The sequence below is a fragment of the Cinclus cinclus genome, chromosome 10 (assembly GCF_963662255.1).
Source record: "Cinclus cinclus chromosome 10, bCinCin1.1, whole genome shotgun sequence".
In the NCBI taxonomy this organism is placed as follows: Eukaryota; Metazoa; Chordata; class Aves; order Passeriformes; family Cinclidae; genus Cinclus; species Cinclus cinclus.
Window position 1 is genome coordinate 22,088,598 of NC_085055.1, and position 144,179 is coordinate 22,232,776.

The following is a 144,179-nucleotide window of genomic DNA, read 5'->3' on the forward strand; positions in this document are numbered from 1 at the left end:
TCCCAGCTGAGAAAGACTGCTCTAAGCACTGTGAGAACTGCCACACAGCTGGAGACCTGTGCACACAGAATCTGTTTGCTGCTGGGCTTTCTTAGCCTGCTTTGTGTTTTTGAGCTGTTGCAAGTCCTCAGAAAAAGGCAGCTTTGAAGAAACACTGTGCTGAGAGGTGCTCCAAGAGACAGAGGAAACTCAAGCAAATGAGATGTTTAGGGAAGATCACCAAACCTAAAACTCAATGCCAAAAGCAGAGAAGAAAAACCTCTGTATCATCACATGAAAAGCCTCTTCCAGAAGTCTTAGTCTGGTCCGAGCTGCCCCATCCAATCTGAGTTCCCCCATGCCAGCAGGACTCACCAAGTCGTAGCAGTATGGTGGATACCTCGGCCAGCTTACCCCCAGGCACCGGGGCATTGTACTCGGGTTTGCTCCAGCTGACACCCGCCTGAATCAGCCTTGAGTTTATGTAGTCTCTGCAGAGAGCCTTGGCTTGGGACACAAGCTCTTTGTCAGTGGGAGACCTGTCAAAAACCTCCATCACCTCTGCAGCAAAGACCGAGGAGCGGCGTAGCACCTCCATCCTCGAGTGCTGAACCCACAGCTCTGAATGCACGGACTGGAAGGCTGAGCCAAAGCCTTCGATGAGAATCTGCAGGAGTTGTCCAGTAATCCTCTGTCCTCAAGATCTGTCAGAGCTTCCAGAAGCTCTTCTCCACGGGCCAGTTTTTCTTTTTAGCTGGTAAATAAAAGTATCTGTAAATCCTCTAGCATTGCAAAGATGTAAATCAGAAGTTCAAGAATACAGTTATGTTGAAGTCAGTAGTACCACATTTGCAAAACATTTGTCTCGGTCCACCTTACGGACAGGGGGTAAAGTCTTGCATTTTTGAGCCACTGACTTCCCTGGCAGCATGGTCCACAGAAGGGCTGCATTTTTGAACTCTCGAGGTGTTTCCTCTTTTCCCATTCAGATTTAGCAGTTCTAGAATTACCCGTCAGAAAGACTAGACAGTCAGAGTATGGAAACACTTCACAGAACATGCAGACAATCTCAGCTTGTTTCAATTAAACTGGGGAAAAAAAAAATTAGAACCCCAAATACCAGTTACAGTAACCTCAACCAGATGTCAACAGACATTCCAGCTCAGTAGATCATGGATCTTTCTGAAGAAATGGCACTATTGCATGAACAAGGGTATGGGAGCATTTGAAATGTCTTGATGGAGACAGTTTGCTGAGACATATTCTCAGTTTAGGTTTTGGTTGTGCCACACTTTTTCCCCAAAACAATGTGCATACTACTACTTGAAAACATCTAGCAATAGCAGAGAAAGCAAAACAGAAAAGTAGATTTGTGAAAAGGTTTAAGCTGTGACTGCCTTAAGGGAAACGTCAAAATTTCTTTAGAGGCACCTGAATTCATCTGCTGATTTGAGCTTTTAACCCAGTGCTGCTTTCGAAGTCAGAGTCAGACCAGTCTTTATTCAGATGTTAATAAATGCATTTTTCAGTCTGCCGTTTCAGCCACCTACTTAAAATGACGATTTTCAAACAAAATACAGCCAGTTATTTCAGTCTGCCCAAGGAAAAATATATTTACCTCTCATGTTGCACTTTTCCCCCATCACTGATTTCTTTTTGGGTTTGGTTTCATGTTTCTTTAGAAGATCTGCATCACTGGACACCTGGTTTAGGATTCATAGGTTACTGTCACACTTCTCTGGAGGGCACCAGTCTCCTCGCTGTGCTTTCCACAGGGCTCATGCCAGCGCCTCCTTCCCCGTCTCCATCAGCCGCACATGCCGGCTGCGCTCCACCGGGATCCTTGGCGTTTGCTCTACGGCTTTTAAGGGACCCAGGAGCAGAGGAAAGCTTCTGGCTTAAGCCTTCTAAGGAAGATGAAATAACCGGGAGGTGGGGTTGCTATGCCCAGAGAGAGACGCTTTCTCCTCCCCTTTCTTCTCTCTTAAGGAGGCTCTGTGTTGTTCTTCACTGGGCTTGGTTCAAGGATTCGACTTCAAGGTGAGGGTGGGAGCATCGTTTCTGGACCAGGTTACCCCACGGAACAGACAGTGATGAATGCGCTGCTGAAACAGGAATAATTCCTGCTTGATCCCCAGAGCAGCTTTTGCAGAGTTGATGCTGGCCTTTCATTTTCATACGGTAGCCAAGTGGGGGAATTAGACACTCATATTCAGCAGTGGGTCAGTCCTACCCATTCAACCACCTCCATCATTTTGGACTATGTCCCTGCCCATGCTGGGGGCTGGAAATAGATGATCTTTGAGGTCCCTTCCAAACCATTCTGTAATTCGATGATGATTTTATGATTAACATAGAGAGCCACAGCTCAGGGGTAAGGCAAACAGTGCTTCCAACTCATCCCGAACTACGAGTAGTCTGGTTAAAAAAAAGGAAGTAGCTTTGTTCATAGGAAATAGTTTATCCAAAATGAAGTGTACTGCAGGACTTTGCCCACTTTATCTCAATGTGTTATGAAAAACATATCAATGAGTTCCAATATATTTATAAATTAATTTCAACATCGACTTCTTGTTGCAGCATTATCATATTAATGACACAATGTTCAGCTTTCTTCCATGTGCACGTGTTATACCATTTCATCTCAATAAAGCACGTACAAATGTTGGCTTTCTGTGTTATGATTTGAAATAAAAGAAGCTTTAATAATAGATGTTTCCTGCAGCCAAAAAATTCTACCAGACCAAACAGAAATTCTCCCCCATAATAGTTTGTATATTAGCAACGGGGTATCTCACATGTTTGTAACACAGTCTTTCTGAAAGGAGGTCAGAAGTGATTCATAACTGCTGTCATCTTGTTGCCTTCAAGAAAAGACAGAAGCAAGTTCACCTCTCCAAGGTGTTGGTCACATAAATCCCTCCAGTACAACATGCACCAATGCTGTTCTCCAAATCGAGGGATAAAAACGAACAAATGAACTTTTTAAAAACCTTATTATGTGACGTATTGAACGTTCTGGCCAGCATCCAACACACAGCTCAAGCACAGATTAACACAAAGCATGTTGGCCTCCATTAACTGGATTTCTGTCTTGGAAAAGGGCTGAGGTACCTCATACCCTTCAGCAACAGATCTTCTTTCTGAGCTGGCTTTTTCAGGGAAAGGAGCAGGGTTAAGGAGAGGAACATGCATTCAGAGATGCTAGCTGAGACCCCAGTTTAGCTCAGTGTGATCAGGGTAGGATGGCAATAGTGACTGTGCATCTCCAACACCACATGTGTTTGCTGCAAGATTCTCTCAGAAATTTGTTTTTATCCTATAGCCTTACTCAGAATTTAATGCAGACAGAGGCCTGTCCCACAGAAGATAAAATGAAGACTCCAGAGATTCTGTGCTACTGCCTGCCCTTAACCCAACTATTCCCTGCAGAGTGGGCTTGATAGGGTCTTGGAAAATCATATTTTTGCCTTTGCCACCTTGATGGCTGAAAAATATTAAAAATTATGCCTTAGCTTCCTGTAGCAGCTGACAGCTTGACACAGGGGCCCTATCTAAACTGTTCCCATTCAGCAGGGCTATGAAATGAAAAGGAATGCTTTTGAATCAGGAATGAAAATGAATCAGTATTGCTTAACTAATGATAATTTTTCCCAGAAATCTGGCAAATACACAAGTGCCACAGTGCTTCCCAGCTCCCTGTGAGTGCCAATCTCATCCCACATGTGTTCCCTGCCCAACTGTCACAGCATGCAGCACCCCCTCAACTTCCACCCTGCAGCAAAGACACAAAAACTAGAAGCATGAGGGGGTTGTATATGAAAAAACAAACTTTGTATTACAAAACCCCCACCCAATAGAGTGTGGTTTTCTACCTATATTATTTACACATTTGTATTAAAAATACAGTTTCACACTGAATGATGCCTCTATAAGTAAAAACAGATGAAACCACAGCATATAGTGCTCAGCTGACCAGCCAAAGAAGTGGTCTTACAATCCAAGGTGCTGTTGGTATAATCAGAGCCCTTTTTCCCATAGAATGTTTATGCTTAGGGACTGGATCTATAATGGGAAAACCCCTGTGGCAAAGGAATGACAGGAAGCAGTGCAAAAGCAGCTTTTATCACCCCAGAACACTGTTTCCAGTGTAGCTGTTCCTGGCATGACAGCATTCTGGCTGGAACAGGCTCCAAACCACAGCTCCTGTCTCAGGTGAAATGACCAAAACAGCCTAGAGCACTCCTTTAGTAAAACCAGGGCCCACAAAGATATATTTTATATGTATCTCAGGTGGGAACAAACCCTGGAGAAGCCACATCACTGAGAACATGGAGATAGTTTAATTGTGAACAGCTTCTTCTCAATATTAAGCCGTACAACTTCTAGATAAGGAAGTCTCTGGGAAGGCCTTTCAGCAGTTGTGGTTGAAGAAAAATAGCCAGTGAATTGTGAGCACACTGCAGAGGGTCTGCATGGCACAGGTGCCTGCAAGAGCATGAGAATAGTCCCAAAGACCAAGGAGGTCATTCAACATTATATTCCCACAGCCTGGCTCTGACTGGAGCTATTGTTGTGTCTCACCTTGCAGAGCCTGTCCCAGCCACTTCACACATCCTACAATTCCAGCAGAAACTAGGCACAGAGATCCCGTGTTATAAACACCTGCAGAGTAAGGACTTTGAGAGGTTGCCAAAAACATCCAATTAATCTTCAGAGAGTCTGGGAACCAACCCTGCTAACCTATCCCTGCTCTAAGTGTCCCTTCAGAGACAAGATGCTCTGGCAAAACTGGCACTGTTGCCAGACCAATTCCTTCTACCAAACCAAGCCTCAACCACCTTCTGTGTTGTCTCACTCACGTTTAACGTACAATTTTATGTGATTTTTGCAGCACTACTTCAAGTCTGTGTTTGTGAAGTTATCAACTCTGCAAACACACTTACAATGCCGAGCTTTGTGCTGCAAAGCTGCACAGGAGGACAGGAAGGTTAGACAAAACACTTCTTTTTACAGAGAAATATTTTGCTAGCTGCAATAGGAAAACAATACATGGAAGCAGCAGCTTAATGGGTCTTAAACACAGAGCTTAAACACGGAGGCTTTTGAACCTTTTTCTAGTTTCTGAAGGCCTTGATTCAAAGCCTTCTCAAAGCCATGCAGTGAGTGGAATCACTTGCTTTATGGGATCACCTTGGAGTGTCACATACCAGACCAAAGAGGCTGTGTCACAGTCACAACTTATTTTCTACAGCCTTTAGAGAATTCTCCTTCACGAGGATAGAGATCTGGTGACTTAAATGCATCAAGTTTAATAACCAATGCATTACTTTGGTTTCTGATGTAGACTAGCACTGATACCCAATGCTTTCAACTCTTAACTCACTGCCATGCCCACTGTCACTGTGACACAACTTCTCTGTTATCCATTTGTCTTGACAAAGACAGAACAGACATATGGTGTACTCCAGAACTGATGTACAAACTGGGCAAAGGGGAAACTGTAGCAGGAATTTAATGTTAGCTTTGGAGTTGAATCACAGAACATCTCCAGCTATATTCCTGAATCTTATTCTGGTAATGTTGTCTGAGAAGAGTTTAACCAACTGTTGCTGCTTAGGTAGCAGTTAATCAGCTGCTCACTGAAAGATAGCAGCTTCTAGCCACATCTAGGACTTTGATGAGGCTGCATCATCTGCTTCAGAACCTACATCAGTAAATATAACTGTTTTCTTTGTCTCCTGTCTCCTAATTTGCTTCAAAATTACACATTTTACTGAGCACATTGATCATCTCATAGCAAAGAAGGCAGCAGACACAAAGCAATAAAACATTTTAGGTTGTTCAACAACTGTAGCTTTGTTTTGAAACAAATATTTACCACCAAAACGGAAAGGCAGAAAACACCTAATGAGGTCACTGCCCCCAAGAGATCAGAGTTGTCTTCCCTTCCAAGCTCTAATCAACAAAGGCAGAGGGTAAACCTTTGCCTCGTTCTACCAACTGACCACCAACAAGGTTTGGGAATCAGTTCACACTCACACATGGGATAAATTCACATGGACAGGTAAAGATAGGCAGGTGCCTGTGCCTGCAATGATCCCAAAATCAGAGAGCCTGAAGTGGGTACAGGCACTTCTGCACTGGTTCAGCAACATTTATGAGCTCTGACGCATTTATCTGCAGCTGCAAGACGTGTACTGGCACACAGACATGTCCTACATAGGCAAAGGGATTGCTGGATCTGATAACAATGGGCAGGACTCTACCCTTCACACATCTTCATGCCCTAAACATGCTCCAAGGGATTTAAACTCAAGTTTTGCATATTCAGAATGTAACCCTGCTTGTAATTAAATCCTTGGTGACTTTTGGAAAGCCTCTTCAGGCTCTTCAGTCTTAGCCTCTTCTGCTGGGCAGGGCAGCAGCTATGGCCTTAAAAAACCTGTCAAGTCTGAGACAAGGAGGTAAGGCTGATGTCTCAAGTCTGCACAGAGCAAATTCAGAGTGCATGGTTGCTTCATACTAATCATCTCCAGTAGGATGCAGTTCCACTCTGAGTGCAGCAAAACATTTTTAAACATTTGATACACCTCTAGACTTTGTGGAATTCCACATTGGCAAAAGTTTTCTTCAAGGCTGCACTGGTTAACAAGAGTTACTCTTCTTACTCTGTGGAGCAGTATAGGGCTGTTTTCCTCAGCGGCAGGGTCAGCTACAGCAACCTTCATGTCCAGCTGCTCACACCAATTCCTAAATCATCCTTCCAAATTGCACTGTGATAATTTGGGTGTTGCTGGCACTGTGGACTGGCTCAGGGAGCTGGTTGGTTATTTTTCGTCTGGATGTGTTTTCATCTGGATGTGATAAACCTTCCATTCAGAGCACATCTGCAGAAATGTATTAGTACAAGCAAGGTAGTTACAAGCAAAAGGAAATAAATTCAGCTTTTCCATCAAGAAAAATGAAGCAATTAAACTAGTGTAGATTGTCCAGATAAAAATGCAGCTGTGGTGATTTGGAGCTTCCTAGTCCACTACAGAAGACAGAGAAATACTAAGAGAAGGTAATTGACTGATTTGATTGTCTAACAGCTCACCTCCCATGAGCTCAGCATGTTTGGCTTTTCCTGCATTTATAAGATGAGAGTTTTTGTGGCTTTTAATGGAAGAGACCTTAACCAGAAGGAAGGGGAAAGAAAAAAAAAATAGAAGGCAACATTCTGTTACCTGACATTAAGGTACCCGAGTCTGGCATGCACAATAGCCAAGACAAAAGCAATTCCCTCCTTCAGGCTGAAACATGAGCTTGATCAAGTTGGTGTCCAAAGCAGGGTTAACTTGCATATGCTGACCACGAATTTCACTGTCTCCCTTGCTTCACTCCACTTTGGGCTGGAGTGTTTGCATGGCTCTGAAAGGCAGTTGGGTCCAGTAGCTGTTCTAAATGTCTGGGATCAGGTGATCCACATGCCCACCCATGCTCAGGGAAGAAAGAAAACCTCACCATCATCAGTGATCCCTTCTCAGGCTCCCTAGTGCATTCTGGTTGGAAAAGAACTTCTACAGGTCTTTGACCATCAGGTCAGCAAGAACCAGGAGGCTCTTGGTGCTATGGTTCTTGCCCACCCTGCACACCTCCAGTGTGTCACTTTGCACTGGCATGACAACAGCAAACATCTGGCCAGATGTTAAAAAAATACTGCCAAAGGTGCTCAGGGTGGACCCACTTTAGTCAAAGTGACTCAAATTAATCTTAATCGTGTTTAGGAATCAGCAAGCAGGAAATCTTATTTTGAAGTCACTAATTTTATCTAAGAGAAGGCGAGTCAGACTCACCTGTTTTATTTGTATCTGAGCACAGCTCATTGCTATGGTTTCTCTCTCAGCAATAAAAGGTGAAAAGTGATGTGTATTTAAGCAATTTTACAGCTGATACCAAGCAGAAATCTGAATGTGTCCAGGATGTTTTCTACTTACGCTATTTTAAATTCCTGTTGCTAGTGTATGCACCCTTGAACATTAAAAACATGCAATTTAAAATGCAAGGAAAATAGAAATAAAAATATGTCTTTATATCTCAATTGAATTATCAAACATGAAGTTGAAAAGGGTTTTGGAATGTGGAAAAGCACTCATGACCAAAAAAAAAACCATAGCACAACTGTTCTTACTTAGGTACTGAACTGAGTCAACTGTTGAAATGAATAAGCAGCTAAAGACCAAAAGGCCTTCTCTGGAGACAAATTCAAGGCTTCTGAGAGGTTGCAAGCTCAGAGAATTCCTTCTTACTGAGCTAATTCAGTTTGTCTTTTGACTATGAGGAGCCAGAGAGGTAGAGGGAAAAAATGTACTACATATTAAGAAAGATTAATTACTTTTCACAAAAGGGCTGAAGAACCATCTCAACATAATCAATGCTGGTTGCTTATATTTTAACAGTCACTCAAATTTTATGCCATGCTTTCCATCACTTTAGAATTTCAACAAATCCTCACAGCTTTGATATTTTTGTTTCACAGCAAAGAAAGGGCTTATATTTGACTTGATGACCCTAAGTGTATTTTCCAACCTAAATGATTCCATGAAATATTGACTTACCTACATGAATAAACTCTAAGTGAAAATTTGCACTAAAAGATCCCTTTAACATTCCAGAAATTTCACCTGAGCAATGAAGTCATTGCCTGAACTGGCAATGAGTGCAGTGTCCCACAAGTGATTTGGGGGGGAAACCAGCAATACTCTAGCCAAGTTAAATCTGAAGTCTCTCAGCAGCAAGGAAAAGGTTAATAAGTAAAACAGAATTAGGAGAAGTGTTTTCAAAGAATTAAGCAGAAACTCATAAAACTACAGCTCTGGGGAAGAGAAGGCATCTCATTCCAGTGACCAGTCTCAGCTGAAGTGTGTGGAGTTACTTCAGTATTTGCAAGTGAAGTGTTAGTGGTTTGAGGGCCAGTCATTGCTGCTCAGTATCATTACTTGTGGCAAAAACAGTGAGAAATAACACACAAATCCCACATTTAAAAACTTCTGCACTGGACAGGAGCAAGCAATGAGAGAAACACTCCCGGGTAGCTTTTCACTGCCACCAAGACCCCAGAAGCAGCCAAACACATCTCCTTCTCTGTGAGGAAGACAAGCAGTGCTGAGCTGTCTTGTACACTTCCTGCCATATGTTTGCTGTTTAAGGTACACTGGTGCCCTAGTAGAAGCCTCAAAGTAGGGCAGAATGAGTAATTTAATAGACAATTTTGACATTAAATAAGTAGATGCTGGTCATCGTGAGTTATCAGAGCAAAACCAGCTTCATGCAGACCTGCACAGGGTCTGTGTCTCTCACCAACTCCCAAAGCACATCTTCACTTAAGGGTCAATTTCTCATATCCTGGAAATCACAGACCAGTTTCTCTGGATAGAAGCTAAGGCAGGATACAATTTCTTGCTGGTATTAACATACACACAGTATTTTGTTAGGAGAAATAGAATCTTTGTGACTTCAGTTCCAGAAGTGGTTGTGAGCTCATCAGTCTCACACTGCAGTGGCCTTTATATAAATATACAATTTACAGAAATTACAAGTGAACCTTGCACAGCCTCAGGGGATAGAGCTGTTAATAGTGGCTTTGGCCTAGACAACAGAGGCCAAGGAAATGTTCATTATTGAACAGAAGTTTGATGCTGGCACTAAGTCACTCAACACAAAGAAGTCTAAAAGAGCAGGTAGTGTTGCACCTCCTTGCTTTACAAGGAGACAGAAAGAAAGCTCTTCAGAATCCTAATCCAAGCAAATATTAACTCAACCACGTAATTGCATCTTCCTGTTTTGAAATTTTTCTAGAGAAATGCAGTTGAAGATGTCCCTGCTCTTGCAGGAGGGATGAACCAGATGACCTTTAAAAGGTCCTGTCCAATTCAAACTATTCTATGAAATAAAAGAGGAGTCTTTCATTAATTTCTAGTTTTCGCTTCCACAAGGTGGGCTGGAAGTTAATGGGAGCATGGACTCAGTTCAATGTGGTTCAGTTCTTTCCTCTGAAGTACATGAATCTGAATAATTTGTTTTAATTAGTGTTATATTTTAGTTTGATGGCTTGGAAAACATGTTTTGGCAAGAAAAACTGCTGTCAGGGGAATATTAGCAGTCAAGTCCTCTCTAGGTTCCTGTCCATGAAACCTTGCATTCTGAACTCAGACCCAGGGATCAGCACTACATTGGGATTACTCCACCGTGGTTCTCTACACACAATAGAAACCCTGAGTTTCTTTTCCATGAGTCTCCAAATGGCTCACACATATTGGTGCTGGCCTCACAAAGCAGCACTAAAAGCAGTGGAAGTACAGAAAGCACCGTGCAATTTTCACAGGGGAAAGCTGGAACACTGAGGGGTCAGAAGCACCTTAGAATGAGTTAGGTGATCATTTTGAACTGCAGAGATCTTTGTAAACACACGTGTAACCACACTGTGGTTATACCAGAATTACAGCTGAGTGTTCCTGTTCCTAACTGGGACACGGGTGAAAAAGTAGGTGTTTGGCCAATCTGCACAAGCAATAGTCATGCAATCAAAACAAGCTCATTTTCTCCAGCCCTTCTGGACAGTACTATCTTTCTCCTTATTTTTCTGGGTGGATAACTCACAGGGGATTCAAACATTATTTAGTAGCTCCAGTTTAAAATCAAGTCTGACCCACTAAAGCACAATCCCACACTATCAGTTCCAGCAGAGCATTTTTCCTCTGTTTCAAGGAGTCTTTACAATAATTTTCATAGGCATTATGTGGTACCAGGCAGGAATCACCCTTGAAGTACTCAGTGAATGCCAGGTCCATTGCTCAGATAAAGATTGTGCCAGCAACTATCACTTACAGCTCTATTAAACAGGGGTCTCCCCCACTCACCTGCATACAGTTTCCAGGGCAGCCAGAAGAAACTATCAGGAAAGCAAAAACCTCTCCAGAATTACATGAGACACATCCATTCCCGCCTCTGCACAGCACACAGACCTGCAAGAACTCAGAATTCAGCTCAATCCTCTTGAACTGTGTGCTACCACTACCCAGAAACACTGGAAAAACAAGAATTCCATGCTCTTGGCTTGGAAGAACCTTCATTTAATTTAGAGATTCGTCACTGTGGGAAGCAAAGGGTTGCTGAGCCAACATGAGCATCAGCAGCACTCTGAGTTTTACAGCTGCAAGCATCACTCTCAATTATTCGACTCTGCCAGCAAGATTGACAGATAAAGGCTCTTTTCTTTGCTCAACACTCAAGACAACCTTAAGAGCCACAATATCAGCAGAAAATCAGCCCTGTGCAGCCAATATTGCAAGATTTGTAATGATACAATCTGAAAGCAGGAAGGAGACTGATGTAACTTTAATAGTCTGCTACAGTCTCCACACAAGCACAGATCTGAAGAGCCATCATCAGAGCGAGAGGATTTTCACAGTACCAGCTCAGACTGATCTGTCTTGTAAGGGTATGGATTTCTCTTTGAATTCTCCCTGGCTTTCCTACAATGAGCACCATTTAAGGTGCTAGAGCAGGACATTACTGCCAAAACAAAACAATCACTTTATACTTATCAATAGCTGTGATGCACCCAAATAGACTAATGTCCTATGCGTTACACCCAAGGGAGAAGCAACTTATATTCAGAGTGCTCTCTGCTCCTAGTTTCCTTTGTTGAATTCAGGTAAGGTACTGGTGCACTTCAGAATCTTCACCAAAAAAAAAAAAAAAAGGTGACTATGGAGAACATCCCCATTTTAAACTCTCGATGTAGCTTGCAAGCTCAGGCAGAGACTGTTTTGGCAGAAGCTTGAGTAGCATCTGCTATACAGAAGGGGCCAAGTCCAGACAAAATACTATAATCCACAGCAAAGAGTAAAACTGCCAATGAGTCCAACTTTTGCTTGTTTCTGTACAAGTGCTTTCTTTCCTAGGGTTTGAAAGCTCCACTTTGCACTGGGCAAAACCATATGCCCTGGGAACATGACAGATTCTAAAGGATCCTCTTGTCAAGAAGACAATTTGCCTTCTGTTCCTATAGTGGAACTGCTTAATTGCATACTTCAGGAATAGTGCTCTTCCACATCACTGCTCTCCACAATACCATGCCAGCCACAAACCACTCCAGCCTCTCCGTATCCAAAAGGAGCCAGAAGTAGCTCCTCTTGAATCAAGCACCACAGCACCAAGAGAGTTGCTCTTGCAGCACATTTTACAGGAAAGTTTGACCCCCATCTATCCTGCTAAGTAATTCTACCTTTAGGGAGAGCACTTAACACCCAGCTCTCAGGCTAACCACTCAGCTCCACAGGTCTGTTTATGCTAGGAAAGGGCTACCACTTCTCAGGTTCTCCAGGCTCAATGTGCCTAAGCTGCTGCAGCAAATAATCGTAGAATCACAGAATGGTTTGGGTTGGAAGGTGACTTAAAAGTCATCTCGCTCCAACCCCCCTGCCATGCCCCTTAGGGACTCCAAAGCTAAGGTACCAGACCTAATATCACCCAGCCACCACGTCCCCAGTCACCTGGCAGCTGTACCCATCTCCCTGCACAGTTACTGTCACCTTCCATGATCCACTCCACTCTCTGTTGCTTTACCCTCACCGTGCCTGAATTTTTAATGTGGTACCCAGGGTAGACGCAAGAAACTGAACCAGACTTGGCCCCACTCACACAGCAGGAAAGCTCAGAGTCCCAAGACAGAGCTCCAAGCACAGGCCACCACCCATCCTGCTGCTCCCTCCTTTGGAAGGGAGCTGTCTGAGGCTGATTGAACAGTTTTGAGTTCCCGGCTTTGAGCACCGCTTCATGCACTGGCACGAAGGGATGCACGACCCACACAGGAAAGGGACGAGCAGTAACAGAGCAGCGGGGATTTGGCAGGAGCAGTGCAGCCGCTTGTTGCAAGGGACCGAGCGGGGCTGCCGGGGGCTGCCGGGAGCCGGGGCTGCAAAGCGCTGTTGCCACCTGCTGGCACCAACACGGAGCAAAGCAGGTTGGCTTCCAAAAGCTCTTAGGTGCCCCAGAGCCATCAGCGCTCCCTGACAGCACAGCGGGGAACAGGGTGGAAAGGCCTGAGCTGCTGCAGGCTGAGCAGCCCCAGGACTCAGCACCAGGCTAGTAGCCTCATCTCAAACACAGCCCAGCTGCTCCATTGCCCCAAGGACATTTCACACAACACTGCTCTGCCCAGCTCTCCCAAGGATACCTGCACAGCCTCTCCGACAGCAGCACCATGACGAGTTTCTCAAGAGGAACAGAACAATGTAAATCCGGGTATTTTTAGTAATTCATACAGAAAAATCTATCAGCACTTGAACCAACCATGAAGATTTCACAATCTGGAGCAGGTAGGATGTAGAGCACTAGCTCTTGAGGTCCTTTCCTCATGGTTTGTTTTGGCTATAAATAGCTAGAGCAGACCTGCAGTGTTACTAGACACTGTCTACTGACCAGCATTCTTTGCTTTCATCAGTACATGGGGCTCCAGACTAACCTTCCCTGACAAGAGTGTGTACAAAGGGGAAGCTGGGGAAGGGTCTGGAACACAAGTCTGATGAGGAGCAGCTGAAGGAGGTCTAGGGGGGCTCAGCCTGCAATTGAGCTCAAGGGCAATCTCCCTCTTTACAAGTGCCTGACAAGAAGCTGGAGCCAGGCGGAGGTTGGGCTCTGCTCCCAGGAAACAAGGGACACGGCAAGAGGAATCAGCCTCAAGTTGTGCCAGGGGAGGTATAGGGTGGATATTTAGGAAAAATTTATTCCCCAGAAGAGCGGTCAGGCTCTGGCACGAGTTGCCCAGAGTAGTGGTGAACTCACTATTCTGGAGAGAGCTTGTGGATGTAGCACTTGGGGACACGGGTTGGTGCTGGGGGGACAGATGGACTCGATGGTCTGAGAGGGCTTTTGCAGCTTATAGGATTCCATGATTCTCTTTTCATACCCTCTTACCCCTTCCCTGTCTGACCCAAGCACGTATGCAACAGATGAGAATACAGCCATACAACTGCAGCATTTTACTTTCAAGTAGGAAGGCAGCTCTGAGATGTCTTGCTGAAAAGTTCCTTGTTCTCTAAGGCATAGATAGAGGGAAGAGAGCATCAGGAGAGAGGGCTACAGGTCCTCTGGTGATTTACTAGCACTCTGTAACAAAAAGGAAAAGCTGAGTTACTTTAGTGGGACATTTAAGACCATGTCAGTCAAAGCTTCTTATAACTATTCACACTCTTCTCTGCACTTCACGGAAACACAGCCAGGTGTGTCAGCTCATTGAGCAAAAGCTCTAAATACCTGGGTCAAGATTTATCTTTTATGTGAGAATTATAACGATTATCTCAAGCAGTGTGTATTCCACACTGTCAGCAGAAAGCATCAATTTTTAAAAATAAATGTTTTTTTATAGAGAGAGTATTTAGCAATTTTGACTAACACATCTCTGATAAAGTCTCTAATTCTGTGGACAGGAAAAAAAGCAGACTTCATGGACACACAAAACTTGCCATGGGAATGGGGACTACAGCACAGCTTACTTAGTAGTTTTCATAATTGACATGAGGTGTAGGGGCAGGGTGTTGAACAGAAGACTTGTTTAAATACTACATTTTTATGTCACCAGCTTTTAACCAATTTTTTATTATTATTCAATAGGTTTGTCCTTTTGCTTTAACAAAAGGAACTAGAAAAGGGAGAAGAAAAAAATTAACAACCTTATGCTCTTGAAAATCATACAACAGAGAACACATAACTTCAAAAAAAGCAGTTAGAAACCTTAACAATAGAAGAAACCCCATACAAGAGATGCCCAAAGTTCCCTTTCCCACAGCACTGTTTCCCAGGACCAGGTGAAAGCTGTAACCCTGAACACTCAGCAACCTAAGTATTGCAGGCTTGGGCACTTCAGCATGTAATTAACTCTCAGGTGCTTTCCTCTAACTGAAATAACTCCTCTTTTGCACTTGCTTAGCTGGCTTTTTCCAAACATAGATTTCCTGGAGGCAGGGACTGGGTTTCTTGCAGTGGAGGTAGATGGTGCAATGCACAGGTAACTTCAGGGTACTGAAGTAAAAATTATATCTATATACATCCACAACTTGTGGTGTGGTTGTTCTGTAGTTGCAGCTGTTATTGTTAAAATAAATGAAAAAAAAAAAGAAATAAAAGAGAAGGAACTAACATGCTAGGAACTAGCACTGACTGTAAACCAGGTAACAAGACTTTGTCTTCAGTTGATACATTCAGGAAATCAAATGGAGGTGATGATGGATACAAACGTTTAGAAAAGTGGAGAAGTCAGGGATACCTGCTTCCCCAGAGTCAGAATTTATTTCTGCATTCTTCTGAGCACATTATAATCCTCTCCCCTACAAAACAGGCCCAGGAACAGCTGCCTGACAACAGAGCAATCATCTTTAGGCCCTGTATCCCCAGCTTGTCCCAACCAAAGTGTCCAAAGTGACCAGCTACTGATCCATAAATGGTATCTTCCAGAGGCTGGCCAGACCAAAATCCCACACACAGTCTCTCCTGCCCCATTCATGGAGCAACAGGCCACAAAGCAGACAAGGAAAAACAGCAGCCCACATTTGAGCCCCTCTGTCTTCTGTGCACATAAGCTAGCTTCAGCAATTTCAGAGGGAATTGCCTTGCTAACCCTATGTGACAATCTCCCTTATGAAAGACTTATCCTGAACTGACAAAACAAATAAATTGCTGTTCCTGTGTGTATGTTCAGACTTGGTTTTTTGGCTTTATTACTTTGGCTAATTAACATGCACTTTTATTTTTCTGCCCTTTGGCCTCATGCCAACGGTGGCTAAATTAATGACTGTACATGCGACAAAAAGTGGAGAGCTGAGGTATTGGGGTCAAATGATCATTAAGTAACATACAGAGGGGCTCCAAGAACAGTTCACACCTTGGTCCTTGCTGCAGTGGAACCATGGCAGAAATTAATTCTCCTTCCTATCCTGCTTCACATTAAGCTTTGATTTCTGTGTCTGTTCATAGGTCTCCTAAGTAAAGATGTCATGCTGGAATACAGTTTTTTATGAGACAAGATGGTGTGATTTTGTGTGGCTAGAAGGCTGGGTCTGCAGGTATAAACTCAAAGTTCCAGCAACCCAAGGATCCTACAGTCAAGAGAGCTTTGTGAAAAACTTCCAGTGAGGCACAGTTGATTTAAATACAAAAACAGACTCTCATTGCAGGAGCTTTTAATACCTGTACTGTATCTATTTGATGTTTTCACTCAAGTATCTCAAAGTGCTGATTGATTTGATCAGGGCAGGGAAACAGAGAGAAAGGCGACTGATGGGGGAGGCAAAGCAGGAGGGAACAGGAGGAATGTGGGGGAGCTGCTGGCTGCTGCCCAGACCCATCTGTTCACGCAGCGACAGTTCCCAGGGTTGCTCCTCTTGCTACAGCTCACCTGTGCTTCAGAGCAGCACCAGCTCACCGTTAGAAACAGGAGGTTGTGATAAAGGCGTTGTGTGTCAGCGCCAGGGGAAAGCTGTGCCTGGTTTGTTCGATGCAGGGAAGAAATGCATGACCAGCGTTAAAGCTGCTTAGCAAGAAAATTAATCTTTTTTTTTTTTTTCTTCCTTTGAAAAACGTGTATCAGTCACAGACATTACAGCACGCGAAGGAAAGCCCAACCCCGCAAATGCAGCGCTGAGGACGAGGCCGTGAGGGAGCGTCCGTCCCTTCACCCTCACGAGGAGGAGCAGCAGGCAGAAGCTGAGGACGGGCCTGCCTAGCGTCACCCGAGGGGCTCCAGGGCACAGCCCCGTGAGGACAAAAGCCACAGTCCCTCCAACCCTTCCTCGCCGCTGCTCGGGAGTCGCGCCGCCCCCCCGCGCCTCAGGACTCCCCGCCCCAGCCATCCCCGCGCCACCGCCCCGCCCTGCGCTCCGCCCCGCCCCTGCGCGCGCGGCATTCTGGGCACGGTAGTCCAGGAACTCTATCCTACTGCCGGGTGGCGCCGCGTGGAAACTACAACTTCCGGCGTGCCGCGCGTTGCGGCCTCCCCCACAGCCGCGCCGTGTTGCTGCGCCCGGCCCGGCGTTCCCCCCCCCCCCCCACCCCCGCCGCGCCTGGTGTCCCGGGGCGGCCCGGAGCGGCGGCGGCTCCGTGTGCCAGGGCCCGGCATGGCGCTCCCGACAGCGGCGCAGCGCTGCCCGTAGGTGTGGCAGCGCTCAGGGCCGGGCGGGCCTGCGCGGTCCGGGTGGGGCTGCGATGCGCCGCAGAGGGACTCTGAGGGTGCCGGGCGGGGTGGGTGCGATGAGTAGCCCATGATGACCAGAGGAACGCGGGAGGGGAGAGATCTGTGAGGCGGGAGGTGGGCAGAGGTGTCCGTGACGGCGGTGTGGGTAGAGCGGAGCTGTGGGGCCGCACCGTGATGGGCGATGCTGGGGTCGGGGGCCTTGGAGAGGGCTGGGCCGAGGGGGCCGGACCGGGCTGGGGCTCAGCTGTTGCTGCGGTGGAGGGAAGGACGGCTAAGGAGAATAGAATTAGGGAGCACCGGAGACGGAGCGGCCGGGATGGTGCAGGGTTGGGGTTCCCTGAAGAGGAAGGTGTGTGCTGAGCTGCTGAGCTTTGCCAGGGGGTAGTGAGAGCGGAGGAGTGCTCTCAGTGAGAGGATTGCTGAGGAGGAGCAGGAGAAAAAGAATGTCTGAAGATGCTGGGAGTGGTGGTGAGGCAGTAGAATTGTGGGGCTAGCTATAATACTGGGGAGCATGCTGAGGTAATGGTAGGGAAAATGGAGCCTGGGGTTTGGTCAGTGTGTAATATTAGAGTGAGGTTCCTTGACACATCTGGAAGGCATTTCTGTAAAGAATTGAGAAATGCAGTGTGCAAGGAGGGTCTGGTGTACTTAGGACATGTTGGCAGGTTCAAGGAGCACTTCAGATCAAGGAGAGAAGAAAGATGCAAGTAACTCTTCAGGGGAATGAGCCAGCTTTCAAGAACCTCACTTGAGAGCTATGTGTTCTTCCTTGTCACAGTTGACCAGTGGAGAAATCATCACTTTCCTGCTGTGCTGCAACATCCTAATCCTCCCTGATTCTGCAAAAAACTCCACCCTGTAGGCATGGCTCACCTGAGAGAATTTGCTAGCCAGGTAAGTGGTGATTAAAAATTTGTTTTAAAACTCTCTTCAAGGGTTTACATGATGCTGTTTGCTCTTGATACAAGAGTTTCAAACAAATAACCAGAAAATCACTTTTTGCCACTCTTTATCGCTCATGCACAGCTCTCAGCTTACTCTTGTTAGCTGATTGACCTGTGTCTTACTCTGTGCCTGGTGTTGGGCTGATAGTGTTGTGTTGCCAGCCATACAGAAAGTGAATTCTTCACCCACTATGGAGCCTTTCTCTGGGATTAACTGTGTTGTTTTTAGGGAGACAGGAGTCACTGGCTTTCTAAGTATTTTTGGAAGAGGAAGTCTAGAAATGGGAACAGAAAAACTGTGTAAGCTGGCTCTGCCAGACATACCTTCCCAAAGTGTTCATGGCATTAGTCTCAGAAAAATGGTGCTTGTAAACTTGCTGCATGAGAGGCAGTGATATTTGATACTGGGTCATAATTCTTCCAGGAGATCTCAGCCTCCATGGATATGGTTAAATGCTGCTGTTGCGGTGACATTTTCGTAAGAGGAGTGTGGAAAGATGATGCCAGGATTTGGGACTGAAAGCTAAACCACATTAATAATATTGGCTTGCATCTTCTTCTTCCCTCTGAATTCGGTTGTGGGGTGTGTTTGATTATTGGCAGATGTCAATACTGAACATAGGTCTTCTTAAACCATGTTTTGGGTCATCACTCTGTTCTGCTCCTAGGTGCAGAATTACTAAAAGCTTTCAGTGGTTTGATGTAATGTTTTCTCTGAACCTTTACTGATTTAAAATTGATTTGCAATGCACCTTAGTTTGCATGCTGTCTTTCACATCAACTGTTTCCCCAAAGTGTGTATAGAATTAAATGTAAATATAATGCCTGGCTGAGTCACTGTGCAGGGAGAGAAAGGGAAGGATACTGTCTGGTTAAGGCTGAAAACTGAGCTCTGTAGCTGCAGAGGAGGTTGCTCTGAAGCTTTTTTTGTACACAGCATTCACTCACGAAGCTTATCAGCATTCTAGTGGTTTCAGCTCTCGAATTTATTATGGAAATGTTAGGCATTCTCAGACCCCGTCATCACATGACTCTCTGTCTGGTCTTGGAGTAGGAAACCAGTCTGTGCTGTCCATTCCTCCAGTCTTTTCAGGAATCCCTGGTGGAACCTCATGATCTGTGTAACTGAGGCTTGCTGGGAGGGCAGTAGGAACTGGCCTGAAGTTTTCTTCACTGGGATTTAGGGAGCAGTGGGAGGTGCTGTGAAAATCAGGAGACTAAGACTGACATTTGGGATGTCATTGGGCTTGACTTGTCTTTGATTCTCAGTTCTGGTGCTGATGGGCAGGGTTATCTTAGGCCACTGCCCAGGCTACTCTGCCTCTGTGCTTCCATTTTCCTGCCTCAGCTGGTTGTCTCCTCTCTTTCCTTGGCTCCCTTGTGATGTTAACATCCTCCACTCTTGGTCTGAAGCTCTGTCTGCCAGGTGATGTATTTATGTTAGTTACTATGTATAAAGCTCTGATATGAGCTCTCTTTCTAGATTTGCTGTTCCTTACCTGACCTTGGAGAAGCCATTTAGGTTTTTTTGGCTAAGTAATGCTTCGCCTCCTGAAGCAAAAGAATAATGTCTGTGAAGAGAGGTGGGAGTCTCAGACAAGCATGCGTGTTACAAGTGTTGAACAAAAGCTTCCCTCTTTTCTATACTCCAGAAATTCAAAACTGTCCTAGGTTTTGGCAGTTGCAGAGAGCTGTGCAGACATTTTGTATAGACAGGGAAGCTTTCAGATGGTTCCAGATAAAAGCTGATTTCACCGAAGAGACTGCTGGTAGCCCAGAGGTGAGTGTTCAGCATGCTGGGTGGGAAGGTGGGGAGCAGAGGATGCAATGAGGGAAAGAGAAGAGCAGATGAGTTCTATTAAAACCAACTTCCTTCTTCCACTGTGTTTGGCAGAGCAAAATTGTTTGTTTGTTTGGCTGGGTGGAAAGTGCTCTAGTCAGAAATAACACTAAATGTGGCTGTAGTTCCACATAAACCCTTTGAAGTTCCCACATTCCTAGTCAGCTTCAGCTCATATTGTGGCCTTGGCAATCTTCTCCCATATGGAACAGTGATTCCAATTCCAACCTACCCCAGATGAAGGAGTTCTCATTTCCAAAAGGGTTTAAGCAACCCTCTGTGTTTTATGCAACAAATGCAGGCGTGATTCTTACTCTTGAATATTTTGAGACTAAGCTCCAGCTGGACATGGCCCAGAGAGAAGATCTTCATCTGGTTCAAATGGTGTTTGCTTCTGTTCCCAATATGCAGCTTATCTTTCCAGGCAGTAGCTTTGAAATGAGGGCAGATACTTACCCTTCCTCTCTAGTACTTACCCACATCTTCTCAAAGACTGTGGATATCATGTCTCCACAGCTGGAGGTGGCAGAGCTGCCAAAACCATTCTTTCCCCTTGAAGCATCTGGTGTTACTGCCAGGCTTGTCTCATAACACACTGCAATTCCTAATTGCTGGTGGCTGCAGTGAGTTGGTCTGTTTTAAAACATGGTATCATCAGTCAGGATGGCAGATACTCCCACGCCTGTCAGGACAGAGCATCCTTCTTTCCTGTGCTGTGAGATTGGATCCTGGAGGGCAGAAGTGTAGCACATTACTAGGAAATTGTCATCACTCCTCTCATACTTACTCCCTTCCTGCACTTAGAGCTGAGATGGTTCTTTATGTGCTCTCCCTCCAAAGCCTGCCCAGGCCTGCCTGAGCCATCTCTAGTGCCTGACTGACTGCTCTCAGTGGAGAGGAACAGCAGGAGGCTTTTTGCTTCAGAACTGCTGTGTAAAAAGTTGAAATACAGTGACTATCCCTTAACAGCTTTACATACTGTAGTAGGGCAAGGAGCAGCCACTGTTTTCAGCTCTGATGGGTTCTGTCAATGTGGAAGAAAAATGGGAAGAACCCAAGCTGGTTAGCAGTTGCAAAGGTCCTAATGAGCTGCTTTGGGTTATCTGTGCTCATTTAAGCAGGTATAAAGTATTTCATCTGGATTTTCTTGCTACCTACTAATGAAATTTTCCAGGTGTATTTGCAGCAGTGCAATTCCAGAGGATGGATTTCCAGACAGGGTGGTTCTCTAACAAGATGACTGGTACTGAGATAATTCATATTTAGGAGAGGGAAGGATGGTGCTTGTTACATTTCTCACCAGGGTGCTTTGCAGGTGCAGGTGTGTTGGAGAAGGGGAGAGTCAGGCTCATGGAGTGCATCCTTCTCTCTCCTGACAGAGCAGTGCAGTTCCATAACTCTCCATTCCTGGTGGAACTGCATTTGTGCTGCTCTCTGATGAGTGCTGAGGCCTTTATGCCCACAAATCTGAGCATTTTTGTTTGTCAGCACAGCTCATCATGTGGTGTCTCAAACTGGATTTTTTTTAATGGCCAAGGGCTTTTGAACACTGTCCTGCAGACAGGACATCTTAGCTTGTTATGGAAATTCAGAGTTGCTGGAAATGCCACCTGGCAGTTTCTTCTGTGGTGTCCACAATGGTAGTTCACAAGGTGTTCTCTTGAGCTGACTTGGGGATGGGCCTGCTTCCTCCTCCCTGTTTACAGAAAGGGAAGAAATTCATCCAGCAGTGTCCAGAGACTGTAACTGTGGCTGGAATGACTGTACCCCTTGGCCCTGTACTGGTTCCCTGGGTTCTTTCTGTTGCTGGGTCTGGTTTCTGCAGTTTGGCCAGTGCATCAAGGGATATTCATCCTCAGGCCTTCCATAGAGTCAGTCTCCTTCCCCATCATCTGGGAGTTCTAAAGCATTTCCAGGTCAGTACTGGGAAGGTAAATCCAGTACCTACAAAGTAGTGTCCTAATGTTTCCACCCTAATGGAGGTGGGCCTGTCTCATCTGCCCATCAGTTACATTGTTTTCCTGAGTCCCTTAGGCAAAATTTCTGTCTGCTTGTCAGGAAGCTTTGTTTCCTTCACAGCACCCAACTGAACTTCTTTGTTCTATGGAAAACAGGGTAAACCAACATCCAAGTCTGGAAGCTTGTTTACAAAACTGTCTATGATTAGAGAGCCTGCTACATAAAGTGGTTGTCCCTAAAGCTGCCTGCCACAGCTTCAGGTTTGATGTGTTGATCTGGAGAAATCAGTCCTGATTCTCTGATATGCCCTACCAAGCTGAAGGGGGAGCAGTTACTTCCACTTTGCTGTTTCTTACCTCATGGAAAAGTTACATAGAAGGGGAGGAATGTTTTCTTGAAGGTTTGCTTTCCTGCAGTATTCATGTATCTTTTCTGAGCTGAGGAGGTGCTTCTAGGAGATGATGATCTTATTCTCCCTGATGTGTGGGAGTGACTGATGTATTGGTAGCCATTTTTGGGTGCAGTAGGTCACTGTGCACAATAGTATCTGGGGCACTTTCTTCCCCCTTCCTCCAGCTCAGTCAGGGGGTGGAAACTGCTCCTGGTCTGTAGTGAGCCTGGACTAGTCAGACTGTTCTCCCTGCCTGCAGTCATCATTCTCATGTTGTCCCCTAACGTTTCTCAAGCTCAAATCCTCCTCCCCCCACCTCCCTCTCTCCAGTCTGCTATGTATCTCCAGTTCTTTTTTATCTCAGAACATCCCATCTAGTCCGTTTCCAGTGCATTTGTTCAAAGTACAGCCTGTTTGGGTGTTTCTAGGGATGCAAAAGGATATTTGGTTATCCTTCTGTATCTTGGACTGGAGTTTGTGTACAAATCCTGTTGAGTGAGCTACCTGTAAAGCTCACCTGGGCCTGGCTTATAGCAATGCACAGAAGGCAAACAACCTGTGATGACAGACTGGCTTAATCATTAAGCAACACCTTAGGCTGTTCAGTGAGGGCCTGCTGCTAGAACCTGGTATGAGATGGAAAAATTCAGCTTCCATGTTCTCTGATAAAATCTGCCAACTCAAGGCCCTTGTGAGAGAGCACTCTCACTGAGTGACATGTTGGAGCTGAGACTCAGAAGGTCTGGGTGTGGAAAATTCCTTCTAATGGTTTGGCTGCTTCCTAAGGTCAGGCCATATTTTCCAGAGATTTTTTTCAAACTTTAAAAAAAATTTAAAGGCAGGAAAACTAATCACAAAGAGTATTTCAGTAGCATCAAGGGCCTCCTGGTGTGCAGGTGGACTGAATTAAATATCACGAGAAGGTGACTGTGATTTATTCCATTTCTTACCCATACTCACCTTAATAAAGAATTAACTGTGCACCTGCTATTAAAAAGTCAGTATTTCTCTGTTAGTAACTGCCTAGTTGATGTGTTTATCTAATGAAGGAGATGCTGTTTGCCTTTGCATCTGGGTATTCCAGACAGAGAAGAGGCTGGTACGCAAAAGCAGGTGAGGTAGATGGAGTGTCCATTCTGCTCTCCTGCCTCCTCCTTGCTGCTGACCTTCCAAAAGATGTGAGGCTCCATCTGCAGATGTCTGAGGAGAGCTGGGCTGGCTGCTGCCTGGAAATCATGCTGCAGCAGGGAAGACAGTAAATGTGAATTCATATTACTGTAATATTTCACCCTCCAGATAAGTAGGGAAGGGTGCAGATCTTTCTAATCATTTCAGTCTTTGAGTGCGGGAAGGCTAACTGGGGAAACATTTTTATGGCCTCTTGCTTGTGCCCATTTTCTCATGCAGATTTTCAAGAGAAAGCTGGTACTGGTACCACTTGCTGGTCTGTATTGAAGTGGGAACAGATGCTCACTCAAGGAGCTGCTGTGGCACCAGTTGGTGCCTGCAGTTGAGCAGCCCTGTCCCAGTGGAGCTGACACTTTCCACAGTGATAGTTGCTGACATTCTCGTGCTGGACTTCCCTCCTTTTCCTCCCCCACTGTGCTGTGCAGGGCTGGAAAGCCTGTGGGAAAAGATTTCTTCAGTTCTAATCTTGGATATATTCTGTGTTAAGTTTCTGAGACAGTTTAGGATACACAAATTTCAGATGAATTTATCAACATAGTAGGTGCACAGATACAGAGATGAGCTGTATGGGTATGTGTGGTGCTCTGCAGCCTGAGAACTTAATGGATTTTCCCGTCTCTGCTCCGTGGTTTAGCACTCCAGGGTGGATCCTGAGGAGCTGTTCACCAAGCTGGAGCGGATCGGCAAAGGATCGTTTGGTGAAGTGTATAAAGGGATCGACAACCGCACCAAGGAAGTGGTTGCTATCAAGATCATTGATCTGGAGGAGGCTGAGGACGAGATTGAGGACATTCAGCAGGAGATCACTGTGCTCAGCCAGTGTGATAGTCCCTACATTACCCGGTACTATGGCTCCTACTTGAAGGTAGGACAAACCATGGTGATTCCTTGCCAGTAGTTTGGGAATGGGGAGGGCTCCTCTGTGGATGCTGCAGTGGATGGTGGCACATGGCATTGCAAAGTGGTGTGTGAGTGGAACAGGAGCAGTGGTGGCTCTGCTCACAACGTTGATGTGTACTCAATAGCAGACTGGGCTTTAAGGCACTTGCTAAGCACATGGAAATGAGGTGCCCTGTACTTTGTAGTACCAAGACTAGGGTACTTCACTGGAGAGCAAATTATGTGTTGAAGACTAAACTTTCCCTGGTCTGACGCTTCTGGAAAGGAAGTTGGTGAAATACTTTTCCAGAATAGCACAGTCTTAAGGCAGTACTACTGAGGGGTTTATGCCTCTGAAGAAAAGAGGAGGTTGAAACTACTTCATCAGAAAGACTCAGTTCATATTCTTTTCACCCTGTGGAGGAGTACTGATACTGCTTCCATTGAGAACAGGTTTAGGAATCCCTAATGGAAGTAGTGTTGATCAGAAAAGGCCTATGCATGCTGGCTGCTGGAGATGAATGTAACAGTGAGACTGCAGTTCCTGAGCTCTTTGGGTCCTGAGTATTCCTCCCTTATTTTTCAAAGGTCATAATGCATTTTCTTAGCCTTCTGCTATAGTTTCGTGCACCTGCTGCCTATCTTCTGTTGGGACCCTACAAACCTCAGCATGAAATCTCTTCTCTGAGAAGTTTAGAATGTCTTGCCAGTTGTACCCTTCAAGCTGGCAGCCCTTTTAATGAGATCAAAGGCTGCAATGCTCCCCTGCCATTGCCAAGAAGGACTTGAGTGGGATGAGCTGTTGGAGAAATGTTAAAGGGCTCCAACCTGGTAATAAGCCTGTCTGTGGGCTGGGCAGTCTGGTGCCTGTAGGGGCACTTGCCCAGGTGAAATTGCAGACTGAGAGTTAGAAATGTGCTGGAGACAGGTCTGCCTCTATAATGCTGTGTCAGCAGAAAAGAGGAAGCTTGGGGCTCCTGCCTTAAGCCCCTGAGAGCTGCAGTGTGCAGCATCTCCTGGATTGTGTACAGAACTACTCTTGTGTCTTGCTGCATCATAAGTGCTTCACTTTTCTGTCTGTTTTCATTACTGTCTTTGCTCTTGATTTGTGCTCTTGCTTGCAGGGCACTAAGCTGTGGATAATCATGGAGTACTTGGGAGGAGGTTCAGCCCTGGATTTGGTGAGTAAGTGGCAAGTTCTGGACTATGAAAAGTACTGACTGAATACTTGGTTTGTGAAATGCCCATAAGCCAGACACTCACTTACCACATACCATCCTTCTGGCAGCCCTGTGCCCGAGGGGTAAGCAGTGCAGGACAGACATGTTGGTTATGCTTATCCCAGGACAGAGGGAATGTTTTCATGGAGCCCAGCTGTCCCAGCACTGTTGTCCAGCATGCTGTGCTGCTCTATAATGGAAGGAGCCAGTGAACTGAAAAGTGAGCACAGCCAGTTGTTTTTGAGCAGTGCAGATCTGTACTTCGCCTAATCAGAGTCATGGTATTACTCAGTAAAGACATAGTCTGTGATTAAGTTAACCCAAATTTTGAGAGCATACAAATGCAGAATTTTTCCGTAGGCAAAGGTCTGCTGCACTGTATTCTGTGACAGCATTTTTCTCTTCTCTTTAGGACAATAACACCCATTTTTCCAGAGTGGTAACTAATGATGTAGGGAAAACTGCTGAGCCTACAGTGACTTGGAGGAAGGTGTAGTGGGGGGCTGTCATCAGCAGAAGTTATCTGAGTGTCAGAACCTCAGTTATTGCACTGAGAAGGCAGGACTTGGTTAGAGGGGAACTGATGGAAAGGAGAGCTTTGATTCAGTACTCCACAGCCTGAGGGTTGAAGTCTCAGAGGCTGAAATTCAGTACTTGCATGCTGGCAAAGAGACCTGAACAAGAGAAACTGTTAAAATGTTCTGCTGGCCAATGTATTTCCAGGCCAAAGTGAGAGATGAAATGCTGCTTGTTTGGGAAGCCTTTGATAGATAGACTAGCAGACTTGGATAGATAGACTAGCAGAAAATCCCCCAAAGTTTTTGCATTGAATGCTGCCAGGTATAAACACCAGCATTCTGCTTGTAGCTTGTGCATCAGGTGTGCAAGAAGGTGCTTCCTGCTGAGTACAACATGCTTGGCCAAGGTTTCCAAGTAACAGACTGAGAGCCTGGAAAATCCAAGGCATCAGTCACCCTCTTTTAAGTCATTTTTATGCCTTTTAACAGCTGAAGCCAGGACCACTGGAGGAGACTTACATAGCTACTATCCTGAGAGAAATCCTAAAGGGTTTGGATTATTTACATTCAGAGAGGAAGATCCACAGAGACATCAAAGGTAAGATTGGAGAGCTCAGGTCCCTGTCTTGTAAGGGATGTTAGTAACATAATACTCAGAGATATTATATTCACCATAATCTGCAAGGTTTCAAAGACTGTTTCTCAGTGGTTCTTTGTTGTTGGGTTGCTGTTTATTGAATCTGATGCTTGTCACTGTATCACAACTCATGCTTTTCATGTCTTTAAGATTGGAGTAACAGTAAGGATCTGTAGCTCTTCCCTGACACTTGGAGTTTGGACAGTCAGGGAGCTGAAGCAGAGGAGTCAGTGAAAAGCATGCTCAGATATTAGCTGACTTGTGTCTGAAAATTTGTTTTGCTGCTGGACCCCAAAGGTGTGTGTGCTGGTTATTGTGGTTGTAGCTCACAGCAGACGTGAGCTGTCCTCATGCAGGGTTCACAGCCCTAGAAAATCAGGGCAGCTTGTGTCAGCTTATCCTGTTGTGTTTTTTTATAGTCACTGGCTATGTGCAGTGTACAGAGAGCTGGCATCTGCCTCCTGAAGAGCAGTGTCCCAGCAAGCCCAGATCATCAAAGTTCTGCAGGAGGATGGAGGGACAGTGCTGGGGAGCTGATGTGGAGCTGGAGGGCCAGATGCTCCTAACTCTGACCCACTGCAGGAAGGGGTGTGAGCAGGCAGGGCACAGAAACCTCATGCAGGGAGATTGGGAGAAAATTGTGTATGTGGGACTGCACATTGCTAGCACTGCAAGATATGTAGGGCTGTTGGCTGCCAGTGATGGGGAAATGCTGAAAGTTGTTAGGTAGGGACTCAGAATGAGAAGTCCTGCAGAAAACCCCCATTTCCAAATCTACACAGCGTTACAGTCTTACAAGTGAGTGGGAACTAGTACAAGAGTACTAGTTGAACTCCTTAGAAGGATCTGCTGTTTAAACTATGCTGAATGCTACTCTGGAAAAAAAAAATCAAGGGCATTAGAGACTGTGTTGCCCTCCCTTCTTTGTGTGGCCAGGAGTCACATCTAATTGATGATGTGGCCCTTCACATCTACTCCCTGCTCCTACCTTAGCAATATTCCCCTTCTGATCCAGCAAAGTGCATGATCTTGTTCCATTTTACCCAGTGGAGCTCAAAGCATTAGAATGGGTCTGAGGCTGGAAATCCAGGCTGAGAGTTATCACTGGGGTGAAGGAGGGTGCCACAGGAGAGCTCTGCTCAGTGTTCAGTTCTGTGTGGGCTGGAGGTGATTCAGAGGCCAGCAGACTTAATTGCTTATTTGTGCACATAGCTGCCAACGTGCTGCTCTCGGAACAAGGAGATGTGAAACTGGCTGACTTTGGGGTGGCTGGACAGTTGACAGACACCCAAATCAAGAGAAACACCTTTGTGGGGACTCCATTCTGGATGGCACCAGAGGTCATCAAACAGTCTGCTTATGACTTCAAGGTGAGCTGGGAGCAGGAGGATTGCTGCTTGAGGCTACTATACACAAGGTGGTGCTAGGACAGAAACAGGGATTGGAAGTGCTGCTTACTGCAGGAATTATTATTTTCTGTTATGATGCAGGGTATGCTGGAGAAATTTGTGTATTGAATATGAAATGCCACATCTCATTTATGTGATTAGCTGTCCTAAAACTGTGCTTTCATGTTGTAGAGTTGCTCCTTGCTGTTCGTGTTCTTCTTCTTCTTCTCTTCTCCAGGCAGACATCTGGTCCCTTGGGATTACAGCTATTGAACTAGCAAAGGGAGAGCCTCCAAATTCTGACTTGCATCCTATGAGGGTTCTCTTCTTGATCCCCAAAAACAACCCTCCAACACTTGAGGGTCACCACAGCAAGCCCTTCAAGGAGTTTGTAGAAGCCTGCCTCAATAAGGATCCTAGATTTGTGAGTATTGCTGCCCAACTGTGAATTTGGGTAAAGGTCAGCAGAGGTCAAAAATTCCTTCAACAGGAAGGTTCCAGAATCCCAGAGAGAGAGAGAGTTGCTGACCTCACAGGATGGCCACGTGAGCCTGGCAGGACTTCCTCATGAGAGGACGTGGACGGGCAAGAGCTGATCACTTCTCTCATGACCAGCAATGGGACCTAAAGGAATGGCATGAGGCTGTGTTAGGGGAGGTTTAGGTTGGATTTTCCACCAGAGGGTGGTCGGGCACTGGAACAAGCTCCTAAGGGCAGTGGTTGTGGCCCGAAGGCTGCCAAGAGTTCGAGGAGTATTTGGATAACACCCTCAGGCACTTTGTTGGGGGTTGGTAGCATTGTTGGGGGCTGTCCTGTGCAGAGCCAGGAGTTGGATTTGATGATCCTTGTGCATCCCTTCCAGCTCTGGGTATTCTGTGATTGCAGTTGAAGTCAGTGAGTCACGTGTTTAGTGTGCAGAGGTGGTTAGATGTGACATGCTTTCCTTATCTGCTCCAGAGACCGACAGCTAAAGAATTGCTAAAGCACAAGTTCATCACACGCTACACCAAGAAAACCTCATTCCTAATGGAGCTGATCGATCGATTCAAGCGCTGGAAGTCAGAGGGCCATGGAGAAGATTCCAGTTCTGGCGATTCTGATATGTACGTACATTTTGCAGGGAGGGATGCCCCTGCTTGCCCCAGAGTGGTCTACTGCCAACAGCTCAGCTCCTTTTCCCACCTGACATCTTATCTTTGAGGTTTCATTTGTGGGAGCAAGTGAGTGCTGCCTAAAGAGCCAGGCTGTTACCTCCTGTTCAGTGGGGCTCAGTTCTCTGTTCTGGTCTTAACCTGTGGAGCCTCTTGGCTGAGGGTAAGGAGTAAGAGTACTGACATGAAATGTTTAGTCTGAGTGTAACCAGTAAAACAGGGCTCTAGTTGCCTGTATTTTATGCACCTTTAATTACAGGAGCTCCAGGCTTTAGTAACTGGCAAGAGGTATGTTGCTGTGTATGCATACTCAGGGGTAGATCTTTGCACTGCCATGGAGGACAGTCAAATTATAGGCCTTGGGTGGGGAAAGGGCATTTCATTGCCAGAATGGTGTCACAGAGCTGATCTTCACCTGTCGTGGCAGCCACTTGAGTGACCAAGGACTCGGGGAGATTTGCTTATAACATCTAAGTCTGGCCCCTCTGATTGTGAGCTTGGGTTGTCTTGAAATTCCCCTAAATTTAACTAGCACTAGCTTCAAGCTTGCTAGATCAGAAAGATGAATGTGGTGATTTGGAAATGTGATGTAGTACTTAGCTCAGATCTCTTTGATGCTGTGTATGTGCTATAGAGACTGAAGTGGTTTCTCTTCAGACTTTTTTATGGGGTAGGGAAAAGCCTGAAGACCTGCAGCAGTATGCCAGTCGGGTGGGGAGAATGTGATTCTGGGACAGTATGGGCAAACCCCCAATGTATGAAGCTGAAGCTTTGCCTTGACTTTCCCCTTTTCACATACAGTGATGGAGATGCAGAGGATGGAGACCAAGGTCCAATCTGGACATTCCCACCAACCATTCGCCCCAATTCCTTGAGCAAGCTGCACAAAGGAATGGCTCTTCATGGTTCCCAGAAGGTCTGTGTGCTGTCTGGTCTTCCTGAAGTGGACTGAGCTAACATGAAGTTCTGGGTGTCTTGGGGAAGCCACCGGGCACTCCTTTTCTGTCTGAAATTTACTTCAGTCTGGCACCAAGGGCTGGTGCTCCATACCTGCCTCTTCCACATCATCAAGGTGCTGTGACTTTGTGGCTTTCTCAAGATCTGGTGATGGGATTGCCATGGAGTGGATTCACCACAGGCTTAGTACTTCATGTGCCCTGGAAGCTTTTGCCTGTATTTGTAACTTCTTTTTGTGTTGTTTTCCAGCCTACTGAGCCCATCAAGAGGCAGCCACGGTCACAGTGTCTCTCCACACTTGTTCACCCAGTTTTTGGGGAGGTGAGTAGAACCTTCTTAGTGTCTCTTCTGTTTGGAGATGAAGAGATACCTGACACAGATAAGTAAATGGGAAGGATTTGGAGAAGTGAGGTGTCTGGTAGGGTTAAGGGACTCTGAAGCATTTGTACCAGTTCAAAGGGCTAGACCATATGTGGGGAAAGTGAGTGTATCTCTGGTGTGTCCTCCTGAAAACACTTGTGTTTGGAAGAAGGTCATTACCCTTCTGGTAATCTGTGTTCTGGTGAGGATCTGATAGAGAAGTATCTGTCTCATGCCTGCATCTTAGGCTTGTTGATGCCTGGGCAGTTCCAGACTCTGATGTCCATGCCTGAAGTGCAGCTCCTGTTAGAGCAGATAGGTACTTGAGCTGGCCTGTCACCGTGCATGTCCAAAGCAGAGTTACTATAGGGAGGGTAGGTGGGTTAGAGCAGGAATTGGCTTTGCTGGTTACTAGGCCATTTCTTGTTCTGCAAAGACTGCTATTGGTAACACACCAAGACCAAGGAGTTCCCTGCCACCTAGCTTCTGGAAGGCAGGCAGAGAAAATGAGTTTAAAAAACCTACCCAGTTCCCCTCCCTTGTGGTCTGGATGGGGGTGTGGAGTTGAAGTAAGTGCTGCCATTAATGATGGAATGGTGTCTGTATCAGCAGAGAGGTGACAGCTCACCTTCCAGCTGGGTGGTGTTGTCAGGAAAGAGGAGGAGAATCATAAGGGGGCTGCTGGCTGTGAGCTCTGGTTGCTCTTTCCAGCAGAAGGGTGGGAAAGAAGATTATGCTTTGGAAGAAATCAATGAGATGCAGCATGTCAGGGTTCTGTTCTTGAGATGCTGGTGACAGACATCCCTGGTCCTCAGGAGTTACTCTTCTGGATCCTGATGGCATGACCCAGCAGAGAGCTGTGCTTTTTACAGCAAAAGTCTCCAGACTTTACTCTTTTCTCAGGTCTGCTGCTGTGTGGAAAGAGGCTTTGCTGTATGGCATGAACCAGAGGTAATTCTGAAAAGCAGGGTCTGGAAATTGGGAGTTTATCTAACCGGCCTCTTCTGTGCTCCATGGAGCTTGACTTTCAGAGGTCAGGGCATGAGGCCAGTGACCTGGGTCTTGTAGGCCTAGAGCTATGAGATGAAGCCACATTAAAATCGTGTTGGTTTGTGATGCAGTTTGTTTGTGCAGCACAGTCACTGATACTTGGGTCTCTGTTCAGTTTTAGGAGCCTCCTGGGGCAGAGTGCTCAGGGCTCTGACTGTAAATGCATTTTGTACTTTTCCTTGCTCACCTTGCTGCACCAGTTCCAGGCAGGAAGTGGCTTCCCAGACATTTAATTTCTGCTAGTTTGACTCCCTTTCCCCAGTTTGTTGATCCCCCTTTCCTTTGATTAGTCTTTTGCTGGCTCTGCAGATCTCACTGAAATTGGGAGCAGGAAGGGTTATGGGCAATCTCTGAAATAACCTGGCTTTTGTGTGCAGTAGAGGGGACTTGAAAGAAGACTTCTCTAGGTGAAATCTGCTTCACTTTTGGTTGTATGTGTTATTCTTTGCTGTTGGTAGGAAGCTAGAACTGAAAACTTTGTCCTCCTCACCACTGTAGATTGTGTCTTAAACCAGCTAGGCTTGATCCCCTCTTTTCCTAAAGGGGCTGTAGCTGGGCTTTGTGAATGGAAATCTGACTGAGATGTTCTTTGTAATCTTTCATCTGCCTTCCCTACATGTCGTTATTGGATGTTAATATTGAAACCTGAAAGTACAGGTGTGGACAACTGCAAATCTGGAAACATTGTGGAGCAGGGAGGTAAAGGGATGTTTGGGCCTGGTAAAGTTGAGCTCAATGCAGTCTTCTAACTCCTGCAAGCCTCCAGAGAGCTCTTCTGCAGTGGGAAGAGACAGCCCAGCACACACTGCTCCCATCACAGGCTGCTGCCAGGCAAGCTGAAGGTCAGGGGCTTGGCATCAAAGGCTGATGATAAACTGACATCACACCTTACCTCCAGGACAGACCCTGTGCTTATTCTGAGGCAGCCAGCCTTTGGTTGGTACCCATCAAATCCCTGGTTTTAGCATCACAACTATTTTTGGCCTAAGAAATCTGTATCCTTGGTGTGTAACTGAGTTGCCCTCCATGCCCCTGCCACTTCTGACTGAGCAGAGGTGCGTGGGTTGTTCCCACAGCTTTGTGGTAGGGAACAGGTGCCCCACTGGGGGAGGCAGTGACCCTTTTTGGCTGGGAACTGTTTGTTCCCAGCAAGGGACTTGGTGCACAGGACTCACTGCAGCTGTAGCTTATTCTGCTTTCTGAGGAGAGGTGAGCTCCAACAACAGGAAAGGCTGATCCTAGAATAGAGGTAAAGAACTGCGAGGCTTATGTAAAGCCCTTTAATCAGCAGGAACTATTGAGAGCTTAATTGAACTGGACCAGATGTTGCTTGTTCAACAAGATGCTTGATTGTTGTTTAGCTCCTTGTGTGACAGTGTCCTGGGGAAGGGGCAATCATACCATATTGTGGGAAGAAGTTGGGGAACTGCTGCTGGGGTGGAAATGTAGGATTTTGAACAACTGACTCCTTCAGGCTCAGCACCAGTGACCTGTCAGGCATTCCTTCTCAACAGAGCTGTAGGTATTTCAAATTAAGTGGAAAGTAGAGGCCTAGTTGGAGTGCACTGACCATGAGAGATGTGAATTGAGGCAGGTGCTGTGTGTGGAGATCTTGGTCTGTGAACTTTCTTCCCCTACTCCCCTGGGTAAAGCTCCCTTAGAGAGGAGTGTTGGAGGCCAAGGGGCTCGGGATCCCTGGTGTCACAGTTGTTTGCCTTGGCCTCCCAGTCACTAGAAGCAACTCAGGACTTTTTTTGTGGTTATTAAAGTGGTGGTGACTAACTCCTGGCTTTGGATACATTTTGCCCAGCCTGCCTGTGAGCCTGTGTATGTGTCTGGGTGCTGGGCTGTCATTAGCAGCAAAGGTGATTATACTGCTTCAGTTACACCTGGATTTCTTTGTGCTGTTACTACTTACAAGTTTTCAGGGCTGTTGGTTCATCTCTTAAAACATTTAGTTTGTTTAAGAGTACATCCTGTTAGATAAGGGCTTCAGTTGCCATTAGTACTTGGAGGCAAATTTTAACCCCAGACATTCTACCTTCCTGACCTACAAATGAGCTCTTTTTGGTTCATTTAAGTGGAATGTGGGTGCCCTCCTACACCCTGGTGGAGTCGTAAGAGGGAAAGGGCCTTAATGTCAGTGCTGCACTTCTTGACCAGTGCTTTCTGCACCAAAATGAGGACCTAATGACCTGCTTCTGGGTTGCAGCTCAAAGATAAGCACAAGCAGACTGGAGGCAATGTGGGAGCCATGGAGGAGCTGGAAAACGCCTTTAGCTTGGCCGAGGAGTCCTGCCCAGGCATCTCTGACAAACTGATAGCACACATGGTGGAGAGGGTCCAAAGGTGAGTGAGTGTGCTGAGTGTGAGCTGGCACTGAACCACGTGGCTCTTGTGCTCCAGGGCTGTGCAAAGGTCAGTGCTGAGCAGTCGAGACAGACAAAAAGTGAATATTGATGACAGCTGCCTTAATAGTTCCTGTGGCATTTCTTGTAACTGCTTTCATTTAATGGAAACAGTTATTTTGCCTCAGAAGCCTTTTCTCACACTGGATAGGTTTCTGTAGTGTAGATGTATGTTGTAGGGCACAGAAAGATGCTGTTGATCACCTTCATTTTGCACATTATCTGTATACATATGATACCCTGCTGGTTCCATTAACCAGGCAGCAAGGACTATGCAAAATCTCATTGAGATCACTTCTGGAATAGAAAGTTTCTGTTAATTAATACCTGTTTCATTGCAAGGAATGTGCTTGAAGGCACTACTTGAAGCTAGTCACTGCTTGCCACCTTTAGGTATACACAAAAGTGTACTTTTCCTGACAAGAATTATTTATTAAACCAGTGAAGGAATGTAGACTGGAGAATTTAGTTTTTTGCTGGGTAAAACTTGGTTCTGCTGCTGGTACCAAGTCCAGTCACATCCATGTGTTGTAGGTACCCATACAGCTAACCTGGTCACAGATTTATCAGGCTTTATTTAATGTGAATTTGGCTTTTCTCCCTTTCACAGCAGGCTATCCTAAATCTCACTCTTTCCTTACCAAGAGAGAACCTTAACATTTGGCTCCTCCTGGTTAGCAGGCTGGAAGTGTTCTACCATACCAAAAGAAGCTGTTCTGTGCTCTGGCTGCCCCTGTAAACACAACCCAAACAATGTAGTCTTGACTACAGTTTACACCCTTGAACTTAGTCTTTCTAAGCATTTCTTTATGGTGGGTTAAAGTTTTTGCCTTGTAACTCAAGGACCTATTGAATAGAACAGAATCATTGAGGTTGAAAAAGATGTCCAAGATGGAATCCAGCCTTTTACTGATCCCCACTGTGTCAAAGTAGACCGGAGCACGGAGTGCCACATCCAGCTGTTTCTTGAACATCTCAAGGGCTGGTGACTCCTACATCCTGGACAGGACATTCTAATACATGACAACCCTTTCTGTGAAGAAATTCTTCCTGATTCCCAGCCTCAGCCTCCACTGGTGCAGCTTGAGGTCATTCCATTTTGTCCTATCCCTGTTCCCTGGGAGAAGAGCCTCACTCTCCCCGGCTGTCCCCTCCTGTCAGGGAGCTGTGCAGAGCCACAACGTTCCCCCTGAGCCTCCTTTTCTCCAGGCTGAGCCCCTTTCCCAGCACCCTCAGCTGCTTCTGGTGCTCTGGACCCTTCCCCAGCTCTGTTCCATTCCCTGGACATGCTCCAGCTCCTCGATGTCCTTCTTGTGAGGGCCAGAACAGGACACAGCACTCAAGGAGGGGCCTCACCAGTGCCCAGCACAGGGGTATGGTCACTGCCCTTGTCCTGCTGCCACACTACTGCTGACACAAGGCCAATGGCCAGCCTTCTAGGCCACCTGCAGACATGCCAGCTCATGTTCAGCTGCTGTTGAGCAGCATCCCAAAGTCCTTTCCTTACCATGGAGCTTTCCAGCTGCTTTGCCCCAAACCTGTAGCACTGCAGAGCATTGCGGGACTGCAGTGCAGCACCTGGCACTTGGCCTTATTGAACCTCACATCATTGGTCTTGGCCTAGCCTGTACAGATCCCTCTGCAGAACCTTCATGCCCACCCAACATGGTGCCTGCTGTGAATGTACTTAAGGGGTCCCTCAATCTCCTTGTCCGGATCATGGATAGAGACATTAAACTGGACTAGTCCCAACACTGAGTCCTGGGGAACCCTAGTAGTGATTGGCCCCAGCTGGATGTAACTTCATTCCCCACCACTCTCTGGACTCAGCCAATCCAGCCAGTTTTAAAGTCAGCAAAGCGTGTACCTGTCCAAGCCATAGGCTGCAGCCTCTCCAGCCGAATGCTGACTGAAATAGTGAACAACATGCAAGCAGATATACCATGGGTTTGTGTAGGGCCCTCATCTGATAATCACTTAAGGCCAGGGAGAGAACACTCATTCTTCTGGCTGACCCATGGAGGTCACAGAAATGTTCTGTGATACCTGTAAAACCTGGGCCTCTGACTGAGCAGGAGCTGCACATGGATGTGTGTGGGTGACTGCAGACAGGTGATTGTTTCAGCATCATTCACTTCTGTCAGCCTAGAAATGAAACTGCTGGACAGGGCAGAAGCACAAGACACTTGGGGTTTTTTTTTGGGGGGGGGGGGTGGGGCTTGCAAAACCTCAAAGACCTGGTTGCTTTCTTATCGTAAAACACTAGTGCTGAAAACTTCTCATTAGGTTAAAACTGAATCTTAAAAGCCTGGAGAAGTGTTGAACCACCTTGACTTTTTGTTAAAAGTGCTGGTTTTGTCTGTCAGGACTTAATCTAGTGGCAGTGGGAGTGGGCACAGACCCACCCAGCCTGACCCCTTCCCCCACAGCCCTGCTGGTGGGTGCCTTGGGCACCATTCCAGGTGAGAACTTCAAACAGCCAGTACTGACCAGCTCTGCCTTGGTAATTCTTTCTTGCAGGTTTTCACACAGTCGGAACCACCTGACCTCTGCCCGCTGACACTCACATTCCCTGCTGTTGTTGTCAGGGGGGAAGGATTTTTTTCCAGCTTCATAAGAACTACATCTCTAATCCAGACCACCATCTGCCGTTGGATGTGACGTTGTGATGGACCCCAGGACATTTCTGAGCCTTCATGTTAGCCGTGTTTCCATGATAACCCAGGGTGGGGTTTGCAATGCAAGTACAATTTAGACCTTTTGCAGAACCCGAGATGGGTGGTCTAATTGTTTTTACAATGTAATCAATGCAGTTTTTAATTGTTTTCCTACAATGGATGTGTCCATTTTGACTTGGTTTGATTCACAGCTTGTTTCTGGTAAATACCTGGCTGCTGGAAAAAGGGAGATTCTCTTCCATTGATACATGTTTCACAGGCAAGTCTGATGGGTTTAGTCTCCTGCCCTTCCTAAATAAGTGTTTGTGAGCAGTCATGTGTGAGTGCAGGGATGTTGAGAAGCTCTCCAGGCATTTAGGGCCTCTGGGAGCATGAGACCAGTTCTCCAGTTGTTCTGGAGGATCACTTCTAGCCCTTCACACACAAGTAACAAGGATTTCCAGTGCTGCAGCAGCTGAGCTGATAACACTGTTGCTCTTTCCCAGCCTGTCATTTCATAGGAGGATGGGTTTGCCGATTGTTCTTTTTTTGGCTCTGGGACATCATTTTGTATTAAGCCTTAGTTCATCTACTTGAGGCAGCAGCAGAACTTGCCTTTGGGTCACCAGGGAGCAGAAGGCAAAGGGGGTGTGTTTGCTGTGGGAGCTGGTGGAGTTCCTGTCCTTGATCCTCCTGGCAGCTACAGCAGCTCAAAGCAGGCTGGGCAGTGCTGGTCTGAGCTGTGCAGGCCCACATGGGGCAGGAAGGGTTAAAAAGGGGAGTGGGGGGAACACAACAACTGCAGAGGTCAGCAGGGCTTTGGTTCACAGGCAGAGGGACACTACATAGCAGTTTTTGATGCAAGAACCTGTGCTCTACAGGAAGTCATAAACTGGATTGCTCACAGCATTGTGGTAGGGCTGGGGATTCCCAAGAGCTGCTCTAGGACACCCTCTCCTTTCTCAGCCTTCCCTTCTGGCTCCTCCTTCAGCCTGGGATCTGGACTCACTGCAGCCAGGGCTCTGCTCCAGTTGCCAAGCTGGGGTGGTGTTTGGTGGCAGAGAAAGTAAAGCATCTACTGCCGTGTTGGCTGCTTAAGGTATTCCAGCAGAGCCATCCCCAGGAGCTTTGCTTTCTGTATCATACTAGTTTATAAAGCAAATCTTTAATTCAGGTGAGCACAGAGCTCTTAAATCTACATTTTAAAGGTCTAGAAAAACTTAGGAAAATAACCCCTGATAGCTGGTTGCTTAGAGAGCTGCTCTCTAACTGAAAAGAGATTCCCATGAAGTCAGCAAGATCTCAGTTACCCAGATCTTTCTGTCTGGGTGTTTGTGCGTGGATGATATGGCTCACCCCAGAGCCACTGAGAACAAAAGTTAGAGCTGTTCAGCATTTTTTTAATGACAGGCCACTTTGTTAGAAACAAGGCTTGATTTTTGGTACTTAGCTTCAGACCTGCAGATTTTAAGTGCTGGGCTGCAAGTAGCTCAGGGGAACCATACGTTCCCTGATCCTGGTGAGTGGTGTTCACTTTTCCTTATGATTATCCTTTATTTATCCTGATGGATAAATACAGGCTCAGCAACACAATGAACTTGTACAGCGGTAGAGGTGCTGCTGTTGGCTCTCTGATGCAGAGCAGTGTTCTGTGGTGAGAGCCAGCTCAGAGCTTGCAGTTAGGAAGAACAGAACAAACCCACTTTTCCCCCGGGAAGAGAAGTTCATGTATAGACAGGATGCTTGGAGAGGGGGAAGGCAGAGGCTGCAGGCCAGCACAAGAGCCCCTGCTGCTTTTAAAGTTGCTGTTCAGAGCAGTAGCAAACCGTGTCGCTAAGGTACCTGTGTCCTTATGCTCTGCAGTGGAACGAGTAAACTTTTTGAAGGAAACAATCCACACACCCTTCATCCAGTGTTCAAAGCTACAATGGGTTTAGTTTTTCAAAACCATTGAAAGGGATCTGCCACTTTCAATAAAGTAACAAAACAAATGAGGCTGGTGTAACTGTGTTATTAGGGGAAAAGGATTGGTTCCAGCTGCTCTTATCTCCATTCTTCTTGGTCTTGTCCTGCATCTTCCTCATGCATTTATAACAGAGACCCCAGAGACAGAGCCAAGTGCTGTGTGTGCAAGGGTAACAGCTGCAGGCACATCAGTCTTTTCTGCTGGCACTCCAGGAAGCCCACGCTATTGACAAAGGTACGGCTGTGCACTGGGGCACACTGCACTGCAGGTTTTTGCTGGAGTTTGTTCCTTATCTGCAGTCTTCAGACTCAAGCTCAACTGCCAGCAGGGAATCTCTGCAGCTGGGAGGGGGCCCAGGTTGCCCAGGGAGGTGGTGGAATCTCCATCCTGGGTGATAATCCAGTGCACAGATGTGGCCCTGCATGAGCAAGGGTTGAACCAGGCAACCCTGAGCCTGTGTGACCTCAGGAACAGGATGAACACGTTGGACATGCCACTTTAATTAGTGTTTAAACCCTTGTGACTGCCCTTTCCCAGGCAGGAACAGAGGTGAAGGGTACAGATGAGGCTGTGACCAACTCTCAGCAGTGCTCCTCCTCTGTTTTTCCCTTGCAGCCAAGAAGCAGAACTGATTAATGTACTTCTGACTGTGCTTTTTTGGGGGAATTTTGCTAAATGCCATGTGCTCAGCTCAGCAGGCTGCTGCCAGGACACTGGTGATGAGCTGGCCTCACCTGCAGCTGGAGTGTGGAAGCACAGGTTCAGTGCAGAGGTGAGAACGCCGAGCTTGTAATTGGAGTGGTGCCTGATGCCTTATAAAAATGAAAGTTTGAGAGGTACCCATCAGGCACTAACCCTGCCCAGCAGAGGGTTTGGCTCTGCTAGCACAGCCCTGGTGGAGCCCACAACTGCTGCTGCTTCAGCAGAGCTAAAGCTGTGGTGGGGCAGAAGTGAAAGACTTAACTGGTGTAACAGAATCACTTCTCTGAGCAGGGAGGAGAAGGGAGCAGTCACCAGAACAGCTAAATGTGTCAGGAGTTACTGCACAAAGTCTTAAGCAATGAAGCAGGACTGTTATCCTGGATGAAGGTCAAGCATGGAGAGGCAAAACTCTCAGTGTAGGGGCTGTTGAGCCTGGAGAAGGCTCCAGGGTGACAAGGGGGAATGGCTTCACCCTGACAGGGTAGGGCTGGGTGGGATGGTAGCAAGAAATTCTTTTATTTGAAGGTGGTGAGGCCCTGGCACAGGGTGCCCAGAGAAGCTGTGGCTGCTCCATCCCTGGAAATCTCCAAGGCCAGGTTGGACAGGACTTAGAGCAACTTGGTGTAGTAAAAGGTGTTCCTGCCCATGGTGGGAATGGGATGGGAGGGGAGGGGGTAGAACTGGATGGTCTTTGAAATAGTGAGATCATGGCTATTAAGCTGTGCAGTCCCCACTGCATCTCCCCCTTTCATACACCTTAGCACCACAGCAAGAAACTAATGTGTAAGGATCTGTTTTAATTCTGTTCTTCTGTTAAGAAAACATCTAATGCTTATAGTTAAGACAAAAGTACTCCTGGAAAGTTCTGGAAAAATGAAATATTTCACAGAATTGATACACCAGCTAAAATCCTCACCATTTTTAAAGTTCACTGAAGTAAGGCAGCTGCAGTTTTGCTAGGAATAGCAATGTTTTTGGCTTTTCTAGCCTGAGCTCCTGCACTTTAAATGCACAGACATTTGAGCTCAGCATTCTCAAACAAAGAAAGGACTTTTGCTGCCTGCTGTCCTTCCAGAGGCTCCTGGTATAGAGACCCCACCTCAGCAGTGGCATCTTCAAGACAGATGCTGAGCTGCAGGTTCAGCATAGAAGCAACTAAAAGGATCATTCACTCACCTGCCCACAAACCTGAAGGGAAGACTCTTGCTCACTGTGGGGCAAGTGGCACTCAAGCTCCAAAAAGGCAGCTCTGCCCCATCCTCCACACCATCCCCACTCTGGATGGAGAGCACTTGGTACAGGGGGGGCTGAGATGCAGAGTTGTGGAAAACTACTGAGCAATTTGAACTTGAGAGGATGGGCCCAGGAATGATGAGCTCAGGAATAAGAGGCTGAGAGAGTTTTATACCAAGATGCTATTTACTTTGAACGGTCATATTCAGCCACAGTATAACATGTCTAATCACTCCACACGGATACACCTACAACAGGTAATTAAAAAAATAATAAATGAAGATGCTAATAAATTAAGTACATTTAACTTAGATGGGACAATGGCCTCCATGACAGCGGTGGCAAAGGCAGGATCTGCAGTCACTCCTCTAGGATGCAAATGCCAAGCAAGAAAATCCCTCTGGATTCCCCCTCCCTTCAAGTCCTCATCCCACATATGCTTGAGACCATAACTGAACATTCATGCTGGCCTCTGTCCTTCCCATTGTTCCATGGGATCTCCATTCCTCCATCCTCACAGCATGCAACACTTTCCTTTTGCTTTCACTGCTTCTCTGCATTGTTCCTTCTGCTAGTACACAAACACTTTTCTATCTAATATAAATCAGAGTCCCCAGAGCCCATCAAAGCCACGTCCAACAGCATCTTGTGGCACTTAGCATATGTCAGTCCTGTGGAGGCACCCAAAAGTGACAGCTTTACAAAAGAGAACAAGCTGCAAACATTTCAGATTTAATACAGAAATTTAATAGAGTCCACAGACACTAATTCTCCATCTGAAATCCAGTGACTTTTACACCTTCATGAGAAACAGAAGATGGATCCCACCCTGAACTGAAATAGAAGATTAGGGATTTTCAGAAGTCTTTGCATGACAAAAGCACAAGCAGCAGTGACTTCTCCTACAGTGCTTAAATGCCTTGAAAACATCACCCACACCAGAGTGGAGAGTGTTTGCCATCCCATGCCTTACGTAACTCCTACTACAGGATAAAGAAACTGGAGCTGTGATATGAGAATAGTGATTGAATTCAGAGGACAAACCATGCACCCCCCTGCACCGATCCACAATACACCAACACCTTGAGTTTTCCTGCTTCCCTGGAAAACTGCTGCCTTGGCAGCTCCTGAGGAGCACAGCTGTTCTGGGAGAGCTGCAGTGTCTGTTCAGAGTGAGCCAACACATCTTGTGTTCCCGTTTGTCTGAGGCAGCTGTGCCAGCAGGCTGATGGTGACAGCAGCAGGACAGGCTGTGCTGCCAGCCCCACGGAGCACCTGGCACAGGGCGTGTCTGAGAGCCCTGGCACCTGCTGCTGACAGCCAGCCACACCACTGAAAGCTGCTGGTTTTCTCCCACGTGTGCTGATCATCCAGTCCAAATGTGAAAAAAAGGTGGTACCTGCCTTCAGGGCAGGTAAAGGTGTCACTGTACAGGTCCAATGGAACAAGAACCCTTCCACGGTGTGTGCACACTGGAGCACTGCTGTTGTTGGTAGGTTCAGCTGGAACAGACTTGACCTTTATCCACACCACTGGGAATGGATGTGATCCCTGTCTGCATTCCCCTCACTCCCACTTCCATACTGGGGGGAATGAGCCTCCTGGGTCTTTGTTTTGTCAACTCCAGAGACTCCTGTTCCCACCTGCTTCTTTTGGTGGTGTTGCCAGCAGAGATCCAGCTCTGCCCCCATCAGTCTGTGTGAGTGTCCTTCTCCTTGGGAAACAGCAGGCTGGACCTGGCTGGAGAGCTGGTGGCTCTTTTGATCACCTCCATCCACCTGCCAAGAAAAGACAAGAGAAATGCTTAACCCTCACTCACAGGTAATCTTGTCCTTTGTTATGAGCTGCATAACAATATGAGCCCTTTCCCAAACCTCCCAAAACAGCCATTTTCCTTCTTTTACAAGTCTTTGGAAAATTAACTCTTCAAAAGGACAGCTTGAGATGTGGTAAACACCCTGCAGTGGTTGCCTGTCCAAGTAACAAGTCTATAGTGCTTTGAGCTCCAGAGAACTCTCATAAGGGCTCACTCTGTTCTCTCCTCAGTGTTATCAAGGTTGACAAGCTGACAATAATTATTGATTTTCGGAACAATAAATTAGGAAATAGGTAACTGCCTTGCTCATGTGGAAGAAAGCAAAGAAACAGTGAAAAAAGACAAATCCGCTGTGAATTTGACATTTTTCCCTTGAAATCCTTACATGAGCCCAGTGCATTTAAGAGCACAACCTATGGCTCGGGTAGCTGATACCTCAGCTGTTCACAAGTGTGTGACACTCTCCCAGGGAAGGGGGACATGTGACACCTCAGTAAAACCACATTCCAAAACAACCCATACGACCCTGCAAGGCAGGACCCAGTGCAAGGGTTCTCAACACAGCAGCAAAGCTTTGTACCTGGTGCATTTCACTCACAGTTTGGACCCGCTGTGGAAGCCCCTAAGAGCAATTAATTGTTAAGTCTAGAGGATAATAATAAAATGTAATTACAGAGAAACCAGATAAGTGAAAGGGAGCCCTGCACTTGTTCCTCTCAGCCTCGTGTTATTACTGATGCTCCCGGAGATGGAAGATAAAAACGAAAAAACTCTTTACAGAACCTGGAAACCTGACTCCCAAAGACCTTGTGGAGCTGAGAACCCCACAACCCTTCCCCCCCACTACATTCCTCCCTGGCTCCAAGGAAGCCCCAGACTCCTGGCACAAAGCACAGCTCACAGATTTGGGTGTATCCCCAGCTCTCCCACACACAGAGGAGGGTTCTGTCAGGGGAGGGGTCTCCAAATATCATCAGTGGGGAGAAGGGAATGTTATTCCTGAGAATGTGCTGGAAGATCACTCAGACGAGAAGGAAAGAGAAGATGGGATGACCAACCACTGAGTTAAGAGCAGGATATAAACCAAGACAGAGAAAACAGAAAATTACCTCTCAAAGGTGTATTTGCTCTCGGCCCTGAAGAAATACACGTGGGACTTGAACTGCAGCTTGAAGACATAATCCTTCTGAATCCCATCTGCCTCCACAGGACAGCTGACTGTGTAGCCAAGCAGGGGGAGGCTGGCCAGGGGATAATCATCCTGCAAGAGCCCAAGAGTCCAGCCCTGAGTGCAAGGCATCCCTGCCCTGCAGCCTGTGTACCACAGGTGAGGGCTGTGCACTCTTGCCCAGGAGAAAACAGGAGAACTCTTCTGCAAGGCCACCAACAGCTTATAAGTAAATCTTCCCCCAACTCCATTTTTTTTTGCAGTTTCATTTCCTTCTCCTTTGCCCAACGCTGCCTTCTGAGTTCTCTCCTTCTCTGCACACTTTCTATGAAACTCAAAGCAAAGATATGACACAAGGAAACCTGACTTTTGTAAAGTAACAAAAACTTTACTTTTGACTTTTGTAAAGTAACCCTCACAAAAGAAATGTGCCCTCAAGGCAAGAAGGCAGAATAACCCAATTACTGGGTTAATAAACAGTTTATTTGGTTAATAAGATGAAAAGATTGTGCTGTACCATGGTTCATTATCAAGCAGGTGCCGAATTCATCTTGATAATGAAAATCCCTGGAGCCTGTCAGGCTGAGCTGAAGTGGGCAAAGAAGGCCCAAAGGCTGCTACATCCCTCACATCCTTTAGTCACTGCATGGGGAGACATTTCCCCATCACCCACGGAAGCTCAGTACCATCAGAACTGGAAATTTCAATTAAGCTCCACAAGAAGTGCCCACAGCCTTTCAGAAACCAGCTTGAGCTACCTCTTCCCCTTGTTACTTTCCTTCAAACAGCAATGATTTGTCCCTGGAGCTGAAAGTCAAGGATCCCCAGGCCCCCCCCAACACCCTGACCATCACCCCCTCACCTACACCTGCCCACCTGGTGTGTCTTGTAGAAGAACAAGCAGAAGTTGGTGAAGACGACCCACAGTTTCTGCCAGCCATTGCTGTTCTTGAACTTCCTCAGCAAATACCCAGAGAGCTGGTTCTGGCACAGAAGGAAAAGAGGATTCCCATGAAATCACAGGTTTCAGGTGAACAGCCCCAAGCTGCTCCTGCACTTGCCCCCTGGTGTCAAAGGCCTCCCAGGTATGGTGACAGCCACCCTTCCTTACATACAGAAAACCCACATGGGACACACTGTGTGAGAAGGGAAATAAAGCAGGAGAGGAAACAGGATAAACAACACAAGACAGCTACACGAAGCAAAGCTGGCCTGGAAGGCGGCTGCAGGGAGGGGAACAGCACTGCCTTGGAGTCAGCCAGAAGGACAGGGAAACCTACGGCATGGAATGACAGCACAGGAACTTTGTAATTTGAGAAAAAGACAGGACACGTGGCAGATTTACAGAGAAAACCATTTTTGAGGCATAAACAGAAGGAAATCCTTTCTTAACAAGGCAATGGCACATGTCTGCCTCTGAGGACAAGGATCCTCACGTGAGCAGTTAGGAAGCAGGACATTTTCCTGGGCATCCCATGGCTCCTCCCCACCAGCACAAAATGTGAGAGGCATCTTTACCTGGATCATGCACAAGTAATCAGACAGGGATAGGCTCTGGTTCCGGTACCAACAAACATGGGTGATTGTGTTGGGCCGTTGGGCCTGGCCCAGCAAATAGCGAGGAGGAAGCTCTGGAGAAACAGCAAGAGAGCAGAAAACTGAGCAGAAAAAGGGGGAGAGAAAAACAGAATGTTAGGGTGAGAGGAGTGATGCAAGAAAGAAAGGTGGCTGTCAAAGGAAAATGGGATTGTGAAAAAAATGACAGTGTTAGAACATGGAACAGATCAGAGTGAGAGGGAGTGCAAGAACTCACACATTCAATCCCAGAACCTTGTTATCCATGCTCAGAACTGTGAACTGGTGTCTTTCCCAAGGTGTCAGCAGGGAAAGGCCTATCCCCCACAACAGAAACCACAACAGAAGCCAGCTCATTGTCTGTACCTCAAGCCCAGGTTACAGCTACAGCACTCCCCTTACCAAGCTGATCCACATGGTCCCTCTATCAGAAAAAAGCAGGAGCTCCAGTGCCCAAACTTTTAACTCCAGTTAAACAAATGCCTCAAGAGCAGAGCAGGACAGGCAGGCACAGACACATACCGCAGCCCCCTGCCCCATTGCTTTTGTCAGGTTAGTGACCTCCTTTTTCTCTCCATGTTATTTAAGGTCCTTCCCACTTCATCTTCCAAGCATGCCAGCCTCCAGGAAGGTGTCCTACCCTGCCAGACTGCTGTCTAAAGTAAAACTGTTGAGTTGGTAAAAGCAGTGTAAGGAGTGCTGAGCTGATCAGTCTCAAGATCTGCAGGATTCAGTGCCCAAATGTGCCACCAGTGCTGCCTTGCACAGCGAGTAACAGCAAGACCACAGGTACCAGTGGCTCACAGAATCCCAAAAAGGTTTGGGTTGGAAGGGACCTTAGAGCTCCTCTGGTTCCAACCCCTGCCATGGGCAGGGACACCTTCCACTAGCCCAGGCTGCTCAGACTCCCATCCAACCTGGCCTTAAACACCTCCGTGGGCTCATAATAAACATCTCTGCTCAGCATAAAATGATGTTGCCATGGAAAGACACTTGGCTGTTCAGTCCTGCCAGTGCAGGAAGGGCAGAGAATTCCAGCTGAATTCCCTCCTCTTCATTCTGGGTGTAGTACAGCAGCTAACCGGAGTTCAGTACAGCACAGTTAATCTCTAAAGGAAAATATCATGGATAGGGAAGTTATAATCATAGAACTATTAAGGCCAGAAAATACCTCCAAGGTCATCAAGTCCAACCTTTGACCAAATCCCACTGAATAATCTGGCAAAGTACCACATCCACACATTCTCTGAACACATTTCTGGGGATAGTGACCCCACCATTGCCCTGGGCAGCCTGTTTCAATGCTTAATCACTCTTCCTTCAAAGAAATTCTTCCTGATTCCCAATCTGAACCTCAACTGTGCAGCTTAAGGTCATTCCCTCTTGTCCTGCCCCTTGTTCCTTTGGAGCAGAGCCCTACCCCCACCTGGCTGCACCCTCTTTCCAGGGAGTTGTGTAGAGCCAGAAGGTCCCCCCTCAGCCTCCTTTTCTCCAGGCTGAGCCCTCACAGCTACTCCTGGTGCTCCAGACCCTCCCCAGCTCCACTGTCATTCTCTGGACACGCTCCAGCCCCTCAATATCCTTCTTGTTATGAGAGGCCCAAAACTGACCTCAGGATTTGAGGCACATCAGCAGTGCTCAGCACAGGGGATGCTCAGCCCTGCAGCCAGCAGGGTGAAACCCAAAGGAGCGATTCAGTCCCAGGACATGCTGGGTTTCCTTTAAACCCTCCTTGCTTTGTTCCCACTGCCGAAGCAAAGCCTCGCTGCACGGAGAGCGGCGCGTGAGCACGGACACACAGACAGGTACAGAGGGACAGCATGCAGTGGTGTTGATGGCCCACGCTCTCCCTGCACACAGAACTGCTGCCAAGGCCAAACGGGAGATGGAGGCCAGGGCAGGATGGACAGAGTGGGGCCAGTGCTGTGCCCTGGGTACCTCGACGGCCACACTGTGGTCGGTCATGGAGACGCTGGTGTTGCGGTACCAGCACACGTGCATGGTGGTGTTGGCACGGTGGTGGCTCTGCCTGTCCAAGGAGCTACGAGAGGAGTGAATGTCATCTTCGGACTCCTGTTCTACAGAGACCTCATCAGAGGATCCTGGGGGAGGAGAATTGAGTAGTGGTTTAAGAAAACCGTGCAAGACAAAAAGCAAGAGGAGCTGGGATTCCTGAGAAAGGTGGTTTTCTCTTGCCGTGGTCCACTTTGAAGTGTGTCAAGCTCAACTGGTTACGCAGCTCCACCGACCACTCTAAGCGCATCAGTCTGGGTTTCGTTACTCAGTTCTGCCCCAAACTGATCACAGGATCAAAGGATGGTTTGGGTTGGAAGGGACCTTAAAGCTCATATGGTTCCAACCCCCTGCTGTGGACAGGGACACCTTCCACTAGAATTAAAATCACAGAGTGGTTTGAGTCAGTGCTGTGTCCAACAAATAAAAACGACCACACTTCATCTCGAGTCAAGGAACAGAGATCTCCAAGAAAAAATACTCCATGTTTCAGCACAGCCATAACACCATCATACAGGTACAGGAATACTGGGCTGTAAAAGCCTGACCTCCAGAGACACTACATTTTGGACAAAAAAATTTACCACATGGTTAAATTGAGAAAAATCTATGTAAAGGGTGACTAAGGACCTTATAAAATTAACAGCTCTGCAATGGAAGCATCTCTGCTGCATTTAAAGCCACCTTGAACATCAGTCTAGGAAGATAAGCATATATCTTTTGATTAAAACCAAAGCCTAATTAATTCTCCATTATCCTATGAATTATAAAAATATGTCATTTATGTCATCAAACTCCCAAAAGGAAAAGCAGAAAGAACAGGACAACTGCTGTTTTTCAAGGAGGCAGGGAACATCACTCACTGTTGGAGCGGTTGCACACGGAGTTTTCCAGAAGCATCTCAGATTTCTCAGTAGATTTCTTGGCCATTTCAATTGCCACATTTAGGTCTTCCATCCACTTGCCCATCTCCAGGCGGGTACTGCAAGGGAAGTGGAGAATGGGGATGTGCCAGCCCAGAGCTGTGCTCAAGGCACAGGCCACTGCCCAAAACAAGGACAGTATCCTTCCATTAGATAAATAAAACCAAAATTTGAATTCCTCCAAAGCAGGAGCTTTCCAGAGAGGAAACTGACCTCATACAGTCTTCACCTCTGTATTCAAACCTTGAAACAAGACTAAACTAACAATTAAACACTTGGACTTTACAGCAAATGAACAGACAGCTTGGACAGGAGAGGAATTCTGGAGATGGGGGATATGAACCATGATTTTTTTGAAGGACAAATGGCAGCCTGAAGCACAGCCCACCTTTTAGAGGGCACCTGGGATGTACCTGACATCTCAAGCAAGTAAAACCCAGAGCACAGGAAGAGCAAACTTCATTTCCCCCTCCCTGGATCCACTAAAAGGTGAGACCTTCACAGCCCTTCTGTAACCACTGAAACCGTGGAAGGTTTGGCTTTAGACATAGCCACAACATTTCTTTGTTTTGGTAACTGTCTCTTTTTTCTGAAAGTTTTTAATTTAGACTGAAAATTTCACACACGAGCTAAGCCTAGTAGCAATTTTTTATTTTTGACAGGTAACCTTTGAGCTATTTTAAAGTCATGACAAGGTAAAAATTCTATTTATTTTTCCAAATTTAAGAATCTTTCAAGCACTTTATGACTCACAGCTGCTTAGAAATTGTTGATCTTAAAAAAAAAAATTGCATTCTCAGGTGTTAGGTTGGAATTTAAGAAAATACATCTGTATAGCAAATGTGTTGGCTCCTGTGCAATTACACACCTGATTTATAAATATACTGTAGTGGTTTTTTTTCAAGAACAGGTCATCAGGCAGTAAAAACCCCTATGATTTAAAGTTGAGCTTTAGTGCTCCCACCCTGCATCGTTGGCATTCCTGATTCCAGCTGCCTTTTCGTAGCACACTCGCAGAAACACAAAAATTCCTAAAGCTGATCCTGACACCAGGTGTAGGAGACATCCTAAGTACAAAAAGGCACCAAACTCACTGCACAGGGATAATTTAGGCTGAAAATGGATTGTTTTTATTTCAAGTCAGCCTTTAATTTTTCCTCTCCCCAGCTTCTTCCCCGGAAGATTCTGCAAGAACTCTCCTCTCCTCACAGCAATTCATATGTTCTGAATTTTAATTCTTTTGAGTCTCTAAAACATTTGTATGTTTTGATTTTGTCTTCTGAAGTGGTTTGAAGGATGACACTCCCACAGTTTGGTCACTCCCAAATAAACAAACACAATGGGGAACTTACTGCTGCTGTTTGTGTTTTTGGTCAGACAGAAACAGAATCACAGGATGGTTTGGGTGGGAAAGGACCTTAAAGCCCATCTCATCCCACCCCATGAAGGCAGGGACATCTCCCATTGTCCCAGGCTGCTCCAAGCCCTACCCAACCTCACCTTGGACATTTCCAGGGATTGGGCAAGCCACAGCTTCCCTGGATAACCTGTGCCAGGGCCTCACACCTTCACAGGTAAGAATTCCTTCCCAATGTCCCATCTCACCCTGCCCTCTGGCAGTGGAAAGCCATTCCCCCTTGTCCTGTCCCTACAGACCCCTGTCCAAAGTCCTTCTCCATCTTCCTTGTTGCCTCCTTCAGGCACTGGAAGGCCACAGTGAGGTCACCCCAGAGCTTCTCTTCTCCAGGTGGAACAATCCCAACTCTCCCAGCCTTTCCTCCCAGCAGAGCTGCTCCATCCTCTGCTCATCCTGGTGCCTCCTCTGGACTCTCTCCAGCAGCTCCAGGCCCTTCCTGTGCTGGGCCCCCAGGGCTGGGGCAGCTCTGCAGGTGAGGTCTCACCTGAGTGGGGCAGAGGGGCAGAATCCCAATCCCTCTCCTGCTGCCCACGCTGGGGATCAGCCCAGGATAAACTACTCCTTCCCAAAATTCAAAACTGGAAAAGGAGTTGTGAAGAGTCCTGGGCTTATTTTGAAGTCCAGAGGGTGCATAAAATACCCCTCTGGCTCTGCACCTCTTGAGCAGTAACTTTGTGGAGAAAGAATCCATCAAAGCCACAAGAAAACTAGGATTACCTGGCTGCTACCACTATGGTTTTCTGTGCAGAATAGATTGTGAAGCAGTGTGGGACAGACCATTCATTCTCACTCTCCTCCACCTGCAGGAAAATAAAAAATTTTTCTCATCAGTGCTCAGTCACCAATAAACACTAAAACTGTCCAGTGCTAGCTGGGACTGGAGTCAAACAGGATTCCAACCCAGTCGCAGGAAGTGCAGAACAGCAGCTCTTTGATGAATACCACCTACTTTCAAGTCTATTTTGGCTCTACACAAAAATCTATGATGTGTTTCTACTGCAGGGGCACAACACCACATCCAACAGGGCAAGGAAAGAAAGGGCTTGGAGCAAATTTGGCTCATTACTTACCGGAGGGTCAAGCACTATCAGCTGCAAACCAAAGACAGAAAGAACAATCCTGTTAGAAAAGGTGTGGGGAGGCAGGAGGATTGCTTACATGCCGAGGTGTGTGCAGGGGGACAAAAAGCCAGGATAAATAAATCCTAATTTTCAGATCAGCCTCTCACCAGTGTGAAAATGAATGGGTGACAGGGTGTGCTCCAGCTGTTTTGCTAATGTGAAAGGAACAGACTCATCACCTGCAGATATAGAAAGTTCTGTTTGACACACATCAAGGTCCAATTGCTGCTGAGACAGGCCTTGGAGCAGTTTGTGGCTTTGGTCCTTGTGCCCTGAAGGAATTCCTCAACCTGCCTTAGGCAAAGTCATTTCCTCAACCCTGTGATGCAACATGGAGCCACTTACCAACATGCCATGCAGAGAGAGGTGTCCGTGGATTTTGAACTGATTTGTCCCCGTGACCCCTTTGCTTGTGTACAGCAACATATCTGAGAACTGGAAAGGCAGGAAGAGAACAATCAGTGTTCTGAAAGCAGCAGGCAGGGCCAAGGAATTTTTTGACATCTCCTTAAAAATGTGCTGTTTAAAGGCCACTGTAGATGCATGAAAAATGCCATTTCTCAGTCAGTTTGGCCAACCCCCCTTCAAACCTCTCTTTTGTTTACTTAAAAGAGAGGAAATTAAATTTCTAAATTCTGTTAAAACTCTGTGCCATTAAGGAACCAAGTTGTACCACAGCCACACCCTCTAAAAACATTGCTTAGAGTGAGTTTTCAGTCTCAGGTGCTGATTTTCAACACAAGCACATGAAAACACACTTCCCCAATAACTTTCTCTTGAAGACTTTGGGTTTATAGAAGTCAGAAGCAACACCCACCAGAAAGAACATCCGCTGCTGTAAGCCTTTCTTAGTGAGCTTGTACAAGCAACCTTCCCGGATAAACTCCTGCAGTGGAAAAGAAAAAGTTAAATGCTTGATCTTTCCTGACTCAAGGGAATTTTATTTTCATCCCAGAGTACACAGGTGTTGATTGGTGTCTAGCAGTGATCATTAACAGATTTCTTAGAGGCACGATGACTTTCCTTCCTTTTTTTGTGGCATGAATCAGCTCTTTGCTGCAGCCAGCATTTAAATCAGTGAAGGAAGAGAAGGGGAAGGAGCAGAATTCCTGCTGGACACCAGCAGTTCACCTATCACACATCCCACTGCAGTGACTGCCACAGCATCCCCAAAGCACATGTGATGCTCCAGTACTTATGCCCAGTACATCTATCAAAAACAAAGAAACAAAAAAACACATAGGAACTGTACAAACTCCTGTAATGGAGGCACCCACACCAGTTTAGCCCAGTGCTGTGGCTCTTGCCATCCCTCCAGTCTCTGAATTTGCACCAGGCAGACACAAGCAGAGCTGGGAGTGGATTTCCAGTATGACACACCAGTTTCCACTCATGCACAGGGCACCCAGTATACCCAGTATCTGTACTGGAAACATGAAACTGCAGCCAGAGTTTAAGCAGAAGTATTTCTGACCCATTCCTTAGAATATCACCAAGGTGATGATCCCATCATCCATGGCATTCACTAAGGGACAGTTACATGAAGCCTTTACATCTGTCCCATAGACCAGAGGGGCAGCAATGGTAAATCCATGCTTCAAAGGCACTTCCTTGGAAATAAAATTAATAAAAGCTCTAAAAAGTAAGCAGAGGCACTTACCCTGCCAGGTGCTGTGAGGTTGTCTACCCCAATCAGGTCGTGCTGTAGCTCTGTGAGCTTCTGGAAGTTTTCCAGGCGGATGAGGCTGTGCTGCAGCTGTGAGGTCATTTCTGTGACTTCCTTCAGCGCACCTGTGTGGAGAACAGCACCAATGGGACAAGAGCAGAGCATGCCAGGCCACCCATTTCCCCTTGGAAAACTGAATCTGAAATTTAGATCTGAAATTTACAGCCAATTTTAGAACAGAATGGTTCATATGGAAGGGACCTACAATGATCACCCAGTCCAATTGCAAACTTCTTTAAGTCTATTTTAGAGGAGGATGAATAGAGCAAGCGACTTCACAACATTTCCTGTGCTTCTGGAGATCAATGTGAATCTCAGATTTTGCTTAAATAAAAAGTATCTACTATGTAGCTGTAAAGTAAATGAAAACAATCAAACCAAACTATTTCTGCCAAAGATTACTTTGTCATGAACAGAATTTACTATACACACTTCTGATGCTACAAAACAAGCATTTTTGGTCAAATTTTTACATCTAAGTGACAAAAATTTTGTAAAAAAACAAAACAAAACAAAACAAACCTACTCTTCTTTTTCTTTCCCTGCTAGGAGGCAAGAAAAGGACTGATTTTCCAGCTTTGGTTGAAGCAATGGGATCCATCATGAGAAAATCATTTCCTGGAATGCCAGGAAAAAGCAGCACTTATATTGAATTTGTGGACATAAGTGAACATAAGTGAACCCAAGTGTTCAAGGCCAGGTTGGGCAGGGCTCTAAGGATCCTGGTTTAGTAGAAGTATCCCTGTCCATGGTGGAAGGGGAATGAGTTGGGTTTTAAGGTCCCATTCAACCCAAACCATTCTGAGATTCTGATTACATAATTCTTGTCATCCCAGGGCACAGGCAGAGTTTTGGATGTCCCTGGGTATCACTTTTGTTTTCTTTTTTCTTTTCTGCCAGAGTCAGGATTAAAAGACCTGTGACCTGCAATGAAGACTTTTCTATCCAATTACAAAAGTACTAGCTAGACCCACGAAGAAGGTGGTGAAGAAGCAAGAAACCTCTGCCCTAAAACCTCCACCTTGCCTTCCATATACTGCTATAATCTAAACCCTAACTTCTAAATTTTTCACCACGTGATATTACACACTTCTATTCAAATTACACACTCGTGATCCTAGTTCTATCACTCAATTTTGGAAGCCTTCTCCATAGCCTCAGGTCAGAAGTTTTCTTGGGGGTCAGTGCCTGTCAGCAGAGTTCAAAACTCCCGGTTTCCAGGGTTCCAACACTTGGGAAGGGGTGTTGCCAGCAGGACAGGTCTGGCTCTGGGTGCTCACTCACTCCGGCAGTCGGCAAAGTCCCGATGCTCTGCTGTGTAGTGCTTGCACAGCCTCCCCAGGATCAGCTTGTAGTGCATCAGTCTCTGGATGGGTTTGAGCAGAAAGGTGTTGAGGGGCAGGTAGCAAACCTTCTGCAGCTCAAACTCCTTATAAACCATCTCCAGCTTTTTGAGGCGTTTGGTTGCTTTCTCCAGTTCCGTCAGGACCTCGTCATGTTTCTGCAGGTAACTGGTGAACTCCTGGGGAATTGGACAAAAAGTTACTTGGATCAAAGGAATACAGGTTTTCATTATTAAAGCAAGTGGCAGGCAGTTCCCAGTCATGGTCAAAATAGATGTCTGTATGGCACTGTGCCTGTGCCTGCTGGGAATAACAAATGCTGGTGGTGGAAATAGCAGTCCCACACTCCTGTACTCTCATTCAAGCTACTGGTTTTAATTAAATATTACTCCACTGCTACAGCACTAATGTAACTATCCCACATAGGCACTCTGCTCCAAATGAAGTTGACTTCAATTCGGAAGAAATTATTCTGCCTTTAAAAAAATAGGTATATTTTAAAATTAAATAACCTTGAGACTCAAGGTCTAAATAGGGGAGATAAATATTTTTTCATTGTTTTCTGCTGAATAACCAACAAACACCTTTTCTCAAGATAAATGCAGGTGGCTTAGTAAACAACAGTGACACAAAACCTTCCTGCAATTATTTTACTATGTTTTCTTTTTAAATTGTTTCTCAAAAATAACTCTTTGCAAGTTACTTCCAGATTGACTGAAAAAGAATAGGTCTAGATGGGCTATTGGAAAGAAATTCTTCCCTGTGAGGGTGATGTCATATACAAGAATCTGATAGTTCATGGGTTAAACATTGTCAGGAACCTTTTGCCTGTTATGGCAAAACTGTATTAAGAAGCTACAGCCACAGAAGCCCAGCCCTCCCTGAAGATGCCTGACTGGAACTTTGGACTGTGATTTAAGATGCTTTGATAAGATAAAAGGAACACTATTATTCAATTATCATGGGTCTAGGGAGAAGTAAACAAGGCAGAGGGAAAAGAATGCATGCCCAAGAAAGCCAAACCCAGCAGAAAATCATTCCTGGCTGGCTTTGGGTGGAGGAGATCAAGAGGCCAGGTTTGCACAGAACCACCCAAACAGAGAGAGGAGGAGAGTTTTGGGTGTGTGGTGAAACCTCTGGTCAGAGGTGAACACCCATCCTCCCTTACACAAACTGCATCAGCTGTAAAACCCCCAGTCCTAGGAAGGCCACAGCCATGGGACATGCATGGATGGGCAGCTGAGGGGGTGTCATAATTCATCAAAGAACCCCCCCAAAGTGCTCCCCAGACTTCCTCCTGTGGCCTTGCACTACAGGACTGTATGTGATGCAAAGTGATTCAGTCTGCTGCAACAGACTGTGTAAAACTTGCCCCCCTTCCAGAGGAGGTACCTGGGCATTCCACCTGGCCTGAGCATATATTAATCCATTGGATTCTATGCTTTTTTGGGGACCCTCACTACCAAGAAGACCAGCTGGACAGGACCATCAGGATGCTGGTGGGATGCACAGAGTAGTGATATTTTTTTAATCTGTCTCTGCCCCTCTCTTCCCGTCCCCCCACCTCTTTTCTACTTCTTTCTCTTCCTTCTTCTCTCTCTCTCTCTATGATATTTACTATTAAATAAAGCCCATACTATTGACATTGGCATATGGTCTCATTTGCACCTTAATTAAAGCAGAGGCATTTCTAATAATTTTAAGAATCAGACCTTAACAGGTGGTGAGGCCCTGGCACAGGTTGCCCAGAGAAGCTGTGGCTGCCCCTGGATCTCTGGAAGTGTCCAAAGCCAGGCTGGACAGGGCTTGGAACAACCTGGGATAGTGGAAGGTGTCCCTGTCCATGGCAGGGGGTGGGATGAGATGGGCTTTAAGGCCACCTTCCAGCCCAAAGGCTTCTGTGATTAATGGAAATATTAACCCTGAGCTCTGATCCTTGACAAAACAAACCAAAACACCTCAATAATCCCCAAATTCCACACCTGGAATCCTGTATGTACCTTCAGAGTGCGCATGTTCCTGAGCATGACATCTCCGATGCGCTGATAATCCCCTTTCACATGAGCATTGCTTCTGCCTTCCCTGGAACACACAGAAGGAGGAAAGAAGAAGGCAAAATACATGGGGGACCAAGAATTGTCTGTTTTCTCCCTTCATCTTCCCTCGTAACTCAGGACATAACCTTTAGCCATTTGATATCTGTATTTCAGATTGAAAACTTGGTACATGAAATATGGATGCTGCACAAAACAGCAAACACAAAGATATGCTTAAAAAACTGAGAAAGGATTAGAAAGGAACTTGTGTGAAAGTCTGTTTGAGAGTTTTACATTTCAGACCTTCACATAAATGTCATAACAGGGCCCCACCTGATTTTGTGAATTTATTTTTGTTCATACTTTGTTTACATTGACCACCTCCTTTTGAAAGGTTATATAGTTATACTGTAATATATAACATGTCAAGTAGGTCAGGAGAAAATAATACAAAGTTTAAAAGACTAAAACCAGCATCTGTGAAATAAACTGCATTGCAAGAACCAAATTCCCACCTAAATCACAAGAATGTTTCCTAGATTTTCACTTGGAGATTCATTAAGGTGTGGAAAAAACACATGCATCATCTTTTTGATCTTGTGCTCCTTCTTTTTTCTAAGCCTTATGAGACTTTATCAGATTATATCAACAATGGATGAGCTTAAGGTGCTCTCCAACCTAAATGATTCTGTGACTATAAAACCCTCACTCTGGCACACAAGCCATACTGAAGGATACTATACACAAGGCAAATCTTGGAAAATGGGATTTGTGCAACATAATCTGTACTTTTTTAACAGCTTTAATTTCATACAAGATTTCTCCTTGCTTCTTTTGGTGTGGAAATACCAATTGTAGTCTGGTTTTGACATGAGGATGTAGAAAAAGGTGTCCCTGCTCACTTACCAGAGTGAGAGCCTTTGTTCAATCTCCTTCAGGAAGCCTCTATGGAACTCATAGATGGGGTCTATGTTGGAGAAGAGCAGTGTCATCAGGCCCTCTGGCATGGCATTCTCCTTGATCACAGCACTGCGGAACCACTGCCAGAAAACCAGAAATTCTTATCAATTTCTCTGTTCCAGAAATTAATTGTTGGTATGAAAATTCCTGCTCCTGCAGAGATGGTGGAGGAGAAAGTATGCACAGGGAAACAGCAGGAAGGAAGAAGAAACATTGAGGGAAGATGTAATTTGTGGAAAATGAAAAGATGGGGTATTTTTCCTTGCCAAACATGAGGAAGATGAGGCCCATGACTGGCTCTGGGCACAAGCTGGTTTCTGAATGCAATGATGGGATGGTTGGGGACAGCTGAGTGACAGTCAGTTACCCAGTGGCTGCCCCAGCTGCTGCCACTTCCACACAGATAAAACTGCTCTCATAGACCTGGAGCCCTGTGCAAGTCACTCAGCTGAAGACATCTCCTTGCAGGTCACATTCCACACTTTATTGCCTTCTGGCAGGGACGGGGATATTACAAAAATCCTTCGAGGTTTGTCTGAGGTATTCCCCCTTCTTTTAGGAGAAGTGCTGGGAAGCCTGTAGGAGGAATTGGAGTGAGATGGTGCTCAATGAGCTTGCAGAGAACACCTCCACTGAGGCCACACACTTGTCTATTCCGGGTGAAAGGAGAAGGAAGAAACAGAAGCAACAAAACAAGAAAAATCCTTTTCAAACCCCCATGGGTTCCATGTCCTTTGCAACTGACATCTGTTCACACATCCAAAGCACAAAAAAAGCTTCCCAAGGAAAACCACAGAAAAGACAGCCAGGTTACAAGCAGAGCTGGCAGATATCACTGAAACTGAATGCAAAACGTTTTTAGGCTTTCCTTGTTCACAGTTTTCAGACCAAAAGTTTGCCTAGGTCATCGGGATGGCACAGGATGTAGTTGCTGGAGCAAATGATCGAAGTCCAGAGAAGGCATCTGCTCTCCCACAGAAGGAGCTATGGAACAAGGAAGGGGACAGCTATTTGGCTCATGGATTATGCTACCTCACAAGAAGAAATTCCAAGTTTTTCCAACCTAACAATCACAAATCTGTTAAAGAAAGGGGGGAAAAATGAAGTCCAACCCACTTACCACAGTAATAACCTCCAGGTCCTTTAAATAGGTGCGTTCTGTGGCAAGGATCTCCTTTGCTATGAAGTATGCCTTGTCCGTGGGGTAGCGCTGAAAGGACACACAGCAATCAGGAAGGACAGACACACAAAACTCTGTTTCACTGGACATCAGCTCAAACCTCACATCCCTTGCTCTGTGCAAATGGAACAGCTCATTACTAACAGGACATATCTTCATACAGTATCATATTCCCAAATATTGACTTCATTATAAAATACTCTTTATATTAAAAAATAATGTCAATTGTATGTCGATTGTTGTAGAATCACAGATGGTTTAGGTTAGAAGGGACATTAAAGCTTATCTCACTCCAGCCCCCTGCCATGGGCAGGGACACCTTCCACTACACCAGGATGCTCCAAGCCCTGTCCAACCCAGGCTTTTTCACCTCCATTACATGAACTTCCATCTCAAATCAAGGGAGCGCTTTACAAAAGTATGGAAACACTTAATCCAAGATTCCTACATTTTGAACACTTCTCTAACACAGCCCAACAGATTTGCAAAGTCATTTTCCAAAACAGTTTCTTTCCACTTACAGCTTTCACTCAAGCTCTTCCTTTGAAGATTAATTAGCTAAGAAAAAAAGAAAATCAAATTGCAGCAGTCGTTAGCTGCGTGACTGCTCTGAGCTGCTCCTTAAAGAGAGGACAGAATGGATACAGAAGAACAAAGGAATGAAAAGGTGATAAGAGATGTTGTGCAGCTGCAACACAAAATCAGAGTTAGCATGAAAACGTGTATTACTAAAAACTATGTAATATTAAGGAATTAGTCATTCTTCAAGGTAAGGGACGGCTTTGCCTCCTTAGCTCACTATGCTGTGCTGCAGTTCCATGCCAAATGCCACTGAGTTATGTCAAAATCTGGACTCCTCCATCTCTGCCCCTCCAGAGGGAAACACTGCTTTGAGAATTCTCTCTTCTGTTTCCTTCTATGTTCTGAGTTAATTAAAAATTCACTTTACAGTGTCACTTTGAGATCCTCCAGTTCTGTCAGCACAGCTACTGCTTCCCAATCCTCCAGTTCAATGTTACCTGTGGAGGAAACGTTCTCCCTGTTGCTCAGTAAATTCTACTGAGTCCAGAGTATCCCTAGAGGCATGTATCCTCCAATAATTAACTGTGAGACACTGCCTAGTCTCTTTTCAGGTTATTTTAGGCTAGTTATTGTAGTCCCACATGTCAGCCCCCTCCCTGCAGGAACCACAGGACATACTCCTACTCACTCCATACCCATCCCTTTAACTTCAATCTGCCTGTCTCAGGTACAGGGTGTCAGAAAAAGTCCTACCTAATCTTGTTTTTTTCCTTGGGCTATTTACCTGACTGTAGTCTCATATGCTGTGGAACCTCAGTGGGCATCCTTCATAAGCAGCCTCTTCCCAAAGGAAACAACATCATTTTTCTGGCCTCCCTGGAGCCTAAGGTGACACAGTTTTACATCTCACTTCCCAGTCTCAGCAGTTCCTTACATGACAGGAGAGTTTCTGCTACCAGGGATGTTTTTACACAGCTCTGGTTACATCCCCTTCTGGACTATGTAAAGGATTTTACTGCACTTCTTTGAAATCTTGCAGAGCATGAAGGTGTGTGAAAACCAGGGAGCATAACTTCTACACATGCAGGTAGTGATGGGGGAGCTTTTTTAAAATCTAAAAACACACCATGGTCATAACTTGTCACTCCTCATAAGCTGCATGGATCACGTTTTTCTCCACTTCTGAGCATTTCTGCAGATTTCTGCTTCATTGTCCAGCTGACTGTGTGCTAACCTGAGGCACAAGAAAGTTTTTCTTTTCCCAGGCATCTTCTCTTCCTCTCTCCCTCCCCAACACATCAGACCTTTCTGCTTATTCTCAGAAGTCCCCACTCTTTCCAAACTGTTCCTTGCTGGAATTTAGTGTCCTTAGCCTGCTTTTTTCCAGTCTTGCACCAGTTCTAAGTGCATCCCTTGTGCTGAGTGCTGGCAGCAGCTGCTGGGCAGACCCTAAACCAAAGGAGTGGAAAAGCTGTCACAGTGCACAGGGGCCCTGCCAAAAACCTTCACTGCTGCTCAGGCTCTGCAAGGGGGAAAAAAAAAAAAAAATCAGCTCATGCCTCAAAAGCCAAACAGAAGAACTCTGAGGTGGCAGTCTCTTTTTGGAGTCCAAAGAAAATGTTTCTACAACTACAGCAGGCATCAAGGCAAATATCCCCATTTGGAAAAACTGGTGTTTCACCATATAATGTACAAACACTCCCACCTGGAAACCTTCAACACTCACCAGATACAGCAACTCCAGTTTGTGGGGAGTGAAGAGCTCTACTCTGAACTTGTAATAGCCAAAAATGTTTAACTTTTCACTTCAAACACCAGGCTTCAGAAGTGTCAGAAATAACTCTAAGTGGGGGAATTCCCCCAAAAAGGCTTGCTAGGCTTGCTTCAATTCCCTTTTTAAAGTGGGTTGCTACAACCAACCTCCATTAGAAAAGGAGCAGGGAGAAATCTACCAGTAAGATGAAAGAAAAGCTCAGAGATTTAAAAAGAAAGGAAAAAACCTCATCTTTCTCAAGGTATCAGTACTGAACCAGCAGCACCATGGCAGCAAAGAGCAGACAGCACACATGTGAGGGCTGGAGAGTTTGCAGAACATGCCCTAATTAACCAGGTGGAACTAGAGCAGTATCACCTTCAAATCAGAGCTCTAGTCACAGGAATATTGTAAGATCACATTCTTCTTGTGCAACGAAGCTGTAAAACTCCTGTGAAATGTAACCAATTCAACACTGGTTTCCTCCTGCATCTCTTTCACTTAAAACAATGTCTCTGAATAAGACATTAGAGCCTTGGAATACTCAGCAGTTGATCAAGCTTAAGATCAATACAACAAAAACGTTCCCTTCTAAGAAGTCTCACTTTCATAAATTAATTTCAGCCCAAAGGAAAACACAAGCTGCCAAAACACCTGACCTTGCAGAATGTGGCAGAAAGGGTTGGGCTTCACATTTAAGTCAGCTAACACAGTCTCTACTCATTATTTCCAAGCTATAAGGATATATGAGAGGAGTTATTTTTAAAATAACTATGGAAACTAATAGTAGAGTGGTCAGCCAAAGCTATAAACTCCACTTCAAGAAGTCTAAATGAGACAGGGAAGCTGCCAGTTGGGTGGGTTGCCTGCAACTCAGCTCCCAGTTACCTTCCTCTGGTTAAACCCTCCTCTCTCTGGCAAGCACTCACACCACGTCCACACCATGGGTGTTTCTCAACAGCGTCACAGAAGTGCCTGGAGGTGCCCAAGAACATGGAAAAGACACCAAAGAGCAGAGGCCTGTGACCTTCTTGCTTGAGGATCCTCATCCTGACAGAGGTAAAACAACCAGAACACTGGATGTGGCAAGCAGAAGAGCAGAAGTGAAGACCACACAAAGTGGTTTCTTCTTTGTGGCTGTATGGAAAACTAGATCCCAGTGTGGCCACTGACTCCATATGGAACTGAGTTTGAACAGTGCAGCCTTCCTTGCACTGTAATGGATCCTTCTCAAGCACCAGAACCAACAAACCTCTTCACAAACAAGGTAAGGAGAGCAGAGTCTTTCAGCAAAATGGTCATGGAACTCTTCTGTTAGGTGGACTTCCTCATCCTACTGGAAGAAATGCAGCAAATCCTGAGCTCTACATAGGGCTGAGGAAAACCCCACATCACATGGGGGAGTCCCCGGTTAAAGCAACCACTGCTCACAGGTAGCCAGAAAGAAAACAGCCCAGGCATTGAGCAGTACCTAGACACAAGCACAGCTTGAAGACCCAAAGTTGTTCCTGGTTTGAGACTCACTGCACCTGCAAGTCAGGGGCAGTTTTGTCCCCCCTCTTTCCAGAAAGTGAGACTCAAGCTTCTGCAAGGCCAGAGCACTGTCCACCTCTCTCCAGACAGAAGGGTCAGCCATGGAGCAGACAACTTCAACAATACACCCAGCTCTGCTAACCAAGCCCATGATGAAATGGATGTGAGAGAATTCACACTGAGCTCAGACAGTCCACAGTTCAGGGGAACACCTCTAAAGGTCCAGTGATAATCAGAAAACATGAGCTGGAGGAACAATGTATGGTGAGATGGACCAATGAGACCATGCACGGAAGGAAGGAAGGAACCCAGGAAACAAACACCTTCTACATTAACAAATAAGGATCTCTGAGGAACAATATGTCCAGCTCCCCACTCCTTACAGATCCTCCAAAAAATAAATCATCTGTCTAGGGGCATCATGCAGATATTCCTTGATCTTTGTTAGGCTTGGTGTTGTGATCACTTCCCTAGGGAGCCTATTTCAGGAATTAGTCTCGGGGTGAAGAACCTTTCCCTAATATCCAACCTAAACTGGTTTTCATTCTGGGGTACAAAGGGTGGATTTTAAACACAGTTCCCTGACACACTGTCCTGCTAAGAGAGACATGGTCCCAGTGGCCATGCCAAGAAGACACAAGAAGATGCCAAGAGGGCACTGGGGCCTCCAGTCACAAGAGTACAACACATCCGAACAACCTTCAGCACTGGAGTTCTACCACAGCCACCACAGAATAAAACACAATCAGCATTCAGCACCCAGCAAACATAGCTCCCACCTGGCACCTTCAGTGCCCAGCACAGCTCTCACCTGGCACCATCACTGCCAAGCTCTGTGATCTTACCTTCCTTTTTGTTTCGTCATCCTCTTCTATCCTGGCCCCGCCAGCATCGCTGAGGACAGGGCTCAGCAGAGGGGATGAGCCCTGAGTGACTGCATTCAAGTTCACCTGAAAGGCTGGGGTCAAGCCTAGGGGACTCTTCAGCACAAGGGAGGAGAGCTGGGGATGGTCCACAGGGAGGCCTGGGTGGGAAGACAACAAGAAAACGGAGTGGAAAAGGAGAGAAAATTATTTCAAAGACAGTGCAAATAAGGTGATTATCCACTGTTAACAGCAAAACAGAATTGCAATCTCGTATTATTTTTAAAAAGGTGAAAGAAAAAAAGAGCAAAAAGGCATGCAAATCCTAAGACTTCAGTGTGTATCTCAAAGTAAAGGGAGCTGTCCCTGCATCCCAGAGGTTACAGGGCATTGCAGTGAGGACAGACAGCATCCACCACAGTTAAGTGAAGGATAAATTGCTGTCAAGGAAAAAAGTGCTGCTGAGTATCAGCACAGTTCACAACACAGGGTTATACTGCAGGGACAGGAATACAACTTCTAATTTCTGCTTTTCAATACAAGAGCTACCTTTCAACACAGGGAAAAGCTAGGACAAATTATTCCATGGCTTGCCAGTTCAGGAGACAAAGTATGAAATACATTCAGAAATCAGGGCACCTCCAAAACTGGTGCAAAGGGAAAGCCTATTGCTATACAAAGATGGACCATGAAAAATATTTCATTCCTGGCTTTTCTAAGTATACAAACAGAATAATCTCAAGGAAAACAATTTTGTAGCACTGAGTATTAACTGGATAGACACAATCCACAGCTAAACCTGTTAGAAACAACAGATACCACTTTGCTTTAGATTATTAAATATTTATTATTATTATTATTATTATTTTGTGAACCCTTTAGAGATTTCTGACACATCACAGTGATTTTAAGCCTCCTTTTTTCAGCATACAGACCAACCTCAGGGTGAGAATGACCATTCAAGATGATCTTTTTTGGACCAAAGGAAGGTGACAGACACACTACGCCCACAAAATTCCTACTAACCTCACACACTATTTTTCTGATCTTCCCTATGATAAATAAATGAGTTTTCTCAGATCAGGCAACTAAACAAGTATCAGCATTTAAGCAACCACAACTTCAACACCTTCCCAAGCCTCCCCAGCAGGATTTGCTTTGTCACAAGTGCTAAACCACCCGCCCAAAGACAAATGGGGAAATCAACAGCCAACCCCAAACTGCCAAATCATCATTTCCCTGACTACTTAGAAATCATCGCAAAAGGCTTAGGGGAAAAAAAAAAAAAAAAAATTAAAATCAGCCCTCACAGATATCCAGTATCTCCTCACACTGTCATGGGTGCTGCAGGAGGAGTTGGGAGCTTTGGAATCCCAGCTGCTCAGGCTTGGAAAGCACACCCAGGGCGAGGCAGCCCCAGGCTGTAATTCCACATGGACAAACGCAGGAAGCTAAACAGAGCTGCACTCGGTCACCTGGAAGAGATTCAGATCATCCAGGCTGCCGAGTTAACTATTTGTACACTAGTCCAGCACCAATTCTGGAGCAGATTTTTGCTTCTCCCTGAGCATTTTGTCCATTCACATTGCTTTTAACATCACCCCAGAAAAGCAACACTGGAAAAAGCATTTGTTTCACCTATCCAGGTACAGAATTTAAGTTTGCTTGTAAATGCCATGAATGTTGAAAAATCCAGCTTCCAAACAAATGAGTTTGCAGGGGTGAGGGGCTTATTTAAGTTCTTGGAATTTAACACGAAGTAGCAACAAATTCCAGAATCTGTAACTTGAATTGCTACCAGACAGCCTGAAAGCTCAAGATACAGTGGGAGTAAATGGGATATAACCTGCTATGAACCACTCTGCTTTTTTAGTCAGCTTGTTCTACCTTTTATCTGGCCTGTAAATTATTGCAAATATTGAATCCAAAACCAAAAATCCTTCCCCAAAGCCAGAGCGTCTGATGGAAGTGAGAGGCACATTCACAGAATCATGGGATGGTTTGAGTGGGAGGGAACCTTAAAGACCACCCAGCCCCTGCCATGGCCAGGGACACCTTCCACTATCCCAGGGTGCTCCAAGCCCTGTCCAGCCTGGCTTTGGACACTTGCAGGGATCCAGGGACAGCCACAGCTTCTCTGGGCAACCTGTGCCAGGGCCTCACCTCCCTGACATGGAAGAATTTACTCCATCAAAAACTTCCCTTCTTAAGGCCATTCCCTCTTGATCTGTCACTTCCTTTTTTTTTTTTTTTCCCCTAGAAGAGGCTGTAAGAAGTCATAGAACAGCTCAAGTTAGCTTTTTGGCTAACATTTGTTTAATTAAATATTTGATCTAAGTTCAATGTGAGAGTGTCTTGGCAGATGATATTACAAGTGAGGACTGAAATTTTCATTCTCATAACCCAAGTCCTCTCCACCAGAGCAGCACAGGAGGACTCCAGGCAAGCAGGTAGGATGTACAGCAATTCCTCATTCTCACAGAGAAGGATGGTAAAGGGAGAAGCCATTTCAACTGCTGTTCAATGTACAAAACTCCTAATTAGGTAGAAATATTGACGTGAAGATCAAAACATGTGAATGATTCCCTTTGACATCAAACCTTGGTGCTCCGAGGTCTTCCCCATAGGCAGCATCCTCGAGTTACATTAAAAGGGATTATTCTTTCAGAGGGATGTTCTACATGAAGTGGGTATTTGTTGTCCACAAGTAAGTCACACAAACATCCCAAAACTGTGTCTGTAAGTGCTGTGAGCACAAGCCAGGCCTCCATGCAATGATGGGGGAATTGAATGCTGTAGCCCAGACAGTCAGACATGGCTGCATCCTGTACACAACAAATTTCTGCCTCCACATCACACACAAATGCACTTAAGGCAACATCCAAAAATGCATCAACTCAGTGTAATATCCCACATACTCGAAGATCTTCAAGTACAATAATACTTCTTAGTTATACTACATAAAAAACCTATACTACATAAAAACCTATCCTTAAGCTAGCAAACCCACAGTTTCATAAAGACCAGCATACACCTAATAGAAATTTTAAAAATCCTAATCAATGAAACATTGCAAAAGCTCTGTACTATGCAAGAGCACAGCTACAGAATCTGGTGAGAATGTTGAGGATATCCTCCACAGCTACTGTGTGATATTGGTCAAGTAGAAGCAGGCTCCATTTGATTTTCACTGAGATAACAAGCAGAATAATAAGGTAACAAGTTTTTGGCATCACTTCTCAGTGTTTTTTTTCAGCAGGTATTTCCATTCTTCAATCTAAATTCAATTCCTACACAGAAAGCCAGGTTTGAGTGTACAGGCTGGCCGAAACAAAAAAACACAGGTTCTGTAAGCTTTATACCTGATTGCTTAAAATAATTCAAAGACAGACAACCAAAATATTACCCCAGTAATACTGAGCATTATGGGATGGACAGTTATGAGAGGGTCAAATGTCAGCAACAGCTCCTTATCAAAGGGGGTGTCTCTCTGACTTCACAAAAAACCTTTAGAGATACAACTTTTTATTATACCATTGCTATTACTACTGCTTCAAAAGCTGAGATTATTTTCAGGCTAAAGCCCTGCAGAGGCTGGCCAGAGGGAACCTGCTCTGAGCCTCCCTTTCACCCAATGCCCTGCTGAACCCATCACACAGACCAAATTATTAATTCTAGAGTGATACTACACAGTATTACTTTAGAGTGAAGTCACTAGCAAGCTGATGTACTACAAGTAAAATTCTGGATATTTTCTTGATCTTATTTCTAAACATCACAACCAGCAGATTTTCCCTCGGCAAATCTTCCCTTTAAAAAGATGAGAAATAGTTGGGAAAGAGATGAGAAATAGCTAGGAGATAAGAGAATCCTGAAAATTATGAAAGAGCCTAAAGAACATATGCAAGAGAGTTGAAATTCAAAGATCTCTTTTTTTATCCTCAAACAGGTACAGGACACATGGAATATTAAAGCATATTTACAGCACCTGGCATGTGCCCCAGTGCTGTGTACCTGTGGAGTCACATCTGCACGTGGTGGTGACACCCATAAACCAGCTGAAACACTCCCAAAGAGCCACCCTTCTTTTGCCACCTTTCCACCTTGTAAAAGCCCTGTTTGCAGGGAAAATAATTCACCTAGACATTGGCCACAGACACCTGAAGGAGAACCTGCCAGCTAGAAAACATGCAACTACCTTCACATGCTATGTCTGCAAAAAAAGACAAACTTCCAACAAAAACAGATATACAGAAGAGAGAGAAAGGACACCACAATAAATATAATTCCTAGAAAGAAATCTGAGTTTCTAGTCCCAGTTGTATCCCAAGCAAAAGATCTACACAAACCAGGAATTTGAAACCCACACACCAGTGTTTGCCTACTGTGCTCTTTTCCAACAAAGTGCTACAGGGGAAAACTGTGTGGACAAGGCTGGGAATAAAACTATAAGATGCCTTGGCTAGGAGAACAAATATTTATTCTATTTCAAAGGTAAGGGTAATGAAAATAAAGCTAAAAAGCCCATGTTGTCATTGATATCAAAGTTTTCCTTGTTTTATTGCATAAACAATTAAAATTATGAATTAGTACAAATCTGTAGGTTCATAATTGGCAATCTGAACAGACACAAAGATACTCAAAATCCCAACATATAATTCAATAAACATTTACCATATAAAAGATAAAGTTCAAGAGATCAGTTTAAAAATTCCAGCTCTCTTTGTTTGAACGTAGTATTTTCCTGGCAAGAGTAGCACCTATGGAACTGGGGATTCCCTCTAACCAAGGCACATGTACACCTGTATGTACCAATAAACAGGAATTTTGTGATTCCAGCAACTGAGGAACATTATGACTTTTAAAAATGTACAGGAAACCTTCCCACAGACCAGGTTCAATTAATCACGTTCCAAATTTGAACTTCCAAACCTCCAGCTCACCCACTGGAGTTATCCTATGGGAGCCCATGGGCAGGTAATTAATTAAGAGGATATTATGATAGTCTCCCCATGTTCAGACAGAGAATGTATATGTACAGCCATACATATACACACAGCCCTTGTGACAAAGTGAGGTGTAAGAGTCCCTAAAAATGACAGGCAATGACAGCTAAAGGACTACACTGAGACCTGTGATTACACTCATTCAGTACTGAGTAATTATGGCTTAGAACATTTTGCAAAATGACAATAATGGGAATGACTTACCGACAGGTTTGCACCAAAAAAAGCATAAAATTAGAACAACTTTTATTAGTGTCTTCACAAAATCTTACCCCTACCAAGACTTGCAGCTAGACAAAATCTACCACCACCACCAAAAAAAAAAACCAAAAAAACCAAAACAAAAACAAAAAAAAACAAATAAAAACCCCCAATACCAAACCATAACCAAGACACCCAAAAAAAAAAAAAACAAAATAAAAATCCCTTAAACAAAATCACCTATGACCACAATACAAAAAAGCAGAGGAAAAAGGAGATCAATGCTCAGTTTTATCCAGATTATTCAGCAACTCTGAAATTAACTGGAAATTAAAGTTTAGGGTAGATTGATATATTGCCCTATTCAACCCTAAGATAAAATATGGCAAGTCCTGGGAATATACAGTATGTACTACTTTACTAATGAATACTTTAAAATTATAAAGTCTATGCATAATAGCTAACAGAGGTTAGTAAACTTAAAGCTTAACCAGGTGGTGGATAGGTCAGAGAATATTCCATGACCCGTGTTTTGTGCAAATTAAGTTTCATTAACTGCATAGATGATGATCAAAACAGCTTTGATGTAGTGCTTTACATTTAATAAATGTCTTTAAGCATCAGAAAGGTTGTAAGTACACACATAGAGAAGTACAGCTGGGAATTAAATTGCTCACTCAAAACACCCATTTTGCTTTCTTTCAGTCACATTGCAATGTTCAGTTGAGCACTGCAGAGAGGTAAGCCCAGCAGCCTGACTCACTAGGAAAAACCACTAATACTGGCATCCTACAGCTGCCTGTGTTTGCTTAAAACAGAACAGAGAGACGTGGAAGGATGGAGGAGAGTCCTGCTCCACTCTGGAGCCCTGGCACACTCCCTTTGCTGAGCTGCAATGTGTTGAAGCAGAATGATGCCTTGGGTTTTGTTTTAGCTTTTATATTTTTCAGAATCTCGGCTGCTTAGTGTGTGACTCTGAAACTTCATGTTAGGTGTTAGTAATTTTCTTCACAGGGTAGTTAGACAAAACAATCCCTTCCTAGCTAGAGAATCAAGGACAACCAATACCCAAAAAGCAGAGACAACAGCAAGGGAAAGGGGGCAAGCCAGGGGGCTGAGACTTCATAGCCTGGGGCTGTGGTTGGATAATGGACCCCAAGATGTAGGTGAAACAAAACTTATAAAAGTGTAAAAACTCATGACCAGGATCCATCTTGGATTTGATTTGATTTGGGTGTAGCCCCTGTCCAGCTGTTGCACTGCCCCAAGGTGCATCCTTCCAATAAATACCTGTTTTGTTCCTTTTGCTCTGTTCCAGGTCAGCTCTTCCAGGCAACAAGGAGAACACACCTGGAAACCCCTGTGGTTCTCCTACTGGAAAAACACAGCACTAAAACCTGTGCACTGGGTAGAAATGTTCATACCTATGTGTGTGTGTCCCCAGCTCCCCATGGGGTGGGAGGCACAAAGCAAATGTGCAAAGATGTACCTGCTTACTGGGAGGAGCAGAGGGACAACCACAGACTCAAAGTTCACAGCTAGGTTTTATCTGCTCTACCACAGCTCCTCAAATGCTGCTTTCTTGCATGTGACACCTGACAAAGATCTATATCTTGTAATTTCTCCTAAGTCATTTCCTCTGTTTTCCATGCTGTGTGGTTCCCACAGCAGAGGTCACTGCCTAGGGTCTGAGAGGCTCCTGGCTCTCACACTGCCAGATCACTACTCACCTTCATGAAAGGAAAACTTGTGTTCTCAGGAAATAAACAGAAATCAATACTGTAGCAAGAAAATAAAACAAACCCCAGGGAATGATGCTGGAAGTTAAGTGGTATTGCCAGGACTCAGGACACACCACACCGCTCTCCAGCTCACCACTCCCCTCATGCTACCCAAAAAATAAACAAAGGGGACAGAGCAGGGAAAGACATTCCTTGTCGCACCTTCTCCTGCCACTTCAGGAGACAGCCAGGGGAGAAGAGGACAGCTCCACTGCACTGAAATAACCCACACATGGTGCTCGAGCTCCCCTAGAAGGTCTGAGCTGCCACATTCCTTCGAGGGCACCTGGTTTTCTCTCCATCTCTACCAGAAAGTGAATGTGAACTTATATCTCTGAAGGAAATTATGAAGAAGCTCTGTTCACAGCTTTCTTGCTATAATAAAAACTCCACTTACAAACCAAATTTTCTGCTCTTTTGTGTCTGTCTGGGAAACCTTAAACAAAAGAACACAGCTCAGAATGCAAATATATCCTCAGAAGCCACTGGGCTTTGGAAAACAAGTGAAGTACAGAAGGAAACCATGAGAGCACTATGCTATCAGTCAGCCAGAGCACAGATAGAACTAACAGGGCACAGCAGCAGCTCTGAACTCTCAGTCTGTACCTAAAAACTTCATCTAAACAGATCTGTATTAGGATCAAAGTTCCCCTCGCCTCTTCCTCACCTGTGGATCCACATAACTTGCCCTAAAATAGAAGACTGAAATCCTAGTCACTATCATTCCTCTGGAAAACAAAAGGGGCACTACATTAAGAAACTTATTGCTTTCTTTAAAAAAAAATAAAAAATCCCTGAGAGTTAGAACTGCCAATAAAAAATCCACAGAGTTTAAAATACAGGAAGAAAACCACTGAAGATGCCTTTTCAAACAAACTATGGTGCAAAGAAGGCAAATTGGCAAGCCTGTACATTGAAAATACAGGCAGCTTTTTCCCAAGATCTTTTGAAAACTTAAGAGAATTCAGCTGGATTTATTCCCTATTCAAACACATTTAAAGGAATGCTTGTGATTGAGGCACAGGACATGAAACAGGAAGACACAATTATATGTAATAGCTGAATCCTGATTCTCTTTTTAAAATATCAAAGACAACAGTCTTTCTCTGCATCTTCATCTATATACTTGTCCCTGACGCTACCACCCATTACAGAGTTTGCAGACAGAATTGTCTTCTTGTTGATTTTCCTTTTCTTCCTTAGGTTACATAATGTATCTCATTCTGGGAAGAAATCAGACAAATCACCTAAAAATGTACTTAAAGGAACCAGCTCTCTACACCACTGCAGACCTCCTCCAATTCCTGTTTGAAAATATCACACCACACACCCACATCATCTCCACAGGCCTGAATAAAGTTCCATAAAGAGCCAGAACACACATTCAACAAGAAAGAAATAAAATCAAAGTAATATATAGCCAAAAACCAGAGGTTGTGCATTACTGGAGGTCTGAGCTAATATTTTGTTCTAAATGTGCTTTGTCTTTCTGTGCTGCTGGCAAAGGGGACAGGTTTCTCACAGGACAACACACATTCCACTCAAACACAAAATAAAAACAAGCACTGTGCAGAATAGTTATCCCTTGGTAAAACTAACCTGGAAGAAATAGGTGACTAAAGGAGGTTTTACCTCCTCGAGTTCTGCCTCACATTGGAAAGTATTCTATTAAAGTTATACTTATCAAAATTTTGAGAAATAATAGTATTTTTGAAGTGTTTGAGTAAACAATGAAGGGCTTTAATGATATATCAAGACTGTATTTAAACTAGTAGCAATGATATTGATCATAAAGTTATAAGCTGCTTCTTTTAGAGGCAAAACTGTATTAGCACTGCACTCTCTCTGCAAAGGACTGAAAACTAGGCAGAAGGGAACCCCAAAACCAAGTGGCTGAAGGAGATGATGCCTTCCATCACAAGATTTGGGTCAGGTTTTATGGATTTCCCATTCTTGCTTGTATATAGTCTAAAAAATGCTCTTACAAGCTGAAGCTCAGAACTTCTCCCCCACAACCCATGGCAGTTGGGAAGGACATTTCACAACTTCTGTTGTTTCACCTCAATAAATGTTGCTAAATTAAATGTGACCAGTTAAGCAACAATTCAGTTGTCTTTTTCATTACACTTCCAAACTTACAACTCAAGTCTCACACCAAAGTCACCTGTCTAAAAGAATGCACAAAAGCCCTGAAGCTCTAACTGTTGTCTGTAATATTTACCTCTCCTAACAACTCAATTTCTCAGAAAAATTACAGAATTTTTCTGAATACAGTCCGTATTTAAGAAATTAAAGCTAACACCAAGGTTTACCACCAGCTGTCCTCCACAGATCAAGGACACTTTTCTGAATCAATCTGTGAGTATTTTTATGCAGAGTGATTAATAACAAGAAAGAGGGGAAATGTGATGGGGTTTAAGTGCTTTTACAGTCTCTGTATATCTCCAAACTGCTGCAAAACTTTTGCTGCTGGACTGCTGAAGACACCTGGAAGTCAGCAAATAAGCTTGTCTTCAAAAGAAGTTTGGAAACTGCTATTTCCATTTGGTTGCATACACATTCCCTCTTCCAAACTACCTTCCCAAGGTAGGTATAGGATATTTGCTCTTCAAAGCACACCACAGATGTGTTGCATAGGTTGGCGTTTTAAAATTGTCCTTCAGAGATGATGTGAAGACTGTTCGGGTTTTTTTGATTATGGAAACAAAAACAAACCCAAAATGAGGATCTTGCTACAGTGCAGGAAAACAGGCAATTTAGTGGATGCAGCTGCTGGTTAACAAGCATGTGCAAAAGTAACTGTTTTATTTGGATTTTGGAGGAATAGCATATTATATGAGACTCTTACAGGTATGTTTAGACCCGAAGAAATCCTTCAGTATACTGTAAGTTGTGAAGTCTGCATGAGCCAGTTGATACTTAAAATTCTCTGAAATCAGTGGGTTTTTTTCCTAAATGTAGTATTTTCCAACATTGTAGTCTATTATAACCCATTCTTGACATTGTGTGATGCACAAAAACACAGCACCAAAACTTGGATGCTTTGAGGGACACTAAAGAGGCACACAAATTAAAAAAAAAAAAAATTAAAAAATCAACCATGTTATGTGATTTAAAATCCAGCCATTGGATTGACCGATATCACACCCTATTGACTTCCAAGCCTGAAAAGCATAGAGGGATCCATCAGAAAAATCAAGACAATCAATTGATTTGCGACTTCTCTGTCCAGTCTTCTTGCGCGAGATTTTTTAAATTATTCTGAAAGTCAAAGGCATAGCTGTCCCCAGTGGTTTGAGCGAAGGGGTTACTAAAGAAAAGGTTTACATCCAGAGGTGCAGCTGTTTCCGAGTCCCAGGAGTCAGTGTCCGTGCTGCTGGAGTCTTCCGTGGTGGTGGGCGGGCAGCTGAGCTGCTCCAGCTGGTCGATGATGTCCGCGAACTGGAAGGCGGAGCTGGACTCGGAGCGCACGGAGTAGGCGGGGAAGTTGAGCATGGAGCTGGCCTCGGAATGGTTGGCAGAGCCGTAGGTGTGCAGGGAGGAGGTCCCGTTCACAGGCAGGTTGTTGAGGGAGCTGCTCTCCGAGCGGTTGTTGATGAGCGAGCTCGTTTCGGATGGGCTCAGGAGGCTTTGCATTCTGCTCGCCTGCGCCTTCACCTCAAACAGCTCCGAGGTATCTGATGGCCTCTCATTGCCGTTGAAATCGCTGCCTTCTTCAAATTCAAATTCCTCGTCCATGTTCATATCCACTGCCTCTGTGGAGTACCTGTCGGGGCTCGACTGAGCAGACACTGTGTTTTGCTGGAGGGCATCTGCAGTTAAACCAGCCGACTCTGACAGACACTTGGAAAACTCGGAACTCTTTAATTCTAACCCACTGTACACATAGGAAAATGCCTCAGAGCCCCCAGCAAAAAAGGACATTTCTGCTGGGTCATCATCAATAAACTCCTCTGAGACCTGTAACTGAGAATTTGTCAGTGTGAAAAGAGGAGCACCTCGGCTGCCTCGCTGCTGCTCTTTTTCAGCAATGAATACGCCTGTGGTAAAGTCATCCTCATCATTGTCATTTTTACAACCAGCAACCCTGCTCTCCTTACTACTCCTCTCTACATCTATGTCTACACCACAATCACTCTCAACAACAGGACAAGACGGGTCACAGTTTCCTGCAACACTACCAAACCCAACACCTTGGAGCACAGGAGATCCAGGCTGCTGCATCAGCTTCCTCCCCGCTTCTTCCACTGGTGCTGCAGTGGCTTTGTCTGGATTCCTTGTGTATGATGCTCGGGGGTCCAAGGAGAAAGTGCTGGGTTCAGCAAACTTGGGCACGATAGAAGCAGGACTGGCCAAGGAGTGACCTGAGTGGAAGGGGGCAGCTGCTGAGGCAGGAGACCCTGGAGTTCTCAAGCCCTCAGTGAATGGGACACTCTGAAAGGGAAAAAAAGAAAAGCAGAAACACAACAGATAAAAAGGTTTTTGCAATACATAAAAACAAATGTTACATCCAGTTACATCCATATGGAGAAGGAATATATGCTTCACAGGAGCTCACTTTACAGCAGACACTGTACAGAACCTGATCCAGCAGCCCATGTAAAAGGGCAAGACTTTTTTCCTTAATTCTGATAACTGGATGGAAAGTTAAAAGCATATATTTTATAGCTGAACAAGCATCTACAAAGAAAAACAACAAAATGACAGTGAAATTCTGTGATGTTTCCTTAACCTCTCCAACATAACACAGGAGCATTCAGTGAAATCATTGTTTCTTTTTGTGTCCTGCAGAAGGCATCTTACAACAGCTTTGAGACTGCCAGAGAGCAGTCAGAGAGTACTTGGAGATAAACTAATCCTCTGAAATAACAACATACTAGAAAGTCCAACACTTCCTTTTCAGTTCAGTGGAACTTGGAGTAAAATATTACTCACTTCACACTCCCACTGGCTACAGCTATCAAATCAGTAACACCAACAAAAACAACTGTGCAGCCAGACAAAGAGCAAACAGTGGCAGCAATTCTGGGGAGCTGACTCCTTCACTATCACCTCAGAAAGTTGTTTGTCCATGCCCTTGACCACAACATTAAGAGTGCTGCACAACTGACCTGCTTTGGCACGTCTGTGTTCGAGGTACGAGTGGATGCTCTGACCTTGCTGTGCCTCCTGTGGAACAGAGAAGTCTGTCAGCATCCAAGACATGCATCAGCCTCATTCCCTCCCCCATCACTCATGGCCATGCCATAAGTAGCCAACAGAAACATCTCAAGCTCTATTTTATTGTGCTTTATTAATAACTAGTTCAAATTTTAAAAGGTCAAAAGAGTTGTAAATTAAATGATGCAAGAGTAAGAAATGTACAAAAATGGAATAAAGCCAGATCCAGATCATTCACAGAATCAGAGAATCATTAAGATTGAAAAAGGCCTCTAGCATCATCAAGCCCAACTGTTCCCTGAACACTAACCCATGTCCCCAAGTGCTTTATCTCCACACTTTTCAAATACCTCCATGGACAGCGACTCCAACACTCCCCTGGGCAGCCTGTGCCATTGCCTGCCCACCCTTTCAGTGAAGACATTTTTCCCAGTATCCAACCTAAACTTTTCATGGCACAACTTGAAGCTGTTTCCTCTTGTCCTGTGACTTGTTAGCTGGGAGAAGAGACCGACCCCCACTGGCTGGTGGGGATCTCTTGGTACCACTGAAGGAGACTTCAGGAACAACTTGGGGCTGAATACTAAACAGCACATTTTAGTTTCACTAAATAATCTTTTCCCATTATTATAAATATCTACAAAAGAACGGCTTCAGAACCAGAATGAGCTAACCTGCAACAACGGCACAAATTTTTACAAGTTCAGTCAACCGTATAAAATTTCCTATGTTAGACTCCAAAAAGTGGCATCCTGCATTACACTCATGGTTAGAGTCACTCTATGTTAATAATTAAATAGAAAATCAAATTTTCAAATAGAAAAGGTGCTCAACTGGAGTCTGAGACAATTAGCAATATTTATTAATAGTAGATTAATGCAAATTTTTTAAAATTCCTATAAAGTCTCTATAATCTTTTGGATTAGGAGTAAGAGTTTCCCACAGGTAGTTTGGATTAGGATTTGGAGTAAGAGGAGTTTCCCACATGTAGACTGGACTGCTTTAGAGTCAAGTAAGGAAAAAACTAATTTTATTGTGAAAATCCATGTTCTTAACTTACGTATTTGTGTGTTTAGAAACAACTGAGTATTTAAGGTGACAGTTTCAAACTTGCACATCCCAAATTCCATCATGTGCTCTGTCACGGGTTGACTGCACAGTTACAGTGGCACAGACAGGTCCTCACTAACATCATGGAATCTTCAGTACCTGCTGAACTTTCAGACAGCTAAGCCACACATTGTTCACAGACACCAAAACGTGGCGCCAAAAACTTTCCTAAGCTTCTTATATCATCAGAAAATACTGAATTTTTTACATTTTAGTTTAGCTACCTTTAATTTGGTAACTGAGAATGAGCCTGCCTCCAAGCAGCGTTAAAATGAAATTTAAGCAATAAGGGCACTGTGAAAGTCTCAGCCATGTTCTGCCTTACAAAGCTATTTCATCTTACCTTTCATATGGAGTTCTCTTCATCCCACTGTCCTTAATATAATCCACTAGTTGCTTCTGTGTTCGCCCACTGTGAACCCACAGAAGTACAAAGGTTATCAAACACAGGGGAGGAGAATTAGAGATGGAATGTCTTCAGAATACTTTTTCCTTTCGATCTCATTTTCTAAGACAAAATGAGTGTGTTCTGTTTCTCCCTACCTGTATCTGAATGATGACCCTCTGGTGAAGAACACTGCTTTAGCCTTTGGCTTTGGCTGGTCAAAGAGCCTAAAGAACGTGTGATACTCAACACAGATTTTCCAGAAGTTTTTACACTCATCCCTACTTCCCAAAAGAAACTCCAATGTATCTTGATACGGGCCCTGGGAGAAAAAAAACCATAAAAGTTCAGTAGCACCTCAAATGACAGTGAAGAGAAAAGGAAGGCACAAATGTGTGCCAGCAAAAAAGCTGAACTCCAGCAAGATGCAGGATTTTGCTAAGTCACTTCTCATCTGCCTTAAAACAGTGGGAATGATTCTGAATGCACTTTAAAGTTATTTAATAGCTGTCAAAAATGGTTGTTTACCTTGAAACTGTAAAAGTGTTTAAAAAGCACTTGACTTTAGAAACATGCTCCATATAACCCACTTTAGAAATTTCAAAGAAATAGAAATATTAAAGTGAAATAGTAGCTATTTTTAAATATACTATTCCTTTTTTAGGAGTTCTGATGCTTGTCTCCTGGAAATTAAGAACAAAACTGGAAAATACTGCATATGTCAAGAGTACAGTTATCACATGAAATTTCTGAGGGTCTCTTTGTGAGGCACATTGTTACAGGAGCAGACAGTGTGTCCTGTTTCAGGTATCCTTGATACATGAAATTATATAATGTCCAAAGTTGGTTTTTAAACTCTATTTTAATACAAATTAAACACTTAAAGCAATCTAGTCATCCAGGATGGAAGCAACAATTTTGATGACATCTGCAATCAAAAACATCCACTGTAAATCAGCCAAGTATGAAAAATAACACTTGTGCTATAGAGATGTATAGAAAAGATGAAGCAAGAGTTATCACACCATCCTTAAAATCAAGTTACAACAATATAGTTTCAGCCACATATTCCTACATGGGGGGTATCAGATAATTCTCATTTGAACCAAGAAAGTGCATGCAACTTTTACCAAGTAGAAGTACTGAGACAGGATACACCAAATAGCTGGGTCTAGTAATATTTTTCTGTCTTACATTCATGCATGTGTAAGCTTGTGTCAAGGATAAGCTGAGACTGAAACACAAAACCTAAAGACCCTAAGTTGTGGGGTGAGAAAGGAAATATTTACACTTGAACAATGCAGCCAAGCCTGCCTGCTGAGGCTGTTGTATAAAATCACAAACTCCAGAAACGTTCATAATAAAATGAAGTATAGGGATTTTTTTCCAACACTGACCAGTTTATATTACAGTAAAAGTTACACAGACCTCTGGGTGGAGCTTAATAAGGAATCTTTTCCTCTTGAAGCTCAGTTTACGGACCTTGGACCAGTTGAAGGTATTTATTTTCGTGTTACCCTGAATTAAAAAGAGAATGACCAAATGTTAGCAAAAATTTCAGAAAAGCAGAGTACCAAACAAAATTATGTTGTAGTTATATAGATGTGTATATGGACACATCCAGCTGGATTTTTAGTTCTGGTGACAATATTCCCTTGAACAAGAGAGGCCACTAAGCTGTCAGAGGAACTGCAGGACTACAGTGGCTGATGCACAGTCAAAATTCCAGGATGACAGACCTGTCCCAGGGCTGTTCCAAATGAACTGATGATTTTCTCTGACCCCACACCTAACTCAAAGCCCCTCCACTTTACTGTCACTTGATTCTGATGCTCTGTACAAGAACAAGCTGCACCAAACAGTATTTTGGGGGCTTAAATGACACTCCTTGGCCATAGAACACATTACATTTTCTAGACATCAGAGACACCTGATGTTAAAATGAGAGACTTACTCTAAGACATGCTAAAAGACAGGCAATCTGTCATCCCTGCCATACCTGGAACACCAGCACACCCATGTGTGAAACTGCCAGATTGATTTTGGTACCCTCACGGTCAGAGGCAAGGTGGAATCTGATGCCATACATCTCCAGTTTCCGGGCAATTTCAAGCACTTGAAAGTCAGATTCAGCAGGAGTTTGACCCCTATAATGAGGAAGAAAAATAAAGTTTTAAGAACAATCTGATTCTAGTCTGAACTCTGCCATAAATGAGAATTTTCTGTCTTGTCTAGTTGGGCTGTTTCACTCCAAGTCATGTGTTACACTCAAAGCTCTTTAATGACACAGCTGATGACCATTGTCAAATGCACCCCAAGACAGATGCTGAGAGAGATATTAATTAGCTCAGAGTTTTTTCAGCTAAGAAACTACCAAGTTGAACAAATCCAAATTCAATCCACAATGCTCCTCCTTCTGCCTGCTTGTGTACACATTAACATTAACTAAGATAAGAAGTGAGAGCTGGTGGAGTTGCACAGCCAGCAACACAGAAACAATGCAAACATTGCAACAGAATGACCTTTTTTAGGTCAGGTTTTGAGACCTCAAAATTATTACTCTATTACTACCAGGTACAACACATTCCCCCAGCCTTTGGCTGGATAATTCCCTCCCTGCCAAGGAGGGATCCAGAGAAGGATCTTTAAAATGAAACCTCATCTGCTGTCAAAATTACTCTAAAAACAAGAGGAAGCTGTACAGAGACAGGAGCAACTGCTCTGTAAGCATGCACAAGGTCCAAAACAGCAACACAGACATAGTTCATGGCTCTGGCACACATTGTCACAGTTTCAGCCCTCACTGAATGCTCCCCAGATTAGCTGGCATCAAACCACTAACATTTTGCTCTCCTGCATGAAAACATTTCTTTCCCCCTAAATCCTCCCATTTTTTTCCATGAAAGGCAATATATTAGATTGTAGTGCATCTTCAGTGGGTACCTGTACTGACAAGAGCTTTTCCCTGTAAATCAAAATATTCTGCAAGTTCATGGGTCCTGACAAGGAGTTAAAGATCCTCCAAGAACAAGCAAAGGGTGCTGTGGAAATGAAAGAGTTCTTAGACCCATAGAATTATTAAATCATTAAGGCTGAAAAATACACTGAAGATGATCAAGTCCAACTATTGATACAGATCATGCCCCAGTTACACTACAAAGCAAAGAAGTCTTTATCACTAACATAAACATGTCACCCAAGGAGGTTTCTGAACTACAGACACCCTGCAAGAAAATGCTACTACCAAAAGAAAATGCTACTATTTTAGGCATGATATGGTCCAGGAGAACCAGGAAAAGCAGGAGAACCTTCTCCTGCACTAACCCCATGGAAACCCTACTGCAGAGCTGCCTCCAGATCTGGGGTCCCCAGCATAAGCGGACATAAGATGAAGCAAGACCAGAGGAGGGCACAAAGATGCTCCCAGGGTGAAGCCCCTCTGCTCTGGAGACAGGCTGAGAGAGCTGGGGATATTCATCTGGGGAAGAGAAGGCTCTGAAGAGACCTCATTGTGGCCTTTCAGTTCTTACCAAGGGCTTTTAAAAAAGAGGGAGAGGGACTTTTTATATGGACAGGTGATAGGATGTGGGGGAATGGTTTTAAACTAAAAGAAATGAGATTAAGATTACATTAGGATAAATTCTTCCCTTTGAGGGAGGTGAGGCCCTGGCACAGGCTGCCCAGAGAAGCTGTGGCTGTCCCTGGATCCCTGCAAGTGTCCAAGGCCAGGCTGGACAGGGCTTGGAGCACCCTGGGACAGTGAAAGCTGTTCCTGCCCATGGCAGCAGGTCAAAGTGAGATCAACTTTAAGGTCCCTTCCATCCCAAACCACTCTGGAATTCCATGAAACACCAGCAGTACAGGACCTGCTGGGGCATTCAGAGCAGTGAGGCTGCATCAGCCACAGCTGGATAAACTGACCTCCTATATCACTACTGACAACGATTAAAAATAATAAATACCAAATTACTTCCGTGTGAAAATTCACTAGGATAAATGTAATGATACAAGGAAGACAGAGGTGCTAAAAAAATATTATTTTCTTTACAAACAACCAGTGCTGAATCCAGATTAGATTCCTGCACACACACAGACTAAGCAAATTTTACAAGCCTTTTCTTCCAAGAAGAAAATGGCCTTCCTTCCATAAATCTGCATTTCATTTTATTAAAACAGATGATAACCTATTTTTAGCATTACCTATTTTCGTGTACTATGCAGTACCAACCACAACACTAGTACTAAATAAATTCTCCTGCTCCCTTGACTGGCTTTTCTAGTCATACTCCTTAAAAATAGCTCCTTCTACCTACCTAGAGTCATGTGTTAGATTAAACAATTGTTTAGCACCATACAGAGTTTTTCTTAAGTACAAATAATATTGAAGTGAATGATTTTTACATTTGAACTTAAGAGAAATAGGGATGATGACAACACATATTAAATCCAAGTAGGAACTGTCTCTACAATTCAGAATACAATTATGAAACCTATTTTATAGGCTACAGTTTTAAAAATAGAAGTTGTTAGAAAAAGCAATGCTTCAATTATACTTACTAAAATTCTGTTGAGTGTAAAACACACACATACACAAAATGCCCTGAGAAATAAGCCTGAATGCACACACTTTTGACAACAGCATTTCAGCAGTGTTCTGTTGCCTTGTTCATTCTGGAGGGGAAAACAAAGAATCTAAAACACTACAGCAGGAAATGACAGATTTATTTTGCCAGCTGCAGAAGGCAGAGATTCAATGGCATTCCTGACTTTACAAGCTCAGTCCATAATCCACCCTTATCCAAACGTCAGTATTATGTGACCATGTCATATAAAGGGAAGAATACAAGAGGCACAAAAACCTGACTTCAAATGGAAACAGAAATGCCAAACTACAGAGAGAGTCTTGTAGCTGCATTTCTACAAGTGTTACTAATGTGTTGTAGTTATGTTTAAGAGCTTCAACTGGTAAAGCAGATTTCTCTTCCCCTCACTGAAATGAGTAACACTGGAGTAAGTGCTTTTAATATTGGCTTTAACCGTTGTTTCCATTTCCACCACAGATTCCTTAACTGCCTCAAAAAAGCTGGAGTACCATGGTTCCTATTTATTAAATATATACAAAAGAGGTAGATCATAAATCTTACTTTTGGCCAGGGCTTCCTGAGTTACACTCTGAGAGCACTGTGTAACTCCCACCCACGCTAATTCCTGCTATAATTCTTCTGAATACAGCGACATTAAGAATGAAAGCAGGGCTTTGTCTTCTAAAGAGGGTGCTGAGGGTTGGGAAGAAGGGTTGGAAGACAAGGAAGGCAAAAACAACAAATGGAGGTCTATAGTACCAAAAATTTCTCATGAACAGTCTGGTGTTAACTGATGTAGAACCACTGACTTATTTCATGTGCCATTAGATATGATCCAAAGCACAGCACATCTCAGAAAAAAAAAAAAAAGTTATCAGCCAATTTTGAGAGTGTTCACTTGCACATAACCTGCCTGTACCCATCAGAGAAGGCTGAGCCTGTTGTGGAGGAGCTGGGAGCAGAACCAGGCAGCTCGGCCTGTTCCACAGATGGGTACAAAGAGAGTCACAGAAATTGCCCTCAGATGCTGCCTGCAGGCTTAGCTGCACAGCCCAGCCCCAAAACAATCTGCTCTAATTTTGTTCAGCCATTAAGCAGATAAATCTACTTAATCTTCCCCAGGTCAATGGACAAGACACTAATATCACTATTTCCAGCAAAAACTGCTGTCAGTGCAATAGGTGTTAGTGTAGAGCTTCCTTACAACCATCCTTACAACCTTCCTTACAACTAGACAATTACTGGTTGTGATACAATATTGGACACACAAAAATTTGAGTCCATACAAAAAATGGACTCAGAAAAATGCTGTCAAGTGTTAGGTGATTTACACAGCATTTAAACCCAGTGATTAACATAGAATTTTAAGGATGAAGCGTCAAGTTAGAGTTTTTCTAATTCATATGCAATTTAAAGAATTTAAGTTAAGCTAACAAGCTGTGAAAGGATGTGAGGGATAACAGTAAATATAAATACAAATCTATTAAAAATCTTCCTCATTCCTGATTTATGTGTGTACAGACAAAGAAACCACAGATATGTGAACACAGGCAAAACGTGTCATGTTGAATCCTGCACTCACCTAGTAGCAAGTATTCTACCACTCACAGGAAGGCAGAATACATTTTATTTTGAGTGTCTGGGTGTCAGGAATTAATTGCACCAGCACCAACACACCATCAATAAAATTTATACCTTTTATTTTTAATAAATTATAGAAATAAAGTAAGTTAACTCAGGCTCTTGCTGAAGCAATAACTAATGTGCTACACCAAAAATGTAACTCGTCTTGTTTACCATTACTACATTTGCAAAGTATAGAAACCACATTCCTATTATTTCTGAAAGTAAAAGAAAGTATTTACAAATGTAAAAGAAAAGCTATCTTGTAAAATTTCTTTTATCTTGTAAAAGGAAAAATATTATATAACAGAAAATAAGCATTCAGTTGCCATCTTTACAATTACAACATTCTCCATTAACAGAATTGATGTTCTACCACTTCTAATAGCTACAGTGAGGCAATTAAAAAAAAAAAAAAGGGGGGGGGGGGGGGGAACAGGCAGAAAGAAAGTGCCACAGAAACGATCTGGAGGAGATAAGCCTGTCAGAAATGGGTTTCTCTTCCTGGACACCTGGTTTGTACAAGAAATCTCTGTCAGGAGCAATAATCAGTGGAAGAATCACAGAATGCCAGGATGGTTTGGGTGGGAAGGGACCTTAAAGATCATCCAGTCCCGCCTGCTGTCATGGGCAAGGACACTTTCCTCTATCCCAGACTGCTCCAAGTCCCATCCAACCTGGCCTCAGAAATATTAGTTTGCTAAAGGTAAGTGGGGGAATAATAAGATAAAATAAAGGAAATAAAAAAATTAATTTTAGAAGTAAAAATATGACACACGAGGATGAGATAAAAGCATTTTTGTCTGTCCAACTGCACTGTGCATCACCAGGAAAAAGCCAAATGCCCAGGTCCCTGCTCTTGCCTAATCCTTGGAACAGAAATGAGGAAAAAAACGTATCGACATTGAGAAAACTCAGAACCCTTCTCAACTGCTGAAGATGGGAAAGGGTGGTCAATATTCCCTGAGAAAGGGAGGAGGGAAGGGACGTGTGTGCTAGTTTGAGCTAGGGTTAATTTTCTTCCCTGGTACCGGGCTGAGATTTCTATCTGAGCTGGGAACATGTTGATAACCCAGGGGTGTTTTCCTTATTGCCCAGCAAAGCTCACCCAGAGCCAAGGCCTTTCCTGCTCCACACACAGCTTAGGGAGGGGGCACAGCCAGGACAGCTGATCCCAAGTAACCCCAAGGATATTCCATCCCATATGGCCTCATGCTCAGCATATAAAGCTGGGGGAAGGAGGAGGAAGGGAGGACATTTGGAGTGATGGTGCTTGTTTTCTCAAGTCACTGTTACTCCTGATGAGATGCTGCTTTCCTGAGGGTGGCTGACACCTGCCTGTCAGTGGGAAGCAAGGAATGAATTCCTGGTTTTATTTTGCACGCGTGTGTGCGTGCCTTTTGCTTCACCTGTTTAAACTGCCTGTATCTCAAGCTGTGAATTTTCCCACTTTCACCCTTCAAATCTCTCCCCCAAGCCACCAAGCAGAAGCAAGGGGCTGAGCTGGGGTTAAACCATGGAAGCCATAGCTCATTTTAAGACTGCACTGCTTGCAAGATGACATCTCTAACAAAATTGTTTCCAAAGGCACAGGGAAAATTTGAAATGTACCTTTAAGGTACCCAGGTATTGCTAACATTCAAAGGTAACCTTTTCTAATTTTGTGCCTCAGCTGTTAATCTGAATGTGGCTTGCATGCACACTTCTAAAACACTGACTTAAAATAAGATTTATGATCATTTTAATAATATGGATGTACTAAGTGCAATTCTTATTAAAGTAATTTTGAAAAGTATATTTATGAAGTGAGGAATTAACCTATTAACTTTGCTCTGACTCCTTCCTGACAGGCAAAAAGGCACTTTCCTTGTAACCAATGATTAGAAGTAATTTGTTTGGAAAAAAATGCTCTAATCTATTTAACAAAACTACCAGTCCCTGACTCAGAAGACAGTCACAACCTTTCCATCAAGAGAAGCAAACCAGGAAAATTCCCCACAAGCAGATCTAAAAATTCCACATTTCACCTCAAATTTAAGAGCCATCAGCCTACCCTACATGGTGTCATCAAAACCTTGCATGACCCATTTGTAGCTTCAGACTCCAAAGCACCTAGCAGTAGTATCACAATGTTGCAACAAGTTCTGTGAAAAGGATGTTCCCCCTTTTAATTTGCTTTCTAATTACTAATTATTTCAGCATTTTTCTTCAGACAAGAGAAAAATAATGAAATGAATGGTTCCTCTCCCTCCAGCTACCTTCTCCTAAGGTGAAGAATCCTAGCATATATTTTAATTTATTTCAAAATTACTTTAAATTATTAAAAACATTTATTTTGTTTCTTCATCATTTCCACTTGCACCTCAAATGTTCAAAAGCAGAAAAAGTAACCACCTGATTTCATGGAGAATCTACAAAGCTGAAATTTCACTATTAGCAATAATTTCAGTACAAGTTAAAATGACTGATCATAAACAGCAAACAGTTAATTATGAAATTCTCAGGAAATAATTTTCCAATACTACAGGATGTGTCTTTAAACACAGATGCTCCCCTGAAAAAACTTTGTTCTGTCTTGAAAGAAAATAATTTAGCAACAATCTATGAGTTCACCCAGAGAGAACAAAGGAAAATCTAAGTTTGGATTAAAACACAGAACCATGCACAATAAAATGCATGTGTGGACATTAACAATTTATAAAAGAACTTCAAACTGTTACATCCTAATATGCAAGGTCTTGAAAATTACAGAAAAATAAGTTCCTGCAGTTCCTGACTCCATGTTGGAACTAATTTTATATTTGTGGAAGTTTCTTTGTCACCAATAATCTTCCTTTATTTCAAAAAATACCCAGATGTAAAATAAGGTATTGCATGAATTCTGATGGAAATTAACTCTTCCCTACTCCCTCTATCCTTCTCCATCTCCTTTATGCTTAATTTATAGCAAAATAATATGATGCAATTGATTTCTAAGTATTTAGATAAAAGCAAGAGCTCTGCATATGCTGGCAAAACTGAGCTTAAACTTTGTAAAATGGAAAATTCTGAAGAGTTATTTTGCCTAAACCCATTATTACATGTAAGCTTTCTTTGGCACATTATTAAAGGTACACTGCAAGAATCACTTAAGAAGAACTACTGCCCAACAACTCCATCCTGACTACGTCACTATCACTACACCAAACTTTTCTTGCTCAAGATAAATGGTGTTTAATTTCCACTCTTAACATCATCCCATCATGCAGCTGCTCAACCTCCTCCAGGCAAGCCCATCTCTTGTCCAGGGGTCACCTTAGTGGTTTATATTAATCCTCACTTACACATGCTTCCTGTGGAACTCCAGGATCTTTCCTTCAAGTTTTTCCTGGTTTGGCAAATACTGGTTTGTTTTAAGGTGTTCTCGATCTTCTGATTCATCAAAATCCCCTATTTCAGCTACAACAGAAAACAAAATAATGTTAGAGTAAGAAGAAACAATGGAAAAGGAACAACAACAGAAAATACTTGCAAGGAATTAGAGAGGCCACAAGAGCCTTTAAGTAAATTCAAGCAAATAAATAAATTCAAGTAATAAGTAAATTCAAATTTGTGCATGATGCTTTGTATCCAGCTTCATTTTACTAAACTCACATTTATCCCAAGCTGACTTCCTGGGGATTGCAGCAGTATTTGAACATTGCCTGGAAAATTTAGGGTGCAAGATGTGAGACTTGCAGAAGACCTGTGAGGCTGTCTGAACATTTCTTCCTTACAGATACCTTAAATTAATAGCATATTTCAATTCATTCTTTACTATATACATGTAAAATAGCAATAGACAAGGCTACTCGGGAAGATGGCAAATTACATCTAGAATTTTGGTCTCCTCTTCACATCTCTATGTCTTTCAGATGTAATGCTGTGAATTTAGGAAAATTTACAGAAGAAAAAAGCCTTACTGTAAAGTGCAGAACAGCTTCTACCTGATACATGAAAATATCAGAATGGCTTTGGCCTGGAATAAGCCAAAAGCATAAGAGAGGCAGAACATGTGTCAAATGTATATAAAAATTACAAGTTGAATAAATAAATTTTAAGAAGTAATTTATTTTTTTCTGATTAAAAAAATATGAAGTTGCAAGATTAAATTTAAAACCAAGAGGTTTTAAAAGACTCCCCAAAAACTGAGCTGTGAAGCTCATCTCTGTGGAAGGATCAAAAAATATAAGCAAATTCAAAAATGAGACAACCACAAGGGCAACCAAACCCAGATGAAGAGTCAGTCTGTGATGCTGTGTGTGCAGTGATTATGGGATGGATGCAGCCAAGGAAGAGCTGCCATATGCTTGCTCCATGTCTGAGGGCATCTGCCATCAGCTACTGTCAGAGAAAGGAGTGGGCTTGTTCTTAACAAGAACACTGCATATCCTGTTTAAAATCTACCCAGCACATGAAAGAATGAGTAAAAAATACTGCAAGGCACTTTTGTAAAATTGTTTCTGTTGAAAATAAACCTGTTCTTTCTCACAACCCATTTTCCAGAAGAGCAGAATCAGGCTAAGCAAGGCCTGACAGTGAGATTCACTCTTCAGCTCCGCAGTGCTGGAAAATCATGAGCAGGTTTTATTGTGTGGCACACACACGATATATTTGCTCTTCCAATAAAATCACCAGTAGTAATACTGTTATAACTGTGATATTACATTGCATTGCAGAATTAGACAACCAATAACTGCTTAGCAGTGCACATGTGAAGAAGCATCATTGATCAGCTTTTGCTTCCAGCTAGCCAAGAGTCACCAAAGGCCCTGTCTGCAGGTCAGGCTGCAGACCTGTGAACACTTCAGCTGCTGCTCCAGCAATCTGGTGTCTGAACTCACTCAAGGTTTCCAACTTCCTTCATCTCAAAGTCCACATTTTAGGTATTTAAGCATGTATAGACTGAGCCTGCAGCAGCATGGAGCGCTTCCAAATAAATTGCTTCTCATTTTAATTTTCAGTCCCAGCGAGGAGGACAGATGCTGACAGCCCCACTGCAAAACCTGTTCCAGCATGGTTCTTAGTTTCATTTCAGCCCTGTTCCTGTACAGCCATCTCCTCCCAGGCACAGGGAAAGTGAGAAGTGAAGCCAAGGGAGCACCTAGACAGGTGGGAACAGCTGTCTGGAAGATGTGGAGTGCTGGCAACAGAGCTTGCAGTGCCAGGGAAATAGAAGCAAGGGGCTGGTTTTGTACTACCCCCCTGCAGCCAAATTTACCTCATACATAAGCACCAGCTGCTCCTCCCCACACCAGCCCTGATGATCATCTCAGGGTTGAAAACCAACATATTTACAGTGTGGAGAAGGAAATACTGTGAGACAGAGACTTCTTTTAGTTACCAAAAGCTTCTATGTGCAATTCAGTGTGGGTTAGCACTGGCACCATCAGCAGTGTCAGCCCAGCTGGAATACTCACACTGCAGAAGGTGGGAGACCAGCAGAGCTGCTGTGTTGTCACTGCAGGTCAGTCTCTCCTCTGCCAGGTCCCTCTTGATTTGCAATGCAAACAGGTACCTGGAGAAGAGGTACAAGGGCTGGAGTTACACAGACCATCCTGACACATGAAAGGACAACAGAAAACTGAGCAGGAGGTTATAAAAGCAGCATCTCCTGATCCTTCTGCTCTCCAAAGAGTAACACAACAGCCAGGCTACCAAGGACTGTCCAATCAAACCAAATAACCTGTGACTACTCCAGTGCAATTTATCAGCACAAAAAGACTCACAGGAACAAGGAAAACCATGTTTTAAGCAGACTTCATCTGTGCAGTAACAGCAGCTGTCATTTTTAGCTGGAAAGAAACATTAAAAACACTTCAAGTGATCTTATCTATAAGAAAAAAAGATGGAAGAACATCACTGATTTGAGTATTTTGTTAGGAAAACTGATAAGCATTTCCGTTAGCACTCAACTAATCTACTAAATGGTATATTTCCATAACTATATTAGCAGCCTACAAAGACAGTAAGAAGTTCAATTTACTTTTCTTATACTGCTCTATTAGTTCAACTAAAATATTTCCCATTTGATTGTTAAAGAAGAATCATTTCTGTTTAACAGTTTTGTATGGTGTTCCTTTAACCTGGAAGAAGACACAGTAAGGACTCCAGTAAACAGGCAATAAACACTGCTATAAACCTTCAAACTGACAGAATGATCCTTTTCCTTTCTTGAATTACACCCTGAGAGATAGCAACAAGATTTTTTTAAAGAACTTATTCCTGAAGTAAAAGATACTAGGAGTTATACGTTTTGAATGATAGGGGTTTTTTAATTTTTAAGTACTGTAAGTATGTATTAAAAGCTTCTCAAAAAGTATGGTCTGCTTTCTGCCTGTCTGATGAGCTCTCTGTTTCTTCAGTAAACTCACAATAAAGAATACAACATCAATAACAGCATCATTAACTACCCAGATGCTCTAAGTGCAGACCATTAATACTCAATAAATAGGCAAAATACAGTTCCTGCTCTAAAAAGCTGTATTCCTAATGAATCTCCTATATGAAACAGCAGTTAATATAAGAAAACTCGGTGCAAAGGAAATACTTGGATAGTATTTCTCCTTTCAAGAGGCAATCACAACAGTTGTCATGCTGGTGTGACATTCTTAAATACATCTGAAGGATAAAAAGGAACCTCTCTAAGAGGAATTCAAATTAAAAACAGTGAAACTGTGAAAAGCACTAAATGAGCTGTTTAAACACCGACATCTGGGTAATGTCCTTGTTAGAGGCACAGACTTCAAACCAGGTCCACAGGTAATAGCAGGTGGATAGAGCTGCTTAACTGACCAAGTAGCAATTAGACCAATTAGCAATCCACAAAGTAACCCATGGTGAGCATGGTTAAAATTGTGAACAGTAAAGTGTGTTTGGAAGTTTAAATCACTTATTAAGATACGTACTGATTATTTTATATTTTTTATAGACATTGCTTATAAACATTACTATTTTCTGTATACCCTGACTCCCTTGACACCATGATGATGGAAAGCCCTAAGCTATCCTGTTTTCTGATTTGAAAAGTACTTTTTCTGATAACATTCATCCACCAACACATGTCTGCTGAAACTGCAACATTCACTGTAAGAGCTCTTTCCCTCATCTTCCACCCCAGTTTTGCTTGGAAGTAGCTGTGCTGCCTTCCTACTCTATTAATTCAGTACATAAAGCAAGTCCAATAGTTCTAAAAAAAACTTTACCTAGTATATTCCTCTTGCAGCTGACCTGGGTCTGGAGGGAAAAACTTTACAGCAAGACGAAGCATTGTAGTCTTTGGTCCTAGAAGAAAAATTGGTCATTTCACAAAGCTGTTCTTCATAAACATATGCATATTCTGTTTGCCAACACGCAGAGAAACAACACAAAGAAAGTCTAGCCAGATTTCACATCCCAGCTAACCACAGCAGGCTCTGGTATAGGTTGTTCATGTCAAGTGAGATAAAGCAGCTGTTTTCCAGAGGAACTTGGATACCACTGACAAGGTGAGTCTGCAGGCTGAATGCTGGAAAAAAAGAGTTTCATGCAACATGAAATCTGTAATACCCCAAAGCAGCTACTTATCTGCATAAAACACCATAAAGACCACCAGAGGTGACCCAGGGAGAGGGTCCCAGAAGGGGAGCAAAAGGAACACACATCCTACAGGCTCCCAAAGCCCACCTCCAACATCAGGACTGATGCCAGCAGACCTGGCTTGCTCCCCATGGAGATAAAAGGGTGTTTGCAGCCTGCTAATACCCATTTCCTCCCATTTTCAACACTATCCTTTTACATCTCAACAACAGGCAGAAAATTAAATTAATTTTCAAAATTAAAGAGAACCCTTAGTCACTACTGGTAACAGTCCATAATGCCCTAAATTAACAGTTCCAGCATCACAACTCAGCCTGTGGAACCACAATCCCTGTTTCACCTGGATTTCTGAAGGAATTACTACAGGGTACAACAATCTCTCACCATGCCAGGACTGGGCACCACCATTTCCCTACTGTTTTTCCTGCCTGAAAGCAAATGAGGCAAAGTACTCCAGAGGCAGGGAAAGCAATGGCCAGGAGCCTGCTGAGCATCCACCTGATGTCCACAGGCACCCTCTGCACCAGAACCAGGCAATGCCCCCCAGGACTCCCTGTGCCACTGGTGTTTCAAAGTAAACTTAGCCAAATTAAAAATAAATCAAACTTGCTGGAGCACAAGTAGCCTGGTTTGATTTATTTTAAGCCCCAAGTTCTCTTAAAGCTTAACGAAGTCCATTTTAAACCCATCAGCCCCAAAGTACACTGATTTCTTCTGTCTGGAATACCTGACTCCCACAGGCCAAACATTCCTACACTCATCCTCTCTTTTGCTAATGAGAGAATAACAAACTTTGCTTTCTGACAAGTAGCTGGGAGAGCTCACAGACTATCACAGCTGTGACAAGAGCAGCTCGCAGCTCCCAACTCCAGAATTACCAAAGCTTTGGTGAACAAAACAAAAAATCTCTAAAATCCACATCCTAATTACAGTGTAGTATCTAGAAATGAAGGAAGGCTGGAAATAACACTCTACAATGACACAGAAAGCCCACATTTGGCAGAGACTAAGGATTCTACAGTTCTAGAGACAGTCCAAGTAAGGCAATAAATAGTTTTAATGATTCCAGTTAAAAGACCAAAACTTTACATCAAATTTCTGAAAATACTCTGAGCCTCTGGAAGACCTTCACAAGGTTAAGAAGAGTCCTACACATTACTGATGCCAATCAAATGGAAGTATTAATGTGGGAGCAATTTTGGAAGTGTTTCAAGCATCACTTACATCAAATGATAATAAATATAAAAAATTAAAAACATAATACTGCATATCTGCTTCTGTAGCACAACACTCCTCTTTTTGTTTAGTCAGTCTTGCCTTTCCTCTCTAAGTTCCACTCAAGTCAGGAAAAGAAACACTTGCCCAGTCTTAACCAAGATGCAGAATTTATTTTAAGAAGCCAAGCCTGAGCAAAATCAAGAAACAAAAAGGATGTGAGGAAAAATTACCCAGGCAGGAATGGTGAATACAACACTATAATATATAAAGTGGCAGCACCTCAGAGAAGGTACCCAAATGTCAACCTGATACTGTGTGCCTGTCAGGAAGCTGAAATTTTGGATCCAAACTCCTTCCCATCGAGAGTGCTTCAGTAGTAAAACTGATCACACTCTTCTGAAATTAATAAAACAACTCCAAACCTTATCACCCAAGACCAAGTTCAATGGATGTCACGAAGCCAAAACTAACTGGGAGAATTAAACCAAGAACTTTAGTTTTTAAAGGGAATGTCAAAGACTCAGAAGTGCTTGTCTGCAGGTGCACAGCAACCACAAACAACATCAACCAATAAGTTTGAGCAAGATCACCTTAAAGCCCATAACATTTACGTTCCCCTGCTGCTGGACTAAAAGTTAGGAGTTTAACTTCAAAAACAGAGAAAAAAAAAACCCAACCAAACAATATATCAAAATAGCACATTTCAGTCAATTTAAAATGGGTTTCAGAACATGAACAATTTGCTAGACAACTGACTGGTATCTCTTACAGACTAATACTGACAAAAAAACTAAATAAATCTTTCAGTCTCACTGGCAACACAACATGGGTGGTGGACTGTAAAGCAGCCATAAATCTTAGTACATCCCCATAATTTTAGACCATTTTAGAACAACGTTTGTATCATCAGGGAACACTGTCTGTGGTCTAAGGTCAAATTTCCACAATTTATATAGCACAGGAGAAGATACAGAAAGAGAAATCAAGCAGCACTGCAGAACTATGATCCAGCAGATCTTTTGACTGGAACATAATTCCTCCTAGCCAGGAGCATATAAAAAGACAGCACTCCCAACACCTTTTTGTCAGGGAAAATAGAGTGAAAATATTCTGTACTCTCCTAAGGGAGCTTATTTTATAGATGATTTGGCTCTCCTGCTTAAAATACCGTATCAACAAAATTCAAAAATCATGACTTTTAAGTCAGAAAACTAGCTAAAATTACCATTTCATACTTCCTGGCAATCAATTTTAGACAGAAGAGTAGCTAAAAGCTACTTCCCAGTACTCATTTTCAACATATTTCGATCAAGATTTGGAAAGCAGTAGGAATCCACCCCACCCTCCTGATCCTGTTCTTCCACAAAGCCTCTACAATCAGAACCACAAAACAAACAAATTGCTTAACTGTTCTACAGAGAAAAAAAAAAAGTTTAAACATCTGAACAACCAACCAGCATCCTGCATTCTTCAACAATTTTGGGCCTTTAAAGTGCCTGTCACATTAACACTTTTAGGGGACCTTAAGACAAGACAACATCACTATTTATTTGCAGGATCCTCCTGGCCAGGCAGCACAACCACACTTCACAGCCAAGGCGGAGGCTCTGACACTGCAGCCACCACCCAGGTGGGAGATGCCCACCTCTGCTCTTCCAGGGAAGCTGCTCCTGAGCATGTGGAAAGAGCTGACACGGGAATCGGCCAAAATGTTCCTTTTTCTTCCCAAGGTATGACAACACAACCTCCAAAAGCTAACACAGCAAGTGTTATATTTCACTTCAACACACCAGCTGGCCCAACCTATCCAGATATTTATCACAAAAAGAACCCTACCCTCAGGAAGTTTCCATTCCACCCACCACATACTACCTATTAAAATGTCAGGTTAGCATGCCCCAGCAGGAACCATTATCACCCCTGCCATGTGTATTTTACAGGGAAGCATAACCAGTAAATCAAGTAGTAACTGTGAAAGCAACCCACATAAAGAAGATGCAAATTAAGGAAAACTTCCTTTTTTAAAACTACTTACTCCGTACTTGTTTAATAACAGGTTTCATAGGCTCCAGCCAAATCTGAAATTGAAGAGAAAAAAATTACAAACTTACATTCATATTTAATATAAAACAAAAGCATCAAAAGTGAATTCAAATTAAGCAATTTATGAGTAGCATTTGTTCCTCAATGCAGTAATTCCTCTGCTTTACAAAAAGTGTATTTATCTATTTGAATTGACATTTCTCATGCATCAGTAGAAAAGCCACTGATCTGTGCTTAAAGCTCATCTGGACAGAAGAAGAGCCAAGTCAGCAAAAGCAGAGCCCCAGTGCCAAGAGGGCAGGAGTCATGCCAAAACCCACAGTCTGACAGGAGCCAGGCTGCAGAACTACAGAAAGTCTGCAGAACATGGAAAGGTCCAAATTCTTTTCCTTTCCATGCTATTTCAGTCACTCTTACCTACCTACTTAAGGGTTTTTACTCAATATTAACTTCCCACTTTTTTCTTTTCCTCTTTTGACGAGCACATTTTAAAAGAAAGACTATTGTTCTAGTAAAAGGAGCATCCATGAAGGTAATGTAAAATACTCTGGAAGCTCAGCTTTCAATTTTCCCCACTCTTCCAAACAGAAAATTGTTACAAGACTATTATGTTTGGTCCTTACTAGTTACTGACCTCAGAGACAGCTGAGGACTTTAAGAACCTTATTAGCTGCAGAAACAGTTTGGACACCATGCACAAGAAACAGAAACTAAACAAGCTCTAGAGTATTTCCTCAGCTCGAGAGCAGCATGGATTAGTGCCATTAGCATTCTCTATGCTCACAGTCATATTCTTTGCATGTGAGTCCTAAAACTAAAAAAAGTAATAAATAAATAATTTTTAAAAGTTGAAAAAAAACCAAAACAAAACAAAATTAAAGGAAACTTTGAAAAACATTTTCTAGTTTAGAAGCTACACTGTCCTCTTTGCAAGGTACAGGATAAGTGACTAGGAGGCTTAAAGGTGTCAGCATCAATCTAGATCAATGATTTAAAAAGCTTGCAGGCCTGTGTGTCTGCTGAGGTTTGCGTTGATTAGACAGTGGTTTGTAATGGCTCTTCAGGAAAATTAATTGAAGACTGAATTAACTGTGGATAAATATGAACACTACCAAAATTACACACCATAATTTGATTTTATAAGTGCTCGGCAGAATACACTTTGAGTTTGTGTTTCTCCTTTCAGATGAAAGGAGGATTTTGCTTCTGTCCCTGCAAGTGGGACCATCAGCAGCTATTTAACTGTTTTATACAATTTCTGAGATTTAACAAGAAGCAGGATCTGATTCCTGCCTTCTGCTTTAATAGTTCTCATCATTCTGGTGAGTGAAACAGATTTACAAGAATCCAAGAGATAATCCCACAGGAGACTACAGGAAACTGCAACAGACTGAGAAATTTTTGTCACTCAAGGAACTGCATTCACCCAACCTTTTTATTATAGCAGATTTCCCAGGGAACTGTACGCACCCAATATGACTGGATATTCTGGAACTCAATTCCAAAGTAGTCTGATTCAATCAAATTCAGATGCTTGTAAACCTCTGTCAATAATGTCTGGCCGTAACATTTTGACTAAGGAAGTAATAAAAAGAAGTTACAGTGAGATTAATAAGAATAAACAAGAATAAGTTTACAGCAAAAACAAATGACATCGTTATAAACTGGAGAAAAATACCACAAAGACTGTTCACATTGTTCTTGTCATTGTAACACACAAATATCTAATACACAGGTAAGATCCCATACAAAAATCCTTTACAGAACCAGAGGAACTGAAGGGGCCACTGGAGGTCACCTACATCCAGTCCCCTGCTCACAGCAAGGTCAGCAGAGGGCTGAGGAGCCCAGCTGTGGGCTATTTGCAGCTCCCTCAATAAACCCACAGTTTGTTTGTGTAGCTGAGTGCTGTGGTCTGCCTCAGCTGCAGCACATGGAGCAGGAGCTGCCAAATCCCTGCTCCACACAGACCCCTGACTCCTTCCCACACCAGGAACCCCAGGGCCACACACAGCCTTTGCACCAAGCAGGCTGGAGATGCCTGCGGACGGCGGGAACCCAACCAAGCCTCCTCTCACACCACGCTTGCTGGAGAACCCTTTCAATGAATCTCTTCCCTCAAGAAACTCATTCACTAACCCTTTCTGAAAGCCAAGTTAGGGGTAAAGCCACAACCACCAGCAGAAAGCAGCTACAGCAACACAGGAGAGAACAGGAAACTTGCACAGCACACCCAAACCGGCGACACTGGGGCTGCTGGTTCAGTCGCCCAGCTTGCTCTCAGCATCTCTCACTGTGTGACTGGAGAAAAACACCATTTATGAACCCACACGTCAGCCTATCTGCATCACTCAGGAAAGAATCCAAAAGGCTGTCACAGCTCATTCCAGTAAGACACAAAACCTAGCGGGGTGCAGCAGGAGGTTGCATGGCCACCAAGATTCCACCTTAGGCCATGAAGCAGCCCCACAGCTGTGGTGACAGGGTGTGGCAGCATTGATGCCACCAGGGTTTTGTTAATTTGGAAAAGTCCAGTGATGGAAGACTCTATGACTTTCCCATCAAAGCAAGCACAGAGTTCTGTAATGCCTCTACATGCTCAGAATAGCCTCTCCTTTAAAAGTATTAGGCATGATAACAAATTATCACAGAATCACAGGATGATTTGGGTAGGAAGGGACCTTAAAATTCATCCTGTTCCACCACCCCCTGCCATAGGCAGGGACACCTTCCACTATCCCACATTGCTCCAAGCCCTGTCCAGCCTGGCCTTGAACACGTCCAGGGATCCAGGGGCAGCCACAGCTTCTCTGGGCAACTGTTCCAGGACCTCACTACCCTCACAGGGAAGAATTTCTTCCCAACATTTAATCTAAATCTTCCCTTCTTCATTTTAAAGACAAATTAGTGATAGAATTAGAATAATTTAATACAATGCAAATTAATACATCTGAGATCAAGAATGTGCTATTTTAGGCTTAAAAGATAAAACTTAAGGTGAACATTGGGGAAATAGTTTCACGTGACTGAGGTGCATAAAAAATTCAAAAGTAATTGCCTCTTACAGGAAAAAAATATAAACTGTCAATGTTTTTAGAATTGTACCAATGCCTCTATAACACTTAAAAACCCCCCAAAATTTCATAGAGAAAAAGTCTGACAGCCCTGCAGTGCTGCAAATTTGAAATTGCTTTGGTGTCCACAGTGGTGTGAGCAAAGCTGACTGAATCCAACTGGGTAACCTCAGAGAAAAGCACAGAAGCAGGACACAAGATGGGTTTGTACCTCTCACTCCTCAGGCTTTCACCAGCCATGGTAGCTGTAAGAGCAACCACAGCTTCAGTCAGGTGAATTCATCTGGTGCAAACACAAGTCACTCAAAAGGTTTCTTGGTATCACACTGGCTCAGGCCACTAATGCTGAAAGCCCCAAATAAAACTGCAAGTCAGGAGAAATGATCCAGTTCTCAGTGACTACAGACGGTACAGAGATGCCAGGCTGAGTGCTGACATGGTACATGAACATGAGTACCCATTTCTTTTTCTGAACAAGTTTTGTTATGACTAAAAATCTGGTTAAGAATACGGTTGAACTTTTTTAGCCAAAATCTGTGCTTCCAGAAGACTCTGTGGGTATGGGTTTTGGTTTTCAAATGGTGACAATGAAATAAGGAATGATACAGGTAATGGCAAGCCACATCTCCAGTAAATGACATTCTTTCTCTGCTGTCTCATGCAGTTTACAGACTCTGCCACAGGAGAGACATATGCCTGGAGAAGTGTATTTTGGAAATTATTTTTTTTAATTCCAACTGAAACACATTTCTTGCTATGGACTTGTGCATAAACCTTCAAATAGTAACAGAAGAAAATATCCTCAAATATAATAGGACCCTTGTTTTTTAAGGTCCCTACGCACACATCTGTTATTGTACACCTCCTTTTCCCAGGTCCCACAGATCCAAGAAAGGAACACTTCTCAGCCAGCAATGTTTGTGGGGAGGCAGCAATACCCTGAGACCAACCTCATGTGCAGAAGATGGGACATGCACCTTGCCTTTTCACGGACAGATCTACAAACCTTTAGAAGCCTCTGAACAGGACATGTCCTGTGAGCCAGATTCCTGATTTCTCATCTGTGAAACAAGAACGATTCTGGTTCCAACCACCTTCTGTTAGAACTGATACACTTGGATTAACTCCTGAAAGATGCCTGCTAACAATCAGACAAGTTTTACAGCCAAACTGTGTGTTGTACTGGTAAAGGAATCTGTGTGCAGAGCTAGCTCCATACAAGCATTAAAATGATCCCAACTGGATTCTAACACACAACTTTCTTCTATTTAAACTGAGCCACATCTCTTGGCTCCATCAAGTTCCATGCCTGAAGACAATCTAGCTGCTTTCATCTCTCCCAAAAAAAAGGCTGCGTGGCACAGATCCCTTGCACTTCCCTCCTTCCACTGTCAAGTCCACACTCCTTCACAAGAAACTGGAGATGAAGAAATTTAGATGGCTGAAGCTGGAAGCACTTGGCAACCAATTAAATTATAAAGGTGCCATCCAAATGTTAAAAGTGTAAAATAATTTTGCTTGGGCTACCAACTGTAATTTTGGGTGTCATTTACAATGAAAAGCTAAGAAAAAGCTCAGTTTAAGCTCAGTATTGTTTTGCATCCTTTAAAGGATAAATGTCACATTTTGAAAGAACAGTATTAATTTTGTTTTAAAATAAAAATGGGGTTCAAAAGCTTGAGACAGAACACAGTCTTCTATTACTATGCTTCAAATTCTTTGGGAAAACTCCTCCTAGAACTATTTGGTTCCTCAAGTTGTTTATTACATTTATAACCATCCTTTCCAAAGAGCTGAATGTTTTGAAGTAGACAGAAATGAAAGTAACATTGTGGGCAGCTCCGTGTCATTGTTTAATCTGCATAAAAGCAGCACAAAGCAAAATATTTGAAGTAATTTCTTAATTGCTGTAATTTTGACATCAGGACAAGTAGCTGCATGAATGCATTTCATAAAAGTCCTGCTTTCAATACAAATTCACAACATGGCATACTTTCCATTCCAAACTTCTCAATTACTCTTTATTTTCTGCCAAGACAATGACTACTGATACTACTGAATTATTTCACACTAAAAAAGAAGAAAAAATAGGGTAAAAAAACTAAATAGGCAGCTAACAGCAGCTTTCCTCAGTGACCCTCTAACTGTACTATAGATAATTTTAACAAATCATCATTTAGTAGAGTAGATTTATTTCAAACTGATTTCTATAGCAAGATCAAGCTTGAAAAGTTCCCTCAGAGCTGTGCAAGTGCCAGCAGGGTACCCTGACAGGCAGTAATGGCACAAGGAGCCCTGTGTAGCAAGAGAAGTTACACCTTCAGACCCTGCTGAGTGCTAAAACAGCATCAAACAAGAACAAGTATTTCCAGCTGAAGTTCCTTGCCTCAAGGAGATATCTGTATTTTTCAATTTATCAGAAGAATAAACATATTTAATATTAGGAATAAAATATAAATAATTTTTTAAAAAGTAGTAACAGCAGTTATTTTTGTTTTGTAGAACCATATAACCACAGGATGGTTTGAGTGGGAAGGAACCTTCAAGTTTCTTGTTCCACCCCCCCTGCCATGGGCAGGGACACCTTCCACTATCCCAGGCTGCTCCAAGCCCCATCCAAGCTGGCCTTGGACACTGCCAGGGATGGCACAGCTTCTCTGGGCACCCTGTGCCAGGGCCTCCCCACCCTCACAGGGAAGGATTTCTTCCCAATATCCCATCTATCCCTGCCCTCTTCTCCTGTCCCTCATTCCCTGCCCCAGGAGGCCAAAGAGATGCTCCAAGGACTGGAGCCCCTTCGTGCACTGGAAGGGGCTCTGAGCTCTCCCTGGAGCCTTGTCTAGTCCAGGTGAACACCCCAGCTCTCCCAGCCTGGCTCCAGAGCAGAGGGGCTCCGGCCCTTGGAGCATCTCTTTGGCCTCCTCCAGACTGGCTCCAGCAGATCCATGTCTCCTTGATGAGATCTCACCAGAGCAGAGCAGAGGAGGAGAACCAAGCCAAGTTTTATTCGCTATTTTCTCAAATATCACTCCCTACATGGCAGATCCCACCTCTGCCATAATGTCTGAGTTTAGGAAGAGAGAAAAACAAGCTCATAGCCTAGGATTTTAAGTATACCATAGCTCAGTATTATCAAAATCAATGCTTCCTCTCTACCTTCCAAACTTGTCTTCCAGAACATCTTAACCTTCTGCTTCCACATATTTTAATTTAAAAACAAAAAACCCCAGTGTTTTCATAAGGAGTAGTATTCTCATCTTCCAAAACTGGCAAGCTGCCCTTGCTCCAACTTTCCAAAAGAGAAATCCACTTTTGGCAGCAGATAAGCTCAAAGGGAAAATCAGTCCAGGAGTCAAGAGTTTGAGAAAAAAAGTTATAAAGCTGAGGTATAGAATGGAAACTCTTGTGCAGCCACAGCCACTGGACCCTAGCACCAGCAAACACCTTGGATTTTTGTGTGACAGAAATCTGCAACTGTCAGGAAACTGAATCCTCTAGTTAATAGTGGATTTGCATGAGAGGCAGAAGTTTAGATTTGATATCATCACTCACAAGCAGCCAACACAGAGCACCCTGTGAATGGCCAAGGCAAACTAAACTGATTTAAATAAAGGCCACTTCAACACAGATTTTTATTAGCTTTTCTTCTTCGGGGGACTTTAGAAGTCTTCCTAATGAAATAATTCTTTTTCGTTTTTTGGCAAAATAAAAATCAGACAATTTGCAACTAAACACAGACTTGCTATTTCCTTTTTTACTCAGAAGTATGCAAACATTTTGATGAGTTTATCACTCTGTTTATCTCCAATCCCTCTGTAATCTCTTAGATCTCTGTCCAAATGAAGCGTGAGACAGAAAAAACACCCTCAAAGCTCCCTGTTAATAATCATCATTAACGCCACATATAAACAAAACTGAATACAGGGTGGACATTAGAACCTTTAATAGAAAGAAGGAAATAATCTAAGATGGCAAGGAATACCAGTCATTAACTTTGGGCTTTCATGATGACCTTACAGCTCCATATCTAGTATTCAATCTGCAGACTGGAAAAGCAAGAAACAACTGCCTTCCTTTTCAGTACTTTATTAATTTCCTCAATTTTGATTGGAACTAATATCTCCAGTGAAAATACTCCCTGCTTCCCCACAAAAATAAGCACCAGGTAACATCTCTGTCAAACACTGTTTTTCATGTGCTCAGTCAAATTGCTTAAATACCATTTTATTTTGATCATATGAACATTTAACAATAACTTTACACTTCAATTCTTTCAATTTTTCTTTTAACTCTTTGTGAAGAAAATGGTATTTTAAATACATTTATTTTATCCACCCTTCTATACTGGCAGATCCCAACTACAGGTTACTTTACAAAGACCACACCAAGAATAGTCTGCAGAGCATTTAACAGCTTACAGAGCTCAGGATGCATCTTGAAAGTTCTTTATTTAAAAAAAAAAAAAAAAAGCAGTTATTATGTTACAGAAAGAAGAATTATTGTATTACAGTATTTCCACACAGCATTGAAATATCATTTACTCAACTATGGAAGCTGCAAGCCCAAACAAAAATCTCGGAGCTATTTTAAGTTCCATTATTAGAGTCCATATTGGGCATTTTTTGTTTAGGAGAAGAAAAATTCTAAGACTCCCTCCCCATGATTTCTTTTTTGTCCTAAGATTTCAGTGGTTGGTTTTGATGTGGTTTTGTCAGGGTTTGTTTTTTTTTTTTAAGCAGAATCCACAGCCAGACAAATTATTCTAGAAATGGAAGCCTCTGGCTCATTTAATTAAGGCTAGCTTTAAAATTATGATCATTTAAAGGATCATCTAAGGCAGTGTCAAAGCACTGAACCAGCTCTACCCAACAAACAAGCTTTTCCAGAGTGGTTAGACTTGCTGGGTGCCTGAAAGTAGGAAAACAACAATTGGTTGACATGGGAAAACATTCCCAAAAGGAAGGGAATTACATGAATGAGATTGGAAAATGCATACTTGGGCAGCAAGCATGTAGGGACAAAAAATGTTCCTAAGTTTTTAGAAATGGTGCTGACCTGAAATACCTGGATTACTTGGAATACAACTGCTGTAGAATACCTGGGGAAGAAGGAAGTCACAAATTGTGGGCCACATCCTTGGACAGAGTTTCACAGGTACTGCTGGATGATTTGGCACCAGATTTCCTGCTTGTTAATCACTGAACACCCAGGTGACAACAGTGACAATATCACAGACAGGAGCTGCTTTGGGGTAGCTGCTCCCAAATTCAGGTTCATAACTGAAAGTCTAAATGCCTCCTTGATTCATGCAAGCTAATAAAGAGAAGGAATAAGAAGTCAGGACACTGATCTCCATTTTTCCCCCTTGAACTTTGCTGCTTGCACGAACCCCTGAACCCTTCTAAAGCCATTCCCTTGGACAGGCCTAACCATTTAACACACTCAGGCTATAGGTGCTTCTGGGACCTTGCACAGCTTCATTTCATATGCATGTATATGCATATAAATAAAATTCTGTATTTTTAAGTTATTTTAAACACAGAAAATACTTAGTTTTCCTCTGTCCATTAAAAAAAACAAAAAACAAAACAACTCACTTAAATTGCAAGTCTTTCTCCATTAATTATTCTTTTTCCCATCATCCATGCCCACATTCATCAGATTTGATCTGGGCTTTCAGAGAATTACAGGATGGTTTGGTGGGAAGGAGCCTTAAAGTTTATCTCGTTCCACCACTTGCCATGGACAGGGAACACCTTCCACTGTCCCAGGCTGCTCCAAGCCCTGTCCAGCCTGGCCTTGGACACCTCCAGGGACCCAGGGGCAGCCACAGCTTCTCTGGGCACCCTGTGCCAGGGCCTCACCACCCTCACAGGGAACAATTCCCTCCCAATATCCCATCTAACCCTGCCCTCCGGCAGTGGGAAGCCATTTCCTGGGTCCTGTCACTCCAGAACCTTGCCCCAAGTCCCTCTCCAGCTTTCCTGGAGCCCCTTCAGGTGCTCAAAGGTCTCCCCAGAGATTTTCCTTCTCCAGGCTGCACAATCCCAATTCTCCCAGCCTTCTCTCCTAGGAGAGGTGTTACAGCACCCAGGTACTGTGCTTCCCCTGTGAGGTGTTAGGCTGCTCCAGGCTGACACACTGCTTTGAGGAATTCTGCCCAAAGGAAATAGTTTAAAACATCTAGAAGACAGTAACGACAGACTCTTTGCACAAAGGACAAATGCAAATTGGGCATTTTTACAGAAAAGGCCAAAACCCCCTTATGTTTTGTGCAAAAATGAAATTGTACTAGCTGTCCTAACATCAGTCCCCACTGTACTTTGAGCAGAGGTTTGATAACATGGTGATGGGTTAATAAATACCTGTAGGCCAGATTAGATAAAGGCAAGTTTTTTTGAACCTCCCCCTTGCCAGCATGAGTTTCCTACATCACTGGCTTCAGGCTATCTGCCTGAGAAGTGGGCTGAGAGCACAGCAACACTTTTCCTTCATTATTTCAGTTGAAGACATGTCAGACAACTCTAATATTCTCTACAGAGCTTTGGGGCTTTTTCCCGCTCCTCTAATTCTTGTTTTTATTAATGAATGAGTGCTCTGTCAGAGAGAGGACCCTACCCCCCTCCCATATCCAACACTCCAGCCTTGAACAGAAGACCTCTCACACTAGGTATTGCCAGCATGGAACAGCTTTTTTAATACTCTGTGTATACAGAGTATACTCTCTCTTACCCAGGTAGGCAATGCTGCCCTTCCCAGACATGAATTTTGTTGCAAGGAGAAAGAGCTGACACACAGGTGTGCATTTGCAACCCTGTATAGCTAAATGCACATCCCCAAGCCTGTGCTGCTCTGAACCCTGAGAGTACCATGACATGCCATCCTTGCTCAACTCCAAGTCCCTTTTTCCAGTAGGCACAAACCTAAAATTTCTCTGATCTGCCTCTCAGCACACTGAACTGTCATTAGCTGCCTGTGGGTTATTCTTCGCTTGCTTTTGGGTTTTCTTCCCTTTCAGGCTCCATATATTTTATAGAATTACCCATCTATGGGCCCAACCTTGAATGTTACCCACATCCAAAAAAGATTTAAAATGTTTCCAGTGGACTTCTTATTTTTGTTTTTGTTTTTTTGTGGAATACAGCCATTTTGGTTGAACAGCATAAGACTGATTTCAGCTGATTTTCACTATTCTACATCACTAGATTATGGAAACAAAAATGAACACCTGCCCAGCCATGCAAACTGTAAGGAATTCAATCCACCACATTAATATTTCAAGGGCTGTGATAACACTTGATCACCATTTTCCTAAATGCACACATGCTCTGTGCATAAGATGATGTTTTTTGTACAGAGATATTCAGACTGTTTTTTCTTTACTGCAGTACAACTCAATTTTCTTTACATATAACATGACACCTAAGGTCAAGAGAACTGTAAAATAATAATTTTGGCTTATAAAATTTAAGTTCACATTTTTCTAAAATAAAAAAAAAAAACAAACCAAAACCAAGAAACACTCAAATGAACAAAACACACACTCCAAATGTCTGTCAATAAAATGGCTGTGGTTTCACCTTTCCCCACCCAATACCACATTCCTATATAGCATCAAAAAGTCAAGCTTCCAAACACAAAATAACAGGCCTAAAAAATATATAGTGAAATCAAATGGTACACAAAATGCAAACCTTTAGTTACATTCTTTTTAAACCCTGTAATAATTGCAAATTTAAAATGGTGAATTACTAACTTTCTCTTCTGAGGTCAGATAAAAATAAGTCCTAAGGCAGCTTATTTGCCATATTTAGGAGACTCAAACTGAAGCAACGACAAACATCTGGCTATGATTCTTTCTGGAATTTTGACTATTTCTTCCTGGCTAGGGAAGAAAAACACTGAGCAGACCAAGAGCACCTCGATTCCTCCAGCACAGCACTTAATAGGATTCAGCAGCAGACTATCCCTTGACTCCTCACATATTTAAGCTGTTAATACTTTCACAGCACAGAGAGGAAAAGGAAGGAAGGTCTAAGCAGGCACAGGGAAAGCAAGGCAGAGGCAGGAGGGCAGAGCCCAGAGCTGGGACTGGGCTGCCTGTCCCACCAGCAGCACACCCAGGGCTCCCCACAGCACACAGCAAGTGCTTTTCAGTGCCCACAGCATGATCCCAGTTTTTAACATACACATATTTCTTTCTTAAAAGTGCTCAGTAACAGCAGTTAGAAGTTGTATCATTTCAGCATCATCCCCATGAAAGTTCCTGGGGGCACTAACGCTACCAAAACGCTGCTACTGAGAGCAAACACTCTCTCCAAACCATGGGAAGGGTATTGCAGTCAGACTGCTTCCTCTGCCATCCCAAAAACCTCCTGCAGCCCCAGCCCAGCTCCTGATTTCATGGCCTCCAATGGCTGGTTGAAAACAATGGGTATCCAAGGGGAAGCTACTTTCATGGCACCTTTTCCATCATAAATAACTGCAAACTGCAGAGAAACAGGAATAACCAGAGTTACTCTATTCCATTCTAAGCATAAGGATGGAGAGCAGCTTTGCACCTTTATTGATGCAATTTATCAATTTCTATAAGCCAAGGAAGTGCCCAGCAAAGACAGTATTACTATCAGAGTAATCATCAAGTACACATTTTCAGCTTAGTATAGAATAAGCCACTTTGGTTTTCTAGTAGTGTAATAGTTTTGCAGGGTACATCAATGAACACTGAGGTAAACAAGAGCAGTGAGAGGACACTAATTAATAAGAAAATAAAGGGGGGAATTACAGTGTAAACTTATCTAACTAGCCTGTTCTCAAGAATGACAGTGGAGTGAAGCACCTCCTTGCTAGGAGTCCACTGGTGTCAGAGGAAGAGGGACACTACCACTACCACCTCAGTGTGGTAAGGATGCAGAACATCATTACTTCATTACATAAAAGAAAAATTAAAAAGAACAGACTTCTGTTCTCAAAAACAACCCAATCCAAAGATTAGCACAAAAGAAAAAAAAAATCCAGTTTAAATTTTCTTTTAGAGTGGAGCAGGCAGGCAGACCCTATAATAAAATGTACAAATATTTTTGACTCCCAAATTTAATTTAACATCCAAGCAGAAGGAGAAGAGGAAGTACATGCTACTGAAGAAGCACCAAATTCTCCCCAAAGAATTCAGTAAACTTGAAGCATAATAACATAAACTACTTTTTCTGGAGCACTTCCTCATAGCATAGAGCATTCATGTAAAAGAATTTCCTAAATGACATGTATTTCCTACATAAAGAACAACATACAGACCAAATATTAAACATCATATGATGACAGAAATTCCATTAAATGTCATTTTGGTGAATTCAACCCAGTCCAGACCCTTCTGCTTCAGAGTCTGCCACATTTTTGTGCTGATCAAAAGCCTCCAAGTTTAATCTCTTCAGAGAATCTGGAAAGCTGGCAGAACTTCTACTGTAAAACTCTGAAGTGTGCCCCAGTCTGAACTAAACTGACTTTGCCAATCATTCATCTGGTAGTCTGCAATACCACCCTTTGGACAGACTTAGTTTGGAGAGAAGAGGCCAGGTACCCCATAAAATGGCACATGCAAGATTTGAGCTGACTGAACAAGCTGGCTGCAAAAAGGGGAAAAAAAAAAACAACTCATGAAAATAATGAATATTGCAGCCTAGTTTTGAATGGATATGTTTCATTCTCTCTTCTGTTTTGGAAGGGAAAGGAGAAACCATAAATAGCCCATTTCCAGTTTTTTTTAAATGCTAGAAAACACTGAGTATTTCTCCATTCCCTAACATTCAAATCAGATTCACTGGAGAAAGGCTCTGCCCAACGTATTTTAAAGAATAATTCCCTCTCAGTAATTAATAAAATTCCTACTTAGAAATCAAACCTTATGCAAGAGATGGGGAAAACAGACAGACAATGTACTTAGAAGGTGGAAGAATGTAGCTACATGGATCTTTAGCAAACTGTTCCAGGTACACCAATAACACAAGGGAAAGAGCAGTCTTTTCTATTTTGCTCTCCCTCCATCTGTTACATCACCATCAGTCTCTTTTCTTGCTCTTTGGCAAGTTAAAAAGTCAAGTGGGCTACCAAGGAGGGCAGCCACTAACTCCTACCAGGAGAGAAGCAACTGTTTTAAACACATCTTGGAGAAAGGAAGGGATGACTAGGTAAAGCTGCTTGGATTAAGTTGTTACTGTGGCTACTCTGTTTATCCCATGTGGTTAAAAATGCTGCTGTGGCTCTTTCTAGGCAGGGGGGTAATAAACAGCTACAGCATCAGGTTCCCTTCCACTCTGCACAGGGAAGGGTCTCTCCAGGAGCTGATCCTACACTCAGTCTGTCCTTCCATTGACACACCATTTTTCCCAGTAGAAAGTCACTTGCCATAGTTCTTACAGACAGAAGAGAAAATAACTGTAATGGGGGAAAAAACAAACAAACAAACAAAAAAACCCCTACCTTTTGCCATCACCTACACTTCCCTGAGCAGGCAGTGCCAAAAAGCCCATGGGAAAGGCTGTGTGTCCCACAGCACTGACAAACTACTGCTGACCTGAATCAAACACAAACCCTACAAGACCACATTTTGTTTTCACATCTGGTGACAGAAATTACAAAAGCAAAGAGAAGTGGGCAAGAGGCATGGCAATCTGAACCTCCACTCCTCTAAGACAGAGAAACTGGTGGCCAAGCAGCTAACTGCTTTTTGAAAAATGACCATGCTAGCACACACCACCTATTCAGCAATGTCACTGCCTTTTCCTAATTCCTGCCCTCAATCCCAAGTGAAAAATTCCCATTTTCCATGATAAACGGCAGTCAGCAGTTCCTGCTATCCCAACAGCTCACCAAAGAAATCAGGCAGAGGGTCACAGTTTAATACCTCATGCCTGTTTTCTATCGTTTGCTACCTTATTTAGCCAAAACTGAAAGCAATGGAGGCAGAGTTAGCTGGACTGTAATGCCACAGCTGCTGACTCTGGACCTTTTTGTGCTCTATGCTCTGAAGCTGACCCAAGGCTGACCCTTTTCCTCATCACTTACAGCGTCAGGCGTGAGATTTCTAAATTTTTCAGTTCCAACTGATCTCATAAAGAAAAGCAGCACAATATTAATTATGGCCTCAGCATGTCAGTGCTCGAATTCAGGTGTTTCTGTGGGTGCCATAATCAGAGAGAGCTCTCCAGGTAAAAAAAAAAAACTAAGATAGCTCCTAATTCTGGGAAACACACAACACAACCAGCTGAAAGCCCCATAAACCTGGCCTTGCACTGACTTTCAAAATTGCAGAGCTTAGGGTGTTGCTTGGGTTTTTTTTCCTTTTTTGAATCAAAACACAAAAGCACCATCTACATCAACTTGGAAAAATAAATAAAATTATCCTTCAAAAGAACCAAAGTCAGCAGATTCTCTAAAAAAATATTCTAACATAATGTAAAGAGAAAAAAGAGGCTTTTGTGTTCCACGTGGTACATGAGGGATGGGTGGGTTTGCAGTACCAGACACTGTGTGCTCAAGTAGAAGGATACAGGCACAGCCTCAGTCTTAAAAAAAAAAAAAAATTAAAAAAAAAAACAAAAAAAAAAAAACAAACAAACAAAAAAAACAAACAACAAACAGATTTTATATCTGAGATTTGAACAGCTGGACAGAATCTGTACAAGTCATCCCCAAATCCACTATTTCTTCAGAGTTCCACAATTTTTTCACTCTATTTGAAGAACTCCTTTTGAGTCTAAGCAACCAACTAAGGCTCCAAGTGCCAATTATAAATTACTGATAACAATTTGATACTAATGTAGAATATCTGATAGCTGAGCATCTTCACTACAACACAGTTGTTTCCTAACAACAGATCTCAGGCAAACTAGAATTAAACTCCCAGGTTAATGCTGAAAATGTAACAAAAATTGGAAGAAAAAAATATTGTTTCAAAGTAGAATGTCCCTAATTCCTACATGGCTTCTATGTCTTATGGCAAATTTCCCCAAGCATACTTTTAAATAAACATTTTCAGAAACACTGACCTGACACTGCTTTGGTGCATCCCTCCTAAAGTGTGCTGGCAGGGAAAGACTTTCAGATAGGAGCAAGTTTACTTGGAGAGGATACAAACCATCAAAATAATTAATATAAATCAGTAAGTAAGGCAAAACTCTTCTGCTCTCCCAGCTGCCAAATTGACAAAGCTGCATGTGGCTCAGGAAGCAAGAACCTTTTGGCAGCAGACGTTTAGTGTTTCCCCAAAGCAAACAACAAATAAAGACTCTCCCTACAGTATGTGCTTGTACTTAAAGTCTGTTAAAAACACAAAACATCTGTTATATTTAAAAGATTTTTAAAAACAAGCCATGCAACCGATATCACTACTTGTAAGCAGGTAAAATCCCAACAGCAATCTTCATTCAGATATTGCCTCAAAATGTCCCAGCCCTCTACAGAGGAACATCCTTGTGAGCTTTAAATTATCAGAGGCTCAGTGCACTTGGAACCAGGTTTAAATATCTCTTACCTCAACATCAAGTACTTCCACTGTGCTGTCCAACATCTTTATTTTGATGGGGAGGTCGCGCTCGTGCGCTTTGGCAGGCGATGATGCCATGGCAGTCAAGAGGTTCTGCCCTGGCTCCAAGGTACTCACTCCTGAGGTCTTCTGGGCACCCAAACGAGAGCCTGGAGTCTGCAGAATTCTGTATGTTCCTTCTATCTCTCCCATCTTCTAACAGCAAGCAGAGTCTGCAGACGCACGGAAGAAAATAAAGGGTTAGGGTTACAGCCTGAAAAATTTTCCACTGACATTCTGTATGAAAATACTGCCCACTGATGCACTATCACAAAATCATTATTTAACACTCTTTATCCTACTAGCAAAATCAGTAATAAGGTTAATGAGACTATGGACAGAGCTTGGAACAACCTGGTCTAGTGGAAAGTGTCCCTGTCCATGGAAGGGGCTGGAACAAGACGAGCTTTAGGGTCCCTTCCATCCGAAACCATTCTATAATGACTAAAATCCAACAGCTGGGAAGTAGGAGGAAAAACTAACCATCCTGAAGCATGGTTAAGAAATGGGATAGCCAAACCTGTGCCTTCTACCCTCCCAACATGAACATTTTGGTTTCTGATGAGTTTTTCTGCTGATGAGCCCTCTACCACCAGCAGCATGAGCACTGGGGACAGTGAAGGGTAAGGCAGGTACCTCCCACAGGTACCCAACCATCCCATTGACTGCACACCAAGATAATGACAACTATTAACTTCCTGTATCCCCAAAATGATGACCCATGCAAAACCTTAACTGCTGGCAGCTCAGAGCCTTCATCAGGCAACAAACTGACCAGTTCCTCACCCCACTAGCAAATTTGCGCTATCCCCAGATTAAATCAGTGGGCAAAAATCTCAGTTACAGAGACAGACACCAGTGAGCATAGACTGACTCCTACAGCACAAGTCTTGCTGTCATGGCTTGGTGGCAGTTGTGCAGAGCAAATGTTGAATTTCACATGGGGGGAAAAGTCCCATGCAGCTCTCCCATGCCACCAGAGCAGTGGTGATACTTGCAGGGGAATCACAGCAGGGTCTACACAAAGGTGAGGTGAGTGCTCAGAATGCAGCACAGCCTCTGCCCCTTGCCCACTGCTAGCACCCAGTATTTGGCAGCAAATACTATTTGCTGCTAAATACTAAAGGTATTGTATACCTGCCCAATAAAGGACCTATTTGGGCCTTTTGTGTGAATTACCCAAACACCACACTGTGTCTCAACAGTCCAGAGTATGTGGGTACTGCAGTGGGACAGCCTTCACATCCAAAGGAGTGACAGGTCATTGTTTTGTAACAAATGTGTTTTGTCAGAAAAGAAGAGAGGCAGGTCATGAAAACACTCCTTTGTGTGCCTGTGCTTAGAGTAGGTAGGCAGTCTGCTCCATGGATTTAAATTAAAGTCAGCCCTACATGTCCTTACAAATTACTTGGGGATGGTTTTTAGCTCTCACACACATTGAGACTGATCAGATGTCTTCCTAGCTTGCAGCCCAGTGCATTTTAATGTTTTGGGGGTTTTATTTTTATACTTGTAGATCCCTGTAGAGATAAACTTAGCCCAGAAGAGCAGACAGATGCCTCCCCACCTAATCACACCCACCACAAGACTTGTGTGGCCTCTGAGCCCCTGCAGAGCCCTACCCAAGCAGCACAGCTGAGACCACCCAGAGACATCACCAGCCTCTCAGCTGACAACATGCAACAAGAAAGTGTGACAATCACAGAATCATTACAACTGGAAAAAGTCTCTGACACCACCAAGTCTAACCCCTAACCCAGCACCACCAACATCACCACTAAGCCATGTCCCCAAGTGCCCCACCCACACACGTTTGAACACTTCCAGTGATGGGGACACCTCCACTGCCCTAGGAAGCCTGTTCCAATGCCTCACAAACCTTCCAGTGAAGCAATTTTCACTGATATTGAATCTAAATGTCCTCTGACACAGCCTGAGGCCATTTCCTCTTGTCCTGCCCCTTGCTCCCTGGGGGCAGAGCCTGACCACCAGGTGTCTGCACAATCCTGTCAGGGAGTTACAGAGAGCAAGAAGGTTCCCCCTGAGCCTGCTGCTCTCCAGGCTGAGCCCCACCAGCTGTGCTTCATCTGACATGTTCTCCAGAACCCTCCCCAGCTCCGTTGCCCTTCTCCAGACAGCACCAGGGACCCAAAACCAATCCCAGCACGAGGGATGAGCTTAACCTTAAAAGTGGCCACATATTCCCCAGTGCCCAACCTCTCAGCTTTGGGTGACAAATAACCAAAAAAAAAATTCTTTCTTGGGGTGTTTTGTGCATATTCTTTGGCCAAACCTCTTGGTTTGTGTGGTCACACAGCCAAGGAGAAAAAAATTTAGGTCATAAATTTTAAAGCCACCCTAACAAAATTCAGTTAGTGGTTACACCTCTAACCGCTAATCAGAAAAGAAACCAGAGCTTGATCTGGTCACCTGTATCCCCTTAATATTGTGTCCATTACTGGGTAAATTGCATGGTAAAACTTTGCTGTTGGCATTCAGGAGCCTATGAGCAACTGGAGCTGCCCAGGATCACTCATTCTCCTCCCCAGGCTCTCTATTAGCCACCCGCTCTTAAAATCAGTGCTCCAGGAACATTCATTCCCTTCTGAATAAACAGCTCCTGGAAGAGACACACACTGCAGTTACTCAAAAGGAAAAAAATGTAAGCAGCAACAGCCAAGGCAGCACAGGGAACAGCCCTGCAGCAGAGACCTCAGCAGCCTCCCTCCAGCTGGAGCCAGCTGCTTCCCCAAGGCAAGGCAGGCAGGCCACCCAAGGCCAGACGCATCAGGAGCTCCTGGGTACTCTCTAGCTTTGGTCACCAGCCAGGAGAGACCCAAGTCGCATCAAACAGAAACTGAACATGACAAAGTCCTCCCCGACAGGTGGTAACAGGAAAAGGGAACTCAGTGAGGCTTGACCTCGTATCCTACTGATGACATGTTTCTAAAAATATTTATGCCGGCCAATATTCTGATTTAACAATGGCCAATATTCAGATTTTAAAGGCCAAACAAGTGCTGGGCAGAACACACGAAGTGCAGAAGCAAGGATGATCCCCAGAAGAGCAGTGACCTGCTGTGCCAGCTGGGAGCATCTCCCCCATGCCACATCCTGTTCCTACCCAAGACACCCTACTGATGCCATCCCAATTATTAACAATCCCCAAACAGCCCAGCCTGTTCCCACTGCCTTCAACACCAAATGTGTGAGGAGAGCTAACCAAGCAGAGCTCTCTTTCCAGTTTCACCACCAGAGTTACATATCATGTTTTTAAGTACTCTGACTACATATGACATTTCTGGACATAAACCATAGTGCTGTGGTTCAGGACTTCAGTTCAAGGGGTTGACTACACAAAAGGAGGAGGAAAATGAACTAGAGACAGGCTGCAAGCTCCAAGAACACAGAATTTCTACAGGCAGAGCAGAGCACCCCACAGCACCAAGAGCCTCCTGCCATGAGTGAGCCACAACAAGATCTCAACAATGCAAAACTAAAATGAAGTATTATCGCAACATTGGTGTTCTGGGATTAAAAAAAATCTTCCTTGCATTGCCTGTCCCTGAACTTGCTTGTACCTAGTGTTTATCCTGATAATTTCCTACGACATGGGACCAGGCACCAAAGCTAAATCTGCTCCCTGAAGCACAGTGACTGAATGAGTGTTGCTCTCAGTCTAAGTGAAGGAGCAACTAAAACAAAATTTACAAAGCTTAGGTACCTGTATATATATTTTTTTCCTCCTTTTTGTACAAAGTACTTTTTGAAATAGCTTTGAAGTCACAATGAGTTTCATCTCCTACTTGGATGGAATAAACTTATTTTTCAGAAGAAAGACAGCTATTTCAGCTACCAGCAAATCTGGAAAGGCAGCTTATACCTGAGGATATGCAAGATCACAGAAACATAGAGTGGTTGGGGATTGAAGGGGCCTTAAAGCCCATCATGTTCCAACCCCTTGCATGGGACACCTTCCACCACACCAGCTTACTTGAAGCCCCATTCAATCTGGCTTTGAACACCTGGATGATACCAACAGCTTTCAAAGGAACTCCTCTGAGCACAGGGTTTTCTGGTGAGTGACAGGATCAGTGTTCCGTCCCTCACCCATGGAGAAGGCAGATCTGAAGTCAGGCCGGTTTCCCAGTTGCCGGGTGTGAGCAGGGTGATCCCTGCCTTCTGTGGGAAGGGATCGCAACACACGGAGCAGCAAGGAAGCACAAAAAAAGAAAAGTCTCCTCTTTTAGCTCTCTCCCTAAGCCATAGCCACCCATTAAATCGCTACACTGAGCTGGCAGCAACCGATGCAGCAAGAACCCAGCACCGCAATGACGAGGGATGAAGATGCCCAGTTGTGAGAGGGAGCGACGTGTCTCCCCGTGACCCCGTCCCCCCCTCACGGCCTCGCAGGGCTCCACGGCTCTCCCCTGCCCGGCTGCTCGGCCCCACGCCGGGGATGGGCGGGGACAGCGGGCAATGTCCGCAGCAGCCGGCTCCTGCCAGGTGAGACCGGCGCCTTAGGAGCGCTTCTCTGACCGAGCACCGGGGCGACGCAGAACCCTCCCGGCCCGGGCTCCCCGCACGGAGGCGGATGCGCGGACGGGCTGTGCCGGGGTGCGGGTGCTCACACGCTCCCAAGCCCGACAGAGCAGCGGCCAAGCCGCCCAGGCCAGACCTGCCGCAGTCCCCGGGGAAGGCGCTCCCCAGGCCCCGGGAGACCCAGTCCCGGGGCCTGCAGAGCGCGGGCCGCGGACCCCGCTCCCTTCCCCGGCCCGGCTCCCACACGAGCGCCCCGGGCCGGCGGCGGCGGAAGCGCGGCAGCGCAGGCGGGGCGGGCCGAGCCCCCGGCCTGGGGGCCGCTCCAGCCCCCTCAGCTCCAGCCCCGCGCCCCGGTTCTGCCCCGGTTCTGGCCCCGGAGCCACCGCCCCGCGCTCACCTCCAGGCCGGGCCCGCTCCGCCGCCGCCCGCTCTCACACCGGCCCCAAGCCGGGCCCGCCCCGCCCGCCAGTGGGCAGCGGGGCCGGGGCGGGGCCGGCCCCACCCTCGGGCGGGTAACGGGGCCCGGGGCAGGCCCGGCGGCCTCGGCTCCGCGCCCGGAGAGCGCCGAGCCGTCCCTCCTGCTGCCACATCGCCGAGCTTAGGGGGTTATTTTATACCAAACTGGAGCCCAAAGTGTGGTTTTCCAGCTCGGGGAAGGCTTTAAAAGAATGTTTCCATGCGAAGCGGAAGGGCAGCCGTCTCGCAGGCTGCTGCCCAAGGCCTGCCCCCCAAAAGAGGCAGATGAAATCCCCCAATGCACACCCCACGGATCTCATTTGGTCAGGGTAACACTGCCCTGGGGGATGACACCATGGCAGTAACCAGCCCCAGGCCAGGTGATTAACATTTTAGGTCTTCACTTAGTTAATTTTTTCACATATTGATTTTAAGTGGGGACAGAAACAGACTCAGCACTACAGAACAGGAGAAAATGTGGGTGCTACACAGAGGCATTGGGCAGTGTTGCTGGGCAAAGAAGCTGAAGACCACAAAAGCAGCATCCTCCTCCTCCTCCTCCTCACTCCCCAACCTAACGGCAAGCCCATCCCTCACTGACACAGACAAGAACAAAACGCTGTAGGAAATTCAGCACAGGACAAACAGATCTTTGCACCGTCTGGATTTCATCAGCTCTAAAGCTGAGGCCAAGGCTGGCCGATAACAGGACAGCCAGGAAAAGAGCTCTTCCTGAAAAGGGCCACCTTTGACAGTCCCTGAGTCACCCATAGCTCACTACAGTCTGCTCTTCAAGACAAGGAAGCAACAGGAATGAGAGAAATCCTTGGGTTTCTCTGGATATGGATTGTTGGCCAATAGCATGAGAAATGCAGGAGCCATCTTGTTTCTGAGAACTTGACCTTTTCAGAGCAACATGAGAAACAAAATATTAGTGTAGCATATGACTTTTGGTAATAAAAAACACATAAATTATGCAGAACAGCCCTTTCAAATGGAAGCAGCTTCATTACTCTCACACACCAAAAGGCAACTTGCAAATTTAATGAGTAATTCCTGACTAGCAGCATTCTCATCTCATCAAAAGAACAAAAGACACAAGGTTTTAAAAAATACGTCCTATGATTTGTTCTCCTTAAAAAGTGATGTGGATGGAGAAGAATCTCGTGGATACAGGGAAAGAAAGAAACTTAAATAGGAAACTTGCAAAAGTGTACACAATATTTTAGTCAACTCCATTCATAGGATCAATTGGGATTCCAGCCCTGTGAAATGTTTTCATTACTGACAGGCTGTTTCAGTATCCTATTTGCATGGCTTTTCATTTGCAACTTAACTGCTAGTACAGTTTCACGTCCTTCAAAGTACAAACACTTCAGAGTCATCTTCACTTCAATCGCTTTCTTTAACATCTAAAAAGAGCACTAAAGTTTTCTCGTGCAAAAAAGCAGCTGCCACTAAGTCAGAGAACAAATCTGATGTGATCACTTTAAAGCCACATACCACCACAATCAGGAAAGCAAGCAAAAATTACAGATGTGGCAGAGTCTTGAGAAACATCAACACCCTGCTGCTGTTCTTCATGCTTCACTCCAGAGCCCTGACTTTTTTGCTCACCCAAAACAGAGTTAATTTACTGAACTGAAACAGTGCAATAAGGAAAAGGTTCAGTGTGTTTAATTGTCCTCATCCCAAGCACCTCTACACGCAGACCATTTCTGACCTGTCTATGCAAACAAACAAAAAAATTTCTTTTCCATCGTATCAGAGAATTCCCGAATAGTTTGGGGTGGAAAGGACCTTAAAGACCATTGAGTTTAAACTCCTCTGCCATGGGCAGGGACAACTTCCACTATCCCAGGTTGCTCCAAGCCCCATCCAACCTGTCCTTGGACATTTCCAGGGATGGAGCAGCCACAGGATACAATTAGGAAGGGCCATACCAGGTTGAACCTCTGTTCTATACACTCAGTCATTTAATAAATCCCTTGCAACTGTAACAAAAAAACATGTTTGAGATGCCGTGTTTGGTGATTTGGAAAACTAAAACAGGGAGTGAGTGGATGGTTACCTCTACCAGACTCAGCAGTATGTTTTTCACAGCTGTCCACAAAGACCTCTGAATTTCTGTAACATCCATGAAATCACACTTTTCAGCTATCCAGACAGTGTTTGAAGCACTTACAGGAGGAGGAGGAAGTTTAGAGACCAGAATTAGAAGAAGAATGTCATTACACATGAAAGCCAGCTGTTGCTGTTGGAAGGATGCAGTGTCAGGACAAAGTACAACTTTCTCCTTGTGAGATAAAAACTGATAACAAGGCGTAACTCTCTCTCACTCAAGTAATATAACAGGTAATCTGCACCACGTTCTCCTCTTGGCCTGAGCAGGACAATTAGAATTAGCCTTTCTCTGCACTATAATATCATTTTTTTCTTTAATCACTCTCTGGATAAGGGTTGAGGAAGTCCTTCAAAGCAGACTTCTTATCCAACCAAGATAACACCTGGGAAAGCTTCTTTTTATTCTGATCCTTCACCATGACAAAGAGAAACTCTGCAGACTGAAAAATTACACCTACTGATGATTTTGTCAGCACATATTTTCCAAATACACACTACAAAGCTCTGTCTCTCAGAGGTCTCCATCTCATAACAGCAAGGGAAGCAGCTTCAAATGCTTACATTGTGTCTTCCCTTCTGTCTACAGCAGCAAGTTGGCATAGCTGAGGGCAAAAATATTTACAACCACTTAAGCCAGCATTTTATACCAGGTACACCAGACTAACTGGGCCACCAGTGTCACCAGTTCACTTCTCTAGTGTGTTGTACTGGGACTCCACAACGACAACATGCATGGGCATGCCAAGGATGAGAAGAAGGAAAAGGGTTGGTGTGGGTTTCATTGCAGGTGGGTCACTGAAAGCACCAGAATCGCTTTTGGGGCAGTTCATGGACCTCTGACTGCAACAGTTCACTGCCATTGTGCTGCTTTAGTTCAAGCCAGAGCCTTGTGTTACAATTCTTCCATCTGTTACTCTACCTGGAGATATTCAACAATTTGTTGTAGGCATCACTATGCTAAGCCTAAGCACAGTGTCACTTAGGACTAACTGGAAGGGCTGAGAGCTTTCTCCACAAGATGATCACTCTCTGTTCCATCACTCTTGAGGACCTGGTGACACCGCACCACCTGCAGAGCTCACCTCAGACGTCCACCTAGGAAAAAACTCACTTTTCCATGACTGTGTTCACATGTTAGATGAAATGTCATGACAATTAGTGACCAGCCTGGCCATGTTCTTGGTCTGGAAGTGTTTCAGTCCTGAAGAGTTCAGCCAAGTACTTCACAGCCTGTAATGGCCTCTGCAGCAGCACCAAACAGAGACCAGTTATCTTGTCTTGCTGACCCATCCTCTGGATTGCCTCCCACATCACCTTAGACCCTCTCAGTAGGGACTAGTCTGCATGGATCAACAAGTCATTCCTCAACCTGTCTCATCACTGATTAACAAGTTCCCTGCCCAACAGTCACAAAGAGCATAAGTTTGTTTTCCTTAAATAGCAAAGTCATGCCAATTTCAGCAATTTTAGTCAGGTGGTGCTCTGTACTAACAGCCCATCAGTACCCCTGAAAAAACTGAAAAGAGTGAAATCATAAAATCTAAACAATCCACCAGCTATCATTGGGAAATGACAAAAGACTCAATGTGAACAGGAATTGCTGGTTAAGCAGAGATATGATCCACATGAAAAGCACAAAGACTGAACAACACAGCTGTACATGCTACTTATCAGAATTATCTCTTACTCCAGGCTCACTTACTGTTAAAATTGACCTGAAAGCATAGGAGAAAGAAATGTTGTTCTTAAACAGCAATGAATGAAGATGCTTCAAAAATGCTCAGAATGCACCTTTTTCTACTGGCAGAGATGGAATGGCAAAGGCACTCAGTAGCAGCAGCAGAACCTTGCTAAACCAACTGATTTCCATGCTGCAGATACTTGTAGAGTCTGTGGTTGGGATTTTACACTTCTAATCTTAAATAATTCTGCCCCCCACAGTCATGCTCTTGCACTTCTCCCAGAATGAAGTCTTTGAGCTTCTCAGATTGTTCCCCTTTGGAGTATTTTTCAAGAGCCCTTCTGCACACACTGCAATTTCTAATTACATTGACCTTTATAAAGCACAAAGTCCACCAGCCTTAGACCATGACCTGGAATTAAACCCTGGAATTAACCAATTCTTTAGAACAGGCTGGCTATGTATGTACAGGAGAAACTTCTGCTAACAGAAAAAAAAACCAGAGCCTGCAATCCCTTTTTGTAATCACCTACTTTGACTTTCATATTTATATCTCTATTTTAACTTGGCTGTCATGGTGAAGGTGGCAATTAGAACAAGTAAATTAAGCACAGCATATGTTCATACCTGCACACACACAGATGCACTCACTCAGCAGCTTCTCTCAGTATGACTAGTGAACTTGTTCAAGCACGTCCTCCCTGCCCAGAAGGTTCAGTCTGTAGCCAGCAGCAGTTCTGAAGCCACAGCACAAAAATCAAGAGTGTAGACAAGCTACAAACTGCAACGAAATAGAGCTGCTGAGCAGCAACACTGGAACAAAAGTCCAGGCAAAATCTGACAACTGTGTTCTTATCGACAGGTAGAAGCTGAGACATAGGCAATCCCTCATTGCCCCCACGTGGTATATCAATCCTATTGCACAAAAGCACTAATATGCCCAGAATTCCTCTGAATTTGTTTTAAATTGGATCCAAAGGTTTTTTTGATAGATGTTAGTTCAGTGACTGTAGCAGCCTAAATGTTAAACTGCTACAAAATAGTCTTTTCTGCAATTATATTGGTTTATTCTTCTCTTTCACTTAATAATATCTGCACAGTGAAGGCAACCAAACATGTCTGAAGCAGCAAGGCCTGAAAACTACCCCCAGTAAAACTGAGATTTCCAGAAAGCTCTTCCTGCCTTTTTTTAACTATTGTTTTTTTAAATCCCATTGAGGTTCATCTCATTTCCCTGCCCATCAAATCAACCTGGGTTTTGTTACCTCAGAGAAGCTGCACAAGGGTTCAATTCAGTCTTGTCTTCAACAGTGTCTCAAAGATCTAAGTGAAAAATGTCTGTGTGTGTTTGGGGGGTGAGTGGGGAACAAGACAGCCCCAGACAGAAATCACTGCTCCCCCACAATCTGAAATTCTGGCAAGATCACTGCCTCATCTTCACATACCAATCAACTTTAGTCAACAAGTCAACAAATGCATGAATGTCCAGTTAAATATAAAGGAGAAAAAAGCCTAGTTCTGTTTCATGGACAGGACACTTAGAATAAAATGATAACTTTAGGATCTCCAAACACTAGACACAGATAAGCTTGGCAATTATTTTACAGCCAGATAAACCACAGTTGAGGTTGTCAGTAACACCAACTCTAATGCATTAAGTTCCTTCAGAAAGGAGGCAGCCAAACACAGATTGCTGTGGGTTGCTCTGGAAAACAAACTGGTGGATTCCCCACTCTGCCCTCAACCAAAAGGGCTGTTCCAGCTGTTTGTGCCAGGAAACAGAGCACAGCAGTGCCACTGCTGCCAAGACCCAGCCCCTGAGCTGAGCCCAGCTGTCAGACACATGGACAACCATCCCTGCCATGCCATGCTTCCATGTTTCAAAGCAGCCTGAGACTACTTGCTGGCCAGAAAAGGAAGAGTCCAGCCAGTTTTCTTGCTCTGGGTAAAAACTTTCAAAGAGACTGAAATATTCCTGGAGAGCCAAATCTCATGTTCTCTGCAGGGGAGAAGCTCTAAACTCAGAGCAAGTACCACTACAGGAACAGCTCAACTTAGGTTTTGGGCTCTACTTTATGCAAAAGCTTCTTAAAAGTAAAAATAAATCAAAAAACTTTAAAACAACAGGGGAGTTGGAAATTGCAAGGCACAGGAATGAGCATGTTCTGAACAAAGCTTTTTACAGTCAGTGCCTTTTTTTTTTTCTTTTAAATAAATATGCTATAGAAGCAGCACAGGACCTGTTTTAATGAGTGTTTTGCATTAGCTTTCAGGGTGTGTACATTTACCTATTTTATAGAATACACTGAGTTACCTTCACAACACTTGTGAGCTCCTATGCTTACTACATGGGTTTTCCCCCACAAATCTTCGTCTTCTGCTTTTAAAAATGAGGCAATTCCCCATTGCCCCACCAGCTTCAAATTGTTGGTCAATAAAAACCAGGGGAACAGCCAGACTAAGGCACTTTAGGCATGATGCCTCAACATGGTGAAGTTGCTAATGGAAGGCACATCTTATAACTCCCTGACTTCCTGGATGTGACTTACAGGGCTGAACAGAAATTTCTATCTGACAATCACTCTTGGATCACTCTTGGAATGCAGCCTTAAACCTGACACCATTTACATCATCACAGATGAGATGTGCAAAGTTGAAAGCCAGAGAGGGCTGGGATAGGGCAAAAACAACTGGCTCCATCAGTTCTACAGAACTCTTAACAGCAGGTTTCAAAGGGAGCAGGATAAGCCCCAGGCTTGGGAGAGAGAGTAGAGCTCCTCATTCTTTTCCTATCTGGGAGTTCAGTGTTTCCTACAGCAATGAGAGCGCTGCACTCTCATTCCTGCTCCGTGGGACTGCTCCATAAAGCCAGGCAGGATGGCTGTGGGGCTGTGTCTGCTCTCACCAGGGTAGGTTCCCAAAAGTGTGCTGTTCTCTCTCTGAGGTAGCTGGACACCTCCTCTGCCTTGCTGGACTGACAGGCTCTCATTCCTGTGGGTGGGAGTGAAATTCATTTGCCTTCTGCATTTCAAGCACCGAAACTAAACTTGCAAACACACAGCTACATCAGATCTTGCCTTGCTAAATGCTGCAGAAACTCCACAAGGCACCTGAAACTTAGGCACACCCTGCAGTGGCTGTGAGCCAGGCCCAGGTGATCCCATCATGTCTGGGCTGCAGTGGCAGTGTCTGGCCATCACAGCACTCCTTAGACAAAGCTCTTCCTTCTCTTACTCCCTCCATTCCCAGTTTCTGGGCTTGACCCATAATGACATCAAATGTAACTTCACTGCACATGTGCTCACCTGGTCACTGACGACTGCCTGGTTACAACACCCTTCAAGTCTTCATATAAAAGTACACACGAGCAAGTGACAGCACCTCCCATTTTTTGGGGAAGAAGAGATTCTTTAGGAAACAACTACACACCAAGGGCTGCTCCAGCACAGCTGCTTCACTGGTAAACTGGCCTGCATTGCCAGCCACATGCCTTTGGGGCTGTCCAAAGGAACAGCAGCCCAGAGCCTCGTTCAGCATCTCCAGGAAGAGGTGGCAGACATGGCAGGAACAGGGCTTCAAGACAACAAGCTGCTAATCAAACTGTTATCTCTCCTGAGAAATTGCCCTTGGGAATCATGGGCTGTGGGAAAATCTCTATGGCAAGCTGAGTTATGAAATGTTTTAATCACAGCTTTCTTGCACTGCGGGAATCCTTTAAGCATTTCTTTCCGGCTTTCTCTGACAGCAGGAGCCCTGTGTTAAGCTCTTTGTGCTCTATTCCATATACAGGCTCGAGAGAAAACAGCAAATAGGGAAGAGCACATAATTCCATTGAGTCTTTTGCACTGAATTCCAGTACAAAGTCCTTCCAAGCAATAGTTTCAACTCTTTCCAAAGTCTTTATGGATTATATTTTTGCATATTCCTAGCAATTACCACCTCATTTGTCCTCTAGTTCAGACACTCTCCTAAAGCATGTAGCATTTCAGGACCTATTACAAAGTGTCCAGAGAAAGGCATGAAAAGTTACATTTTTCAGTTTTCTTTACTCAGATGTTGGGAAACAAAGGTTTATATATATTTTGTCCACTTTCCTTTTCTTTTTATAACCACTAAATCTGTCTAACAAGCTAGCAAAATCCTGAAAGAAATCCTCCAAGGCCCAGAAGCCAGATAAACTAGCAAGAATACCACAGAAAATCCAATGAAACATACACACGAGGTGTGCTTAGCCCTGTCCAAAAACTCAAAGATCCAGGCAATATTTGACAATATTTGTGGAGCAGGAGGGCTGCCTGAAAACAAGGCATTTCTCTGCACTCATGCTGTCTACTGAGACAGAAACAGCAAAGGACTGAACTGACACTGAAGCCATAATCCATGAATCTGAACATAATTTCTTGCAGTCTTGGGAGGATTTCCTACTAAATGTCCTCTGAATACAGCTGGGATTGGTAGCATCTGTTAATGAAATGCCAAACATTCCCTTCCACTCACATCACAGGAGAGCTTTCTCCTCAGTGGCTGACTCTGAGGTCATTAGGAAGTGTATGAAGAGAGAGGTGTGACTAATTCATCCACAGGTGCCACACAAATGGAAAGCCTGGGAGCAAGCAGTGCCTATTGCATCTCCAGCCCAGCCATCCTAATATTCAAAACCACCTGAAAAGGGCACATCATAGGTTCTGAATGATCTTTTTTCCTCATTCTTGGCTGACAATGGCCAGGGAGCGAACTTGAACTACTGTCCCCAGAAAAGGAAACATTTGGGCATACAAGCCATCATCACTCTAACCAGGACAAGCAGAACCTACAAAAATGCTACCCCAAAAGTATGGATGAAATACAAGAAAAATGCTGGGAGCTTGCAGGATCCCAAACGGAAGGAGCAAAGCAAGGGAAAGAGTCTAAAGACAGCCATGGTGCCTGCTCTGCTTTCCTGCTCCTCACCAGAGGGTGCTCTCTAGTGAGGAGCAGTATCGAGTAAAAAAAAAAAGGCCAGGGCTCAGCACACTGCAATAAGTTGCTCCTTTCTGGAGCCACCACAGCATCCTCCTTGCAAATATTCTGTAACAGGGTCCTGTGCTTCTTCAGGGGTGAACTTCCAAACCACTGCAGCAGAGAATTTCAGCAAAACCTGGCCTGTCTTCTCCCATGCTATGCATGTCTGTTCACCCTTGGAGCAGATGTCTGAATGACCTCCCTAGAAATCTCTGTCCTGACTCTCAACATGGTGTGGAGCCCACTGTGTAGACCTGGCAGACTCAGCAATAAGAACATGCTCTCTTTAACATACGAAGGGAATTCAGAACTCTCAAAAGCTGTTGTAACAGGCCTGAGGGAGGAAAAAGGGATGAACAGCTGGGGAAAATCATCCTTCCCTATTCTCCCCGGACAGCAACACTGAATACTCATCAAGTGACCCTCACTGCCCTTGATGTAATCATGTTATAAACTGGCACCCCACAATACAGGAACAAAGCAATCCTGATTGCTCTCTCTGCTCTGAAAAAACTCCCCATGAGGAGCATCTATGGCAACATGTGCAGTTAGGCCCCACACCCACATGAAAAGACCAAGCAACATTGTGACCAAATACAGAAAATAGCTGGATCAAACCTGTTTCCAACCTGCTCTGGGCAGATTTGTTGTTATCTCACCCCTTTGTGCTCCATACTGGGGCCGAATTAAGGATGTCCTGGTTTAGGAATGGTATTCCCCAGTTTAGGGTTCCCACTGAAACTCCAAACCAGGCTGCAATCACTCGCTCCCTCTTTTCTGCATCAGGATGGAGAGGAGAACTGGAAGCACAAAATGTTATAAGAAAAATTTACTGGAAACAGCATTGAGGCAAGAAAAGGAAGGGTAATAGCAACCATATTAAATATCAAAAAGGATACCAAAGAGAGAGGGCTCCATGTGGAAAAATGCTTTCCATGGAGCCTAACCCCACCCACTGCCAATCCAACCCTGCCCTTTTGGACTGCTGCAAATATTCACCCTGTCCTGGCTGGAACAGGACCATACTTCAAACATAATCACCACAAATTAATATTGAGTATAGCAAAGAATCATAATGAACACAAAATAGCTTTTTAGCAATTTTTATTACAGTTGTGGCTAATTGTAGTACATAGATTATAGCAAGTTTTGTACCAAGAACAAGTAATTTTTGCTATCAACTATAAAGCTCTGCAAATTCAAAAGTATTTTTAATCCTAAAATAAAAACCGTCACAACACAGTAACAGAAAAAAGAACTGTGGCCAGTTCAGCAAGCCACCAAACAGAATCTACCTTTTGTCCCCAAGCCCTTCTGCTACTCATGCCTTTCTTTAGCCAGTAGCTTTTCTGAGAAAAGTAGTCTTGCTTTTCATGCCTTAGCATAAAACCACCCATTTCAAGACCATCCCAAGATAAGTGAAGGGGAAAGACCTTCAGAGACATCAGGCACACTCTGAACAATTGTTCCAAAGGCTTGGGAAGAAGCAGCAATTAATTACCTGTCTTGAGTATTGCAGCTAAAATGGCTAGTGCCATAAACTTGGTTTTTCCCATTAAATACCAAAATAACATACAAAAATATTTCTCCTGCTGAATTTTTAGAACAATTTTTTTTTCTTAAGAATAACATGAAATGCTTTATCCTGGATAAGTATTTTAATAGATGTGTAAATATTCCAAAGAATCACACATCGCCTGAAATAATTTCACAGATGGTGACCAAATGGCACTAAACAAATGGACAATATGCTCTTGTTCCCATGCTAAAAATACAGGAAAAAAACCCAACTTATCAGCCCAATATACACAGCGAGAGTGACAAGTACATCCAGGCCCCTGTGCAGACATTTTACATTTCACAGTTTTTCTTCAAGTACAGGTTCATGGTAATAGAAATAAATAAGGTGTTGTGGAGTGCTCTCTAACAATGCTGCTACTTTGGTCCTACACTTTCTTCTGAAAAAAGCAGCTCAAGAATTTAGAAACACGTGTTTTTCCATCCAAGTTTAATATGTAGAGATTTGACAACATGGGATTTAACTCTTCTGTGCATACAAAAAGGTTCCCATATTCACTTTTGTCAAGGTTAGGGAAGGGCAAATGAGTTGTGTCAAACTTTGATAGCAATTTTGAAAAGGGAGCTGGAGTTCCTCAGCAAAGGCTACAATGCAGGGTTTTACTACACATTTTTAGAAAGATTAAAACATAAAACAGTAGTTTCAGGAAGTAAAAATTTCAGTTGATTAACAGGTTTATATTTCATCTAGCCCCTGAAGTACCACTGAATGACACATTAACTGCAGAAATTCTATTATTTTTTCAAATAAACATAAACAAACTACTGAAAGTCACAGCTGCACCTGAGCTCAAAGAGCCAGAAGAAGTTGCAATTCTATCTGTTTATTAGCTGCTCAGATAAGGATGTTTTGTGATAGATCAGATGAAGAAATCTGATTGCTGACTTTATCAGGAGCAGCAGACAAGCCAGGGTGTGTCACTGCTTGCCCTGTCAGCCACCACCTGGGCAGTTGTGTGCTACATTGATCATTTGCTGCAAACACAACACGAGACACCATCTGCAGCACTAGTCCAGCCAAGTTAGGAACAGCCTCCTTTCCTACCAGGATTAAGAAAGTGACCTTGGCCTAATGAAAAAAAAAAAAAAAAAAAACAGAGCCACTCCTGAAGTAAAACAGCTGACTCCATCCTGAAGCAAGAACTTAAAATACCGTTTTGTATTGATCCTGTCAGCAACAGGTCACTTTTAAAAAGAGAAGTGTGCTAATATGTATTATTACTACATGTAAAAGTTTGCAATGCCCTAAAAAGAGTATGAAAATACTTATTAAGAATTACAGAATTTCTTATCCTTTGGATATAGGAAACACCCATGCATAGAAAACTACTCTTAGGAGTTTACCTCATTCAACAAAATCAACCTTATTTAAGTTTATTTGGCTACAATAATGCCAGAAAATAGCAGGAGTGATTTGTGATGGACTACAAGAAGCCATTCAAAATTAGCTGCAACAGAGTAAGAGATACTAGGAAAATAATAACCCTCAAGGTTAAATCTAAAAGAAATAATGCCTGCCATGTAACATACAGTGTACCTCTCACAGAAGCATTCCCTCTTCTTTGCTTTGCTAAGACACAAGGCATGCTTGAATTTTCATTTGATATTTTGCAGAGGCCAAGGAAATCCTCTGCTCTGAGCAGTGACAGAGGGGGCTGCTGGTCTCACACACATGTAAACACTGCAATATTTATAAAATTAACCTTGCAGGAGTGCAACCTTAGTGAGGTGACTGTTACCTGGCACTGAACAAGGCATCACTGAGAGCTGTTTATTTCTAAATGGAATACAAAGCTAAAAGCAGGGAGCTAACAAGGTATATTAAAAAAATATTATTATCTAATGTTTATCAGGCTAGAAAAGTTTCAATTACTATTTTGTATCCCTAATAGGAAATTTAAAATAACCTCAAGATAAGAAGGACTAAAGAAAACAAAAGTCAAATGTGTATAATATATAAAAAAACCAACTGACTACATGTTATGAAATACATCTCACAAGATGTTACCACAAAACAATCCCACATGATACTCTACAGCAAGCTCCAGATCACATGGAAGCAAGAGGCATCCTTTCTGCCTCCACCAGTGCAATCCAGCTCCAGAACATCTCCTGTGAGTCAGGGGATGGAATCATCTGAAAACAAGATAGGAAAAAACCATTTCAGATCAGCAGTCTTCTCACATTAAGAAACCTGAAAGAACTGCACACATTTTATAAATCACAAGGAAACAATGACTTCATCATGAGATTAAGAATCCTATATAAAGTATTTCAAAGACTTCTTCCATAATTCTTACCAGGACATATTGCATTGACTTTCTGGAAAATTTTCATATACACATGCACACACACAACACCACACTGTTCAGTTTGACTCCAAGCCATTTAACTTTGCAAACAGCAGTTAATCCTTATAAAATTAAAATTAAGACTGAAACCTCTGCAAACCCATCTTGTTAACATTTTCCCCAAACTTCTTAATACCGAGCACATTAGAGCACAGCTGAAAGAGAAGCCATTTAAGTGGCTATTTGAGCATCTTACCCGAGATTTTACACGTGGTGCCCGTGAACTGCACTGCTGTCAGCTTCTCCACTTTGCATCTGCATCTGCATCTGTGCCTGCATTCTTGCAATCATCTCCTGCATGCGACGGAGCTGGAAAAACAGCACAGAAGAATTCTGTAGCCTAATCTCACCTCAGAATATAATTCTTCACTGTCATCACTCTAATAATTGTTTTTATTAAAGAGGGATCACATATCTGTATTTTCTTTGTCTGACAGATAATGATCTCAGGTTATGGCATCTTCTTTTATTGCTCCTCATCACTGAAGAGGCTGGCATTTACTGATTGAAAAAAATAGGCTTTATTATTGTACTGTGGGATGAGATTTTTAAGCATCCCTAAATGGAAGACTCTGATGTCAAATGTATAAAAATTGTGGTTCTGAAGTACTAAACAAGCGTTTACACTTACTAAAGTTTATCAGAACAAAAAAAGCAGCCTGGTTATGTCCTTCCAAACTACTCCTGTATCTGTCATCAAAAAATAAATTCAACTCCCCAACTCCCTTGGTAGGGATGACTAGGTGGAAGTAAGTATTACAGGCAAACCATCCAGGGAGACACAAGCACAATTAAACTTGGTCCAAGGTCAGTTTTAGAATATTGCATTTAAACATATTAAACATTTGAGCACAAGAAAAGTATGTAAATCACCTAATCACCTAAGATTAATTGAACCTTGTTGCACATACATTACTTAAATCCTTTTACTGCACCCAACTCTGACAGGTGGCAAGTCAACCTTACCATGGAAATAATTTTGGGTGCCTTTGTGCACTTACACTGTAAGCTCAAGTGAAAGCTTAACAATTTAATGAAAGCTTAACACTTTACTCTTAAGCTTAACAATAAAGTTAAACCTGAAAAATGTTTACACTGTACTTGTTTTTCATATTGCTTGCAACAACAACCCTTTTCATTTTCCCTTGGTTACACTTTGGGACTTGGGTCCTCACTAAGATAGTGAGACAGTAGAAGTCTGAGCATCTGCTTGTGTTGGGGCAGGCTAAGGAGTTCATCTAACTCAGCCCTCTCCCTGGTACCAGCTCTTAGGAAGTGCATGGAAGAGCCTCACAGCCAGGTGCCCAGTGCTCAAAATCTAGAATCTGTTCCTTTGGAGCTTGCCAAACCAAAAAATTCCACCTTTCCATTTAGCAACCATGTTCTCAGAGAAAGCAAACTCTCCCATCTCAGCATTTTTGAGCTCACCTGCTCAAAAACACCTTGCTATGTACAAATTCCATGCTAATGAATGCCACAATTTACAAATTATGTAAGAAGAATATTTTCTAATTGAAATCAGCCATCTATTAATCCCATTAACCATGACCTCTTGCTTGTGTAGTAGATTCCCATTCATCCTTACATTTGTGATCATGTTAGTTCCTCTCCCTTCTGTCATCTGCTTCTCAAGGTTATTCATCTCATCTAGCACAGGACCTGCTACAGGCCTCCACTTCTGCCTTTCTGCCCATGTTTTGCTTTTAATTGCACTTTTTCTAGTCTTGCCTATCTATAACCTTTATAAGTTAGAGGAACAAGAAAAGCAGCATTAGAGCTATGCATTATGAATTTGTCGCAGTGGCAGAATGAGAATCTGTTTTATTTCTTATTTCTGACTGTTTCTACCATCATTCCCTCTTTTGCTGAAGAGCTGAACTTTGTTAACAACCTGCAGTTGTTAACTGTAGAACCCTTACTCCCATGAGGACAGTTCTCCTTGCCCACACAATGTGCATTACATCCATTGCTGATCACTACAGTGGAATCATGTTTTACCAGATTCCACTGGTTCCATAAAAAACCTATCCTGAGTCTCCTGTCACCTTTTCTCATTCTGTTTTCTTAATGAACCTTAAAAAACTTTATATTGCCATATAACTCTTTTTCCTTTACAAATTACCAAGATCATATAAATATTTGCTCTCAATTAGCAACAAAAGAACAAAAATTCTCCCATTGCAAGAATATAAAGTTCTGTATCTTACTTCTGCTTCCTTCTCAAGCAGAATCTGGTCTTTATTTACTTCTTCATCTTCTACTTTCCTAAAATAATATTAATATTGTTAGAAACATAAAATCATTAAGGTTGGAAAAACATTCTGATCAAAAGATTGCTGAGCCCAAGCATTAATTAACCCAGCATTTTGTTCACCACTAAACCATATCCCCCAGTGCCACATCCACAAGCAGTTTGAACACTTCCAAGGATGGCAGCTCCACCACTGCCCTTGGACAGCCTGTGCCAGGGCCCAAACACTCTTTCTGTGAAGAAATTTCTCCTAATATTAAGTATAAATCACCCTGGTACAATTTGAGGCCATTTCCTGCTATCACTTGTTACTTGTGAGAAGAGACTGGCTTTATTCAAGATTTCCTACCACTTTGCTAATAGCTTTCTCCTACTTCATGTCACAACAGGGAAGTTCTACTTATGGATCTAATCAAGCAAGGTGCCATCAAATATGCAAAGCAAACACACTGGTGATTGCTAAAAAGTTAACAGAGAAATACATTGTAAAAAATCTGCTGTGCCCCAAAACCTCTGAGACCATTAGTGAGTACAGTCAACAAGCACCAAGTCAAGAGCTCCTGGTAGCAGAAGTGCAAGCTTGAAATAAATTCACTTTAAATCTACCCTCACTTACAGCAAACCTAACTACATTCTAGTACCACTTCAGAAATGTGAAAGCAAAGGTATATTGGCCACTTAACTAGAAAAGATACAAAAACAGGTCTTAGTTTCACATACCCAACTTAACAGCAACTTGAAATACTCTAAAAACTTGATGACCTTAGGTCACATTACTTCTAAGGCCTTTGTACAACATTTTGTTGGATAAGAGATGCCAGAACTTGGGAAGTTCGGGGACTTTACCTTGAATTTCAGAAAGCAGGATTTAAAGTCAGGGAGAAGAACATTTTATCTTGCCTGTAGGCCAATGCTACAGGCAGCAAACTGTAAAAGGAAAACTCCTTTTACTGAAAACTGAGCAGACACATGACAAAATCTGTCAACAGCAGGATAGGGAAACTTGCAAAATGCCCCAAAGCCCCCAGAATGTGCAATTCGGAACCCTCTAGTGGCTGCAAGACGAGATGCAGTTGCAACAGCTAAACCAGGAAACACCCCGCTTCCCACAAGAGCTCACCAACTCATCCTTACAGACCCTGCTGTTGTACTTAAAAATGGGCTGTTTTGCCATTTTTTTTCCAGGAAAGCTGTGTCCTACCCAACCTAGCTCTAAACAGGGCTAATAGCCATTACCCTGTGACTGGGGTACGACATTACGACATACATACAACATTTATGTATGTCATATTTAATAAAGCTTTGCAAAAAAATTCAATCATCTCTTTTTAAAGGCCAAATCCAAATATTCCGGTTGTTAAATCTGAAAAAACCCCTACGCTCTTTTTAAGATATCAGCTCTGATCTAATTTGCAGATTTTTTAAGACAAGATTTATCATAGATATCTGTCCTACTTAGTACCTTCAGCATTCCAATCCAACTGTGTTTAAACCTCAGACCAAAGTAGAGATCTATTCCCACAGTTCCCTAACTCCACAACTCTCACTTCAGATTTACCCAATATTTTTTATATGCTCTTTATAAGCTGATCAATAGAACCTGATGTTGACTCGAGTTACAGAACAGCTCTTGGTCTACCAAATCCTAGCAATGCAATGGTAGGTGAGACACAGAGAGAGCAAAATACAAATTCAGAAGATGAAGAAGAAGCATGTAACCACGAGATGACAACCTGTTGCCTCGTTTGAGCCTCTCAGAGCGGAAGTTCTCATAGTGAAGATCCTGGGTCACCTCCTGAAGGTCCTGCATATGGGTGCTGGAGGAAGAAAAGTAATTAAAAGGTAAAATATCCTTGTGTGACATCAGTTTGCTTAAGCAACTCTGGCATTCAGCACTGTCTTGGGTCAATGTGCTCAGCGTGCACGCCCACTTAGCATGCTAATTTAAAAGCTAATTTCAGTTAAATTGGTGCAATAAAGGACACCAGAGATCACCTCAGCCCTGAGGCTGCTGTACTCCTCTTCGAGGCCTTTGATGAATCTGAGCAGGCAAAACAGAGTAGCAAAGACCAGGGAAAAAACCAACCATGGACTTTTCAAGTCTGCTCCCTTGCAAGTGCCTTTACTTGTAGATACATGGTAATAAGCACAACCTGGTTTATGTTCCAGGGGATCTGAATAGCAATATAACACAATACTCCACAAAAAAATCAGACAAATCATTATTTTCACAGAATCACTGAGTCATTCCCATCAGAGAGAACCTATGGGTCCTGTGTGGTCCAGCCCCCAGCTAGGCCTAGCTTAGCTAGGTCAAGGCTGCTCATGGCCTTCCCCACACAAATTCTGAATGTGTCCAGGGATTACACAACTGCTGCAAAACCCCAATGCAGTGCTTGATTATCTTGGTGATTGTTTTCTAGCTACTATTAACTGGAATTTCCTAACTTACATTAACATGGTCCTCAGCTTCAGGAAGTCATTATGCTCTGGATTCTCCACTTCAACTACACCCCATGGGTAGAGCCGACCTCTAACTTTTTTACCTTTTGCTTCAATGAGTTGATTGGACCCCACCACACAAAATGGGATGCTGGCCTGAAAGCCAAAAGTGCAAAAGTTACTTTTAATGAACCGGGACAGGAACTCCAAAAACAACTCTTGTTCTGCTCAGCACTGCATATTTATGGTAGTAAGTTCATAATTCTTTTAAATTAAAGGTGTAAAACAAATAAAAGTAAGCGCTGCCACTATCTTCCAAGCTAGGGAAGCCTGGGCACAGACACAGTGACTCACTCCAGGTTGCATTGCAGGTCTTGTTCTAAAGCCATTTGAGCAGTCTGGAAAAATACAATATATTATCCACTTATACAACCTATTAAACCAGTCACACCTTCAGGAGTCTGGTCTGCTCTTTAAAATCTTCATCTTCATCTGATTCAGCATCAGGCAGGTGATAAATCTTGATGCCATGCTCTTCTATTTCATCCAGAATCTGAGATACGCAATAAGAGAAATCGATATAATGTACATGCAGAATCAGTACTTCTAAATCTTAACATAAAATTACTTAATGCACAGTCTCTTGAGAAATCTGGATTTATCTTACTGATCCAAATTGCTCAACAAGGATTTGGTTTTAAATACCATGTTTCTTCATGATATTCAACAACCACTTGCCACAGATTTTCAGACAAACAACAGTGTTTACCAAAACACTGTCCTTTGTGGAATCTGTGTTTTGCTAAACCTTTGCAATTTTTTTGGTAATAATAAAAGCAGTGACTCAGAAGTCACACTTGCTTTATACAGCTGAACCTCCTTGCTCTTACGTCTGAATTACTACTTGGGGTGGGAGTGTTTGAAAAACTGAGATATAGACACAACAAATACTTTTTTCTTCATGCTTGCCAGTAATGGTATCTGCAGCAGGAATCCATTTGCCATAGACCCCAAATTTTGCTCCTTAAAAAAGAACAATCTTTATTTATTTCTGCAGAATTCTAGCACTCTGAACATACTTACTAGAGTATCCTATACACAGAGTCTCTATTTTTATTCCAGATTGAGTAAGACAGCTATAAGGATTTTCAGAATAACTGACAAAAATCATGAAGTTTTCAATGCAAGAGCTAAGAGCGTGCCTTTGACAAGTTAGTTCCAACACTTCTTTCTAAACTTCATAGCTGTTATTAGCTCATGGTGTTTTGTTGAATCCCACCTCCTCCCAGCAAATACAGCATCAAGTCCTGCACAAATGAATGTGTTAAGGGGTCTTGCCTCTGGAAGACAGAACTGGAATGCTTTAGGAGTGACAAAGGGGAAGAAAAACAAGCTCAAAATCAGAAACATCTCTGAAAATCCCATTTCTTAACCATCAGAATTCTGACTGGGTAAAAAAAAAATAAATATACATATGCACATTCTATATGGAGATACTATCCCTGCTTTGGGACTGATTAATCAGGTAACAGAGCAATCAGCATCAGTAAAATATATTTAAATATTTCTCCAAAGCTTCAAAATTCACTCACAATCTAATTGTAAACGTAGCCAGGCTGCCATTTTGCAAACAACATTCTAAGGACAATTTCTCAGTTAAATACATAATAAAATAATTTACAAGATATCAAACTACATATTAAGTGATGCTACACTGTGCATGAGACTAATTTTTTTCCCTCAACTAGGACAGACTAAGTTTAATGAGAATGCCCCTCTCTTCAACCACCATACTGCTACAACCAAAGTACAACACATTTCTGCAAGCCAGAAAAACACTCACCCTTTTCTTCAGCCTCTCTCGCTCTTTTAGAGAAAGTGTATCAGCTTTTGCAATCACTGGTACAATATTTACTTTGTTGTGTATGGCCTTCATAAACTCAACATCCAGAGGCTTAAGGCTAAAATTAAAATATGGAATATTTTAATTAATTTTTACTCTAAATTAATGATTTATTTTCACTCCAACATAAATATCTCTCTTTACACAGAGAGAAAGAACACAGCCAAATAATATCAGCAGTTATGGCAGTTGCTTAAGTAATGGCAACCTGATTCTGAAAATTTAAGTCAACAGGTACAAACCAACTCTCTAATACAAAATAATGTAAAAAAAAAAAAAAAAAGAAAAGAAACACCTACCCATGACCAAATGGTGAAATGAAATAGAAACAGCAATGAACTCGATTATCTATGATATGCCTTCTGTTCAATCCACTCTCATCATGCAGGTATCGCTCAAACTGCTCATCAATGTAAGAGATTATGGTCTTAAAACTGTAAAACAAACATGGATTTGAGGAATCACCAAATGGTCCACAATTTTAGGGCTCTCAAAGGTAATATTAAACCACTAAGATACCCTGATAATGAACCAATCTTCTGATGGATGAAAATTTATTTACTGATTCTATAGAACAGGGAAAATAGAAGAGCATATATCTGAATATCTGAAACTTTTAATTGAATTTTCGAGTAACAAGCTACTATGCATATATATATATATATATATAAATAAATAGATAAAATATACATAGCCCTACCTCAGTTCTACAACAAATTTCTCTTGGGCTAGTGTTTGTATCTTGATTAACATTAACCACGTATTTTCAAGACATTTTAAGGTTCTTGTTCCAAACTGATTTAAAATCATCAATGGTTTGGAAGGGACCTTTAAAAATCACCAATTTCCAAGCTACTGCCATGGGCAGGGGCACCTCCCATTAGTCCAGGGTGCTCTAAGTCTCATCCAGCCTGACTTTGAACACTTTCAGGGATGGGGCAGCCACAGCTTCTCTGGGCAACCTGTGCCAGGGGCCTCAATACCATCACTTCAAAAAAGTCTCTTCTACATCTAACCTAAATCTACTCTCAGTTTCAAACCAATGCCCCTTGCTCTACTACTACAGGCCCTGATATTAAGTCTCCTTCTATGTTTCCTGTGAGTCCCTTTGGCATATTCAAGGCCTCAGTAAGGTCTTCCTAGAGTCTTCTCTTTTTCAGATGGGAGCCAAACTCTCCCAGCTTTTCTTTACTGCTCTTCTAGCCCTTGGATCATTTTTGTGGTCCTCCTCTGCACCTGCTCTAATAGGTCCATGTCTGTCATGTGCTAGAGCCCCAGAGCTGGATGCAGGTCTCACAGGAGCCCAGGAGTGGGGCAGAACTCCCTCCCTCAACCTGCTGGCCACGCTGCTTTTGATGCAGTCCAGGATCCTAATGGCTTTCAGGGACTGCCTGCTCAAATCCAACTTTTTGTTCATTGTTGTCGTCGTTCTGGCCCCAGATCAAGAGGAGGGGGCAACTCCAGAGAGGAGCAACTTATTGCAATGTGCTGAGCACTGGCTTTTGTTTACTGGACACTGCTCATCACTAGAAAGTAGGCTCAGGTGAGGAGGAGGAAAGCAGAGCAACAGGCACCATGGCCATTCCAAGTGCAGCTAAACCACTGCCACAACCTGTGCCATGAACAGCTGCCCCTACAGAGAAGAAATCCAAGGCAAAATCAGTTTGTTTAGTGAAGGATGAAGAGGAAGCAGGGCCCTCATAGCAGAAGGAAGAGCAGGGCCAGAGATAATCACCCAATAACTATCTCTGGTGAGCTGCAAAGATTTCAGCTGCCATTTGGGGGAGACCCTGGCAACCTGGCTGCTCTGATATCAGGATATTGCAGTCCACCATATGGAACCAGACCGTAGGGAAGCCAAGCAACTGGGATCCCTGTCCTGGGACACGGGCATTGACAAGGGGATTGGGAAGAGGACAGAAATTCTCAGCTCTGCTGGTGACTTCTGTCAAGCGTGAGGGAAAGGTTCTCTCAAGGATGATCTAATGGTGTGACCAGGCAGGCGGGTGGAAGGCCATGGAGGAAGGTATCCAGTACCTGAGAGAATTGTGCTGGAGGCAATCTATAGGGGTCCAAATAACCATCAGTCCCCTGTAGATCCAGATGAAGTCCACTGTACACAATCCACATGGCAGAAGTTTGTGCAGAGTGCACCACTGTTGTACATCAATTCTTTGGCATTGTTATCAATGAAAGAAGGAGAGCAAACAGCGCTTCAGGAGACCCAACTCTGGCAACATGAATATCATTTTTTTTTCTTCCCTACCAACCTGCACCTCAGCCATGGAAAGACTGTGCAAGATTAGGAACAGATTTGAAAAACTCTAGCAAACTAGAGAGGAAATGTTCCATACTCCACTGGTATGGGCCAGTCTCTACTACTGGGAGCAAACACCCCCATCCTCAAGAGACAGGATATACACCACAAGGTAACCTGTGATTTTACCTGCATGACCACAGAAAAGACTGGAGGAAATGGGATGGAAAACCCATCACTGCCTCAGCAGCATGGGTAAAGGAGTTGAGAGGAAGTACAACCACCACAGGAAATTCTTCAAGCATAAATGCAGCTCCAGTTTCCAGAGGGCATGTCCTTAGACAGAATAGGAGGTCTGATGTTACTTTTGAAGTATAAGGCTTCAGAACACTTGTAGTACATTGATGACATCATTGTGTGGGAATACACAGCAGAGGAAATTTTTGAGCAAGGGTAGAAGATAATCCAGATCTTCCTGAAGACTGGTTTTGCCATAAAACAAAGTAAGGTCAAGGGACATGCCCAGCAAATCCAGTTTTTACAAGTAAAATGGCAACATAGGCAATGTCAGACTCCAATGGATGTGGTCAACAAAACAGCAGCTCTGACACCAGCGACAAGCAGGAATGAAGCTCAGGCTTTCCCAGTTGCTGTGGGTTTTTGTAAGGTGAATATTCCAGAGTACAGTCAGATTGTAAGGCCTCTCTATCAAGCGATGCAGTAGAAGAATGATTTCAAGTGGAGTCCTAAACAACAACAAGCTTTTGAACAAATGAAATAGGAGATTGTTCATGCAGGAGCCCTTGGGCTCAACAGAACACAACATGTGGTCTTGAACTTGAATTTCACTTTATTGAGAAGTTTAATTTCCAAAATTATGGGGAAAGCCAGAGGTTACCTTGGGTTACCTTGGTTCAGGGATTTGAGAGATGTGGGAAAAGTACCACTGAAAACTGATTGCCATTGATCTCAAGATTACTTCTCATACAATATTTACTATAATGTAAATTTGTAAAAAAAAAAACAAACAACAAGACAACCAACCAAACAAAATCTAAGATGATGAAAAGCACCTAAAAATTAGCCACAGAATCTGAGAATGCTCAAGTGAATGTGGACAAGATCTAGGGATGGATTTTTGTTTGGACTCAAGAGTAGGTGATTTACTTTCTCAGAGTATTATTGAGAGTCAACGTCACTGTTCACTTAAAGCTCTTTCAAGCAAAATGGAAGTTAACAATGAAAAAAACCAAAATTGCCACAAAATTTATTTCAAGTCGTGTCAAAGTCACGGACGCCTCTTCGCACGTATTGGAATTAATTCATACCACTGAAATTAAGCTTCCTCAAAATTAGAAAACAAAAAATCCCACCTCAAATTCAGCGTTTCACAAACACACATCACACTTCCATCCCCCAGGACAGATAAGAAATCTCTGCCAGTCTCCACAGATAGATCAAGAGAGGTTCTCTGTGCACGTACCAGTCTCGACAATTGATGGCATCCCCATATCCCGGTGTGTCCACAACCGTCAGCCGCAGTTTCACGCCCCTCTCTTCAATTTCAACTGTTGAGGCTTCAATCTGCACAGTGCGTTCAATCTTATCTGAAAGACAACAAATTCCATCTTTCAGAATCCAGCTTGTAAGACCATGTCATTCTGAGATAAGCTCCAAAGATTAATTGACAGATAAAACAGCATAAATATTATTCTATCGATTGCGTTCAAAGGCTTGATAACAAAAAGATTCGGTACATAAATTCTTTAGATGTTATTAGAGGGCTGTATGAGATTTCATACTTTTCTTAAAACTAACATAGAAATTAAGGCAAAAGGGACTGAGATAAAACCATAGGTAATTGGAGAATATAAAATTACATGTAATGGATTTTTTTCCCTAAGGCTGGAAGTTAAAAATAATCATAAAAGCATTGAAGTAAGTCATTCAACAGGTAGCAAAAACAGAAAAATGGCATCTTTCATTTTACTACAATATTTTGTTTTGTTGTATTATTACATACCTTGGTTAACAGAAAAAAAAAATTGGACAAGGAAATAAAGAAGTACAGGAAGTGAAGTTCTCATTCAGTAAATATCAATCCAAAGCAAATGAATTAAGGTGCAAGCAGGTCTAAACAATTCATATGTTAACAATTGCAACAGATTAAAAACTAAATAAATTCTCTGATTGTTCTAGCTGATTGTTTATCTTACTGTGACACAATGACTGTTTTTAAGCAAAAAAGAGATCAAATTTCTGGGCGTTAATAAGAATACACCCAAGGACTAAATTACAAAGAGCCAATAGATGTCCTGGGTGCAGAGGAAAATGGTTTTATCAAACAGCTCTAATGTCAGGAAATACATTAGAAACTATTACAGCTAGAAATCTCTGCTGGCTGTTACCAAAATTCAAAGAGAAAAGCATTCAACTCCAAAAAACATTGAGCAAAGATGTATTTACCAGCAGCTCCTGGGATTATCCTTTCTGGGTAGAGATCTGTCAGGAAGAGGCTGTTTATTAATGTAGATTTTCCTAATCCAGATTCACCTGTGGTTCAATATAAAGATAAATTCAACATACTTACATAAATAATTTCAAGAGTATCTGACAGTATTACCTGACTATAGATTTTTTCATATTTCTTTCAAATTAAAAATCTAATACGACTTCTAATACTGAACTAACTAAATTTGCACAAAAAGGCTGAAAAATAATTTTTTCATCTTAGCTTTGTAATGCACTTCTCCAGAGCTTTCACTGATGATTTGCAATTAATACTGCTAGTCAAGTGGAGTTGTGACCCATTTAGACTTAAGATTTCCCATTTCATGTCTCCTGAATTTTTAAGACATGTTTTTCTGTTATCACTCCAAAATATGAAACATCATACCCTGTGAGAAGCTATATCCTCTCTAGGCTTTATCATCAATTTAAACAATGAAAAATGCACTGCTGAACTTCTGTACAGCCAGGCATCATAAAGTGGGATTTATTTCTGGTTTTTATGCCAATATGGCAAACAAGAACTCAAAGCAAGAGGAATATGCCCACTGAGCAATTTTGTTATACTGATGAATTTGGGGATTACCAAATTGCACCATAAATATATTTTTGTTCTAGAGACACTGACAGCCATGAGGAAAATTCAGAGGGCAACTAATTAGTTAAAGATCAAGATTTTAATCAGAATAAATATTCATAGCATAAAAAAGAGCAGCAACTTGAAATGCCCAGTACTTGAGTTCACTGAAGAGATCTTTTTCTAGAATTTTAGTTTTATTTCAGATGTTGATAGGATTAAATTAAAAAAAACAGGTGTTAAAAAATGATGGGCCACAGAATCTCTGAGTAACACAGACTATTCTGCAATATGAATCTGACAAAAACATCTGTACAAAAGGAAAAAAAAGGATGGAAATTGTTTTAAAATGAAGACTTGAATAGGAGCTGCCAGTTTTAAATGCCTTCTAGAATGCAGCTTTCAGGATCAGCTTGTGCCAGTGCAGCCCTCACCATTGAAGGTGACATGCACCCAGAGTAACTCAACAGTCACATGGAAACACCTCAGCAAAACCAAAAAAGTATTATTTCATCCAATGCCACGTCCCAGCTTCAGTATGGGTAAATATTATACATAAACCAAATCAGTTTTCATAGTTACTGTCAATGATTACATTGGCTACAGTGGTTTAGTGACTCTTAAGTGAGATAATTATTTAGATGAAGTCATAGCTTAATAATGAAAATGAACATAAAAATAAATACAAGTGACTGGGATTTCTTTGGGAGCAACAGAGCCAAATTCTTTTAAACTCCAGCTCATATTTTCAGATAACACAGTAAACAATAGCAGGAAAAGAAAACATAACCAAAAAACTTTGTGAAAAAGTAAAATCATTGATTAGGATTCTGTCAGCACAGGCAGCTTTAAAGTATTATCCAGCTCAGAAATGAAGAAGGATGGCAACTTTATGAAGCATGATAATTCAAAAGAGGCACTGTGACACAGCCCACAAGAGAACATACTTAAACTCCATGCATATTTGAAGAGAAAGAATTCACATTCCAAACTGTTGAAATAATCAACAATTTAAAGCACAGTTTATTTTATCTTACATCAGCTGCCTCCCTCTGAAAGTGTGTCTTAAAATCTCCAAATTTTCAATGAAATAATTTTTTTCCAAGTCCTCTTTCTGTAGTTTTCATTTATCCCTTAAAATACTGGAAGGCAACAACTGTACAGTTTTACTCCAACATGGGTGGATTAATTTCTGTTAATTTCTGCCTTTCTGTTACTCTTACACCATGTCATTTCCCCTCTACTTCTATTTTACAAGAGACTAGAAACAACTGTTGGTCTATATGATTTTACATTGCTTTCTTCCAGAACTGTTTTACATGGCACTATTCGCAATTAGAATTCAGAGAGATCTGGAAGTTAAGTTTAGCTACAATAGAGAAAGCACATCTTTTCTTTCTCAAAACTGTTCATATTTTTAGGGTCATTGAACAGTAAATTCTGAAGAGTTACATTAGACAGCATGATTTGAAGCAGCTGCTTATAGTTTGGTTTTACTTCTAGATTTTATGAGATATCCTTCATGGTATCATCCAAATCAAATCCAATGAAAGAAACAGTAAAAAACTATGATAAAATTCTAGGAAGACAAAGATAAGGGCAAACTGTACAACACTGAAGAACAAAATACAGAAGTAGGACAAAAGCAGTGCTAGGGCTGTCATTTGGCAAAACTAATAAAAGGCTTGAGGACAGACTCTCCCTGTAACTACTGAAACCCAAAACAATTAAAAAATTAAACACCTCCTATCATGCATGATCTCACCTCTCCTGCTCATTCGCACTTAGGCAAATCTAGCACACAAATGGGATTTATTCCTTGTGGTGCCAGGTAATGAAAAGCCTAATTCTATTAGGGTACTTTTTGTGAAAGCCTATTTAAAAGCAAGAATTACAGTGTTCAAACATCAAAACTCACAAGTTATGGCTCACAAACAGAGAGACAGAGAAGACACCCAAGCCTGATTTGGGAGTCTATTTAACTTTCAAGAATAGCAACCGATTTTTCAAAGGATCAAGGTATTTCTGCAGACACCAGATTTTTCTTTCTATTCCAGATACCAACACAGACTCTCAGTGAATTATCCAACAGAATAACACTTTAGATTACAACTGCTAATATAAAACCACGATCAAAGTAAAAAGTAACAGCTCACATCAAAACCAACTGCTCCAATTCTCAGCCTTTCTCACTCTTTTACAAGAGTATTTGGAAGGGTTGAAAAGACTAGAGTTCAGATCCTTTTGAATTAAAGAAGCATAAACAACATTTTAAATAGAATGGTCTCCTTAATACTAGTCTCTTAATCAAAACACACAAGTGAACTAAGACCGTATTCAAATGCAAAACTGGTTTTAAATTGCATTTTAAATGCAATGCTGGAATCCTGTAAGACAGGGGAGAAGGAAGGAAGGAAGGAAGGAAGGAAGGAAGGAAGGAAGGAAGGAAGGAAGGAAGGAAGGAAGGAAGGAAGGAATGAACAACTGCTGGAATGGACAACAAAACTTCTTCACCCACCAACCTATTAATGTATTCAAGCATGGCTTGTAATGTGGTAAACAACTGCTGCAAGAATCAATAAAATATAAAAGAAAGATAAATGCAACAGTACAGGAAAGTTACTGACGGAAGCTGAAGCCTTAGAATAGTGCAAGTAACATTCATTTTAACTTCAAATTCCCCGTGAGCAAGTACTAACTGTGAGAAAAACTATAAAATGCTTCCTTACCAACCACCATAAGAGTAAATTCAAACCCCTTTTTCACAGACTTTCGGTGAACCTGATTGGGAAGGTTTGCAAATCCAACATAGCCTGGAGTTTCTGGGTTGGTAAATTGAGCAGGCTGTTGCTAAAAATGAAATAAAAAAAAAAAAGAAGACAATAATAAGCAACCACTCAAGACTTAGTAGTTTGTATAACTGCTTTCCTCACTTATATCAAAAGATTTAAAGCTATGGGACAGAGAGGAAGGTTTTCAGATGTTCCTACTACTCAACAGTTTCACTAAGAAGTGCAGAACAACTACATTGACCTAGAGCTTAAAAAACAAAGCTTCACTTGTTCAGCTATCCAGCCAAGATCATCTTAAGCAAAACAGAAACAAAATCCCAAATATTTATTTATCAAAGTATGAATTGTGGGCACGAATCACTTTTTGAACAGTCTTCACACACAGTTAAAATAAAATAGTTTTCTACAGGCTTGAATTAAAAGATGACAATTTCTGATCTATTTTTATCACATCCAAAGGATACAGCAGAGAAATCTTTACATCTTTAGTTCCCTCTTCAAACACATTACTCAAGCACCCTCTATCAGTTATTTCACTTCAATAAGCCAATGTGGAAGTTTTACTCATCATATCAAATGCTGGGGTTCCAAGAATTAGATGAATCCCAGCACGACAAGAATATTTTAGGTTACAATATCTTAAATGAAGGATTTTATTGGGAAAACAGTTGGTTCTATTAGGAAAGAAAGAAATTAAATTGAAACCACCACTTCCTTAAATGATGCCTCCTCAAAACAAAATTGCAGAAAGGAAGTTTCAGTGAAGATACACCAGGGAGTTTTATACAACTCTGACCAAAATTAAAGCCTACCAAAAGTATTAATTAGCTGCAGAGATTTATACTTGCATAAAACTACTTTAATCTTATGTTTTACCTTGCTCATCTTTCAATATTATGTCTCCTATGGACAGTAAATTTAGAACACCCTTCACCATCAAACAGATGTAAGTTGAACAATTTGTCATTGAAGATTAATATTTAAAAACAAACAAAAAAAACATGGTTTACATTGTTACATTGGAAGACAGAAATTTATTCTTACCTTGGACATTTTTAGGGAAGGACAGGAAAAAAATCTGAAAAAATAATAATGTTTTTCAGCTTATTAAAATTTGTATGAGGAAAAAACTCACCCACAAACCAGTGTAACATCAACTGCTGCACACTAAACTGAAAAAGGAACACCCTGATTGGATGCCAGATTCTGAAACAGTGTCAACATCTTCACAGAGCACAAGTGTTTGACTCTTCTGTACTAACAAGGGGCAGAATTTTCAGCTACTGTTGCTCCTATAAACAGTCACACAATAAATTCAAGCAACATGAATGTGGGGTGCTGAAGGCACCAGATGTGTGACAAACAATTCTGAAGTCTTGAAAGCCCACATCCTTTCTGGAAACCAACCAAACCAAACACTTTGCTAAAAGACACCTTGCTCTTTAGAGGAAACAGTTTCTTCAAAGCCAACAAAACCCCCTAACTCATGTATTATTTTTCTTTTCAAGCCTCTTTCTCCTCAACATTTCCATTCATGTTTGAATGTTTTGTAAAAGCTAACAGCTTCAAAATGAAACTCTTTTCTTCCTATTTTATCTAGATGCTTGCAAACTCATTCTGTTTACGAATGTAAAAATTTTCATATGTGAAATATAAAACAGGCACAAAAAAAAAATTAAAATATTTATCTAAAACTTCTATGCAAAAAAAGCCTCTTAACAAAGACTCACCAACCACTAACTTGCATGATTTCAAGAGAACATGTGATTTACTGTGGCAACATAAAATTGTCAGCATATGCTGTATCTGCAATTCCCCTTTCTAGTCCCTCCTCTGGCTCACCCTCTTACCACAAGGTATCTGTTCCCACTCCCAAATCCCACAGGCACCTCTTACCTAGCTCACTCACACTTTAATTCTACAGATTTGAAATTATTGCTACCTGATTCTTTCCATCTTCCAAGCAGACTTTATCAGCAAATTCAGCTTCAGTTTGCAGCATCCTTCAGTCTGTTGCTCCCAGCAAACAGACATCTTGGAATCAAAACAAACTCCCCAGTGTTAGACAGCAGAAACCCAACTTTCTGTCAGGCACAAGGTAAAGTTGTTTCAATGTGATGATTTTCTTCTCAGAGCTACTACATAGGTGTATGTTTACACAGTTTTAACCTCATTTGGGTTTGCTGGGAGTTACAGACTGAAGATGTTTAAACACTGAAGCAATTCAGTGTCCTTTCTCACGAAGCCAAATTTGCTGAGAAAAATCTGGCACCCTGGTTACTGACACGAAATAAAAACTGGAAAACATGGTTCTCAAGTGAAATTGCAAGACAAAAATAAAATCTAGTGTCTGCAACATCTGTAAGTCAGTCCATGAAGCAGTCTATAACCTATGATGTATTCAGCTAGTGAAGAACTTATCCGTGGGCCTTTTATCATGTAAGATTGCTCTGATAGCAACTCTTCCTTCCAAGAGTGCTTCCTCCACAGTGATGTCATTGATTCCTGCTTAAGCATTCTCCATGAGATGTTTTCAACGCCAAACAAAACTAGATCCTGCTTGAACACAGAGAAACATTCTTTTAATTTGTGAGACTTGTCTGTCACTCAGCTATTCCTCAGAGGCAGGCTAAGAGCAGGGGAAACTTTCTCACAGCTACTGAGAAACGAAGCAGCGAGCAGAGTCATGCCGACGGCTACAGCTACGTTATATTTTAACACACGGACCAAGCGCAGAAATCTTTTAC

General features: G+C 43.2%; 4 protein-coding genes across 7 annotated transcripts in view; 1 reads left to right on the plus strand and 3 right to left on the minus strand.

The window, feature by feature from the left end:
- BOK (BCL2 family apoptosis regulator BOK) overlaps positions 1–1,871 on the minus strand; it is a 21,173-nt gene extending 19,302 nt beyond the window's left edge. For 2 of the 3 annotated variants that reach the window (XM_062499360.1, XM_062499359.1), the window contains exons 1-2: positions 1,598–1,871; positions 355–733 (exon numbers count right to left, since the gene is read on the minus strand). In XM_062499360.1, coding sequence (XP_062355344.1) covers positions 355–577 — 223 coding nt within the window. In that variant the 5' untranslated portion in view covers positions 578–733; positions 1,598–1,871. The other variant, XM_062499361.1, reaches the window with a different exon arrangement.
- A 15,199-nt stretch (positions 1,872–17,070) lies between these two features.
- On the plus strand, positions 17,071–38,732 carry STK25 (serine/threonine kinase 25). Its single transcript, XM_062499212.1, has 12 exons — positions 17,071–17,167; positions 17,991–18,106; positions 24,169–24,399; positions 25,538–25,594; positions 26,641–26,749; positions 28,001–28,158; positions 28,415–28,600; positions 29,134–29,279; positions 30,129–30,243; positions 30,534–30,605; positions 33,907–34,043; positions 36,623–38,732. The coding sequence occupies exons 2-12, from the start codon at positions 18,077–18,079 to the stop codon at positions 36,660–36,662; spliced, it is 1,281 nt and encodes a 426-aa protein (XP_062355196.1). The 5' UTR covers positions 17,071–17,167; positions 17,991–18,076; the 3' UTR covers positions 36,663–38,732.
- A 3,618-nt stretch (positions 38,733–42,350) lies between these two features.
- On the minus strand, positions 42,351–109,122 carry FARP2 (FERM, ARH/RhoGEF and pleckstrin domain protein 2). 2 transcript variants are annotated; one of them, XM_062498812.1, is made up of 27 exons: positions 108,919–109,122; positions 94,786–94,890; positions 93,308–93,350; positions 89,682–89,760; positions 87,897–87,994; positions 85,782–85,896; positions 78,252–78,399; positions 77,675–77,770; positions 76,411–76,574; positions 76,211–76,279; positions 74,709–74,766; positions 73,791–74,031; positions 62,592–62,770; positions 57,879–57,968; positions 56,705–56,838; positions 55,763–55,844; positions 53,704–53,941; positions 52,354–52,484; positions 51,511–51,579; positions 51,039–51,128; positions 50,643–50,663; positions 50,290–50,372; positions 48,096–48,214; positions 47,158–47,321; positions 44,521–44,628; positions 43,586–43,737; positions 42,351–42,438 (listed from the first exon to the last, which is right to left on the minus strand). In XM_062498812.1, the coding sequence occupies exons 1-27, from the start codon at positions 109,120–109,122 to the stop codon at positions 42,351–42,353; spliced, it is 3,168 nt and encodes a 1,055-aa protein (XP_062354796.1). The 2 variants fall into 2 exon arrangements, with proteins under 2 accessions (XP_062354796.1, XP_062354797.1); XM_062498813.1 differs by lacking the exon at positions 50,643–50,663 and adding an exon at positions 68,791–68,797 and having other exon boundaries at positions 73,789–74,031.
- A 14,822-nt stretch (positions 109,123–123,944) lies between these two features.
- Positions 123,945–144,179, minus strand: part of SEPTIN2 (septin 2) — a 20,803-nt gene continuing 568 nt past the window's right edge. Inside the window, exons 2-13 of the mRNA XM_062498930.1 lie at positions 142,477–142,510; positions 141,370–141,490; positions 138,022–138,108; positions 137,039–137,162; positions 133,598–133,732; positions 133,239–133,356; positions 131,847–131,948; positions 131,406–131,551; positions 130,687–130,770; positions 128,910–128,967; positions 126,899–127,011; positions 123,945–126,487 (exon numbers count right to left, since the gene is read on the minus strand). Coding sequence (XP_062354914.1) covers positions 126,907–127,011; positions 128,910–128,967; positions 130,687–130,770; positions 131,406–131,551; positions 131,847–131,948; positions 133,239–133,356; positions 133,598–133,732; positions 137,039–137,162; positions 138,022–138,108; positions 141,370–141,490; positions 142,477–142,485 — 1,089 coding nt within the window. The 5' untranslated portion in view covers positions 142,486–142,510 and the 3' untranslated portion in view covers positions 123,945–126,487; positions 126,899–126,906. The remainder of the gene's footprint in view (positions 126,488–126,898; positions 127,012–128,909; positions 128,968–130,686; positions 130,771–131,405; positions 131,552–131,846; positions 131,949–133,238; positions 133,357–133,597; positions 133,733–137,038; positions 137,163–138,021; positions 138,109–141,369; positions 141,491–142,476; positions 142,511–144,179) is intronic.

Coding starts and splice junctions, on each gene's coding strand:
- STK25 (XM_062499212.1), top strand. CDS start 18,077: ATGGCTCACCTGAGAGAATTTGCTAGCCAG. Junction 29,280..30,128: donor AGTTCTGGCGATTCTGATAT/GTACGTACATTT, acceptor TTTCACATACAG/TGATGGAGATGCAGAGGATG. Junction 34,044..36,622: donor ATGGTGGAGAGGGTCCAAAG/GTGAGTGAGTGT, acceptor TCTTTCTTGCAG/GTTTTCACACAGTCGGAACC.
- FARP2 (XM_062498812.1), bottom strand. CDS start 109,122: ATGGGAGAGATAGAAGGAACATACAGAATTCTGCAGACTCCAGGCTCT. Junction 76,280..76,410: donor GGGTCATCATTCAGATACAG/GTAGGGAGAAAC, acceptor GTGGGTTCACAG/TGGGCGAACACAGAAGCAAC. Junction 48,215..50,289: donor ACCATAGTGGTAGCAGCCAG/GTAATCCTAGTT, acceptor CTTCCCTTGCAG/TACCCGCCTGGAGATGGGCA.